This window comes from Balaenoptera acutorostrata, chromosome 4 (genome assembly GCF_949987535.1).
Source record: "Balaenoptera acutorostrata chromosome 4, mBalAcu1.1, whole genome shotgun sequence".
In the NCBI taxonomy this organism is placed as follows: domain Eukaryota; kingdom Metazoa; phylum Chordata; class Mammalia; order Artiodactyla; family Balaenopteridae; genus Balaenoptera; species Balaenoptera acutorostrata.
Genome location: NC_080067.1, coordinates 76023377 through 76167555, shown reverse-complemented (window position 1 = coordinate 76167555; position 144179 = coordinate 76023377). Strand labels below are relative to the sequence as shown.

Sequence of the window (144179 nt, the reverse complement as noted above, 5' to 3'; positions counted from 1 at the left end):
GACTCAGTGCCCTTGTCTGGAAAACACAAGAATTGGGTCAGATGCTGGTGATCACTTCTGATATTTGAATAGCCTAGTAATCAAAGGATCTTTCAATGATAAATGATTAAAGAAATTTTTTCACTCTATCTCCTCCACAATAGGGCCAAATCATGCAAAATGTAGAGAAAAGGAAATAGGGGATATACAATTTTTTCTCGTTTCTGTGAAAGGCCCTAGAATTCTTGGTGAAATTTAACAATTAAAAATCATTCACTCTTTCAACATAATGAGGAAGAAAGAAAGAAAATGCAGGAGTTGGGGGAAGGGGAAAAAAAGCATATAAATTTACAGGTTGACTCAACCTGTTCCAGCTAGGGGACATTTGACCTCGATATATCTTCTGAACAAAGTAGGAGGGAAGGGCTTCCTGCCATCCTTTGTCATCAAGCAGGCCAAGCCTGGCTAATGGGAACTGTCACCTGGGCCTTTCCAGGTCAGAAACGAAGAACAGCAATTAACTCCTCTCGGGGGCCAGCGGCCCTGAGCTGGCCCTGCTAGGCCAGGTAGCTAAATCATTAAAGACACAATTCTTTTCAGTGATAAATTTTGCAGGCGCGTGAAACCCGCTGCTGGCCATTAATCTGGGCTAATCAGGTTGAAAGCTGGGCTGTTTTATTTAGTAATTAACGGGTTATGTGAAAAACATGATCCATGGCCCGGGGCGTGTCTATACAACACTGTCCAGGCAGAGAGAAAGGAGGACGGCGGGGATTCTCTGGAGAGCCGCTCAGCCTTATGCAATTATAGCCGTGGGCAAATGTTGAAAAATGACCCTGTGTTCGTATTGACACCCAGGAAAGAAACATTCCTGCCAACAGCGCAGGCGGAGTCTTGAAGGCCGATAATTGCTCTCTCTCCGCTGCCCCTCACTGCCACCTGCTAAGCCAGGCCCAAGGTTTCAAAGATGCACGGTGATTCTGCAGGTACACACTGCTCCCCGTGGCTGTGGACAGCCTGTGTTTGAAAATGGGCCAGATGGAGGGTGGGGTCCTCTGCAGAAATGTGGGTCCCGAAAGGAAGAGAGGAAGCTGAGGGTGGGAGAGATGAATGGCTCTGGCTTGACACCTTGGTGTCAGGTGCTCAGCGACAGCCAAGAAGGAATGACCACTTGGAGACTGGATGGATGGATCTGGAGCTCAGGACCTGCACAAGAGGTCTGGGCTGGAGCTGTGAGCCTAGAGGGGCGTGTGATCATCCGGAGAGGCTGTGTCGAGAGCAAAGGCTGAGAGCAAAGAGCCGAAGGCCCGACTCAGGGCCCTGGGTGTGGCCCCGCTGGAGCTCAGCACCCAGCTACGACCCAATCCCCGTCACGTAGTTCTGCTGCCATTCTGCAACTTGATTCCCTCCTCCACTCTTGCTACACACTGAGTCACCGGAAACCAAGTTCTGCCTATTCCACCTTCTAAACTCCCTCCCGTCTTGCTCTTCCCCATGGCCCGCCCTCTGCGGCAGGGCTAGAACCTCTGCTGTAGAGTGTGATGCAGTAGCTACTTTCAGGTCTGTCCATTTCCGTTCTTACCTCCTCTGAATCTCCACCGTGGAGTCGGGGTGATCTTTCTGAATTACAAGTTGGCCCAAAATTTTTGGAATGCTCCTGAATGATGTAAAGATAAAATCAAAATGCTTAACCAGGTGACCAAAGTCTGGCACGATATCAGGGCCTTGCTGCCTGTCCAGCCCCCTCTCCAGCCACCTCCTCTCCCCTCACCCTCTGTGACCCAACCACCCTACACATCACTCACTTCGACAAACGTGTCTTTCAGAAACCTGTCCCCCTCCCTGCACCATGTAGCTCCTACTGGATCTTTGGAGTGTCAACTGGAACACCTCCTCTTCTAGGATAACTCACCTGGCCCCTCAAGCTGGATTCGGAGCCCTCCTGTGGGTGCCACCGCCCCATGCTTTCAGGGCATCCACCAGTTTGCGGCCATTGTCTGCTTCCCTCTGTCTCCCTCCAAGCCCTGGGAAGGCAAGGCCCACACCCATAGTGCTGTTTGCTATTGCACTTCCAGCTCCTAAAATGGTTCCTGACATAGTAGGTGCTCAATAAAATTTGTTGCATGAATGAGTATACAAATTCTTTGAATCAGAAGGCCCCTTGAAGGGCACTGAGACTCAACCCTCACTGTACAAATAAGGAAAATGACCCCAGAGAAGGCCCATAAAGTACATGTGGCAAATTAGTGGCAGATCAAAAAGGGACCATGGATCTCTTGACCCAGCCTAGCGGTCTCTCCAACAAACTATATTACCTTTCAATTCACATCTGCCACTGCTTTTTCTTTGGAAGATTTACTACTTAAATTCCTTGTGGAAGGCCCTCGACCTTTTGACCAGTTTAAGCAATTTCTCCAGATGAACAGCCTGTAAGTGGGAATTGCTGACATTTCCATGTAACGTCAATGACTAGAAGCAATTTGAGGAACACTCCTGAAAGTTCATGTTAACCTTTCAGTTGACAGGTAAGAGGGAGTGTTTTGGAGCCAGAAATTTAAACCTGAGTTTAAATTCTGGCTCTGCCGTGCATGAGCTATATAATTTGGGGCAGTTTACTGGACCTCTCTGTTCCTCGCTTTTTTCATGTATAAAATGGAGATAATAACAACACTGACCTAATAAATTATTGCTAACAACAAGTGAGATGCTGGAACTTCCCTGGTGGTCCAGTGGTTAAGACTCCATGCTTCCACTGCAGGGGGCATGGGTTCGATCCCTGGTCCGGGAACTAAGATCCCGCATGCCACGTGGCACAGCCAAAAAAAGAAAAAAAAGTGAGATGCTAATAATAATAATAATAATAAAGATGATGTTTATTAAGGGCTAGATACTATGTTAAGTGTTTTATATGTCTTATCTCAATCTCTAGTGTATCAGTCTCTCATATATCTTTTATCTTATCTCAACACCTATATGGAACAACATACTATTCTTATCCCCATTTCATAGATGAAAAAAAGCACAGCACAGAAAGGTTCAATAAGTCGCCCAAGGTCACACAGTCAGTAAGTGGAAAAGCCAGGACCAGCTCGCTTCTAACCACTGCCCTCAATTTCCCGTGCAGCCCAGTGCCCGCCACACATGCTCCATCCATGTTTCCTACTATGAGTAGAGGCAGCACCAGAAGCAACAGTTGAAATTGCATTTTGTCAAAGGCTTGGGCTATAGTAGGTGCTCAGTAAATGGTAGCTTGGGTTATAGTAGGTGATCAGTAAATGGTAGCCTGAAGAGTCAGTGTCTGGGAATGTGTTTTCTACTGTTCCTACTCTTTCTTTAAAAGGCACCTAGGAGCCCTTGTGAGGAAATCCGATCAGCAGGCATGGGTCCCCGCGGAGCTAGGTGTTCTGGCCACGGAAGAGCCAGTCCTCAGAGGGCCAGGGGTTCTGGGACCAGCTGACTTCCACTCAGCTGCCAAGTCAAGATGTGCCAGGACCTGGTTTCATCTCCCTGCAGGCCTGAAGCTAAGCCTTGCGCACACAAACCAGACGGAGTGCCAGGTCAAAATGCCCAAGGGCCGGCCGATGTAGCACCCACAGGACTGCAAAAGCCCTGGGGGGAAACTCTGTGGCCCCAGGACTGGGCCCTGGATGCCAACTGGAGGACACACCCTGATGGCCCCCTGCCCCTCCTAGGCCAATCTTGTAACAGGGTAGATATTCCTACTCTCTCCTTTCTCGAGGGGCGGCCTCTCATTCCTCAAAGACATGCATCTCTTGTTGGCCTTACCGCCTGGCTGAACAGGGGAAGGTACCAGCCAGTTAGGTCCAACTTCACAAGAACACCAATGGCGCCATTCCTTGGCAAACTGGGGAGTCATTGAACCCCAGAGATAGAAGGGTGCTTGCATGGAGATCTCCTATAAAAGTAGGTGTTATGGGAATACGATTGAGACCCTGGCCTCTGGAGGCATCCTGCCCAGGTTTGAGTCTGGGCTCTGCCACTCTGTGACCTTGAGCATGTTTCTTAATTTCCCCAGGCCTCCATGTTCTCATCTGTACTAATGGGAATAATAATGTTGCCTACTTCGTAGAGCTCTGTGAATGTTACATGAGAGAACTCACGAAAAGTACGGTTGACCCTTGAACAACTGCAGGTTTAAGCTGCATGGGTCCACTTATAGATGGATTTTTTCAATAGTAAATACTACAGTACTACACAGTCCATGGTTGGTTGAATCCGCAGATGTAGAGGAACTGTGTATGCAGAGGGCAGACTATAAATTATACACAGATTAACACCCATGATTGTTCAAGGGTCAACTGTATTTAGAATGGTGTTTAGGACACAGCAATTGTTCAGTAAGTGTCAAATGTTTATTCTTATCCCTGCACCTAGTGCAGGAATCCTCTCTGTGACTAATGTGCGGCGGCTCGTATCCACTTAACCACTTCTAATGACGGGAAGCTCGTTACTTTCCAAGGCTCTTCTACTGTTACTGGACAACTCTGATTATTGGATGGTCCTTCCGTCTCTATGCAGCAATTAAAATGTGCATGTAGGAAGCCTACTATACTAGAATGAAAGATACCCAAGATATATTCAATGAAAAAGATCAAGCTGCAGAGCAATATGTGTTTAAAAAAATAGGATTTGCCCTGCTCAGCCCTGAGACAGCTCAGTGACTGATGACAGATATTGGCCCCTCCCTCTGTGTGATTGCCCCGCCCCTCCATGGTTTTAGGCAGTAGGGCAGGCTGGTAGGTAATGGAAGAGAGTTTTGGTGCAGAGGCTCTGCTGATTAAATGTCCTAGCTGCCTGCTAATCCGGTCTCAGAGAGGGTCAGTCCCAGAGCTTGACCAAAGGAAACTCACTGGCCACAAGGGGTGGTTTAGGTCATTTTTTTTTTTTTTAATTTATTTATTTATGGCTGTGTTGGGTCTTCGTTTCTGTGCGAGGGCTTTCTCTAGTTGCGGCGAGCAGGGGCCACTGTTCATCGCGGTGCGCGAGCCTCTCACTATCGCGGCCTCTCTTGTTGCGGAACACAGGCTCTAGACGCGCAGGCTCAGTAGTTGTGGCTCACAGGCCTAGTCGCTCCGCGGCATGTGGGGTCTTCCCAGACCAGGGCTCGAACCCATGTCCCCTGCATTGGCAGACAGATTCTCAACCACTGCGCCACCAGGGAAACCCCTAGGTCATTTTTTAAATGAAGCTCGGGATCCAGAATTGATGGGAATTCTTGGATCTGTCATTTAAAAAATTCCCCAAACTCCCAAGAGTTGGCCAAACTTCTCTCATGCAAAACTTAATGCATGCGCATCAGGGCAATCGCAAGTCATCTTCCCTTTCAGGACACTCCAAGGGTCCCAGTGAGGGCCTCCTCTTATCCTGGGGCGATGGCCTTGCCTTGCCCTGCCCACTGCACCTGTTCCCTACCCAACCACGAGGGGGAATCAGATTTCCTCTCTGCACCCACAACACCTGTGGAGGCTTGGAATAGTATTATGTAACCACTTCATTAGCAAGGAGAGAATGCTCACCTTGTCCGCTAGATTCGCTCTGCCAGAGAAGATTCTGTGGGTCAATGGAAGTTTGCAGACCTGGGCCATGTGAGTAAGCAAACCTCCATCATATTCATTATTTTATTCGGTTTTACAATAAACCCATAGAGGAGGTCTATTTGATCCCCATTTTACTTATGAGGACAGGGAGGCAAAGACAGGGAAGACTCACCTAAGTGTAGAGGCAGGCTGACACCCAGCTCTCCCAGCTCCTCATTGCATGTTCTTTCTGGTCCCACTGGCCCCTTTGCAGCTTCATCCTTTCTTCCTGTCTTTGTTCCTAAACCAGTTTCTCTGCCCTCTTCAACCTACCATCTTTTGCTACCATGGGGAAGAGAAGTCTTCTTTTAGGAGAAGAAAAGTTAAAGGAAAGTGTGACAGAACAGAAAACTATTGGAAGCCCAGGCAGCAGCAGCGGCAAATACGAACACGGGGCTCGTTCATCCTGTGAAAACCCCAGATCGTCCAGGCTGATTCTCAGGGTCTGATTGAGAGTAAAGCCAAGGTCTTCCTTATGGCTGTGAACGGTCACTCTGCTCAAGGCTTAACAGAGGCCGGCTAATGAGTCTCCATGATGCAACTGAAGAAGAGGATACAGATGGTCAGGTCTGCCCTGGGCCCGCAGTGCCCACCCCAAGGCCACACAAGAGCTTTAGAGCCCTTGAGCTGTACTTTGAAGAAGGGCAGGGGAGCTGCCAGACGAAGGAGGCAAAGTCATGGACCACCGTCGCCATGGCAGCCTCACTCAGCAACATCGTTTATAACAGAGAGAGAGAGAGAACAAGGGAACACCAGTCCCCAGGCGGTCCCCATGCTTACACCGGGCCCCCCGGGCTCAGGCCCTCGGCATCTAGGAAAGCGAGGCGAGGCTGGTGTGGGCATCCCCTCCCTGCTAGCTGGGACTCTACTCTGCAGCCTCCACCCTGGCATTGCTCTGGAGGGTACCCACTGCCCAAGGTGGACCAGAGGCCATGTGGGGGATGTGGCCTCAACCAGCACCAAGGGACCCTGGGTAAGGCGGCACCCCTGAGGATGCCATCTTACACTGTGGCTGATGGGGACCCCAGATGGGACCTGTGTCTCCTCTGGAGCATTTCTCAAGTGGCTGAAAGCCCTGGGCCAGCCTGAGAACGGGCAAAGTACCTGCCCAGCAGGCTAAACTTCCCAACTTAAAATATCAGCACACTGGACAACCTAAGAGTGTGAGGTGGGAGCTGGAAGCTCCCCCAGGTAAACTCCTCCTGGGCTGAGAAGGTGCAGGAGAGGATTCCAATCCATCTTCCTTCTAAGTAGGGTTTCTCTTGGGGCCTTCGTTTCCGCATCTGCAGAATGAGGGACGGAAGGAACTTTCCAGTCTCTCCAGTTCTGCTCTCCTATGATTCTGGAAACCCCACACCTTCACTTCTGAAAGGCTATGTCCGTTCCCAGACGCAGTAGCTCCAGGTGGACACACACGAGATTTTATCACAGAGAGAGGCCACTGCTTACCAAGGGTTTCTCAGCATCAAAAATAAGAAAATAGTCTGTCTATCTGTGATAGCCCCAAATTCAGCTCCATTCAGTTACATGGTTATTTAATATAATAATATAGGTAAGAGTTCTTACCTCTTTCCTTTAATTCAGCCAAAACTTTGCCTGGAGCACCCCCATAGATTGCTCCAGGTCTGAAAGCTCCCATTTTAGGTTCTGGTGCCAGGTTTCACGGTTACCCAGAGTCCAGCATCTGAGGAATATCTTTTTTGTTTTTTGTTTTTTTGTAAAGGATCTTCATAAATGTTCCCCCCCCCCTTTTTTTAAATTGAAGTATAATTTACAATGTTGTGTTAGTTTCAAGTGTATGACAAAGTGATTTAGATATATAATTTTTCAGATTCTTTTCCATTATAGGCAATTACAAGATATTGAGTATGGTTCCCTGTGCTGTACAGTAGGTCCTTGTTTTTATCTATTTTAAATACAGTAGTGTGTATCTGTTAATTCCAAACTCCTAACTTATGAAGATAAATTAGGATCTTCATAAACTTTAAAAAATACATGAGAAGATGCATAGGTAAGCATACACATCTCTTCAGCAAAATGCGTCCAGTACCCTCAGCGCAGGCCCTGCCCTGGGTGCCAGGCTGCAGTCTCACGGGGGATGCGGACAAGACACACAAACAGAAAGCGACGTCAGGACGTGCCCCGTGCCTTGACCTTTGGGCATTCGGGATCACATTTGAACACAGCAGACATAGGCTGAAAGTAGGAAACTCATACGCCCTGTTCACAGGGCTGGAGGGCAGGTCACAGAGACCCTGCTGGCAGGCAGGAGAGTCTCCCCTCCCACTGACCCGCCTGGCCCCTCGCTCACTGCTCTGATCACGTGCAGCTCCCTGGGGACCCCATTGTCTGCACGGATGAGCTGGGGTTCATTTGGGAAACCCGTCCCTGGGAATGGAAAGGGAGACTTCAACCGTGGCGTTGGACTTTTGTGCTAATACAACTGTGTTTTGTTTGGGAGTTTTATCTTTTTTCAAATAACCCCACACAGAGGACCCTAAGAAGGTCCCCAGGCCACGACAGACAGACGCATCGTTTCTTTTTATTCCATCAGTCAGGGGAAAAAAGTGAGAAAGAGGAAAGAAAGGGAAGAAAGGAGAAAGAAGCCCCCGAGAGAGCCTCCCGTGTCCTTCCCATCAGCCACGTGGGTTTGCACAATTAAATCTCAATATCTCCTTCCAGGGCTTTGTCCCCTGACTGCCTGTGAGGACGGTCACTGTGGCACTCAGAGCGACTCCCCTCTCCACGCTGCAGGTCTCTCTCCAGCTGCTCCTTCCGGCCGCACCCAGCCAGATGCGCTCCTCTGGAGGAGTGGGTGGCGCTCCCGGCAACAGGGGCGTCCACGCCAGACACAAGCAGCCCGGGCTCCAGCTGGAAAAAACCGCCAGTCCCTGGAGAATGCCGAAAGCAGGCCGCTGGCGTCGCTGGCCTTTTATGTGGCCGCAAAGAGGGTTCATTCCGAGTGTAGACCGGTTTCTAGCAGGAGCAAGGAAATGGTCTGTTTGGGGATTTTTCCTATTAGGGATCCATCAGGGATCATGTGCATTCAAAATCATCTAGTATTTTCTGTTTTAAAAAATCCTAAACTCTCCATTTATCTGATAATAAAATTAAAGGCATGAAACTTAATACAAGATGTCTATTTTAAATCTGAAGCTATGGGATCAAACGGGACTTAGGCCTAGTTTGGAAAGAAAGAAAATTCAGTTAGAAGGAGTGCAGAGAGTTAGAAGGAAGAGAGCGACAGGCTTCTCTGGAACGGGTCCCCCACTTCCCCCCTCCACTTCCGTCCATCCTATCCTCGTCCTTTCCTTTGCTCCTTCGGCCCCTTCCTTGAATCTGTGGTTCTCTCCCTCAGCTCTCGTGAGTCCCACTGCCTCCACAGAGCATTTTGGGGTTCTGTCCCTGCCCCTCTGACGGCTGCCTCAGCACCACGGCAGGTCTGGTCCATATCTGCCGATGCCGTGTTATCCCTTCTCTTCTCACGGAGCCAACTTGCCTACGTGGCTTACCCACCAAAGACCAGGACCGCTTGCTCCCTGAAGGCAGGGGTGGGATCTGAGTTGCCCCTAAAACCCCCCTACTACCACTGGCCTGCCGCATAATAGGTATCCAACATGTCTGAGCAGAACTGCAGGTGACAGAAGGTGACGCTGAGTCTCCAGCAGGCTTCGCCCGGCTGGTGGCCACCCCTGCCTTCACCAGGATACCAGCCGTGCTGACTGGAAGGTTCTTCTGCCAACTTGTTCAATCAACATGTATTCATTACGCCAATCTCCCAACGAAAAAGAGCTCATTTGGGCTTAAATTTAACATGGGGTGGGGTGGGGAGTGGGGAACATGGGATGTGAGTTCACAGACCTTGAATTTGCATTTTAACTGGGCCAGGTCACATTAGCTCTCGATATTATTTCCTCATCTGTAAAATGGGCATCATAGTAGTCATACCATCCACCCCGCCTTCTTCTCCAAGTGTTTGTGAAGAGAATGTCTGTGAAGAGCACTTTGTAAGAGCATTTATTATACAAACGACTGCAAAGCAAGCTTTCCTGTGCCGGGAAACGTTATTCCTTAAGCCATTGCTCTCACTACTTAGAAACGGGTTTGAGAATTAACAGAATTAAAGACTGTTTTTTTTTTTTATAATTTTTTTTTTCCCTACTTTATTTATTTATTTATTTATTTTTGGCTGTGTTGGGTCTTCGGTTCGTGCGAGGGCTTTCTCCAGTTGCGGCAAGCGGGGGCCACTCTTCATTGCGGTGCGGGGACCGCTCTTCATCGCGGTGCGCGGGCCTTTCACTATCGCGGCCCCTCCCGTTGCGGGGCACAGGCTCCAGACGCGCAGGCTCAGCAGCTGTGGCTCACGGGCCCAGCCGCTCCGCGGCATGTGGGATCTTCCCAGACCAGGGCTCGAACCCGTGTCCCCTGCATTAGCAGGCAGACTCTCAACCACTGCGACACCAGGGAAGCCCAAGACTGTTTTTTTTAAAGAAAAAGAATCTATGTATAAAATTATGGTCGCCCTGCTGCCAGAAGTGGGGTGGGAGGACATTAGGGAAGGGACCTGGGTAGGTCTGAATGTGAAACGGTGACCGGTTTTCCTGGAGCCAAGAGGACATGCGAGGTACGTTTGGACATGAAGGCTGGGGCTGTAGAGGCCCACGTGCACGTTAGTGGCTCCCTAACGCTTGAGGATCTTTGAGCCATGAAGCGGGGTGCTGTGAGCTCCAAGTGTGGTCAGCGCAGCAGGGCACGTTGGACGGGGAAGGGAGATGCTGGAGAGAGGCAGACTCGGACCCACACTGCAGGAAGGGGACTCTGCAGGTCACTGCCTGGGTGGGGGGAGGGGGCGGGGGCAGCCCCCAGGACACCAAGGCTGGGTCATCTGTCATCCCAGGGAACCCCCATCCGTGCAAGGCATTGTAGCTGTCTGTGGCTTGTCCATCTCCCACACTGGCCTATACCTTCCTTGAAACAGGTGTCATAGCAATATCTTGTGCCCAGCATCTGGCCCATGGAAGGTGCTAATACATATGTGTGTGGAATGAATGAGAGTGACTCACTTTTATGTCCTTAGTGAAGCTAGGACTCCTGCTTTGTGAGGGAGCTACATTTTCAGTAACATGGCCCCCTGGACCTTCCCCCTCCCCACCAGGATGGATAAGGCTCTGGGAAACTTCCAGCTGCCTCTCTTCAGACTTTGCCTTGGCCCTTCCCATCTGATGTAGGTCCCCTGGGACCACGAGACCAGCCAGGACCGAAAGCCTGCCAATCACTGAGAGCCATCGTGGCCAGATTTGTCGAGTATCTGCTCTGTGCTAGGCCTTGGGGGAATGACATGCATCATCTCATTTAATTCCACTCCATCTTTATCGCAATCCTTTAAAAGCGTTATAATCCCATTTATTAAATGTAGGAGCTGGGGCTCAAAAAGTTCAGTGACTTGCCCAAAACCACACAACAAGATCCAACGCACCCAAAGTACTATGCTGTGAACTCCTTAAGGTTGGATTTCATTCTGTTCGCTATCATATCCTCCACATCCTGCCCACACTGCAATTTTGAGTATTTGTTGAATGAACGACTGGGACAAGATTCTTCTGATTCCAAAGTTCAAATGCACTCTGAGCCTCCATTGCCTCATCCAGAAATAACATGAAACAGATGGGCTTGGTGTGAAGTTAAAATGTTTGGTAAACATGGGGGTATGGAAGCCACCTGCCTTCCAGAATTCCCCAAATCCCAGACTGCAGACAATGCTTGCAGATCTCCTTTTTTTCTTTTTTTTTTAATCAATTAATTAATTTATTTATTATTTTTGGCTGTGTTGGGTCTTCGTTTCTGTGCGAAGGCTTTCTCCAGTTGCGGCAAGCGGGGGCCACTCTTCATCGCGGTGCGCAGGCCTCTCACTATTGCGGCCTCTCTTGTTGCAAAGCACAGGCTCCAGACGCACAGGCTCAGTAGTTGTGGCTCACGGGCCCAGTTGCTCCGCGGCACGTGGGATCTTCCCAGACCAGGGCTCGAACCTGTGTCCCCTGCATTAGCAGGCAGACTCTCAACCACTGCGCCACCAGGGAAGCCCTACAGATCTCCTTTTGAAGAGGTTTGGGCTTCAGAGCTCAGCTCATTTCCCATTGGTGCTTATTTGTGGGTCCGATCTGATTCTCAAGACTGGCACTGTCAGCTGCCACCAGGCAAACGGGCAAATCTTCCAGGAGAAGCTAAACAAACTCCCTTTATTTCCACTGCATCTGAAACCTGCTAGCTAGTCCTGGCCACCACCCCATCCTGACCACACCTCCCAGCTCCCCCATGGCCCTTTGTCAGGGAACTCGGAGGAACTGAAAGGTTAACCGAAAGGGGACCGTCTTTGTTGCCCGAACAAACTAGTGGTGGGGTTGCCTTCTCAGCCTTCCTGGCTGAAGTTTCAGCTGCTGCGGCCACACAGAGCAAGCCTTGTTCTTTTGTGAAAGTTCTAGTCCCAGTTTTGTTCCAGGGCTGTGGAGACTTCGGCAGGGCCTTTGTGGCCAAAGAATCTTCCTGGACAATAAGGCCACCTCCTCCAAAGAACCTGCTCCGCCCTGGAGGGAGAGCCGAGGCTCACAGACTGCCTGGCGGCCCAGCACTTGTAGATGTGGAAAGTTCCATGAGGCCTGGGAGAAAAGGAATGCTTGGGCCTCCACAGTGCCAGGCCCCTCGTAGGCCAAGTCACAGCCCAGAGAGAAGGGTACCTCCAGGCCTCACCAGGTGGGGTCAGCATCAGCCACACCCACTTGGGGACAAGACGGCAGACCTAGACTCAGCTGAATGGTCTCTCTCAGAAGCTGGCTTTTCCTGCCTGGTATAGCTGGTGTCCCCTCTTGATCTAGGCTGCCAAGACTCTTCACGACCAAACACAGAAAATTCAGAAAAAATAAAAAAATAAAAAATTCAGTCGGGGAAGGTAAGCGTGGAAAAAGGGTGAAACTCTATTGAGTATTTACCAAATGCCAGGTGCTGTGGGAAGCACTTTTTTTTTTAAATAGACATACCATAGCCATTTATTGAAAGGCATAATATAGAAATGATGTCAAATGATCAGAAATTGATAGGCTTAATGCACTATCAAGATATAATAACAATTAATATTTATTAAGCACCTACTATGTCCCAGGTATTCTGTTAAGCAATTTATCTGTATCGTTTCATTCCATGTTCATAATCATATTTTAAGGAAGGTAGGAATATTATCATTCTCATTTTGCAGATGAGAATTTGAGGTTCAGAGAGGTTAAGCAACCTGCCAAAGTTCCCACAGCCTGTAAGTGGTGAGCTAGGATTTAAACGTAGGATTTGAATCCATGTCTGTGCAACGGAGAAGCCTATATTCTTTGTTTCTTTATTGAGGTATAACCGACATACAATATACAGCACATATTTAAACTGTACAAGTGGTAAGTCTCTGCGTATGTGAAACCATCACCAAAATCAAGATAGTCAACATACTCATTGGCCCAAAAGGTCCCTTGCGCCCTTTATAATACCTTCATCCTGTCCCCAGCCACCCACAGATCTTCTATCACATTAGTTTGCAATTCCTAGATTGTGATTCCTAGCATCATACAATATGTCCTCTTTTAATTTTTTTTTAATCTGGTTTCTTTCACTTAGCATCATCATTCTGAGATTCACCCGTGTTGCATGCATGTCCATTCTTTTTAATTGCAGAGTTGTATTCTACTGTGTGGATATACCAGAGTGTGTTTATCCATTTCTCTGTTGGTAGACATTTGAGTGATATCCAGTTTCTGGCTATTAGAAATAAAGCCACTAAGAACATCTGTGTACAAATATTTGTTTAGACACAGGCTTTCATTTCTCTTGGGTAGACACCTGGGAATGGGATGGCTAAATCATATGGTGGGCTATATATTTAACTTTTTAAGAAACTGCCAACTGTTTTCCATAGTGGTTGTATCATTTTACATTTCCACCAATAATGTAAGAAGGTTCCAATTGCTCTAGATACTTGTTAACACTTGGCATGGTCAGTTTTCAACTTTAGCCATTCTAATAGGTGTATATTTGTACCTCATATTTTCATGTGCTTATTTGCCATCCTACATCTTCTTTGGTGAAATGTCTATTCAAATATGTTGCCCATATTTTTAATTGGGTTATTTGAGTCTTATGATTGACCTTTGAGAGTTCTTTATATTTTCTGAGTACAAGTCTTTTTTCAGATCCATGAATATTTTCTCCAGTCTGTGGCTTGTCTTTTCATTCCCTTAACAGTGTCTTTTATAGAACAGAAGTTTTTAATTTTGATGATGTCCTATTTATCAATTTCTTCTTTTATGGATGGTGCTTTAGTTGTGTTTGCCTAACTTGAGCTTGCAACGCTTCTCTTCAATGTTTTCTTCTAGAAGTTTTATAGTTACAGTTTCTACATTTAGGTCTATAATCCATTTCATGATAATTTATGTTTATCACGAGTTGAAGATTTCTTTTGCATATCCAATTGTTTCAGCACCATTTGTTGAAAAAAATCCTTTCTTTATTGAATAATATTTGAAATTTTGTCAAAAATCAGGTGTCCATATGTGCATGGGTTTATTTCTGTACTCTCTATTCTGTTCCACTGATCTATTTGTCTGTCTTTATGCCACTATCACAGTGTCCTTATTAATCTACCTTTACAGTAAGTTTTGAAATCAAGTATTGTTAATCTTGTTCTGGTTTATTTTATTTTGCAAAGCTGTTTTGGTTTTCTAAGTCCTTTGAATTACTGCCATGTGGATTTTAGAATCAGTTTGTCAATTTCTACTAAAAAAATGTGCTGGGATATTGATGAAACTATCCTTAATTACATGCTGATCACAGTTTTTAAACTCTTTTTATTTATTTATTTTTGACCGCATTGGATCTTTGTTGCTGTGCATGAGCTTTCTCGCCTTTCTCTCTAGGCGAGTGGGGGTTACTCTTCGTTGCGGTGCACGGGCTTCTCACTGCAGTGGCTTCTCTTGTTGCGGAGCACAGGCTCTAGGCACGTGGGCTTCAGTAGTTGTGGTGTGCAGGCTCAGTAGTTGTGGTGCATGGGGTTAGTTGCTCTGTGCCATGTGGGATGTTCCCAGACCAGGGATTGAACCCATTTCCCCTGCATTGGCAGGCGGATTCTTAACCACTGCACCACCAGGGACGTCCCCCTAATCACATTTAAATTTTACCAAAAATCTTTGAGTTATGGCATTATTCTTTGTATTTTATAGATGAAGAAACCAAGACTCATATAGGTTATAGAATCTCATTAGTGACAGAGTAAAAATTTGAACCCAAGTCTGCTGTAGTTCTTGCTACCACTCTACCACAGTGCTTGAAGGAGCTAGCTGGGTCATATGGTGTCCCAGCTCTCAGCTGGCACTCCCCATTGGAACAGTTTTGGATTGTATTTAATACCTGAAGCCATCATTTGCCGTTTACTTGATTGCAAAATAGACCTTCAAAAACATATTCTTCATGCTCTCTCTGGTCCTCTCTTCATCCTCATTTCTTCTGTGAATGGGGAAAAATGCACATTCTCATCTATGGGTATAATACCTTCCCTCTAAGTCTCACTAACTGTTATTATAATGAGAACTTACCAGGCTTGTTTACAAATGTTCAAATATTCATCTCCTTAAAAAGCATGTCACTCTCCTGTTGAAAAACAATTGATGACTCCTCAGTGTTACTGAAATTAAGTTGACTCATGGAGCATATTGAGAGTAGAAAGAGACCTCAGAGATCATGTATACCAAACAGTGGTGAAGCAATATTCAACTCTGTTATTTCATATGTGAGAGCTGATTACCAAGGAAAGGAAGGGACATCTTGAAGCAAGGAATCTGTAACACCACCTCTAACAGATTTTCTGGGTTTGATTTTGTTTGGTTTTGAGCTCTATCTCAGGATTTTTATTTCAGTCTGGTCTAATGTTTTTGCCTCTAAAAATGTAAAAGACTCACTGTGACATTCAAGGCTCGCCTCAATTGCATTCCAGCTCATCCCCTGTCCTTTTACCATACTCCACTCAAATTGTGCCCACACCAGCAGAGCCCTTCCTCATCTCTGTGCTCTGTTTCTGCTGTCCTCAGCTAGTGATGAACTCTTTTTTTCTATCTGCATCTATTTCTTCTGAAATACCTTCACTCCCCATCATCTGAGGCTGATCTCAAATGCCACCTCTTCCATGAAACCTTCTCTGATTCCCCCAGCTGCATGCATAGGTTCTCCACCACCACCCCAAGTTCTCATTCCCCTGGGTCTGAGATGAAAAATACCCTGTGTGGGATTAACAGCAGATAGGTAACTACAGAAGAGAAGATCAGTGAATTTGATGACATAGCAACAAAAACACAAAATGAAAGCCAAAGAGATAAAAAAAGAACAGGAAAAAAAATGAACAGACCCTCAGTAAGCTGTGGGACAGCTCCAAGTGACCTAATGCATGTGTAATGGGGATCACAGACGAGGAGCACAATATTGAAGAAATAATGGCTGAAGTTTTTCTAAACTTAATTAAAACAAACAAACTGTATACTCACAGATACAAGAAGGTTGACAACCCCCCAAACACAAGAAACAGGAAGGAAAGTACAAGGCATATCCCAATCAAATTGTTTAAAACCAGTGGTAAAAAGAAAAATTAAAAAGCAATTAGAGAAAAAAGACACAGCATGTACAAAGGAACAAAGAGTAGAATCATAACAGATTTCACACTGAAAACACCACCGCTCAGAAGACAGAGGAGAAGCATCTTTAAAGTTCTGAAAAGGAAAACCAACTTAGGAATTCATTGCCCAGCAGAAAAAAAAACTTTGAATATGAAGGTGAAACAAGGACTTCTTAAGACATATAAAAGCTGGAAGACTTACTTCACTTAGTATGATAATCTCTAGGTCCATCCATGTTGCTGCAAATGGCATTATTTCATTCCTTTTTTTTTTTTTTTGGCTGCGCCAGGAGGCTTGTGAGATCTTAGTTCCCCAACCAGAGATCAAATCCGGGCCCTCAGCAGTGAAAGCACTGAGTCCCAACCACTGGACCGCCAGGGAATTCCCATATTTCACTCATTTTTTATGGCTGAGTAATATTCCATTTCATATATATATATATATATATATATATATATATATATATCACATCTTCTTTATCCATTCATCTGTCAAAGGACACTCAGGTTGCTTCCATGTCTTGGCTATTATAAACAGCACTGCTATGAACATCGGGTGCATGTATCTTTTCAAATTAGAGTTTTTGTCTTTTCTGGATATATGCCCAGGAGTGGGATTCCTGGATCACATGGTGACTCTATTTTTAGTTTTTTAAATGAACCTCCATACCATACAATATCAATTATATGTGGAATCTAAAAAAAATGTTACAAATGAACTTATTTATAAAATGGAAACAGCCCTGAGCCCCAGGGGGCGAGCTTGTGCGGCGCGAGGCCGGAACCTGTGGGATATCCGCACGGGCTTGAGCCATGCTGAAAGTGGCCGGCCACCTCAGGCCCGGGCCGTCCTGCAGCAGTGCCTGCACGCCCAGCTGCAAGTACGCCCTGCCGAGGGGGACGCCGCGGCCCAGTGGGTGGAGGTCCAGAGAGGATTAGTGATCTACGTGTGATTTTTCAAGGGAGCTGATAAAGAGCTTCTTCCCAAAATGGTTAATACACTGTTAAATGTGAAATTAAGTGAAACAGAAAATGGCAAGCACATCTCTATATTGGATCTATCTGGCAACATTCTTACCATCCCTCAAGCCACCCTTGGGGGTAGAGTAAAAGGAAGAAGCATGCAGTATCACTCTAACTCTGGAAAAGAAGAGGGGTTAGAACTTTATTCCCAATTTGTGACTCTCTGTAAAAAAGAATTAGCTGCTAACAGCAAGTGTGCCGAAGCTGGGGATGGTGATGGAACATGGCACTTACGGCAACAGGCAGGTATTAAAGCTCGACACCAATGGACCATACACACACCTAATTGAGTTTTGAAAAATTAAAAGTTTCTACAGTTGTAATTAGATTCTCTTCCCCTTCTTCCTGAGTACACTAATCTGCAGCATTTTTAGACAAGGAAATCCTGGGTCCCATCCATAACTCTGCAGCCTGCTAATTGGATGGCCTTGCCACGTCACCTAAACACTGGATCTCAGTCACCTTCCATCCTGGTTTCCCCTAAACTCACACTCAGAAATTTGAAAAATGCCTTCTATTCACTTTATGGTCATTGACAAGAACATGGAAATGTTCCTAGAGAGCTGTATTTAAGCATTTTACAATTAAGCATTCTGTGTAATCAAGAAAAATATATTTCTTATACCCTCAAATGTATGTAGTATGTAATAAAAATCACTATTTGGGTTAAAATTAGGTAAAACCCAGCACAAACCGATTATTATTTTGTCAATTTTGTTTTAGTATTTCAGATTTCCATATTTTGAATGAAAGAATATGCAATTTACTATTCCTTCTAATCATATCTATGAAAATGTAATACAGAAATGTTATTGTGCATTTTAATATTACCCTCCAAGGACATCCAAGTGCTTTAAATTATTTTAAGAATCTTTAGTTGATATAGGAACAAGGTATGGGGGACTAAAAGTTGTTTTTATTTAATATACTAATGGCTTAATATTCTGTTTCTCAGTTTTTAACCAAAATAATGTGTGTTGCATTTTCTGTCTTTGGTTTTTAAAAGTTACTGTTTCATTAAATTAGTGTTCATAAATCTTTTAGGAAGTTCCTCTCTTGTCAGTTTAGATTGCTATAAAAGGAATAAAAAGGGATGCTTTCTACCGGAAAAACAAACAAACAAACAAAACAAAATGGAAACAGACTCACAGACGTAGAAAACAAATTTATGGTTACCAAAGGGGCGGGGCATGGGGAGGGATAAATTAGGAGTTTGGGATTAACAGATACACATGACTATATATAAAATAGATTAAAAAACAAGGACCTACTGTATAGCACAGGGAACTATATATTCAATATCTTGTAACAACCTATAATGGAAAAGAATCTAAAAAGGAATATATATATATATATATATATATATATATATATATATGAATCACTTTGCTGTACACCTGAAACTACCACAACACTGTAAATCAACTATACTTCAGTAAACTAAATAAATAAAAAGCTGAAAGAGCTCAGCAGCAGCAGGCCTATACTATAAGAAATAGCAACAGAAATCCATTAAAAATTATACCAGATGGAAATCTGGATCTATGGAAAGGACTGGAGAGTACCAGGAATGGTAACTACATGAGTAAGTGTATATGATCTTTTTTATTACAAGTCCCTTTCAAAGATCATTTTTAAAAATGTAATTGACTGTTTAAAGCAAAAATAATAGCAATGTATTGGGGACTTTATAACATAGGTCAAAGTAAAATGTATGACATCAATACACTGTAAAGTTTCTTAGCCATTATCACAATTAAGAGCTTATTACGCCAAAGGTGAAATATGACAGTTCACTTATTGAAGTATATCCTTCCGTGCAGCTGAAATGCCACCTCCTCCAAAAAGGCCACCTAGGTTGATGGGCTTTCTTTGGCCTGTCTTCCCACAGCACTCCATGCCCCTTTTAGGAGTGCTCGTTTTCTAAAGTTATTGTCTGTGATCCAGCATTATTACTCTCCTTCTCATGTTCAACCCCTACCAAACTGTTTGTAGAAAAGCTTGAGCCTCCTAGATCTCTCTGAGTTCCAAAGAACAAATTTAATCAGAGAAGTGAGGAAATGCAAAAGCAAAGGAAAACAGTCAAGCAAGACAAATAATAATAGTTTAGCCATAAAACAAAGTCAAGGACCTTTAGTTCCTCCTCAAGGGCTATAGGTAATATCCTGAGCCGTATTCTTGAGTTGTTTTGCAGATACTAAAACCCCCAGCAGAGCAAGAGGGAGGGGATATGGGGATATATGTATATGTATAGCTGATTCACTTTGTTATACAGCAGAAACTAACACAACATTATAAAGCAATTATACTCCAAAAAAGATGTTAATAAAAACAAAATAAAATAAAACCCCCAGCAGGTGGAAGAAGTTAACTATGCTGACCACAGGCATGCGGACCTCAGAACCAGGTTGATGATGTTAACTCCAGAAATACCACGCTGTTACCTCACCACCAACCAATCAGAAGAATGTCCACGAGCTGATCATGCACCCTACAACCCTCACCCCTAATGTTGCCTTTAAAAACCCTCTCTGAAAGCTATCGGGGAGTTCAGGTCTTCTGAGCATGAGCTGCCTGTTCTTGATTGGGACCCTGCAATAAATGCTGTACTTTCCTTCACCACAACCCAGTGTAAGTAGACTGGGTTGCTGCACATCAGGCGGGCAGACTCAAGTTTGGTTCTTCACCTGTGAGGGAAGAAGTTGAACTCCCAGCTCTGGCATGCTTTCTGTAAACCATTTCCACTCCCTGCCACCCTATCCCACCACTACCACTCCACACACACACACAGAAAAGGCTTTAGGAATGCAAAAAGGAGTGGGATATCTATCACTCAGCAGAGTGTAGTAAGAGGGAAGTTTCCAGCCTCCCTCTCTCCATCTGCCTGGGACAGTTTTCAGATAGGAGAATGGACCAGATTCAGGACAGGACCGAATCAGGTGTATTCCAGTGGTGTGGAGAGAATCCTGAACTGACCTGTCTTCTGATGTTTCTGGAGGGCGGCATGGAAGGTACAGTGCGGCATGATGGGCAGGGCAGCGCCTCCTTCTTAGAACATACTCCCAAGCCTGTGCACGGACATGGGCTTATAGTCCTCCTGTGCGCAGCCCATCCACCCCCATAGTGGAGGCCAGGACCACACGCTGGCACTGGAAGGGCCCCACGAGACTCAGACCAACTCTGTCCTTTAGCAAGGCCAACCTGATACCAGAGCACTGAAGGGCTTGCCCAAGCAAGGTTGGAGGGGAGATCAGCGTGAGCGCTGCATTGTAACCACGCCTTGCTGGACAAACACACAGTACCTTGGCTTCAAATGCCAAGGGAAAGTTTCAAATGCAAAAGGCTTAAAACAGGGGAAAGTAATTTACGTTAGAAGTCCGAATAGGAGAGTGGTCACTGTTGCAGGAGGTGATCCTGGGAGGGAGCACAGGGTGGCTGTGGGATGCCGGAAACATTCAGCTTCTTGACCTGATGGATACGAGGGTGTGGCAGTTTCCATCAAGCTGGGCAGGTGACACGTGTACGTTATATTTCAATCAGAATGTATTTTTAACAAATGAATGAAAAGAGAGAGGAAAGGAAGCATGTGGCCCGGACGCTGTGCTGGGCAGCTCCCAGTAGGTGGAGAGGGCAGTGTGTCCGGCGCCCCAGCTGTGCCCCTGGGAGGGGCTGAGGGCCGGCCGCCCGCGCGTGTTGTCAGAGCTAACAGCCCGGCCTCCGGCGCGCACTGTCTCCTCTGTGTACACAGGGTGTTAGGCCAGCCTCCACCGAGCTGCACTTAATGGTGACAAAGACAACAATGCCGCCATCTCGTAACTGTCAACAGCATCGCTGTGCTCAAGGCTTTGTTCCAATATTTGCGGAGCCAGAAGGGCCAGGTTGCCTTTACGATATTGACTTAGATTCATCACTTACCAGAGAAAGCAGAGCGCCCAGGCCTGCTGGCTCGCTGCTGAGGCCTTTGGGACGTGCGTGACCTTAGGCAGAATGTGCGGGGTCTTAGAAAACCGACCCGCTTGGCTGTTGTCACTCTTACCTTCCCTGTGGACCTGGGGTTCAGGAGTCACAAATTTCCAGCCTGCCGATCAAGAGTCTCTCAAGTCCTCTATAATCCAACCTGCCAGATTGGCAGAGGGAGCTGGGGAAACTGAAGAAGAAAGTTTACATCTTGAACTGAAGATTTCGGGAAATGGCATTAGAAAGCTTTTCATGAGGAAGTTTTCTTATTTTATAGGAAAAGGAACTTTTTTTTGTTTTCTTAACTGGATTCAACTCTATAAATGTCAAATATCTTAGCCTCTAGCTCAGGGTTTTACTGCTCCCAATCATTTCTGAGTGAGACACTTTATCACTGACAAATACGAGAGACCACTTTCCAGAAACTCGTGTTGCCAGAGGAAGCTCGCCGCTCCCCTTTGTGAGCCCCGGGCCTCAGCGTCCCGGCCCTGACCTGTGACCTCCGGGCTCCCGGCCTTGCTGTCAGCGGGAGAAAGCGAGGGGCCAGCCTGCGTCAGCTGGACAAACGGGGGCCTGGCAACACGGCCTTGGGCTCTGCTCTCCACGAGGAGCCGACCCCTCGCAGCAGGTGCCCCGTCCCCAGGGCGGCCTTGCTGTCCGGTTAGGTGGCAAGAAGCTCAGGCATCTCTGCTGTCTGAGAGGGTTTCTCTTCTTCCCGTTTTATGAGAAGAGCTCAGCCGAGACTCCGTGCCCTGCCCTCTCTCCGTCTCCAAGGCCCACACATTCAGCGAGCCCTCCGGTAGCCATTCATTTAGCCAGTTTCCTGGGCCACAGCGTCCCCTGGGGACCCCACTTTGGTGGGCAGCAGCGGAACAAGACGCCCTGCTGTTTCCCTTCCCTTTTAATTACACGGGGACAAGCTTCCTCGCGCTGACTTTGGGAGGCAAGCCCCGGGCCAGCCTGGCTGCCCTCCACGAAACAATGCACACATGTTCCAGAGAATTCCCTTCTCGCCTAATCCGGGCTGGGAAGAAAAGGGCTTTTCTTCTTGTTGTCAAAGGGGGTCTTCGATGCTAAGATTCCATTTTGTGTCTCAAGTCATGTCACGGGACTTCTGCCTCGGCCTTGCTGGCTGCTCTTTAGAAATGAAAGACACAGTCCGTGCTTCACCTCAGGACAAGTCCGCCCCCACCGCCCCGAAAATACAGGGGCTGGGGGCCAAGAGAAGCGGGAAAATCTTCCAGCTCCCACTGTTCCTTTCTTATCCAGGCAACCTCAGCTTTTTGGACTATTTGCCCAAAGGATGAGTGGGGAGGGCTGGGCCTCACCTGCTGATCTCAAGGGTCATGAATATTCTTATAATCCCCTGGAAAGAAGGGCCCTTTCATTAGAGGAGCAGATTCCTCTGCCTCTCTGCTCCACAGCCTCTGGGGCCCAGCTGGCTTCTCCAGATTTTCCTAAGGCCTGGCTATGTTGCTTTCCATCGCGAACCCACGCCCCTATTTTATAGATGAAATAAAGGAAATAACAGCAAAGAAGTTACAGACATGCAACCTGTGCTTAGAAAGGAGCTGGGTTCAGTACCCAGAGGAGAACAAACTTCCTGCATCACTGGTAGTTGCAGGCACTTATATGTTCACACTTTACCTTGTTTGGCAAAAGGATTGGAGGAAGCTTTTGGAAATACCCGTGAAAATTCCGACGAAGAAATCAAAGATAAGTGCAGGGGGAGTGGCAGAATGAAATCAAGGCAGGGTAAGGTAGGTTAAGACATGTAAATTTCCATTTGCTAGCCAGGCTAAGCTGAGAATTTAGCTTCAGGCTTCCTAGAAGCCAAAGAAAAGGGAGAAAAATGGTTGATAGAAGGTCAGAGCATACCAGTCTCTCAAGGGAAGCACAGTTCTCCTTGAAACTGAGGCCTGAGACTCCCCGCCCAAGCCCCCCATGAACGGTGAAATGGTGAGTCCTCAAATAAACAAAAACACTAGGTACTTCATTAAAAATATCATCTCTGATGTAACAGTTTCCTTAAGTTGTGCTTTAAAATGGTTGAACTTGCAACTCACACAGCAATGATAACTGACATTCACTAGACTCCCATCTAACCCTTGTATTTAAAATATATCCTGAATTCAGGCTAAGAAACTAAGAAATAATTCTCATGGGGATTGCATTGCTGCAGATATTTTAAACAAAGGCTCTGATCCTATCGCTAAGCCTCATAGTACAAAGCAATGATTTTCAAAGTTTTAATCTCTTAAAAAGTATCGTACACCCCAAAGTTTTTGTTGACATGGGTTTATGTCGATTGATATTTAATATTGGATATAATAGTTGATACTGATATATTCAAAACTGAAACTGAGAAATATTTAAAATATTTACTCATTAATAAATTTTTAAAATAAAATGATTCCATGTTAATATAAAATACATTTCTTATGAAAAACAAAAGAATGTAGCAACACGAGTAGCTATTTTTTTTAATTTATTTATTTTGGGCTGTGTTGGGTCTTCGTTGCTGCATATGGGCTTCTCATTGCGGTGGCTTCTCTTGTTGTGGAGCACGGACTCTAGGCACGCGGGCTTCAGTAGTTTTGGCACGCGGGCTCAGTAGTTGTGGCTCACGGGCTCTAGCGCGCAGGCTCAGCAGCTGTGGCACACGGGCTTAGTTGCTCCGTGGCATGTGGGATCCTCTCGGACCAGGGATCGAACCCGTGTCCCCTGCATTGGCAGGTGGACTCTCAACCACTGTGCCACCAGGGAAGCCCACGAGTAGCTTAAAAAAATTTTTTTTTTGCAATTCTCTTTAGTGTCCAGCTTGATAGAAGACAGATGGATTCTTCTATCTGCATTCAATCTGTTGCAATATGTTTTGGTTAAGGAGGTGAAGAAAACCTGGTCTCACGCAGTAATGGGATGAGAAAAAACAAGAAGAATGGAATAGCCTTTCCAGGTAATTGTGCAGCTTCTTTGATGCTACACAAACACTTGACACGTCAGTAAACTTATCCTCTATGACGTAAAATCCCTTGGTCTACCTCCTGCTTGGAGAGGACCTTTCCCCATGCCTGATCTGGACCCATTATGCACTAGCCGTTCAGAAAATATTGGTTTCCTTGGTTATGCAGATCTTCCAACCGACACATTTCTTTTTACAATATGAAAAAATCACATTCATGAATACCATCTTCCATCTCATCAGAAAAATACTGAGAAGTTGTCAAGCTCATTTTGTTTTTCCAAATTCTCATTTTTGCTTAAATGTGTAAGTTTTATCATTGGCAACCAATACAACAGAGGTGTTTTCCTTAAAGTTGCAGGTTCACTCTTAGTTTTGAGAAAATGTCTGCTTTATGAGTCAGTTTGAATTACCATAGTTGATTAGTCATTCTTTTAAGCAAAATGGTGTTCCTTGAAAAAATGACAGTTTAGGTCATACATCAAATAATTGCACGAGTACTTTTTATCAAGATGACTGTGATATTTTGGGTTACAAAGGGTTTTATGTGACACTCCTAATTTGTCAGACTATTAAAAAAGCGTGTACTTAAGGGTTGAGGTTTAATAAAACTAAAAATCGATAAAATACATTAATATCATAGCAATACAAATTAATCAAATAAATGAATAATTTTTACTGTTTCATCAAGCCATTCTTTAAGTAAAACTAGTTTGTTTTAAACTGAGTGCATGGTGGTAAAGATGACACAACACTCATTAGCACAGGTTGTGCCACTGTCTTGATTCATGCTAGGCAGTGTTACCCACGGCTGTTTTTGCAGAGCCAGTGAATGTCAACATAGTGAAAAGGGGAAATAAAATATCAGTGTTATTATAAAATCATTTTGACCTTGTTGAGTACTGACAGGGTCTTGAGTACCCCCGGGGTCCCACCCTTACCAACTAACTGCTGGTGTAGAGGAAGACTTGGCATCTAAGATGGCAGGTATTCTCGAAGAGACTCCAGATGCCAAAAAGGAAAAGGCAAGGATTTCTTTCTGAAAATGTTATCTATTTTGAGTACAGCTCTGAGAGCTAAAGGAATTAGAAATGCATCCTGTGTTTATAATGTGATAAATATTTCAGAAGTTTAGTGCTAGAATCAAGTTACTTGATTAAGGTTAGATAAATGCTTAATATAAGCCAATAACTGAATTCTACTCATTTCATCACAATATCTTATCTACCATACTGATATATTTTAAACATTAAATGAGATAATAGCTCTGAAAGCTGTATGCCAATTCAGGGCAGTTTTATTTAGAAAAGGCAGTTTTATATAAAAATAGAATCACTTATGGTTACCAAGGGGGGGCAGGAGAGATAAATTGGGAGATTGGGATTGACATATACACAGTACTATATATAAAATAGATAACTAATAAGGACCTACTGTATAGCACAGGGAACTCAATACCCTGTAATGATCTATATGGGAAAAGAATCTAAAAAAGAGTGGATATATGTATATGTATAACTGATTCACTTTGCTGTACAGCAAAAACTAACACAACATTGTAAATTAACTATACTCCAATAAAAATTAATTATAAAAAAAATAGAATCAAAGTTTTTACAAATGTCAGCATTAGAAGGACCTTTAGTGAACAGCCAATCAAACCCTTTTATTTAATCAACAAGGAAGTTAAGACTAAAGTTGCAAAGGACCTTCCAAATTACAGCAAATCCTGGGCCAATTTTTTGCCAGTTAAAGTGAAAAGTTAATTATTTATCCCAGATAGCAAATGAAAAAAGAGATGACACTCACACGCTCACAAACACACAAACCTGAGTAAACATACAGCAGTGAGCATTACCTTATACGTAACTCAACGTCTATATACTGTATGTTTTACAGACGTGAACAGTTCACTCATTTGAACAGTTTTTCAATATTTGTTAAGTGCCAGATGCTGTGCTAAATGTTAGGGATAAGAAGATCTATGATACCCAGTGTCTGCCCTTAAAGACCTTTCAGTCTTGTGAAGAAATGTATGTAAAGCGGCAGTCCCAGGACACGATGCTGTGTTAGAACAGGCAGATGCGTGGGGCGCTAATGGAAAAGCAGCCAGGTCAGGTGGGAGTTGGGAAGGAAGGGAGGGGTCACAGAAGTTACCCAGAGGAGGTGGTGCTGGATCAGGGTCCCCATGGATGGACGAAGGTTATCAGAGCAAGGAGGACAGTCCGTCCTGAGCAGTGTGTGTGCAGGAAGGTGCTGTGACAGAGCAGGAAGGTCTGTGGCTCTTGATATGGATGTGGGCTGAGGGGATGGTTGGAATTGCTATCAGAGAAATGGGCTGTGTGCTAAAGATTTTGAACTTTATTTGAAAGTTATCTGGAGACAGTTTTAATCAAAAATGGTCACATTTGCATTTTAGAGTCTTCTTTCTGGCAAGAGGGAAAAGGATGCTTAAGATAGAAATGAAAATGAAGGCATGCGGCAGGAAGAGAGGTGAGCCATGGGGCCATCTGAGGTGTGCATAGACAGGACGATGAGCACAAAAGATACTAAGATCAAAACTGTAGACATTGGTGATTGGGTTTGTTGCTTGTATCAGGGACAGGAAGGCTCCTAGGTGTCTTTCTTGGCAGCTGTTACAGTGCCTGTCACCAGAATAGTGAGATCTGGAGAAGGGAGAGGTTTACAATGGAGAAAGGGGTGGCTTCACTTTGGACAGGTTGAGTGTAGGACACCTAGGGCACACGCAAGTAGGGAGCTGGAGCTGGGGTTTGGAGTGTGGAGACAGGAACAGGATGGAGCTGGACAGTTGAGAGTCACAAGCAAATGTGGCTGGGAGTCAACCAGCCAGGAGGAAGAGGAGACAGAAAAGGAGGGTGCTGAGGGAGCACTCCAGGAAAGGCCCACACTCGGGAAGGTCTGTGGACAGTCCTGACTATCAGCAACCATTTTGTGATAAGGAAGACCAGGAGAAAGTGGGGTCACGAAATTACAGAAGTCAAAGAAATAAGAGTTGAGAGAGAGAGATGTCACAAAGTATTAAATGGCCTTAATGGATCAAGCAAAGTAAGTATAGCAGCATTTGGGGGGATTAGCAACACGGAGGTCACTGGGGGCCTCCGAGAGGGGTGGTTGGCCGAGGGGCAGAGGTGGGAGCAGCAAGGACGTGGGGAGGGAGGCCCAGCTGACAAAGGAAATGCCAGCTTGGAGTGAGCTGTAGATTGAGTATGGGGTGATCTCTCTTCCAAGGCGCTTGGCTGAGAATGAAAGAGAGTGCATAGTTTACAGATATACAGGGTTTACCGAAGATACCAATTTACTTCTAGATCCTGGGATTCAAGGACATTTTAAAAGTTCACTTGCTTTATTTCCAGATAACTCTCCCCAGAAGTACCCAGAAGACAGTAAAATGGCGGTATAAAGTGAAGACGAAGGAAAACCCATTCAAAATGAAAAATGTAAAAATAGCTAACGTAAGCAACCATACTGAATAAGGTGCCAACAATCCAAGTTTCCTTATACCCGCGTGGTAAAGCGTGGCCTGGTGGCAGGGCTAGTAGGAGACAGCGAGCCAGTCCCTTTGCTGCCCGCCATGAACATAAGGATTCACAAAACTCTCACTGTGCCCTCTCAGGCAGCCCATCCATACTCTATTTTTTTAAAAATTTTTTTGAATTTATTTATTTATTTTTTGGCTGCATTGGGTCTTCGTTGCTGCGTGCGGGCTTTCTCTAGTTGTCGCGAGCAGGGGCTACTCTTCATTGCGGTGCGTGGGCTTCTCACTGCAGTGGCTTCTCTTGTTGCAGAGCATGGGCTCTAGGCGCACGGGCTTCAGTAGTTGTGGCACACGGGCTCAGTAGTTGTGGCTCGTGGGCTCTAGAGCACAGGCTCAGTAGTTGTGGCACACGGGCTCAGTAGTTGTGGCTCACAGGCTTTAGAGCACAGGCTTAGTAGTTGTGGCACGCGGGCTCAGTTGCTCCGAGGCATGTGGGATCTTCCTGGACCAGGGCTCGAACCTGTGTCCCCTGCATCGGCAGGCGGATTCTTAACCCTGCGCCGCCAGGGAAGTTCCTCCACAGTCTTTTTAAAAACCTACTTGGTTTCAGGTCTTTGTCCTCCCCTGTTCCAGTGCAAATTAAGCTCCTGCCCTTCCCTCCGGCAGGGAGGGGCTGCTGGGTGTGAGGTGTCTCCTTGGAAGTCAGGAGCATCCCAAGACTGGGCTGCCTGATTCGCAAGGATTTGGGTGTGGTGAGGTGTGGCACTGAGCCCTAGAAATAGAAAAATATTCTATTTGCAAACATTCCCGAGGGGGCTGGAACTCTCTTATCTACAGCTCCCAGATGCCAGCCTTCTGAAGTCACAACCTCTCAAACTTCTCTGACGTCCTTTGCCGACGGCAACTTCTTCCTCAGGCTTCCTACTAAGCAACGCAGGCTATTTCTAGTAGAGAAACAGTTTACAGCACTGTGCAGTGGTTAAGTGCACAGACGAGGGGACAGATTGCCAGGGTGGAAATCCCAGCTTTGCCACTTACAAGCTAAGTAGACTGACAGCTTAAACAACTCAGAGATGTCATTTTTTTTTTCCCATCTGTAAAAGGGGAAAATACCAGTACCTACCTCTCAGGGTTGTGGAAACCAACACACAGGTTAAGTGCTTACAACAGTGCCTGACACATAATAAGCACTCAGTAAATGTTGGTATCATTATTTAGAAGGATTTAGGAGAGAAACACCTTGTACCCGGTTTGGAGGTAAATATGATGCCTTTCACTTAAAAGAGAATGTAATCTGGAAAATGTCCTGCTTGACTTAGTTGGACCAAGAGACACTTTTCCTCGGTGTTGGGAGAACATCTTTAGATGCCAAGTTTAATCAGTGGTAGGAACTTTGGGACCATCCTGGAAGAGGAAGGGGCTCTGATAAGGTCACTCATCACGTGGACGCAGAGCATGATTAGAAGCATGGCTCTTTGGCTTCATGGCCTGTGCCCTGTCTTTGCTCTCCTGTAGATAAACACATAGGTTTCAAACCCTGCATGTGTGTGCTTGTCAGGGCCTTGCCCTTCTCAGCAGTGGCCTTCTTCGTGGTAGAGTTTCTCCAAGTAGATTTCTTTTTCTGGAAACAGCGATGAATTCTTGGTTACAAATCCAGGATAAATAAACACACACACACACACACACACACACACACACACTAGACAACAGACTCTCCTTTTTGAAAAAGCACCCTTTAGTTAGTGAGCTGATTTTATTCAAGCTGCACCACAAATACAAAATCATTACCAAAATTCTGGGCTACCTCCTCCTCAATAAACCTTAAAAATAAATGTGCTCTGAATACTCAGAATTCACTTAAACTATGAAAAACTAGCATGACAAGTGCCATTTTCCCCGGCTGAGGTTCACCAGGGTGACCTTCAGAACTTGAAAAACTTTGATGTTTAGAGCGAAAGACTTTTATGTAAGTACGTGCATCTCATTCAATGGGGGTTTTCCCTTAGCGCGGACTTGCCCGATGTGCCGGAAGTAGGGCATCCAGTTCTCCCTTTATGAACATACCCACATTTTTGCCAAGCAGCTAACAACATGAAAAGGAACCGCCATCGAGGAGAGTTGAGGAGGTGAGGGAAGAGGCTGTTAGCACACGGCCGGCCCATCCAATACCTGCCCTTTGTTCCAGGCTCTGCACTCAAACCTTCCTGGAATCCCAGAAAGACTTGGCCAACAAGCCAGCCTCGGAACTTCAGGCAGCCTCTCTGAGCCAGAGTTTACGTACGGTATAATTTTCCCTTCAGTCCAGCCTCATCATCAGTGAAGCTAGAGCTCTAGGTATATAAATGAAGCTAAAAATCTACGTATCTCTAAGAATGAGCAGAAATCATATTATTTTCAGAAGCCCTAGTAATACTGTCACTCAAATCCGTGGAGGCCAGAGGTGAGCAGAAAGTTACTGTTTAATTCAGAGGTTTCAAACGGTGACCCACGGGTGGGCAGTGTGTTACAGATGTTTCTGTCTGACTCACACACTGTTTAAAAGATTCTTAAAATCAGCTGCTAACATTTAAAAGGCAGGAGGTTTCATATGATTATTTGGATCCCCAACTTCCTTTACAAAATGACTGACTTTGGAGGCATTACATTTGTGGCCCCTGATTTAAATCTTCATGGAACAGAAACAATACTTCCCTGGGAGTCAGGAGGCAAGGGTTCTAGCTCGACCACTGATTGAACAAATTGTTTCTTCTCTCTGGGTCTCTTTTCTTCTTCTTCTTCTTCTTTTTTTTTAACAAAACAAGAGCTATCATTGTTCTAAAACTATAATTCACTTTCTAGATAAGCAAAGCAAGTCTGACGGTAAAAAAAATGACATAACTCCTCTAGAAATCACACCATACTCTGTACAGTTAGCCAGGTGGTAGAAGGTTTTAAAAAATGTTTCAGGGCTTCCCTGGTGGCGCAGTGGTTGAGAATCTGCCTGCCAATGCAGGGGACACGGGTTCGAGCCCTGGTCTGGGAAGATCCCACATGCCGCAGAGCAGCTGGGCCCGTGAGCCACAATTACTGAGCCTGCGCGTCTGGAGCCTGTGCTCCGCAACAAGAGAGACCACGATAGTGAGAGGTCCGCGCACCGCGATGAAGAGTGGCCCCCGCTTGCCAAAACTAGAGAAAGCCTCGCACAGAAACGAAGACCCAAACACAGCCATAAATAAATAAATTTAAAAAAAAATGTTTCAGTATATATATAACTGGTAACACAAAAGATTATCCAAACTATAGGCATCTGTATAAAAGCCATGGTAACTCAGAAAGAGGAAGCTATTTTTAAAGGAAGAAGTGCTCTGTCTCATGTACTCGGGAAGATGAAAGCTGCCCACCACCAGATGCTGAACATGCAGACGTGCCGCGTATCCATCTGCCGTGGAAATTTCCCTATTTCCACATTCTCATCTTGTAGTTTTGAGGGTGAGCATGCCACGCCTCGGCCGTGGAGGCTTTCTGCTCCAGTGGCTTCAGACAAAGTTACCATTAACTCCCCAACCTGCAAAAAAATTATTTGACACAAAGGATTCCAAAATGTCCTCCTCTCCCTCTACAAGCCCACAAACAAATGGTACAGGAATGAGGTCAGAAAGGAATCCCCCGCCTACCAGGCTCCTGAATTCATTTACCTACCTCAGAGCCCATTCAGGGGAAGGGGTGGGACCGGGAACAAGAGACCCTCGGAGGCCAAGTGGAGTTTGGGGGTCGAGCGCTACATTACAAGATCTGACAGGCCTTTGCCAGCCTTCAGCTTCTTTGTGTCTCTCACATAATAGAGAAACACAAACTGAGCAGCACACGATCTGTGGTTACACCCTTGGACAGAGCGCACTCTTTGCAAATGCTAATAGTATTGTAGCATCCTGTCACCCGGGAACACAAAAAAAGGATGTTGATTTTCACATGAACCAGAACAGGCCCATTGTACACAAGTTGGTGACCAACTTGTAGTATCTGCACATCAAAAGCCCAGCCAATCATAGGGTACACAGCTGGCGAACCGCACCAACCCGGGCGCCTGTCCCAGAGAACGAGATCCTAATGCCCCGTCCACCGCTACGGTGACAAAACATAGTGCTTTTGACGTGAATGGGCCCACAGTCTCAGGATCCTGATTCAGCAATTAGTATAATTAGTAAGAACGTAAGTGTCTCAGATATTTAAAAAGAGAAATCTGAATGTATGAAAATGGGCGTGGCTTCGTGCTCCTGCTGAGAGCCTTCGGTGTGGCAGAGGCAGCAGAGGGCGGGGATATTCAATTAGGCACTCATACTAGGGGGGATCTGATACTGGACTAAGGAACTCACGAGAATGTTGGCAGGGAAGTATTTATTACCTATTCCTATCCTAATGGTCCTGGGAAACTAGAGACTCTCAGGGCAAGAAAATTAAATAAAGAATATAAATGATATTCCTGAAAATAAACTTAGAGATTGTAAAGGCTTCTGTTAATAGCTTTCCCTTCAAGTGCTAAATTTATTAGAAATCAAAAGGCAGTCAAAATTTGGGAAAATAAAATATTCAATCAAGGTTCTGAAAACTGGCGTAAAAATAATTCTGCATCTTAACAGTTGGGCTAACTCAAAAAGAATCAGAGAATCTGTAGAGGTAAAATGGGAAAATTAACATGATTAACACGTTAAGGGAAAATTGCAGGGTATTCATTTTTCACTCCTAAGGTCTGGGGTAGACCTGAGATTAGAGCCCCCTGAATCTCAGTATCACCTTGTCCCCCAGGGCCCCGGAGGAAACCATCTCTGCAGGGGTTTCTATTCTTGTGGTGCAACAGAAGCCTCATATAATTAGGGAAAACCATCCTAGGCCATTTCTGTAAAGTTAGCTCGACTTGCACTTTCTAGGTGTATCAGTGCCCTAATATACTCATAATTTTATAAATAAATTCATTTTCCTAGAAGTATATATGAGAGAGAGCACATTTTATAAGTGCATAGGCTTGTAACCAGATTTGTTTTCCAACTTAGACTCTGCTATTCACTGGAATGACCTTGGTTATTTAACTTTTCTGAGCTTATTTTCTCATCTATAAAAATGGAAATAATACTGCCCATGATAATGGATGCATAACACAAGACATACTGGTTCCTTTGCTCTAGATTTAAGTTCTTTTCTTCAAAGTTTAAAAGGAAAGTCAAAAACGTTTCACAGGATTAATCCTTGGCAAGATAGGATACTGACCATTAAAAAGGTTTCAGGGGGGTCTCTAGATAGATCCCCAAAGGCTCATGGCCAGTGACAGTACACTGTGTCCTGAGTCCTGCTAAGACCTTTATACAGGCTCTCACTCAGGGTGTGCTGCCACCCCTGCAATGGCCGTGACTGAGGCGGCTGTGCACCTTTTCTCCCAAAACACATCAAACACTGCCCCTCGCATTAGTGCTGCTCATGGCGGTGGGGAGGCGGGTTCACTATCATTACTGGGTGTGTGCGGTGCTGTGCTGTGTTAAGGTATAGGTGACTCCTGGTTTTCACTACATATACATTGATGGTAGACAAAAATGATACACATTGGGCATCCAGAGGGATTGGCTGTGAGCCAGGTGCGGTGGCACGTGCCGGTAGTCCCAGCTACTTGGGAGGCTGAGGGCAGGAGGATCGCTTGATCCCATGAGTTCCGGGCTGTAGTGCGCTGTGCCAATTGGGTGTCTGCACTAAGTTCGGCATCTGTATGGTGACCTCCCGGGAGTGGGGGACCACCAGGTTGCCTAAGGAGGGGTGAACCGGCTCAGGTCGGAAACGGAGCAGGTCAAAACTCCTGTGATCAGAGGAATTGGTTGTGTACCACTTGGAGCATCATTGACTGCAAGTGTGAGGACTTTTGACTTAAGCCCTCTAGACAAATACAGTTCTTAATGGAGAAATAGTAAGTATGGCATTTCGTTAATGACTCATGACGACTTCTGTGTTACGATGTATGGAAAAGAGAGATTAAAAACAAAAATGGAACACAAACTAAGGGAGCAGAGAAATGGATAGGTTCATCCCTTAAGAGGTATATTAATTTCAATATTTCCTGGTAGCTGAAGCAAAGAAACAGGTGAAGGGCTTCCCTGGTGGTGCACTGGTTGAGAATCTGCCTGCTAATGCAGGGGACACGGGTTCGAGCCCTGGTCTGGGAAGATCCCACATGCCGCAGAGCAACTAGGCCTGTGAGCCACAATTGCTAAGCCTGCGCGTCTGGAGCCTGTGCTCCACAGCAAGAGAGGCCGCGATAGTGAGAGGCCCGCACACCGCGATGAAGAGTGGCCCCCACTTGCCGCAACTAGAGAAAGCCCTCGCACAGAAACGAAGACCCAACACAGCCATAAATAAATAAATAAATAAATAAAATTAAAAAAAAAAAAAAAAAAAGAAACAGGTGAAGTCTTGAGTTCTCTTTGACAGAAGGGAAGCACCATATGCGTTTGTCTGTAGTGGGAAACTCTGCTGGCACTGAATTATCTAGTAATCCTTACTTTAAAGAACTTAAGTGATAACAGAGACATGTCATTAGATTTTACTATTGCAAAAGGTACTGTGTATTTTGTCAAATAGGTGCATCATACAGTATTTGTCTGCGCAAGCCAAGGGCATAATACTAGATAAATTAAGAAGTCGGTAAAGGTGAGTAGTCCACGTAGTACTGCTTTCTGATGATTTGGCCTAATTCTCAGATAAACTTTATCAAAGCAAGAAGATGGAGTTAACCTATTCCCTACATACTTTCTCCCAAATGTTAGAGGTCTCACAAGCTTTTGGCAAGTGTTAGATCACGTACGCCATGAACATATTTTTTGACCAGTGGATAAAATTCTAATTTCCATGTTGTTGGTATGATTTAGTTACTTCAAGAGTAAGTAGCAGAACGGACATTCTGCTTTGAACTCTAAGGGGTGAAACTTGTATTCTTAACACAACCATAAGATATGCCTCTGTGGAGGCTGCTGACAGTTTCACTGGATCTTCAGTGAGGTCTATGGCCTACATTTTTTTTTTTTTTAAGACTTTTTGCATTTTCTCAAATACTTGGATAGGAACCAGGCTATACCTGGGTTAATTAGTTAAAAACAAAACAAAACAAATAATAAGAATCCTTTACCACAAAGAATAAGGAACTGATTAAAAACATTTAAAAGCTATAGTTACCCCTATCAGTGACGTGACCCCAATGAACCTTAACACTGATCCCACAGAATGTGAACAAAACACACAAGAAGGTCCCCTTTCAGAGGGCGATCATATACACTCTCTCATTGTCAAGCTGGTAACAACTCTCATTTCAAGATACATATTTAACCCAATGCCTTATGATATATGTTTTTCTTACCCTTATTTTATAAAACTGTCTTCTTCAGGCTAAAGATCACTCACATTTAAACTGTCCTGACACTGCTCTGCTTTGCAATCTTTGACAACTTTTGGAGTACCTGTCTTAACTCTTAAGTTTTCTACATCTATCAACTTAGTCTAATATGTGCAGAAATTATGACTTAGTTATCACAAATTGGGTATTTTATTGTTTAAATTTTATTGAAACAATAATTATTATTTTAAAACACATTTTGTAATATAATTAAATAATGCATCTGTATTATTTACAAGCACATGGTAGCTACTTCACTTTGACAAAGATACTAATTCTTCAGCTGAAAGTATTAGAAGAAAACACATAAATTACCCTATTAAATCTTCAGGAAGTAAATTCTTCAAACTTTCTTGACCCATGGAGATTTTGAACTTGAAGTGCACAAAGGATGAAAACAATTTAAAATGCAACTAGTTTCGGGGCCTCAAACTAGGATTGGTCTGTTAACGCTGACAAGTGAAATAACTGCTCATATGACTGAAATATGTTCTTCCTTATAAACCTTCTAAAGGAAGTCAAAGATTGTCTTGACACCTATTCACCACAAATATACCACACTCCAGCTATTGTCTTCCACTTATGGAAGCAATCACGACTTTACAGAGTCTCTTCTGGTTTTGATTTCAGCCAACCACATGAATCCTGGAGAAGACACACCCATGCTCTGCCTTATTTTACACATCTAATGATCACCAAATCTTTAATAAGCACCATTTATGAGCAAAGTTCTGGGAAGAATTATAAAATAAAAAATGGGAGTTCATAATCAGGTGGTAGATGGAATTAAGTGATCTTTGAGGTTCCTTCCAGCTCTAAGACTTAATGATGACTTGTTAGTAAGCCTCATATATGACTGAACATGTTAGCATCATTAATGAAAATGGTGGCCATGGACTTCCCTGGTGGTGCAGTGGTTAAGAATCTGTCTGCCAATGCAGGAGACACGGGTTCGATCCCTGGTCTGGGAAGATCCCACATGCTGCGGAGCAATGAAGCCCATGCACCACAACTACTGAGCCTGCGCTCTAGAGCCCACGAGCCACAACTACTGAAGCCCTCGTGCCTAGAGCCTGTGCTCCACAACAACAGAAGCCACCACTATGAGAAGCCCGTGCACCACAATGAAAAGCAGCCCCTGCTCGCCACAACTAGAGAAAGCCCGCGCGCAGCAATGAAGACACAATGCAGCCAAAAATAAATAAATTTTTCAAAAAGACAGAAAATGGTGGCCATGGCAGCAAAATGCAATTAAAAACATTAAAAAAATATATTTTACCAAAGAAAATACCAAAATGTATTGACAAGTATCAAGACATGAAAAAGAGCATTGTTAGACCATGAATTACAACTGTGCAATGTGAGGCATGTGAAATTCAAGCATTCAAAGAAGAGCTACATTTAAGAGGCTTGTTAGACCATGCATTTGGTTATACTGTGGCGTCAAATTATTGCCCTAGGTGCACAGGTTTCTCTCTCTCTCCCTCATTAAAACAGAGACAACTTAAAAACTGCTCTCCAATAAGAGAATTATAACATGATTTCAGTATCTTTAATTACTCATCTACACAAATGACCTTAGATCAAGCACAGGCAAAATATAAATCGCAATAATATCTACATATAGTGTGAAGGTTTTTAAAAATAATACAGAGTTCATTCATAGTGCACAAGTAAAAACAAGGTTAAGTTTTAAATATTTAAACACAAAGCATGATTATTCAAAAGGTAAGCATATTTATGAGCACATTTCTATACTGCTAAAGTTCCTGAAACCACAGCATATACCAGCTTAGAGAACTGAAATTAAAAAAAAATTACTTTGATCCCCTTTATCGGTAAACTAAAACACCATTATTTTTTTTGCAGATAAATATCTCTAAAAATAAATAAAAAATAAAATTATTAACTAGTTAAGGGATTTACCTTTTAAACCTACACTCTGAATCTTATCATCATGTGTAAAACTCCCAAATTATAAGGTCAGGAAACACCACTCTCTGCAATGTTCCCTACTTATTTTTACACTATTCATTTGCATCTGGAGGCTAAATAATTTGTGGGAAGGAGTCTGCTGGAGTAAAGCCTGGAAAGGGGGTATAATACAAAGAAAAGAGAATATAATTAAGCCGCTAAGAAAGGCTGATTGCTCCGCCTATAACTAAAGCTCAGCTGAACTATAATTCAACCGTGAAGCTGCAAGAACCGCTCGTTTCCTGTCATGATTTGCCTACACAGTTTGATTTTTTAAATTGATACCCGGACCGAGTAAATTTTAGATATAATCTATTTACAGTTGTTCAGTCTTCCATACAGAGCTTTGTTCATTCTATTCTTTGCAAATTCTGACATGAAAAACAAATGATTCCTGGTCTAGTTAGAATTTAACTTCTGTATATTGAATTTGTTTTTATTTGTTACATTTGTATACTTCTGTATAGTGATTTGTTGATATTTGAATCATTTGTAATTTCTGAACTACAGACACAATACACAGGATTTACTGTTGAGAATCTGAATTTTATTTTTTTCTTTTAATAACATCTGCATTTAATAAATACCTGGCTTTTGGGTGGGGAGGGAAGCATGCATAGTGTGAGACTAGCCATAAAGGAAAAAAATGTATAATCCATGAAAGAAGTTGTATTACTGAGGAGGACGGGGAATATCTGGACTCTAATGTAGGATTTTTAATAATATTTTTATTATCTATTTATATATTTAAATTACAAATACTGATCTCAAAGAAATGGAGACATCCATCCTCCCTCCCCCACACCTTTCTTAAATTTATACAAAGAGACGCAATAGTAGTAATGACTTAACATCAGCCTTTTTGCTTGGGCGAAATCTGTAGAAATACAGCTGAGGGCATTCTTCCCTATCCATAGCTCACAGAGATAGACATGGTCCTATTTCTTTTTTTCTTTAGAAATAGATTTGTAGTTATAAAGTGGTCATGTTTTACAACTGCAAAAATATTAATTAATAATTGCATGATGTTGCATGATGTTTGCTTCCGTGAGGGTGTTTACCCACTGGCCAACACTGGTTAGAGGGAGTTAACCGGTAAGGTCATCTCCTAACCTTTGTACAGGACACTGGGGAGCTCTACTCCCTTTCCATTCACCCACTATCCCTAGGTCTGAAGGATACAGAAACGTCCTTGACTACTCAGCTCCCAAATAAAGTATACTGCTACTAGCTGCTTAAAACTGGATCTACTTTTCTTACCAACCAGTTTAAAACAAATATTTCCTGAATTCTCAATTTCGGAAATATTTTGTGGTATCCTTTAACCTTGCATATTAAGTGTCAGATCTTGATAGAGATCACAATAAAGAATGTACTGATGTTAAATTAAAAAAAAAAAGTGAGGTGGCAAGGAAACTGTTACCAAAACATAATTCCAAGAAAACTGTAAAATTAAGTAAACTGTAAAATAAAAACTGTCACACAATGGGCATTTTCATTAGAATAATAAAGGCTTAATGAAATGGCAGCAAAGAGCAGAGTTAAATGAGAAGGACATTTAAAATAAAAAATGGCCTATTTCTTTGCTTTAAAGTCCTTTAGCCAATAAAAAAATATTTATATAAAAAAATGAAAATGATGTGAGGATATTATTGTAATTGAACTGTAATGAATTAAACTATATTTTTCTTTAAACATTCAGTAAGAGGTGGATGGTCAACATTATTCTAATTGTTGAAATAATTTCTATTTAAAATACAGTCTTATGAAAGAAGGCTTTTTTCCTGAGGCCTAGCTGAAATGTTTGACAATAGCTGAAATTAGTCTAAATGAAATTAGTCAATTGATTATTCTTAATCTTCCCTATCCTGTGTCACAAACCAACAGCTCTGTCAAATGGTAAAAAAAACTGTTAACAAGAAAGCCTAGCTCAAGTATACAACATCCAAAATGAATGAATTTCAAATGGGTAGAGAGAGTACAAAAACATCAACTGAATCAAATAGGTAAGCTGCTACTCACTTAGCTTCTAAGGCAGCTTCTAAGCTGTCAATGAAGGGTTGAAATCTTTCAGTGAATGTACACGGAATTGTAATACAAATTAACCTATTTGAGGGGTTTTTCTGTTAACTCGCTTTCTTTCATGTGAAGAATATAAACTGAATTATCATGGTCAAATAGTTTCTGGATACAGAACATTACAGAAACAGACAACAACTCAGCAGGTTACCATCAATTTATACACAATTGATAGCCTTTAGAAAATTGCCATCAGTTTTATTTCAAAACACCTAGCATTCTTTTTCTGGAAAAGAAACCGACATGGAGTAACATCAGCTAATGAGTTAGTTGAACTAGTGCCACTACAAGTGAGACAACAAGCAGGAGAGCGAGTTTCTTATCTTCAAGGACTGAGCCTACTGGCCATACCAAGTTAAATTATCCCAATTTGTCACTTGAATATAAAAAAATAGAATGTTAATGCCATTTCCACTGTTTTTCCATTGAAAAGGCAGCTGATGGTTAAAGTGCCTCTAACACGCATAAATTATTTTTATTCCATGACTTTATTTTATGTTTAGAAAGGTGGAATAGCAGAAGAAAAAAAAAGGCAGGACAAAAGGCTCTGGAGTTTTCTTTCTTCAGATGTGTGCAGAGGTGATTATATTATGAGTAGGAGGTCTGTAAAAATAAACAGAATTTTCATTGATAAATTTAGGTCTAGGGAGACAAATGTAAAATTTCTAAGTAAATTTTACTACTGCATGATCATAAAAATGTTGAAGCTTAACTGCCTAAGTTTGCTAGTTTTATTAAATTTAAAATATCTACCACCAGAACAATATAAAATAATTTTATCAAACATGATGTATGAATCAAATATTGGACTTCATCTTCAGCAAGTATCAGAATTGGTTACTCAAAACGATCAGGCTGAGTAACTCCACGCATCTTAAAACTGTCATTGCAAAAGTATTCCTTAAGATGCTTGGTAACTTTTATTAAATGGTCAGAATGAAGCAAGGCTACAATTTTGCCAGATTTATTCTTTTAAATGGATTTGCAGGATACAAAATAGATCATCTGTCCAATTCACAGATATATGTAACAGTTCGGGGCATAGAGAGTAGAGACAAGTAGGGAACAAAGAAAGTTGGGACTATTTTCCTGTACACAGCCGGCCTCATAGGACTGCCCTGGCCTGCAATTGAGACAGACACTCTGGCAGGAAAAGGCATGTTCCCAGCAGCAACAGTAACTCCAGATGTCACACTGATCAGCTTAGGGAAGTGACAATGACTGTTCTGTAAAACACTGGTTGCCTTTGGGCTACCTTATTTCATTGAAAAGACAGAAACATACCTTATATTTTTAATGGGGTTTCTGTGAATTTTTCCCCCAAAAAACCATATGTGTAAACAAAGACATCAAGTAAACTGGTGTTTATGAAGAGCATCTCCAAATCCAGAAGACTCTCAAACTGTTTCTAACATTAACTACTGATAGTAATTATGATGATGAGGAAGACATCGTAACACTTTATGGTTTTAAAAGAAAATTTTCATACATTGAAGTTGTATAAAACATTTACAAACACAGACACTTAAAAACACTGACTTATGTTTGGTGTGAGTTAAAGATGATTGATATTTAGTTTCTAGATAGATTTTTGTATACATCCATACACCAGTCTTAACTTATGAAAGAGACAAACAAAGCAACAAAGCATTATTCTAAAGCTTTTAACTCCTTCCTCTCTCATTCATTGCTGGTATACTGTTCTGAATGATGTTGGTCTGAGCTGTGCTTCCCTTTCTAGCTTGCTTTCTCAAATATATCGCCCCTACACTACAAGAAAGCAGGTAGTCTGATTTAAGGGCCTTTTCTGAACAGAATGCATCTAGGGAGAGAATGAATCTTTCACATTTCTACTCCTTTCACTTCTGACTGTGTTGCAGGCTGCCTATAGTGTAAGGCTCACAGATAAAGTGAGTAATTAAATATTTCAAATTAATGATAAGGTCTTAATTATAGGATTTTCCCTTTCTCAACTTCTTCTATAAAAGACTTACTAATTATAATTCTTCAGCAATAATTAACAATTAACTCTGCTACCAAGGGAAGTCTTCAAATATACAATATTTTATTGGGAACTGCTTAAAATGCCAGACTACAGAATTAAACAAGAGCCCATACATTCAGAAGAGTCCTAAATTCTACAGCTATCTAAGTTACTTTAAATTGAAAAATGGTTTATTTAAATGTTTTTAAACATTGAGAATAAGATTAAGAAAAATTGTTAAAATTTTTAGTCAAGACAAATAAAAAGCTTTGCAAGTGAACATATACACAATTATCCACTGAATATGAACAATGAGAAATAAAACAATGAGAGCTACAGCTCAATTCTTCACATACAGAAACTCTATGAGCCACCTGCACACTATTAAATATCTTAGCTTTATTCACCTTTCTTTTGTTCAAAGAGTTCTAGAGGATATTTATAGTTTAGCCACAAGGCAATCAAGTTATTCAAAGGAACATCATACATACAAAATTTAGAATCTAGTTTCAGAAATTCTTCCTTTTTAAATTATTTAATTACATTAAGATTATTATTAAGGAACAAGTTGGATATAGTTAAATAGAATGATAAACTATTAAAATAAGTCTAAAATATAAATTTTGTGTTTAGTAATAACCAATGCAGTAAGAAGTTTTTTACTCACTTATTACAATTTATTTCTCCTGATGAAGAGCTTCAATAAAAGCATCAAGTTTTTCTTGAATTTCTCTAACTTTCTCTGTGGAGATAAAAAGAGATAATAAATTAGTTAAAAACAAATTTATTTTTCAAAGGCATCACAAATCATAGAGGATAAATGGTTTGGGATACTTTAACGACTTGGGAAAAGGAGGGAAAATTACCTTAGCACCACATGCCATCTTATAGCCAAATAAAGTTCGAACAGATTATGTAATAGCAGGAGCTTCTAAATTTTTGGAAGGGGAGGAGCGTGGGGGTTTGTGACAGATCCCTTTGAGGATTTAATACAAGCTGTGGATCCTTACACAGAAAAATGCAAGTATAGATAAATATACCATTACGTATAGAATTTTAAGGAGTTGTCAGATTCTCTGGAGTCTAACCAAGGACTCACAGTTAGCATTATCTGGAACAGAGGAAAATATAAAATAATGAAACCATTTTTTAAAATTAGAAGAGAATACAGGTGAGTATATAACTGGCCTTCAACTGGGAAATTACTTTCTAAGTATGAAGTAATGGGGAGAGTTACAAAGATCAACCAATATGACATTAAAATGTACCCTTTATATGTCAAAATGTCCTAAAATTGAAAGGCAAAAGAAACTGTAGGAAATATTTTCAACAAACATGAAAAAGGAAATGACACTTTAAAAAATAAAAACGTACTTTTCTTGCTGTGAATGAGGAAAGTTTAAAAACACCAGAGCCACTGATGCCAGATTTACATTTTATTTGATTTTAGGTTTTCATGTTTATAGATGTTCAAATAAAATCTATAATTTCTCTCTGAAATATAAAAATTTCCTTCAAAATGTAAACTATTCACAGGACACGCCAATCTCCTAATATTAAAAACGGAAGTCGTGATTTATTCTACTTCACTAACCTAATCATGCAGCTCCCATTTTAAAATACAGGTTATAGTAAGCATGGTAACATATATTTTTGTCCTGTTAACACAATTTAACATGTTGGTGAGAATTATCAATTAAAGTGAAATGACTGGTTCAAAGCTGGTGATCTAGAGGCAAAACTGCAAAGCATTCTACTTTATATCTTAGAGAAAAAAACATGTAAGAGGTATTAATAGTCAACATTTATATTTTTCCCCCCAGAACTTCATGCATACTTTATTTGTTGGCAGTCACTGAATGGCTGCATAGTGCAAAGCCTGAATAAGACAATATTCTCACTATCATGATGTTTATATTCTTTTTTTTTCAGATTTTAAAAAAAATTGAAGTATAGTTGATTTACAACAGTTGTATCTTCTAAAAGATACAAACTGTATCATTTAAAAATAAATAATCTGCAATTGAAGATATAAGTATCCCTTTTTAACAGTGAGACAGCATTTGTGATGAGTAGCCAATAAAAAGAACTATCCTTTTTGTAAATTCTTATTAGCATTGCAGGGACTCAACATAGCCTACCAGGGTTGCATATAAAGAACGTAATGTCTTCACCTTCTTTTTCCAGTAATTCAGCACTTCTAATTCTTGGTATTAGACCAAGACTAACACACACCAAAAAAAAAGCCAGGGGAGGGGGATCCCCTATTGTTTTAATCATTATTTACTGAGAAAATATGATTTTAGTTATCACAAAGGCAGGAGTAACTCCTTATATATAAAAAATTAAACTCTTGGAAGTTTAGTTTGTACTTTTTGGTAGTCTGTTTTTTTTTGTTTTTAAACTAGCAGTCAAACCAGTAAACATACTTCCTTTCTCAAAATAAGGCCACACTTCTTATTTTAAAAATTATTTCATGTAGTTGCTTAGAAACAGTTCATCTATTTTCTTCATTGAACATTTAGAGAGTTCCAGATACTATAGGTCATCAGTTGAAGAATTTTTAAAGGGGGTTGGGAAACAGGTGGAAAAAAGTTTCCTAAACTGTCTCATAGAATTTTGGAAACGGATGGGGTCTTTAAAAAATCATCTAGCTTAAATAGCACAAAACATGGAAATCTAAAACAAGTTTTCAGAGCCTTAGCAGCTCTCTAACATTAGAGACTGAGAACTATTTCTACTTGGGAAAACTATACTGTATGAAGAAAGGAAATCATTCTATGTGCTCCATGATCAGAGTACAATCAGGCAGCTGAACGGCCAGCTCTAGCCATCCTTTTGCCCTGTCAATGACCTCTATGTTCAGCTGGACAGACTATCTGTGAGTGGGTGATACAGTAGCATCACTCACAAGACAATGTTCAGAGTAAGATCTATTTGTATTGAAAGAAGCCAAGAGCGACTCTGATGCATGTGCCTAATTGTGGAATCTGAATCAAATTCAAATTCTTCTAAAAATAGAGATAAGTGATGTTTTTCGTAAATGAAAGTTAAAAAAAAAACTAATTAATTTAAATATGAAAAACACAGAATAAAAAATTACCAAATTTCCCTTTAAAAAGCTTTTTTACAAAATATTTTACAATCGGAATATCAGGACACTGTACTGAAACCTCAAGAATGACACAAAAAACATTAGTAAGTTACTAGGAAGTAATGCAGGGAGAGGAGAGGAGAGGAGAGAATAGGATGGAGGTAAATGTTAAAAGAAAAAAGAATTGTTGTGATAAATGTATCCTTTTAATACTAAATTGATAAACTCATTTCTTCATTCATTCCTTCACTTATACAATGTACTTAATGGAGTGACACGGGGACACACAGTATACCCTGCCTTTGAGAAGAATTCCTTGCTTAGTTTCTACCTCTGTCTAAGTCTGTAAGTGTCTACTATGTTTTGCGTGATGTCAGATCCCACATTTCATTTGGTCCTCATACAACCCAGCAGGTTTCACTGCCAAAGATGAGGACATTAAGCCTGGAGAGTTAGCCTTGTCCACACTCCTCCAATTAAGAAACACATACTAGATCTGCTACCATATGCAGACTCTAAATGGTAACAAAACAAATGCTATTATTTCAAGTGTATTTGTTGAAAGTTTTACCTTTTATGTAAGATAAGACATTTTGATAAAAATTAGGGAGGGAGATAGTTACTGAGCACCTCCTAAGTAGTTCTGTGCCTAGAAATGTCTAAAAAATATATAATATGTTACCATACTCGGATGAATATTATTACCTCTTGAGGAGACTAGATCTATACACACTTGGAGAGACCCTTGGAGAACAATATTAGAGTAGGAAACTGGCCCAAAAAAGTTTAGCATCTTCAGTGTCTACAACAATGCCTGACTCGCTATATATGCTCAATAAATATTTGATAAATGAAGTTCCCAAAAGTATGGCATGGAAAATGAGGGCTGTAGGTTATCAAGAAGGGAAAAAGAGCACTTAACATGCTTCCTGGATGTTATGCCAGGATCACAAGAGCTAGAGCAAGTCTGAGAACAGGAGGCAGGGTATACACTGACAGTGAAGAACAAGGAAAGCTGGTGGGTCACCTGAACCACATAAAGCACCGCAGAACAGAGAATACTCAGGTCTTAGAACACAATAGCATTTTGCGGGGCGGGGGGGGGGAATGGGGGGTGGGGTGGGGGACAACTTAATTATTGCACCTTAAGAAGGCTAAAATATGCTGACTACACAAGCACACACAAGCATTTCATGCTTTGCAATGAAGCTATATTACAAATAATATAGCAGCATTATTTTCCATATTTGAATTCATTCATTTTAAATTCTGATGTAAGGTTCCAGCACTGTCTTGTATACCAACTATGCCTCCTGGCTGCACAGAAAACTGAGTTATGTGTAAAAATCAAGTTGGAATGTTAGCAACTAACACTTAACACTTTCTGATCCTTCCAAATTAATGTCTCACTATTACAGTGTTTTCAAATCCCCAAATATTATGGTATTTAATTTTTTTACCATTAGAACTTACTTTACCACAGAAAAATGTGTATATATTAGCATGGCTAATTATAGAGCAAACTCCTTTTTCTATTAAATATTTGCAATAAATATTTATATAGCTAGAGAATTCCTATAAATTTGTGATTTACTTGATAAACTAAACCAACTCAGGAAGGGATTAACAAACTGCTATTTCTGTTACACTGAAATAGCCAATTCCACATGTAGTGAATACTGAGTCTACTTTCCATTTGTCCAATGTTTACTTAAAAGATGAACAATTTCAAACATCAATTCATTGGGCTTCTTGATTGAGTCATGAATATTCCCATAATCCCCAACTCATAAACCGTCAGTCTCAGTGAATGAAGTTCCTTCTCTTTTTTCTTTTCTTCGGATGACTTGACACTCATTCATGTTTTGGGTCTCTTTATCTCCACATGAAATGATACTGCTACTCTCATTTTCTTTTTGAGACTTCTGATACTTGCTCTAAAAGTCTCAAATATAGACTAATCTGTAATTAGGATTTGAATACACTGTGAATACCAAAAGGCCAGACCCGGGAGAAGGTTCACTTCAGTGGTTAATAACAGTTTAGACCAGGAACAAAGAATCACACACAAAACACTACCACATGAACTGAAATAAACCTTTTACAGCTTTTGATGTTTTTAAAGAAAGCATAAAGAAACGAGCTGCAAACTTACTAATGCAGTGTATTTTAAACAAACCACACATCCAAAGATCCAAATGTACCTTAACAGAACTGTTTTATAACATACTGCATACACATTTTGTACCAAGCTTGAGGACACCTTGTAGGTGAGATTTTGCTATAAAAAGCGGTTCACTAAAAGACTGAAAATTAAAGGAACACTTCTTATTGTGTTATATATGTTGTTCCTAAACAGGCTTGCTTTTCATTAGACAATTACACTGTAAGTGCTCTTTAGAAATTCAGTATTTAAAGGAATCATCTAGGGAAACAAGAAAACCAACAACAACAAAAAGTGAATAATAGACCAAATTCAAGAGTCTTAAAACTACAGCCGAAATCTTAGACTTAGCACAAGAAAAGATGTACACCTCTTACAGCTGAAAGGAAGAGCCAAAGAGATACAGAGTGAAAGATGTATAGCTAAATCTAACACTTATCTCCTGAATCTTGGCCCTGTAGCTTTTTTTCCCTACAAATAGGTATGATTATTTTTAAACAGACTCATTAATGAAGACAAACAGTATACTTCTGCTTGTTACAGAAGAAGGAGGCATCGTTTCCTATGTCCTGGAAAGCTGTTTGAGACTTGGACAGTAATTGTAAAGCTGGGTGGGGTCCCAGACTTCCAGGAGTCTGTGAGGTGGAAATAGAGTTCTCTGGGTTATTTCCATTGTTTCAAAAGTTCAAATGGAAATCTTTGTTTGGGCTAGAATTACATCTACTCTTGTAACAATTAGTTATTTAGGCTGATTAAAGATATAATTGCAATTCTTTGTTTCAAATTAAAACTATATGCATTGTAGACAAATCTTATAAAACATGGACTTCACAAGAGTATACAATAATGAAAGGAGTATTTGATGAAAAAAAAAAAATGTTAGGAATCCCTGGTATAATGCTCCTAACAATCAATGGAGTAGTTATTTCATATGATTTTTATCAAGATGAGAACATAATGTATTAACAGGTATACGATAACGTAATCAGGGGAACTAAGTTTCTAGTCTTGGTTTTGCCTTTAATCTTACGACTGCAGACAAATCATGGTCCTAGTTTATCTCTAAAATGAGGGAATCAGTCTAAAAAAAGCCCATATTACTTTAAAACTTAGGACTGAAATGTACTATTCTAACTGATCATGTTTTAATTGTACCTTTTAAAACTTGTAAATGGTCTTTTCTTTGTTCTTTAGTATCTTTTTATTTGAGGTTAAGCTCCTAGTAAAAAATGCAACCACAAATGATAATATTATTCTCATAGGGTTGCAGAATTCATTTTAGAAAGATCAGTTTTATATTGTTTTTTCCCCCCCAGGAATCAATGTGGGACTGCTTGTATGAATTACCTACTTAACAAAAAAGTTTGTCATTTAAAATCACTCAGCAAGTGCTACAGCACTTGCTATGTAGTAGATGCCCATGAATATTCATGCATTGCTCATTCATTTATTTATTCGTGAGTGATCTGACTTAACCAATACTTAATCCAAACATTAAAGATGATTATTTTAAAAATTTGCTATTTCAGACCCCAAAACAATATGATTTAGAAAGAAAGCTGCCATAAGAAAGTCTGTGAAGTAAATTATAATTTATGTCTGCTGAATGTATAAACAGCTCAACGTGACTTGTGAATAAATTCAGCCTAAATTTTAAAAACAACTTTAACTGAGCATTTCTACCAGGCTCCTTTTTGGCTAATATAATCAAAACCTCTTAAAAAATACTTTCTTGAATTTTGAAGCCTATTCTCCAAAAGACTTCAGTATGGATGAACACAGAGTAGCTTTATACCCAGGCCTTTATATTGGTTAGGCCCTTACACTTTCATAAATAGATGGCAACCCTAATTTCATCTCAGCTATTAATTCTTATGGACCTGCCCTTAACCAATAGAGTCACACCATTCCAGGTGCTTGTCAGTGTCAATCGGTGTAAAATCTTGAACTTTCTCTGCTACCTGATACTTATTAAAAGGCTCAGTTGCAAGAAGAAATCACATTTATGGAAAATTGTATGGGGGATATATAATTCATCTATTTCTCTAGATGCTATATATTTCATCTTTAGATAAGCCAAACCAAATAGCTATTTATTTAGATGGCATCATTCTGATTTCGTCCAGAATTGCTTGTTACTGGCCTACACTGAGGAACATTACAATAAAGAGCCCCATGAAATTCATGATTATGTGCAGTCATTTGATTCAGTATATCATATAACTCAGTGTTCCTCTTATGAGGACTAGTGACTTTTCTCTCAGGTGTGTGTACCAGATATACCTATGCTTCAGCTAAGTAACTGCTGTGCTGTTGTCTGAGAGCTATCATAAATCATGTAATCAACTCTGCTTTCCATTTTGCATCAGCTACTGAAATCAACTCCCCCTAAAACTAAGTTCCCCTGCAGGGCTTATGATTAACCTCTCTACCCAAAACTTTATCCCTTTTCTTGTCCCATCCCTGTCCCCCTGAAGATTGAGAAGTAGCAAATAAAAGAGGGGACTGAAACCGAGCAGGACCTCGCGGAGCATTCCCCAGGTACAAGGCCCTCCATGTCCCCTGCTTCTTGTTTGACCTTCTCTGAGTTCCAAAGAGCAGACTCAAGCAGTTAATGATTAGAACTGAGTCACAGGACTCCTAGTTCCTCCTGAAGGGACGTAGATGACAATCTGACGCATATCTTCGAGTTGTTCTGTGGAAACTAAGACCCCCCACCCAGTGGAGGAAGGTGACTACATGCTGTCGGCAAGCAAGTAGACCCGAGACTGCTTGGAACTGGAAAGTGGGTGACTGAGATTCCCTAAACATCATCCTGTTACCTCACCACCAACCAATCAGAAGAACGTCCACGAGCTGATCAGGCACCCTGTGAACCTCACACTTAATGGCTGCCTTTAAAAACTGTTCCTGAAAGCCAGCATGGAGTTCAGGTCTTTTGAGCACGAGCTGCCTGCTCTTGCTTGGGGTCCTACAATAAATGCTGTACTTTCCTTCACCACAGCCCAGTGTCAGTTGATTGGCTTTGCTGTGCATAGGGCGAGTGGACCAGCGTTCAGTTCGGTAACACTACTAGGAAGCTTAGGGCCAGATATGCAGCTTGCTTATAGCAAAGTACGCAGAACCCTTGAGCACCAATCTTAGCCCAAATTTCACATTATTTCACTTGCTTGCATTTTCTCTTCCCTTCCACCCAATTTTTCCACTCAAGTATTTTTACTTTTTGCACAGGGTAGATCTTTATAAGCTGCCTCAAACTGTTTGGGGAATAAGGCAGGGAATTAATAAACTAACAAGTTAGTTTGTAGAAAATATACCACTAGGTAGCTGATTCATATAATATATTATAATATTCTAAAAATAATCTTTTTATACTGGTAATACTTTTTAAATCAGGAATTTAAGAATATTTTGGGAGGACAATATTTGTCACATTTAACCTTCTATGAATAATCCCTACATGAGAGAAAAAAATATTTTTACTTCTGCTCAATTCTCAGAAAACTCAATGATGTAAAAATCTATACTTCAAGTCATTATTTTTAGCAACAGAAAAAAATCATACATTTTTATGGGATTCATGATCGTCTTTTTAAATGTGAATGATAGATTCTACCATAAGATTATAATTGTCTCCTGTGAATTATTTTATTCTGTATCCAGTACATAAAATATTCCATATTCATTACATCTATCAACTCATACTATGATGAAAAAATATTTAAGTTATTTTATGTGGTAACTCATTAATGGTACATTTTTTTTCTCAAAAAAGTTTAAATAAATACACTATTTCAAAATGAATACATTTCTTTTTCTCCCCATAAAAAAACCTAAATATCACTACAATTTAAAAACTATGATATAGGTAATTAACTGGGAAAGCTAAAAAAGCGTTAGCGTAATGACCAGTAAAATATTCAGTCCCAAACAATTAAGGTTTTAAAATAACTCATCATTTTTTCTTTTCTATTTTCCCCTTCTTAAAAGCATATTTTACTCTGAATTTTGTTAGGAGGGAAGTTGAAACATTTTAAGAGAAGGAAAACCACCCAGGCAGCCCTTAAAGAGACAGGACATCATTTATCACCTGAAAAGACAGATTTATAAGAAGAGGGCCCTTTCTGTTCCTTTAAGACTGCAAAACAGATGGGAAGTGAATGGACAGTCAATGGGACAAGAAAACACATGGGAGGTGCCCTTGTATGTATGTTCCCAGCATAAGAAAGAGGTCAAGATTGTAACTGCATGACTGGGTCCTGGAAAGGGTCTTTCTTCAAGCTGTTACAAAGACAAATGCTGTTCCTCATCCTGCTGTCAAACTGTTATAAATATTGGTTTGTCAAAAGACCTTCAGTGTTGAAATTTTAAAAAGGAGGTGTAACAGATGAATGAATCATGAGAATGATTCTTAAACAGTCAGCTCATTAATGTAATTTTAAAAGTAAAAGAAAATAATACAAGAAGGGAGAATGTAATTCTGATTTATGAGCCAAACAAAGTATATAGAAAAAAGTATGGAATTAAAACTTGCAGACTTTAATAAAGTTATGAATTAAGTGAGATGGAAAACAAAAATGGAATACAATTATATCTCTTAAATAAGATGCTACATAAGGACAAAGTATTATTAATCTTATCACAAGAAGAACTGATAGGCATTTGTGTTGTTTTAGGTTGATTTCATAAGTTTTCAGTTATTTCTCACTATAACCCTATAAATTGGTATCATTACTGATATTGGTTCCATAAGGCAGAATAAGGCTCAAAGACATAAATGCAACTTCAGAATTAATTTCATGCATTCAGTAATTTAGAAAATCACCTTTAAATTATAAGTCACAATTTCTTTTTTTCTACAGAAAAGGAATAAAATTGAGATAGCAATAAGAATGCATAGATGGATAAGTCTGGGTTATCTTTTTTGAAGAATGAAACCATTACACATTTCTTTAGGAGACAAACTCATTGTTCTCGAGTTAATCATTAGTTGAACTAGGAGAGTAGGCTCTAAAAATAACACACTGAAAATAATATAAAAAAGGAAGCCAAACTATATGAACTTGGTTATCTACAGTCACCACTAGCACAAACCCAGACTAAAAATGAACAGAATCCCAAAACAAATCTAAAAAGATACTATCTCTGACACATGTTGTTAGCCCCAACTTTGCCATAAATATTTATGTAACTGGCTAAATCATTTCCCTCAGTGAACATCAATTTCCCCATCTGAACAATGGGGACAATAACTTACAAGCCTTATATGCCTTTAGAAGACAAACATAACACACTGTGTAAAGTGCAAAGCTCTATACAAACTTAAAGCACATATATAGAGTTCCAAACAGGATTTAATTTGGATTCCAAAGTACCAAATGATGCAGTTACATGAGAATACTTTCTATTCCTAATGCTTGCCTGGCTCACTGCTTTCCTGATTGTCAGCAATCTCAGTAGAAGTGAGAATAAAAGATTACAAAGCTAAGAGAGTGGATGGTTTAAAGTAGAGGCAGCAGCCAAACATTCAGAAGTTTTCCTGTAGACTTCCCAGGTGGCGCAGTGGTTAAGAATCCACCTGCCAATGAAGGGAACACGGGTTCGATCCCTGGTCCAGGAAGATTCCACATGCCGCGGAGCAACTACGCCCATGCGCCACAACTACTGAGCCTGCGCTCTAGAGCCTGCGAGCCATAACTACTGAGCCCGCGTGCCACAACTACTGAGCCCGCATGCCACAACTACTGAAGCCCACACGCCTAGAGCTCGTGCTCCGCAACAAGAGAAGCCACCACAATGAGAAGCCCGCGCACTGCAACGAAGAGTAGCATCCACTCGTGGCAACTAGAGAAAGCCTGTGTGCAGCAACAAAGACCCAACGCAGCCAAAAATGAATAAATAAATAAATTTATTAAGGAAAAAAAGTTTTCCTGTGTAAAAGAAAATCATGATCAAACGTAGCTAGTGCACAGAAGAATCAATCTAGTAGTTTTAAGATGGGAATGATTTCAGCATCTTTGAAGAAAGAGAGACATAATGAAGGTACAAGTACATATAGGAAGTGCCAGGGTCCTGAATACAGGTGGAGATTAATTTTAAAAGCAGAGTGATTCTTAGTACATGTTTTGTTACTATATAGCCTCTGGAATCCCTGACCTATTTAAAGCAATGGGTACTATAGGTTTTATTTTTACTAATGCTGCTTATTCCTCTCAGGGAATCTTTTTGAAATAAGTTTGTATGAAGAAAAGGAAGAGAAATTGAGCCTACTCAATTTCTAGGAGAAACATAGAAGGAAAAAAAAAAAGGAAGAGAAATTGAGCCTACTCTGATAGATGAGAAACCAGAAATAGGAGCAATGACAACAAATTGAAGATTTGGGGTATAAGGGGAAGCCAACCCAAGATTTCTTCATGAAAAATGTGTTCCAGAAGTGTAACAGAAATTATGTCCCTAAGATCCCATTAAAAATTTTGTTAGAATACAATGTTACAGTGGTTATCTCTCGGCAGTGGCAATAGTTTAAAAAATTCTGCCATCTATATCTTCTAACTTTATACAATGCATACGCACTAGTTTTGTGATAAAAAAGATTAAAACAAAAACACCTAAAATTCTGGTAGTTGTACTGGGTGAAGACAGGTACACATGACACAGAATATGAAGTGGTACCAATAAAAGGAGAGACTAAAAAAGACCTGAATTCCTTGGCCCAGAAAAAAGATCTAACTCAAAACACTAAAACTAAGGAACAGACTGAAAAAGTTCTTCTAAGAGAAATTAAAATGGACTAATTCCATACACAGTAGGTAACGATGAAGCAGAGAAAATCTATTATCTTCAATGGGCTGTACGAGCGTGAAAACTTCACCAGTTCAAGAAAGATTTCAATTCATTCGCAGGTGACAGATCCAGGAAGGGCAGTTACTAGAAATAGGAAGAATTCAAAGTGAAACCCCAACCACAAAGGATGATACGATGACAGCCAATTACTATGTGGCCCCATGAAATGTCTCTTGGTGTCACAATTACCAAGAGGTTATTGGGGAAGATATCAGTCACTTTTAAAATTGATCATATCATGAATCAGCTTAATCATTTCTATGAATGTGATAATTAAGAATATGAAATTTCTAAGGTAATTTTGAATTATGCTCATTTGGAAACAGTTTAGAAATGTATAAAATGGTAAAGAAATTAAAATTTCTTTTGTCCTCAACCCCTCCTGCAACTATCCTGAGAACCCTCTTTCACAGAGGTTACCAGTTCAGTGTGCATCAATTTGTCCTTCAAGACAGTTCTCTCTTTTTTAAAAAATTTATTCATATCTTGTTTAATTTTATTTTTTAATATACTGTTCCACAGATCAATGGATTGTTTTGCAATTCGATTTAGTTTTCAATAACTAGATTCCATTTTTTTCCATCTTAGAATGGAGAGAATACATAATTAAAAAATAAAACAAATCAAAGTTTAATCCAAAACGTAGATATTATTTCATCCTAAAGTCTCACTGAGGGAGTGGTAAGCATTAATAACATGGGGAAAAACAGCCTCATTTCTAGCTTTAAAAATGTACGCTGTCTTTTTTATACATAATCATATACACACAAGCACATAATACATAACACATAAATAGAAACCACTTTAAAATGATCAACAAAAAAATTCAATCCATAAATTACTGAAGAGCCCTTTCCTATCTTTATTCTCACTTTTAATCAGTTAAAATGTGAGTTTAAAGCAAAAAAGAATATACTTGCTAGTAAAGCACTGAATACCAATAGCCTGTAAATATCCTTTTAATCTTGTACCAATTTATCAATATCCATCAATGTTGTCTTTAAAAGACAGACTTAGGGCATGAAAAATGTGCTTGATTGTAAAAGCTCCATTTTGAGCCTGAATTTTCTCATCAATAACCTGGAAAGCACACAATTCGGACTCATCGTGTGGAACTGTGCATGTAAATAACTGCTTCTCTAACACACAGGACTCTCCCTGAGGATTACTTTATTCTTTGTGTCAACTCACTCTCTCTCCCTTTTTTGGACTACAACACAGAGTCTACTTCATCTCTGCAGACTCAAGGTAAAAATAATCCTTCACTCTCTTCCTTAGCTGCTTTGTCAATTTCACCTTACTAGGAAAAATATTTCACAAAGGCAGAAGTTAAAAATTCAATCACTTTAACCCTGAGAAGATACCTTAAAGACCTCAAACACTGATAACATAAAACAGAAAGAAGCTATTTATTCTGTAGTGAAGAAAAGAAACATTCCAATCTTTCCATTTTTCAAATATACTCACTTCTACTAACCATTCCAGAAAGTACATAAATGTCAAATAGAATAAAAATATTCCAATCAACTTAAAAATTCCTAATAAACACACACACAAAAATGAGTGTTTCGGTGAACTGGGTGGACCAGGGATTAGGACATCACTGGTGACCTAGAAAGAAGTAAGAAGTGGTTCTGCTAGGGATGAAAGCTAGTCGCAAGATGCTAGCAAAGGAATGTGTGGGTATAGGGGTGAATGCAGCAAATGCGAGCTGCTCTACAAGAGAAATGAGGTGGCCGTTTTCTGGTGAGACAGAGTGGAAGAAAGCTTTCTTCTCCCTCTTTTTTAAGTTAAGAGAAGGGGGTAATGAAGAGCCTGTATTAAAACGTCATGATCCAACATTCAGCAAACACATTCAATATGATATACAAAATATGGTGAATTTATGAAAGAAGCAAATGGCTTTGGCAGAATAGATCAATCATAATAGACATGAAACATTTTTCTTCTTCAATTGGTTATTTTGGTTGATCTGCAGTTGTCTATAGTGGGAAGCCTGCCTTCTGCTCAAGTAAACAACACTGGCAGTACCTCAGTAAGGTTTTTAACCACTGAAGGAAGGTAAATAAGCAGGGAGGAGGAGAAACACCAGCTCAGGACCAAGAGATAATAATGATGTATAAGAAGGCACAGTGAGAGACATAAGAAAAAAAGAGACAAAGAGGGAAAGACTGCTTAGAAATGTGCTAGAAGCCAGGAGAGATGAGAAAGCAGTACTGAGTGCCTATAATTACTGGCCCAAAAACCACAATCACAGTATGTAGGTATAAATGATGCCACAGAGATTATGGTTTTTACAGTTGCCTAGGTACCTGGAATTCTACAACTCAATGCTACCCTCTCCTCCTTTAAATCCCTTTAAAATTCATTTTCTTTGGTTATGTCTACAGAAACAAAATGAACGTGCTACTATAGATAATAGTTCAAATAACAAATTTTCAATAGTCACATGATTTATCAGACTCTAGTAAAAGAAGATATATGTCGATTTCATGCCCATTAATAAAAATAACAGACTGTGCCGCTGTAAACATGAAGAGCTCTCCAGAGTACTGGTGCGGGGGCAGAGTGGGTGGTGGCGGCGTGTGGCAACGATCACCTGCGGAGACTTGGCAAGATATGCATGCCGTAGTCCTACCTCTGGAAAAATAGTTTAAACACATGACTTCCTTTTTCTACAGTTTTAAGTTCCAGATTCTGAGTACAATAGTCTTTCTAGGATGATTTTCAGTCTCACAATACTTCGCAGCCACGGTTTTCATCCATAAAGGCCCTCAAGGATTCCGCAAGTACGGCAGAAGTTTAGGAATGTGGAGGAGCCAATGAAAATTAAATTCAAGAGTATCTTGCTATTTTTCTTTCCTAAATAAAGAACAACAAAATTATTCTTGCTGAAGCTTCTCCCATCTAGATATTTCCTGACTACTTTTTATCCAAGTTTTAACATGCATGAAGACATTTCTTAACTCTCTTATAAATTAGAATTATATTTCAGAGATAATGAAGGTACTTCTTAAACTTAAGCAGCTACGGTGCATTTCTCTTCCGATCTTAGCTTTTAAAATGGTAGTACTGGATCATTCTGCTGCTACTCCCTTTTTATCACCATAATTTAAAAAATTCACTAGTACATTAATTACGAAGAACAAACAAAATTTTCATTATAAAAATAATTTGTTACTACCTGGTAGCTCAGAGAAAAAAGAAATTTCCATCTGTCATCTGTATTTCTAAGTTTTTAGCATCAAAACTGAATCTCCTGCACACTAAGATAGAAAGCTTGTATCTTTACTCCATTCTAATTATCAAGAGAAAGCATAGGATGGAGGATAAGAGGAGACTGGGAAAGTAAGGAGACACAAAGACAAGCCCCACCAGCATTGTATATTGCCAAGAGAAACAAACTTTAGTTTCAAGAAACAATTGCCGGCTGTCTGGGAGATGCTCAGGCATCAAACAATAAAGAACAGTCAACAGAGGCAAGAGGCCGAGCATGCTGCTGCGACTGCTTCTCTAATCCCCGGACCTCTAGTAAAAAGGCCAGCTGTTGCCACCTCGTGTAGAGAGTCAGCAGAGCAAATTAACCACGGGAGAAAAAAAGCTGCGGATATTGGAAAATTCTAATTTACCAGCCTCTTTAAGCTACACTGTTTTTAACATTGAGGACATCAAACTATTATCATTAAAATAAGCCTGTGTAATGGTAGCCCAAGTAAAAAGGTTTATGACTGTTTTCACATTTCATTAGTAAATGAGATAGATGTAAATATGAAATATTCGGTTTTGACTGAAGCATATCTTCTCTTCATGTAAAGTACAAGAAATATGAAGAAATACACTGAGGCTTATTATAAAACATTTCAACACTCCCAGACAAGCTCGACAAAAAGCCTCAACTTAGAATAACAGCCATTATGCTCAAGTAAAGATTCTGGATCTGTTACAGCTGGATTTTAAGTCTCTAAGTACAAACACACTACACTGAAAAGCTGTGTCTGAATTTTGGGCAACTTTGATACTACTTACCTATGGCGGAATTCAACTGAGTGTACTTCAAGACAATTTAACAAGTCACATAAAGAAAATTAACTTCCTTCAGTCTGTTTACTGGCTTCATTTACACTTTTGTGTTCTCTTACCCAGATGTTCTAATGCTATCAAAGTTTTCATATTGTTTGAAAGTTTAAGTTGCAAAGTTTTTGTAGTGTAGGAAGTACATAGGATGATAATGATCATGATGATTATCACGGTCATAACTAACATGTATGTCTTTTTTGACCCTCTCCGTAAAGGACACTGTTAACTATGGGAGCTTCCAAATATAAAAGACCATTTTATATAATTATATTGTCTAACACCTTGGGGTTTTTTTTCTCAAATTAGTTCAGCAGAGTAGTTAAAAGACCTGGGCTCAAATCTTTGCTTTACCAGTTACTATCTGTGTGTTTCTTAGGCTGATGTTTCTTTTTCTATAACATGAGAAAAATGACTATACCTATGAGACTGCATGCTAAACACATAACCTAATATCTGGCACAGGAAATTTATTCAAATATTAATTTATATTCATAAATAGATTCAAGTTTCGATACAAAAATGAAAAGGAATTTATTGTAAAATAAGAAGAGAACAATCTAAATGATTGGTAATACCCCTTTAATTCCTGGGTATCAGCGATTCTTTGATTATGTACACAGGGAATAGTGAACAAGAGTTAAAAAAGAAACCTAAGCTCTAAACCCCATGCAATTGATATCAAGGTCCAAAAACTCACAATAAGCTAGTTAACTGTTGATACGATATTTACAGACAAACAATAAAAGAATCCCATGCTGTTCTGATGAAACTCAGTTTAGCAACATTACTAGCAGTTGTTACCAGTGTCCAGACACTCAGTTTCCAGGCTGGGATGGAGAATAAATTCCAAAAAAAAGTCTGTGAGATGTTAGCAATATTACTTATTTTATATAATGACAATCATAAAATATATCTTATAAATCATAAACAGATCATTATAGAAAGAAACACTAAATTGAGCTGTAACATACCAATTTTTTCCTCTCCAAAGAAAGCGTTTTAAAATTGCAGTCTGTTTCAGTAAATACACTGGACACATTATTAAAAACTATGCTGGGAATCCAAATAGATTTTATCTAAATTAATGCTGTATTTAAGTATCTATAAAAAATCCTTTGAGATAAAATTCACTATAAAATCAAAAGAATTTCATCAAGGTCATAGCGAACATATTTAAACACCAGACAGTTCTGAGTATGACTAGACAATGCAAAAAAGGAATAAGGTGGAAAGATTAGCTATGTATTTTACTAAACTGTCCATGAGGCAACCCAGTCTTTCAACATCTTCAGAGGTCATGTTTTCAAAAGTCTTATTATCTCTAAATTATTTTCATATGATCCCTGATCCATTATCAGCTATAAAAACAAAATTAAATATTTTTTTACCCTTTTCTCAGACTTAGGGAACAGTTGTAAGAATACTACAAAGAACATTTTTCCTGAATCATTTACTGTCATTATGCCCCACAAACCCAAATATTCTACTGTGTATTAGCTACAAATAAGGATATTTTCCTAAATAATCCCAATCTAACAAAGTTTAAAAATTAACAGTGAAGTGTTACTACCATGTAACCCTTAGATTCCCACCAACTGTCCCATGAATGTCCTTTAGAGCAAAAAGATCTAGTTCAGGATCACGCATTGTATTTTGTTTTCCTGTTCCTTAGTCTCCCTCAACCTGGAACAGTTCCTCAGTCTTTCCTTGTCTCTCATGATCTTGATACATTTTAAAGATTACAAGCCAGTTATTTTGTAGACTGCGCTTTAATTTGGGTTTTTCTGATGTATCCTTATGATTGAATTTAGGTTATACCTTGAAGGTAAGAAAATCATAGAAGTGACACTGGGTTCTTCTCACTGCATTCTATAAGGTGGCACACAGTTCTGATTTGACCACTACTGATAATATTACTGTGACCACTTGATTAAGGTGGTTATTACCAGGCTTCCCCACTGTAAAGTTACTCTTTTTTCCTTTTTAATTTTGCATGGAGATAGTTTGTGTGATTATACAAACACCCCATTCCTCATCACTGATTTTATTCATTTACTTATATAATTATCAATTTATGGACTCCTGTTTTATTCAATGGATTATAATTTATAACTGTCCTTATTTATATTGATGCCCAAACTGTCCTAGTTTTGGCCAACAGGAACCTCTGCACGTTGGCTTCTGTATCTTGTTGACGTGTCCCTATCATCTTTCAACTACTTCCTTACTTTCTACATCCTAAGATGTCCCAGGTTCCTCCTGACCTTCCCCTGCTCCACCTATGGAATCCACTGCATCTCCAGAGTCCTGCTTCCTTGTATGCCTCCTCATCTCATGAGCCTCCTAGGACTAGAAAAGGCAAGTTCTTCTTTCATTTCTTTCATCTTCCTAACTCTAGCTTTGTAGCTTCATTTCAATATTGAACACGGTGTATTTTCTCCAGAATATGAGAGAACACTGAACTACTTATGTACTCATCTTAAAGGACAACCAGTTGACGAATCCCCAAAGTAAAGTGGTGAAATGATTTGAAATTGGGCAAGCTTAAAACTGGCAAAATATATGATGCATCAAACTTCTACCAATCTCTACAATAATCTACCCTGTACCATTTTGAAACTGTAGTAAAAACAAACAAAAACTCTGACTCCCTTTCTCTAAATTTCATTAACCGACTTAACATATTCTAACTGAATATGCTATACTAGGAACTTTGATCTGTGTAAGACAGTAGTAACCATTAAACTGTGAAAGTTTACTGGCTGAAAGTATCCATGAACATATTCGCAAGTGTTAGACTGAACATAAACAGTAAAGAAAAGGTACTCTCAAGACTTTTTTTCAACTAATGGACAAAGTCATGGCTCATCTCCTTTAGTGTGACTGATGAGGCTGAGTCACTGGTCAAACACTTGCTTCCAAGGACATTATTTGGTACATTAACACGGTAATAATTATATATATACAAAAGTAGTAAATCATTTCAAGGGAGTCATATGAGTACTTTCTCAGGAAAACATAAGACTTGGCTTGACAGTGCACAAATTTGTGTTAGCAATACACTTTCCTTAAACAATCAAATTTCAAATTGGGAGTAGAAAATGATGGGGTTACACAAGACTATTATAAAACATGAGAAAAGACACATCATTTTCTAATCACTTAAAAATGTATATGCTGGTAAAACACATGGAAGTATTTCACTGTCTGATAACTATGTCTTGAGGGATACAAAAGAAATAGATCTGTATACACTGTGATACTGACACATCTCTTCCTGTAACAGTACTAATTTAGCATGAAATTATGAACCAGAAACTTCCAAATGTTTTTTGAACCAATTCCCCTACCCTGTAAAAAAAACTATCATAGTATCATTCTTACAAAGAAGCTAAGGCTGTGGGAGATACCCTGCCTAAGATAACACAGCTAGTGCACGGTAGTTCAGATTTAAGCACAGGCCTTCTATGAGTTAGCACAGACTTAACTACACCACCAAGGCAGCATGAAAAAACTGAAAGAATAGCAACAGAAGATGGAAATAAAAGTTAAAGTGAGATATGTTTCAAAAAAAGATTACCTAAAGAAAGAAGGAAAAAAGAGAAAGAAATAGGAAGCTGAGACAGTAGGGAGGAGAGAGGAAGAGAGGACAAGCAGTGGAGAACATGCTGCTCTGGCACACAGCAGAAGACAGGAAAACGCTGCTTGGTTTCACTTGCATGTTCTAGGGACTGTATTGTAGTGCTAAATATTCAGCTTAGAAACTGTTTTCAAATCTGAAGAACTGCTTTTGGTTGAGCATGTGCTATCTTTTGGATATCAGAAAATTCATAGATAGTAAATTTAAGTTTACATTTAAAGAAAAAAATACTGTTTCATGAAGCTGAAATAAGGGAAACTTGTAACAAGGTAAACTCAAACAGAAGCACTAACCACTAGTATTTTTATTTTTATTTAATAATATTAACTTCTCACTGATTTCCTTGGGTTCTCAAGTATCTAAGTAAATCTTAATAGGCAATCCAAACATCTTAAAGCTAGGAATTCACTAGCATTCAAAGAAGAAGCAAATGTCCCTCCGTGCCCCACCAAAGCCCCCAAAAACCAAGTGACAAAGTGACTAACAGGGCCCAGCTAGGTTGGGGGGCTGACGGTGGGGAGCCATATCACCCTGGTATAGGTGTTAAAGCCAGACCAGGTGTAAGAGGGTGTTCGTATGGGGGTGTTGGTGACCTGCCCAGTAGTGAGGAGAGCATCTGTGTAGGAGAGTCAGTGCAGGCGGCCAAAGCACAAGCAGGATGAAAACAGCATCTCTACAAAAGCACGGTTGGGCTTCAGGTGAGGAAGAGCCCTTGTGTAGCCGGTCAGGGGGTAGGAAGAATGAGAGAGAGAGATGCCTGGCAGTATCAGAGCATGAGCTCAGTAAAAAGGACTCCGTGAGGAAGGGCAACCTGGCACAGAATGTCAGAGCCTAGATGAGGTGGAAAGGGTGTCAACACAGGGTAAGGTACTGTGGTGGTGGCCTGGAGTTGGGTGATAAGAACCGAGCTGGGTGAGAAGGACATTTGTGCAACGAAGGGGACAGTGGCAAGTTTGGTTACATATAAGAGGACTGATCAAAATAAGTAAATATATTAAAGATACTTAGAGCCAGATTTCTCATTGTCAGAAAAAGGAATTACAAATAAGGAAAAGGAAAAAATTAGAATTAACTCGGTATTATTAGATTAAAATGGAAAGCACTGGTGTCAACTTATGGTTTTCAACACAGATATATACATATGATTAGAAATACAGATGTAAATATGTGTATATATGCACATGCACACACATGGTATTTGTTCCCTCACTCCACCGAGTGGGTCTGGGAACAGTGATATTTCAATAATGATGAACATATCTGGTTCCTAGTTCTTGATTTCTAAATATCATCTCCAAAAAGGGAAGCTTGGTCAGGGAAAGCACAAGATGAATATGGAACATCTTGTGTGGAAGGACAATATTAGGACAACAGGTGAAACTTGCATGGAGTCTGAAAATTTGATGTAGTAATTTATCGGTGTTATTAACATCCCGATTTTGATGGTTGCTAGGAGAAAATTCTTGTTTCTAAAAAAACACACGTTAAAGTATTTGGAACTGATGGAGCTTCAGGTCAGCAACTTTCAAACAGTTCAGGGGGAAAAAGCTCTTTGCACATACTTTTCTATAAGTTTAAAATGAGACGGAGAAATAAATGCACATGAGGAAGGTAAAAAGGCAGTGAGATGGAGGGCAGGAAGGATTACTTACTGAGGTCTTCAGCCAGTTGAACTCGTTTACCAGTAAGCAATTTTACCTTCTTCTCACTATCTTCAGCAAAATCTTCCAGTACCTCTTTAACATTTTTCTCTAATCGCCTGACTGTTTAAAGCAAATAAAGAAACATGAGAAGCATGATTTTTATGAATGCACAAGGATGATAAAATTAACGATACATGGAGAGCAAGTTCTTATTTTTCTCATCACAATAAATCTATTGTTAAGTTCAGGCTTCTCACAGTTATAGGGAGAATATCTGCCTGTTATGCAGTACTTTTATCAACATGAAACTAATACATATCCTCAGAGAAAGTCCTATTCTTAAGCCTTAACACTTTAATGGAAGTACAGATTCCCCAAGAAACCTAAGTGATGCTTAGGAGTCCTTTCCTAACAGAGTTTTTGTGTAATGAAGAAAGACTCCTGGTATGTTTATCTCCCATCTTTTTCAATTATGGTTTATTTTCATTAATATTTTAAAGGTAAATTATAATTTCTGGTTTTCTAATAAATCTAGTATTCAGGAAATATTTTGGCATCCATCTACTTAAATTGGAATGTTATTACTGTTATTTTTCATGTCAAATTAGAAAGTGGTCCTTCTGTGGCTTACCTTCAGTGTTTGTAAGTTGCTGTCTTAAAGTATTTGCGGTGATAGCAAGCATTCGCTGTATTCGCCAAAACAGGACAACATCATTGCATTCCAACTGAAATATTAGGTAATAAAGATTACCAGATGCAAACTTAAAAATGAAAACCACATTCATGAATACATAAAATTCCTGAAGTCAGTACCTACAGCCTCTGCTTTAATAAACAATATTCAGATTTACCTAATATATATATTCCTCTTGTATATAGGACCTACTGCATTTTTTCTGCACGGGAACCACAAAGTTCTACATGATTTGGGTTTTATTTGCACCACAGCTACATAGCTTTGTTTTGATTCCAATGACAAAGCAAGTAAACTTGGGAAGTAGAGAATTTCATTATGTTATATACAAGCAGAAGTTCACAGAATATATCCTTACTTAGCATTTAGTTCAACTAACAATCATGTTATCTTAAATATGTCCTTAGGCTAACCTCTTTTTCTTTGAGTGTACACTCAAGCCATTTTTGAAATTCAGCTGCATATGAAAATACATTAATGATATTTTAAAAAAGCTTATCCTCTGGGTGAGGAGTAAAACAGGGGTAGGAGATTAAGTAGTACAAACAACTCTGTATAAAATAAATAAGCTACAAGGATATATTGTACAGCACAGGGAAATATAGCCAATATTTTATAATAACTTTAAATGGAGTATAATCTATAAAAATATTGAATCACTATGCTGTATACCTGAAACTAATATAAAATACTAAATCAACTATACTTCAAAAAAAAATAGCATATTCCTTTTCGAAAGCAAGAAAGCAAGAAAGGGAGAAAGAAACCAAGAAAGCAAGAAAGAAAGAAAGAGAAAGAAAGAAAAGAAAGCAAGCTTATTCAATAGAGAGGTCTTACTAACAATGAAAATTATGCAAACAACTTGCCAATTTTTACATATGCACATTTAAACACAAATTTCTTTTAAGCTGCTGAAAACACAAAAGAAAAACATTTTAGGGGTCTCAAATAAGATCGCTGATTAACAGAGATCTTTCAGAAGGACACTTTAAAAAGCACTTCTGCTTGTATGAAAAAGCTCAAAATACATTAGTTTACCGCCACCTAGGGGTTACTTTGTAAAATGTGACATGAAAGTGCGGTTGTCCATTCTAAGAACTTTATACAGTTCTTTTAAAGAATTATTTAAGGCAAGATTTTCATGGAGGAAGCTTGCACAAGCCTCTTAGATAGCCTCATCCACCAAAGGGCAGACACCAGAAACAAGAACTATAATCCTGCAGCCTGTGGAACGTAAACCACATTCACAGAAAGACAGACAAAATGAAAAGGCAGAGGACTACATACCAGATGAAGGAACAAAATAAAACCCCAGAAAAACAATTAAATGAAGTGGAGATAGGCAATCTTCCAGAAAAAGAATTCAGAATAATGATAGTGGAGATGATCCAGGACCTTGGAAAAAGAATGGAGGCAAAGATCAAGAAGATGCAAGAAATGTTTAACAAGGACCTAGAAGAATTAAAGAACAAACAGAGATGAAAAATACAATAACTGAAATGAATAATACCCTAGGAGGAATCAATAGCAGAATAACTGAGGTACAAAAACGGATAAGTGACCTGGAAGACAAAATAGTGGAATTCACTGCCATGGAACACAATAAAGAAAAAAGAATGAAAAGAAATGAAGACGGCCTAAGAGACCTCTGGGGCAACATTAAACACATCAACATTCGCATCATAGGGTGCCAGAAGGAGAAGAGAGAAAGGAAGGGCCTGAGAAAATATTTGAAGAGATAATTGCTGAAAACTTCCCTAACATGGGAAAGGAAATAGTCACCTAAGTTCAGGAAGCTCAGAGAGTCCCAGGCAGGATAACATGCAAGACACGTAGTAATCAAGTTGATAAAAGTTAAAGATAATGAAAAAATATTAAATGCAACAAGGGAAAAGCAACAAATAACATACAAGGGAATTCCCATAAGATTGTCAGCTGATTTCTCAGCAGAAACTCTGTAGGCCAGAAGGGAGTGGCACGATATATTTAAAGTGATGCAAGGGAAGAACCTACAACCAAGATCACTCTACCCAACAGGGATCTCACTCAGATTTGACAGAGAAATCAAAAGCTTTAGACAAGCAAAAGCTAAGAGAATTCATAACCACCAAACCAGCTCTACAACAAATGCTAAAGGAACTTCTCTAAGTGGGAAACACAAGAGAAGGACCTGTAAAAACAAACCAAAAACAATTAACATAATGGTAATAGGAACATACATATTGATTGATAATTACCTTAAATGTGAATGGATTAAATGCTCCAACCAAAGGACACAGGCTCACTGAATGGATACAAAAACAAGACCCATATATATGCTGTCTACAAGAGACCCACTTCAGACTAGGGACACATACAGACTAAAAGTGAGGCGATGGAAAAAGACACTCCATGTAAATGGAAATCAAAAGAAAGCTGGAGTAGCAATACTCTTAACAGATAAAATAGACTTTAAAATAAAGAATGTTACAAGAGACAAGGAAGGACACTACATATGATCAAGGGATCAATCCAAGAAGAAGATATAACAATTATAAATATATATGCACCCAACATAGGAGCACCTCAATACATAAGGCAACTGCTAACAGCTATAAAAGAGAAAATCAACAGTAACACAATAGTGGGGGACTTTAACACCTCACTTACACCAATGGACACATCATCCAAACAGAAAATTAATAAGGAAACACAAGCTTTAAATGACACAATAGACCAGATAGATTTAATTGATATTTATAGGACATTCCATCCAAAAACAGCAGATTACACTTTCTTCTCAAGTGCACATGGAACATTCTCCAGGATAGATCACATCTTGGGTCTCAAATCAAGCCTTGGTAAATTCAAAAAAACTGAAATCATATCAAGCATTTTTTCTGACCACAACACTATGAGATTAGAAATAAATTACAGGGAAAAAAACGTAAAAAACACAAACACATGGAGGCTAAAAAATACGTTTCTAAATAATCAAGAGATCACTGAAGAAATCAAAGAGGAAATCAAAAAATACCTAGAGACAAATGACAACGAAAATACGACAAACCAAAACCTATGCAATGCAGCGAAAGCAGTTCTAAGAGGGAAGTTTATAGCAATACAATCCTACCTCAAGAAACAAGAAAAATCTCAAACAAACAACCTAAAGTTACACCTAAAGGAACTAGAGAAAGAAGAACAAACAAAACCCAAAGTTAGTAGAAGGAAAGAAATAATAAACATGAGAGTAGAAATAAATGAAATAAAAACAAGAAAACAATAGCAAAGATCAATAAAACTAAAAGCTGGTTCTTTGAGAAGATAAACAAAATTGATAAACCTTTAGCCAGATGCATCAAGAAAAAGAGGGAGAGGACTCAAATCAGTAAAATTAGAAATGAAAAAGGAGAAGTTACAATGGACACCGCAGAAATACAAAGCATCCTAAGAGACTACTACAAGCAACTGTATGCCAATAAAATGGAAAATCTGTAAGAAATGGACAAATTCTTAGAAAGGTATAAGCTTCCAAGACTGAACCAGGAAGAAACAGAAAATATGAACAGACCAATTACAAGTAATGAAACTGTGATTAAAAATCTCCTAACAAATAAAAGCCCAGGACCAGATGGCTTCACAGGCGATTTCTATCAAACATTTAGAGAAGAGCTAATACCCATCCTTCTCAAACTCTTCCAAAAAATTGCAGAGGAAGGAACACTCCCAAACTCATTCTACAAGGCCACCATTACCCTGATACCAAAACCAGACAAAGACACTACAAAAAAAGAAAATTACAGACCAATATCACTGATGAATTTAGATGTAAAAATCCTCAACAAAATCCTAGCAAACAGAATCCAGCAACACACTGAAAGGATCATACACCATGATGAAGTGTGATTTATCCCAGGGATGCAAGGATTCTTCAAAATACGCAAATCAATCAATGTGATACACCATATTAACAAACTGAAGAATAAAAACCATACGATCATCTCACTAGATGCAGAAAAAGCTTTTGACAAAATTGAACACCCATTCATGATGAAAACTCTCCAGAAAGTGGGCATAGAGGGAACCTATCTCAACATAATAAAGGCCAGGTATGACAAATCCACAGCAAACATCATTCTCAGTGGTGAAAAACTGAAAGCATTTCCTCTAAGATCGGGAACAAGACAAGGATGTCCATTCTCGCCATTATTATTCCACATAGTTTTGGAAGTCCTAGCCATAGCAATCAGAGAAGAAAAAGAAATAAAAGGAATACAAATGGGAAAAGAAGAAGTAAAACTGTCACTGTTTGCAGATGACATGATACTATACATAGAGAATCCTAAAGATGCCACCAGAAAACTACTAGAGCTAATCAATGAATTTGGTAAAGTTGCAGGCTACAAAATTAATGCACAGAAATCTCTTGCATTCCTATACACTAACAACAAAAGATCAGAAAGAGAAATTAAGGAAACAATCCCATTCACCACTGAAACAAAAAGAATAAAATACCTGGGAATAAACCTACCTAAGGAGGTAAAAGACCTGTACTCAGAAAACTATAAGACACTGATGAAAGAAATCAAAGATGACACAAACAGATGGAGACATATACCATGTTCTTGGATTGGAAGAATCAATATTGTGAAAATGACTGTACTACCTAAAGCAATCTACAGATTCAATGCAATCCCTATGAAATTACAAATGGCATTTTTTACAGAACTAGAACAAAAAAAATATATTAAAATTTGTATGGAGACACAAAAGACCTTGAATAGCCAAAGCAATCCTGAGGGAAAAAACGGAGCTGGAGGAATCAGACTCCCTGACTTCGGACTATACTACAAAGTTACAGTAATCAAGACAATATGGTACTGGCACAAAAACAGAAATATAGATCAATGGAACAGGATAGAAAGCCCAGAGATAAACCCACGCACCTATGGTCAACTAATCTATGACAAAGGAGGCAAGGATATACAATGGAGAAAAGACAGTCTCTTCAATAAGTGGTGCTGGGAAAACTGGACAGCTACATGTAAAAGAATGAAATTAGAACACTCCCTAACACCATACACAAAAATAAACTCAAAATGGATTCAAGACCTAAATGTAAGGCCAGACACTATAAAACTCTTACAGGAAAACCTAGGAAGAACACTCTTTGACATAAATCACAGCGAGATCTTTTTTGACCCACCTCCTAGAGTAGTGGAAATAAAAACAAAAATAAAGAAATGGGACCTAATGAAACTTAAAAGCTTTTGCACAGCAAGGAAACTATAAACAAGACGAAAAGACAACCCTCAGAATGGGAGAAAACATTTGCAAATGAATCAATGGACAAAGCATTAATCTCCAAAATATATAAACAGCTCATGCAGCTCAATAGTAAAAAAACAAACAACCCAATCCAAAAATCGGCAGAAGACCTAAATAGACATTTCTCCAAAGAAGACATACAGATGGCCAAGAGGCACAAGAAAAGCTGCTCAACATCACTAATTATTAGAGAAATGGAAATCAAAATTACAATGAGGTATCACTTCACACCGGTTAGAATGGGCATCATCAGAAAATCTACAAACAACAAACGCTGGAGAGGGTGTGGAGAAAAGGGAACCCTCTTGCACTGTTGGTGGGAATGTAAATTGATAGTCACTGTGGAGAATAGTATGGAGGTTCCTTAAAAAACTAAAAATAGAATTACCATATGACCCAGCAATCCCACTACAGGCCATATACACAGAGAAAACCATAATTCAAAAAGACACATGCACCCTAATGTTCACTGCAGCACTATTTACAACAGACAGCTATGGAAGCAATGTAAATGCCCATCGAAAGACGAATGGATAAAGAAGATGTGGGACATATATACAATGGAATATTACTCAGCCATAAAAAGGAACGAAACTGGGTCATTTGTAGAGACATGGATAGACCTAGAGACTGTCAAACAGAGTGAAGTAAGTCAGAAAGAGAAAAACAAATGTTGTATATTAATGCAGATATGTGGAATCTAGAAAAATGGTACAGATGAACTGGTTTGCAAGGAAGAAATAGAGACACAGATGTAGTGAACAAACATATGGACACCAAGGGGGGAAAGCAGGGAGAGGGGTGGTGGTGGTGGGATGAATTGGGAGATTGGGATTGACATATATACACTAATATGTATAAAATAGATAACTAATAAGAACGTGCTGTATAAAAAAAATAAATAGGATAAAATTCAAAAACAAAAAAAAGATTTTCATGGTATAAAGAAAGAATTATAATATGGGGGGAAAGCATGATAAAAAATGTAGTGCATTATTATTTCCATTATGCAAATAAATGGTTATGTTATATATCTACACACATATACATACGACATGTATAGAAAGAGGTGAATGGATATACATAAAAATGTTAACTAAAAGTACTTCTAGGTCAGGGGATTATAAAATACTGTTTCCTTTTGCATGTTTTTTTTTAACATTTATTTATTCCATTTACTTTCTATAATGGGAAAGTATTATTTTCTAACATAAAGTTAATTCTTAAAAAAATCTTTAAAAAGTAGTGTAGTGCCTATTATATGCACACGATCTAATATGCACTGGGATGATATGTATGTAAAATGTAATTACTACAAAAGTGGTAAATATCTTTGAAAAAATAAGAGTTAGATCACTCTGTAAATTACACATACTTTTTTTCAGAAGATCAGAAGACTTAAAGTTAATGCTAAACCTCAAGCTTACTTTTAAGCAATTAAACAACTATCACTAAAATACATCTCTCTTTGTTTCTGGAAACCTTACCTCAGAATCTACAAAATGCCTCTGGTAGTAATAGAAGCCTCTTCGACAAAGGTTACAATGGTTTAGAGCTGTTTTTAAGAAATGTCTTCTATAAACTTGGTGCCAAGTATCCTTGATCTAAAATAATAAAAAGAAAACAGACCAAAGAGTTACTGTATGCTCTCCAGGTTGATCAAACACATTCTGAAAAGTCATATACAAAGTTTACTTATAAAAAAGTTAATTAAAACCAATGGCAATGTTGTTATTCTATCAAACTTTTATATCCATTAAAAATTTTTTTTTTAAGATAAAGATTAGATCACTAGTACTCTGACTCCTTACCAGTCTATATACTTCAACATTTGCAGTGTTTCTAACAAGCATTATTATTAATCATCTTGTAGAGTAGAGAGGGTGGAGATTATCTTCCTCTAGTTAGAGATAAGGTGTCCAAGGCAAAAAGAGGTTGTGAGCCTTGTCTGAGGTCAGAGTCAGACTAGGAAGCTGGTCTCAGACCATGTCCATCAACCCAACAACATTTCCTTTCTCATTATGAAATTTCATTGTTCCCTCAGCAATATGACCCCCACCACTTTATTATATAGTCTGTTAGGGTGTTCAGAAGTCTTCCACACCATTGTCTTTTTTCGAGCACGACAAAAATAATGTTGAGAAAGTAGAACAAGCATCATCAACACCATTTGAGAGATGAGAAAAGGGGGCTGAGATTATACCAGTAACTAAAGGCAGTATTACTAGCTCATGGAATGGAAGTGTACTGGAATTCACATCTCCTGACATCTAATCCATCCACTTTTCTTATCACAGTACTTTGCTACTTATTTTATAGCTTCATAAAATGCAGTGAACACAGTTTCTCTTGGAAAAAACCTGATATTTTCTCACTCACAGAAAGTAATTAAGATATACAGCCAATCCATATCCTAAGATATAGATAAAGTCCCTCCTATTGTATTAACCACTTATAAAGTTCAAAAGTATCCAACCGAACAGAACTTACTGTTAGTAAGAGCTAGGACCAATGTGGATAAATGAAATCTATATTCAACTAATAATTTCATGTAATCATTAGTTTTAATTTTATTTTCAATTTATAAACAATGAGATGTATAGCAGCTTTAACTGTTTCTTCTCATCAGTTTTCTTTTCTTGTTCTGACCTCTGGTGGATTTTAAATTAAGAATACTCATTTCTCAAGTGCAGAAATATAAATAGCAAATAAATCTTTAAAAGAATCTATGCATGGCCCTGAAACTTCTTAAATGATTGTTTTCCTCACTAGAATTACTTTTCTAAATGGGGTTCACTTAAGCTAATTTAAGCTAATGTTAAAATGAAGTTTTGATCTCTTACACCCTAACTAACTAGGGAACACAGGCCCAGAAACACAATTGTTTTTTTTAAATTTTCTCCAAATAAGCATCATGAAGGTAAGCAAAAGTAGTCTAAACTATAATTATATATCCTCATATTTATTATGAAGAAAGAAAATGAGACAGAACCCAAAGGCATTATCCAATTTACTCATACCTGATTAAGATACATTTGACTGAAAAAACATACATATAAGTGAGCCACATTTAAGCAAAAATTTCATTCTGTAATCTGAAACAGTGTAACATAGTGCAGAGATCTGGGTGGGGTCCCTCCCCTTTTGCCAGAACTTACTGCTGAATTTGCCCAGACAACTTCCCTTTTCTAAGTCTCAAGTTCCCCATTTACAAATTAAAGCATTATACTTAAAGCAATACTGAGAATAAAATTTCAACTGTTGGGCTTCCCTGGTGGCGCAGTGGTTGAGAATCTGCCTGCTAATGCAGGGGACACGGGTTCGAGCCCTGGTCTGGGAAGATCCCACATGCCACGGAGCAGCTCGGCCCGTGAGCCACAATTGCTGAGCCTGCGCGTCTGGAGCCTGTGCCCCGCGACGGGAGGGGCCGCGATAGAGAAAGGCCCGCGCACCGCGATGAAGAGCGGTCCCCGCACCGCGATGAAGAGTGGCCCCCGCTTGCCGCAACTGGAGAAAGCCCTCGCACGAACCGAAGACCCAACACAGCCAAAAATAAATAAATAAATAAATAAATAAATAAGAAAATCCTTTAGAAAAAAAAAAAAAAAATTTCAACTGTTTCCACACTCAAAATGACCAAGTTCTTTTTGTCAGCAAAAGTACACACGATCAAAGTGCAATTAAGCACTTAAATATCTAAGTAATACATCAGAAGTAGTAACATTTTACTACAAGAAACAAAGACTAAGGAAGCAAATTCATGCTTTTCAGCAGTTTATTACCAAGCTTGGGTCTACTTCTACTCCTCGGGATTCAAGGTTCTTTCGGACTGTAGTTATCTCATCATTTGCAAGATAAGCTGGGTGCTCCTCATTACATTTCAACATCTTCTCCAGTTCATTCTTGGTTTCATTGTGAACACACTTTGAAATGTTTAAAAGAGGACTGTGTTTAGATGGTTCATGATTTGGCATAATTATAAAAACAGAGTCCCAATTTTAATAAATATATTACTTTTGCACGATTGGTGACACAAGCTCAACCACAACAAACAAGGAAAACCAGAGTACCCCTGCTTATGAATGCAAAACAACCTGGATGTATGAGGGGGCAAGGGGGGAAGGGGATTAGCCCTATTTGCTATATTTTATCGATACTTTGGCTGAGATGTTTTACTGTCCAAGTTATAGGATCAGGCACCTTACTATGTACTTCCTTTCTTGACCTTAGGGTATGATTTCAATCTAGGAAAAAGTGCCCTATATACATGGGAAGAGATAATGTTCTATAAATGCCTCATATCTAAGAACTGGATGACTGTAAGGCCCTGTGCCTGTTGACATGCCCCATTTCTGATAAATACAAAATTCATAGTCTGATTTTTTTAAAAAGTCTTTTCATTAAAATCGTTCTTAGATTGCTTCTGTGAGGTGCCCAACATTCTTAAATTCACTTCCAGTCTCTTCTCTATAATTGTTTACAATCTCTTCACCAAATGAGGAAAGCATACACACTAGTGGTAAGTCTGACAGCAAGACTCAGTACGGTGTCAAATTAACTTTATCTTTTCATTTTTTCCATCATTCTTTCAAAACTGCATGGTACAGGAAACTAGCTTCAATTTCACTAATTACTCTAAACAAGTTACTACCATAGCACTTTGCCCCAAACTGTACCAAGCTATGGAATCTGAGTATTTATATAAAAATAACACTGAAACACAAATAAATGGCTCGTAAATGGAACTACTAAATAATATTCTCTGAAAACATTAGAAGAAATTTAATAAAGAGAAATTTCACTGTTTCCTTAAACTTCTGCTATTTGGTCTGAGACAGGAAGGAAAACTCCGACTATATTCTCCCACTCTTCCTGTCCTGTTTCACTGCCACCTGTTCCCACCACGCTGGCTGTTCAGGAGAACACCACTCTCCCATCTATCCTGACCGAGATTTCCGTTAGTTTAGCTCAAAGTGAAAATGTTTCAAAGGAATGGTTTTTCCCCAGAAGATTAGGAAAAAGTAACAATATAAAAGGAAAACATAGTTTTCAGAACATGGATTTCTCATCTTTAGCAAAGGACAATCTTAAGTTTCTTTTCCTGCTAAATCCTGCCAACTCAAAAAGAAAAGGAACTGTTACACAGCTATCTAAACTTGCAGTGTGGGACCCAGGGATATTCTCAACTTCTAGAATCTGTTTCTCACTGAAAACTCCAGGTATGAAGTCTAGACCAGTGGTTTTCAACTGGGAGTGGGAGGGTTAGAGAGGTTAGAGGAGAGCTTGAGTTGGTGAGTCTGACATGACGCTTTGCTTTGACAGAGAAAACAAAACCTGCGTATACAAACACCTCCCCAGCGGTTCTCCTGTCCCTCCCCTCTACACTCCAAACTATGGCCTCTGTTTGTTCTACAGTCAGACTGAGTCTTACACATGCTGCCCTGAAACCCTAGGAGAAGCTCTTCTCTGAAGGGTTTCCAAATTCCTCTTCTAGGCTACAGATCCTTGCATTGGCAGTAAAACTAATTCCTCTGCTTCTCTTGAAGGGATTCCCTATGGGTTCAAGTTCCTGAGAAAGTAACTTACAGCCAGGAATCATTCCTCTCTGAGAATGTTTGGCCAAAGCATATTTACTACTAGTTGCTGAGGCAAGTTCTGCCATCACTGATTGTTCTAGACCTAATTAGGCCTAATTTCACTAAGCCTTAAAGGTCAGACACCATTTTTCTTTGGAGTTTATCTGCCTTACACCAGTTCTTTCTAATCAATGCCTCTACCTGTCTCAAAGTCAGAAACCTCTGATGAATCCCCTAGGAATTCTTTTCTGAAAGACCGCCTCCTCACAGCCCATCTGTACAGCAGAGATAACTGATGCACTCTGAATACATGCATGACCCAACCACTAACTCTGTCCATTTCTTCAGCTTCTTTTCAGTCTCTGAGTGACTCATTTTCCCACAAAAATCATATCAGAAAAAAAAGAGAAGAGGAAGACTGTCCCCTCACTATTTTAAGACAAACTGGGACTTATATCTGATAGATATCTTATGAAACAAGAAATGAATAAAACCAGAAAAAAATAGGGTGTTGATTATATAATTAACTCTGTATTTAAAATAAAAACAAAAAAATAAAAAAAGAAGAAAATAGGAATGATATGTCATTTGGTAATTTTTCATTCTCTTTATCTGCTCTCTCAATATACACACATCTGATGGTCTCATTTCTCTAATTACATGGATTCAAGGAAGGAAGAAAGGAAAGTAAATTGGATGCCACCTCTTTTTCTTATTCAGTACTTCCTTCATCTATGTATTTTGATTCTATATTCTATTTACAATCTTTTATTTAAGGAATTAACATAAGAAGGAGATGGTGGTGTAAGACTCAATGCTAATAGGAAAAGAAGCCATAACAGCAAGGAAAGAATAAAAATGGGTGGGGGAAAGGGGGGGAGGATTTTAATGATTACACATTTTCCCTCTATTTATTCATTTCTAAAGTTATTTATACTTGCCTTTACCATTTTGTTCTTTTAAAGTGATCATTAAATGTTTATAATATGAATTCTATAATTCTACTTCCTGTCTGAATTTTTATGCTTATTTTGTGAACACAGGAGCAAAAAATGCAAAAGAATAAAATAATTTAAATAGACAACTAACAGAAAAATCCAGTGATAATATTAATAGAATAAGGTTTTTTAAAAAGTCATTATATCTTGTATTCTAATCACATTCATTCTACATCCTCTGAAGTCCTTGTCATTTTTTCTTCTGTTTATAAATTTAATCTTCATTTTACCTCAAATAGGCACTTGAACAAAGTAATCAACCACTCTTTTTAATTAAAAAAGCTACCTCATTTTTTTTTTAAACTTTCTTTTGTAGTTTACTGTTTTTTCTAAAGATTTATTGTCTTTTAGAAAGGCCGATATAAAATATTTGAAATGATTAAGCTTGGCTTAGAGGCATTCAGAGGTTATATTTTAATGCCTGAATTAAAATGCCAAAGATTTGTTTGTTTTTACCTGTTCTTGGGTTCGATTCTTCCAGTATAACCACCTCTTTTTCCAATCTGGACCTACCATATTTTCAATTGCATTTTCAGCTAGAAAAATTAAAAACAATTTTTTTTAATTTATCAGGAATTTTATCACTTACCAGGTACATAAATTATAACTAATACTATCTTGCTTTCTTAACCACTTCAAAACACTGTGTCAATATGAAGTCAGTTGAAATAAAGAATAAAACTATATAATTGATAGGGTACATATATAAGAAAGAATTTAATTACATATGTTTAGAATCTATGAAAAGTATAATTGCTTATAAAGTTCCCATAAGTATAGTAGCAAACATTAAAACAGTCTGAATTACAGCTTTTTAGAATATAAGTACATAAAAATATCATGTGTCCAATTTAACATTTTTAATAGTTACAAGCAGTTGACCAAAGAATTGCACAAATAATATTCAACTAGAACAGTACTGACAAAGAACTTGAGATGTTAGTTTTTGTTTTTTTTTAAACCAATGTTCACTAAAGTTAGATGACTCTTTATCCACTGAGAATACTCAAAACTCAAAAACCCATGTCCCTACTTACTGTCCTTGAGACGAGCCTGAAGAGCCTCTTCCATAAAATAAATAGCTGCATCCCACTGCTGTTTATCAGATATGGACCGATCTTCTAAAGCATTGTGCTGAATAACCCTCTGAAATAACAAGGAAATAAAAAAAGCTATTTTGATGTATATCTTGTCATTTTAGTAATTTTAATTCTAATTGACAGCTCAGCAAATATCCAAACTAGCAGATGTATCTACAACATAAAAGTATGTCCCTCCCACATAAATGCAGAGGGTCCTATTATCTGCCTGCTTATTTGTCAGCTTTCTGTCTAAAAAATAAAACAGTGGAGATTTTCTCCTAGCCCAAATTAAATGAGTTCACCATCGAGAAGATAGTTGGGGGTTGGGGGGGTGGGTAGAGAATTACATATTTAACTACATAAAATTACACCCTAGAACCCTGGTATTCAGGAGCTAATGATTCAGATCATCTCTACTGCTTCTTTATGCCATATGACCTATGTGTTAGCATTTTCAAAAAGGAGAGGAGAAAAAAAAAAGCAATAACCATTATCTCACTGTTAACACCAATGGAAAATGTAATGGAAGGAAGCTTAAGAGGTCTAGACAATCATAAGTAAATGTTAGTTATTTATTGTAAGAAAATTGGTTTCCAAATCTTATAGCTTTTGAATTAATGAATGAATGAAAACGGCACCACTCTCTCTCAGTAAGACAATCTTATTAAGGCATTTACAACAAGAATGAATATGGTTTTCAAATATGAAGACAAACATTTCTTAAAAAAAAAACAAACCCTATAATTACGATCAGCCCACAGTGAAATATGCATTTTTAGAAAACTGCTCAATCTTATCTTTCAACAGTTCCTCCCATAATTGTCTGAACAGAGTGGGTGGTTAAAAAAGGTTTGATTAGGTGATGAGAACATTCTACGTAACAAAAGATTTATCAGGTGATGAAGGTCAGGAGCCAGGCTTTACAATTAAGACACAATGGGGCTCGTATCCCAGCTTTGCCAGTGACAACAATAGAACTGCTTAAGAACAAACTAAAATCATGCTTACAAAATACATAGAGTTTCTGGTACCTCCTAAGCATTCAACACATGGTAGTTAGCATTATGACTTTAGGAATCTAACATTTTGACTCAACTCCACTGAAAACCAATGCATCTAATCCCTTTTACCACTGAGGGTAAAATGAGAAGCAGCTATCCGTAGTTCAGGCCCATGTAAATTCTGTGGAAGTTTATAGAAACCTGTTTACTGCAAGGTTTGATTTTCTTCTGAAATGACAGCCAAGAAAGAAATAGCAGAAGGCGATTTTAGAAGGGCAGAAAAACATCAAAAGCCAATTATATTTTGTAAATCTATTTCTTTCTTTCATTATTTTCAATTCAGAACCTAATTTAAATAGTCATATAAAAATATTCTATAGGGCTTCCCTGGTGGCGCAGTGGTTGAGAATCTGCCTGCCAATGCAGGGGACACGGGTTCGAGCCCTGGTCTGGGAAGATCCCACATGCCGCGGAGCAACTAGGCCCGTGAGCCACAATTACTGAGCCTGCGCGTCTGGAGCCTGTGCTCCGCAACAAGAGAGGCCGCGATAGTGAGAGGCCCACGCACCGCGATGAAGAGTGGCCCCCACTTGCCGCAACAAGAGAAAGCCCTCGCACAGAAACGAAGACCCAACACAGCCATAAAAAAAAAAAAAAAAAAAAAATTCTATAAAAGTATATCAATTTGAGAAATTATATAAAAATATGAGGCTGGCACCCTAATATACAAACGACATACCAAGCTGTCCTCCGCAAAATCATTCCACTTGTGGCGTTTAATAGTTTCTTCCTTAACAGCCTCTTTAAGTTTATCAAATATGTCATCATGCTCTTTTCCTTTCGGTTCTGTCATGAAGCGGGAAAATTCTTCTTGTAGGGTCTCCCAAGCAACCTAGAATGATTTAAAAGAAAAAAGCTGCATCTATATTGCATACTTTCATTTAATGTGTGACAAGAAAAATAAACACATGAATTTAAGCCAAGTAGATGAGATAAATCAGTTTATCAGAAAATACATATGAAATCACATTTTTTTAAAAAGGTATAGCAAATATAAATTCTGCCCTCAAGAGCTCATACTGGTAGCTGGTGGAATAGACTTGGCCTCCTGACATGTTTCGCTACACATACACAGCATCTCAAATTTTAAAAAATTCGTAACCAACATTTAAAAACTGAGAGACTTCCTATAAAATCCATGCTTCCAGCCTCACTTGAACCACCTGGCAACACTTGGCCCACGTTCTTGCATACCTTCGCCCGCTGGAGCTAAACAGGAGCTGCCTGTCCCTTCAGAGAAGGCACACAGGCCACATCAGCCACCAGACTCGGTTCACTTACTTATTTACTTCACTCTCTACAACATCTGAGTTTGCCTGCCTCTTCCATACTGTAAAAAGTTTAAAATTTCTTAATGATTTAGTTTTTTCACATCTTTGCCCTTATGCAAATACATGAGGTAATGTGTCAATACTTTCGAACACAGGTATTATTCAGCCTTGTACTATTGCTAATTCCCAATTATCTGAACAGTGAAAGGAGAGCACAGTGTCAAAAGCAATTAAGAACTAAACCTACTTACGACTCAGTGGGCTAGTTAATATTGTATTTTATATCTAGCCCTCTTCGTTTTAAACATTAAGAAATTATGGCAAAAAGAAAGGTGACTGTTGGGGCTTCCCTGGTGGCGCAGTGGTTAAGAATCTGCCTGCCAATGCAGGGGACAAGGGTTCGAGCCCTGGTCTGGGAAGATCCCACATGCCGCAGAGCAACTAGGCCCGTGAGCCACAATTACTGAGCCTGCGCGTCTGGAGCCTGTGCTCCGCAACAAGAGAGGCCGCAATAGTGAGAGGCCCGCGCACCGCGATGAAGAGTGGCCCCCACTTGCTGCAACTGGAGAAAGCCCTCGCACGGAAACGAAGACCTAACACAGCCATAAATAAATAAATAAATAAATAAATAATTTTTTTTTTTTAAAAGAAGAAAGGTGACTGTCCAAGAATATAGAGTATTAAAATCTGTTTCCTGACCTTCAGCAGGTTCACGTCTTTCTACCACACCTATGTGTGAAGGGAGAAAGCAGCAAAAGAATCACTTGCCATTTTTATGATCACTTCTGCTGCTTGAACCTTAGGATATGAAAATATGCTATCATGGGACAGGGTCCAGAAAAATGTTAGAGCCAGTAGTGAGGAGAAGAAGTGGCAGCAGCTCTCTAATTACTTTAGGGGGAAGTGTGTCGAGACCAGGGGTCAGCAACATGGAGCTTAGATAGAGTGGCTGTAAGAGTTCTTAGAAAAAGAGACTTGAGGAAATTGAGAACAGAGATAAAGAAGCAAGGACTGGGGGCTTCCTCGGTGGCGCAGTGGTTGAGAGTCTGCCTGCTAATGCAGGGGACACGGGTTCGAGCCCTGGTCTGGGAAGATCCCACATGCCGCGGAGCAACTAGGCCCATGAGCCACAGCTACTGAGCCTGCACTCCACAAGAGAGGCCGCAATAGTGACAGGCCCGCGCACCGCGATGAAGAGTGGCCCCTGCTTGCCACAACTATAGAAAGCCCTCGCACAGAAACGAAGACCCAACACAGCCAAAAATAAATTAATTAATTAATTAATAAAAAAAAAAGGTAACAAATGTTCAAGTACAATTGGTGTCTTTAAAAAAAAGAAAAAAGAAGAAGCAAGGACTGGAAAGATAGGAAAGGGGTAAAATACACCTGAATAATTAGACACTGACATTTTGTTTCTAAGGTAGGTATGAAAAACAAGATTATTTTTAACACGGATTCTAATTTTGTGAGCAACTTCACATCAAAGCAAAGGACACACTGGCTCTTATCTACAACAATCATTCTTCAGAGTAATGTGCCTGGCAAGATCAACTAGGATGATGATCATAATCATCATAATAGCAGCTGGCATTTACCAAATGGTTATTATGGACCAGATATTGTCTAAGTATTCTACATATGTTAACTCCTTGACTCCTTACAACAATTTGTGATGTAGGCAACACTTTCATTCTTATTTTATAGATGAGAAAACAGGAAGGTTATTAAGCAAATAGCCCAAGGATCGCATAGCTACAAAGTGGTAGAGCCAAGATACATGAGTATCAGAAATGCATTCTCTAAGGTACTTTCTTACAATTCCTAGTCTAACCTTCTGGCAGGGCCCTAACTAAGGAAATAATTATTTAAGTAAAATTGAGCCCTGCAGAAAATCAACAAATAAAATGTTTCATCCATTAAACATTTTCCTTATGGAATCTCTAACCACAGAAGAAGTTAAAAGTATTTCACATTCAAACAAATTTTGCCTGTTTTAAGTGCTACCTTTGGAAGGAGAACCAATACCCTCAGACCAACACCATACCAAATAGTAAATTTTTTTGACAGTAGTCACTGGTAGGAGCATTAAGGTTAATCCCAATACAGAGATTAGGAATAAAGAATAAAAGGAGCATAAGGACCAAAGAGAAAGATAGTGGCTGTGATAGGAATAAAACCTAAAATTCACAGCTCCTAATCCCTTCAGATAATGCTTCTTACCCATTTAATTAAATTATATCCTAACCTCGACTGCTTTATTAGGAAGCTGCTTATCAGTCCACTGTTTAAGCTTGATATCCACTGTTGTATTAAAAGTTCCAGAATTCATGGTCTGTGCAGCTGGAAGATAGATGTTTTCAATCACATGAGTTGATACTCTTTCCCACAAAGACTGCTGAAGGATTTCCTCCCTGAAATTAAAAAAAAAAAGTTCCAAGAACACCAAATTCAAATATAATATTGTTTTTATAAACAGCTTTACTGAAGTATCAACTTACAATAAATTGCACATATTTAAAGTTTTGACATATGTACATGCCTATGTATCACCGCAATCAAGATAATGAACTTACTCATCATCCTCAAAAGTTGTAACCACTGGATCTACTTTCTGTCACTGCAGCTTAGTTTATATTTTCTACAATTTAATATAAATGCAGTCATGTAGCATGTACTCTTATTTTCTCTGTCTTCTTTCATCAGCATAATTACTTTGAGATTCATCCATGTTGTTGTGTACATTAATATTTCACTTCCTTTTTTGCTGAGTAATATTCCATTGCATAAATCTGTTTACTTATTCACCTGCTGACAGACATTTGGGCTGTTTCCAGTTGTTGGCTATCACAAATAAAGCTGCTATGAGCATTCATGTACAAGTCTTTGTATGACATATGCTCTTGTTCCTCTTGGGCAAATATCTAGGAGTGGAATGGCTGGATGATATGGTAATTATATATTTAACTTTATAAGATACTGCCAAAATGTTTTCCAGATCAGCTGAACCATTTGACATTCCCACCAGAGGAGTATGAGAGTTCTAGATCCTCTACATCTTGCCAACATTCGGTATGATTAGTCATTTTCATTTTTGTCACTGTAATAGGTTTACAGTGGTATCTCATTTCCCTAATGACTAATAATTCCAAGTGTCTTTTTATGTGTTCATTTACCTAATATTAATACATACTTTATATGTGTTGACTGTGAAGTAGAGTCCAAGACTGTAAACTTCTTGGTATGATTTTAACAATTTATCAGACCACAGCACAAAGCACAGAGACATTATGGGATATTGCTAGGTAAAATTGTTCAACATTTTATGATAATATAAAGGATGAATAATCAAGTTGAAAATTCTACCTTTTAAAAGACATCTTACAAGAATACGGTTCTCTAAATAGAAAAAAGAAAACTACTTCAATCAAGAAAAAATTAGAAATCTCTAGAAAATACTTATTTGGCTTCTCCCAAACTAATCTTTACTGTTATATAGTGCTAAAACATACAAAAACACCCTGTTTATCAAATGATCAGTCTTAGGAGTAACCTCACCTTTTAGGATGCAGTTACAAAGCTCAGGGCAACAGAAACACCCCCTTCTGTCCAAAAGCCAAACTGCACTTTTCTTGGGTGAGGAGAGCTAACACTTACTGCCATGCAAGTTGACTCATACTCACTCAATATTTTCTGTAAAATTAAGTCTACTGAGTCAATGAGCTTAGCTGCAGGTCTTCCCTTGCTAATTTTCAGGTCTTTTTCCCCTTACAACCAGAAAACAAAAGAGTATGGGAGGGAGGACAAAACACACGAAGAAGATAAAGAGGTAAAAACATACAGTTGTAATATAAATAAGTCATGCAGATGTAATATACAGCATGAAGAACATGACCAATAATATTGTAATAACTTTGTATGGGGACAGATGGTTACTAGACTTATCATGATGACTGTTCCATAATGTATGCAAATGTCAAATCACTACGTAGAGGAGGAGCTTCAAGATGGCGGAAGAGTAAGATGCGGAGATCACCTTCCTCCCCACAAATACATCAGAAATACATCTACATGTGGAACAACTCCTACAGAACACCTACTGAACGCTGGCAGAAGACCTAAGACCTCCCAAAAGGCAAGAAACTCCTCACGTACCTGGGTAGGGCAAAAGAAAAAAGAAAAAACAGAGGCAAAAGAATAGGGACGGGATCTGCACCAGCGGGAGGGAGCTGTGAAGGAGGAAAGGTTTCCACGCACTAGGAAGCCCCTTCACGGGCGGAGACTGCGGGGGGCGGAGGGGGGAAGCTTCGGAGCCACGGAGGAGAGCACAGCAACAGGGGTGCGGAGGGCAAAGTGGAGAGACTCCCACACAGATGATCGAAGCCGACCAGCACTCACCAGCCCGAGAGGCTTGGTTGCTCACCTGCCGGGGCGGGTGGGGGCTGGGAGCTGAGGCTCGGGCTTCGGAGGTCGGAGGTCGGACCGCAGGGAGAGGACTGGGGTTGGCTGCGTGAACACAGCCTGAAGGGGCTAGTGTGCCACAGCTAGCCGGGAGGGAGTCCGGGAAATAGTCTGGAGCTGCCGAAGAGACAAGAGACTTTTTCTTGCCTTTTTGTTTCCTGGTGCGCGAGGAGAGGGGATTCAGAGCGCTGCCTAAACGAGGTCCAGAGACGGGCGCGAGCTGCGGCTATCAGCGCGAACCCCCGAGACGGGCATGAGACGCTAAGGCTGCTGCAGCCACCAAGAAGCCTCTTTGCAAGCACAGGTCACTCTCCACACCTCCCCTCCCAGGTGCCTGTGCAGCCTGCCACTACCAGGGACCCATGATCCAGGGACAAGTTCCCCGGGAGAACACATGGCGTGCCTCAGGCTGGTGCAATGTCAGGCTGGCCTCTGCTGCCGCAGGCTTGCCCCGCATCCGTACCCCTCCCTCCCCCCGGCCTGAGTGAGCCAGAGCCCCCGAAGCAGCTGCTCGTTTAACCCCATCCTGCCTGAGCGAAGAACAGACGCCCTCAGGCGACCTACACGCAGAGGCGGGTCCAAATCCAAAGCTGAAGCCCAGGAGCTGTGCGAACAAAGAAGAGAAAAGGAAATTTCTCCCAGCAGCCTCAGGAGCAGTGGATTAAATCTCCACAATCACCTTGATGTACCCTGCATCTGTGGAATACCTGAATAGGCAACAAATCATCCCAAATTGAGGAGGTGGACTTTGGGGGCAACGATATATATATATTTTTCCCCCTTGTTCTCTTTTTGTGAGTGTGTATGTGTATGCTTCTGTGTGTGATTTTGTCTGTATAGCTTTGCTTTTACCGTTTGTCCTAGGGTTCTGTCTGTCCGTTCTTTTTTTTATTACTTAAAAAAATTTTTTTTCTTAGTAATTATTTTTTATTTTAATAACTTTATTTTATTTTACTTTATTTTATTTTATCTTCTTTCTTTCTTTCTTTTTTTCTTTTTTTTCTCCCTTTTATTCTGAGCTGCGTGGAGGACAGGCTCTTGGTGCTCCAGCCAGGTGTCAGGGCTGTGCCTCTGAGATGGGAGAGCCAAGTTCAGGACACTGGTCCACAAGAGGCCTCCCAGCTCCACGTCATATCAAATGGTGAAAACCTCCCAGAGATCTCCATCTCAATGCGAAGACCCAGCTCCACTCAACGACCAGCAAGCTACAGTGCAGGACACCCTATGCCAAACAACTAGCAAGACAGGAACACAACCCCATCCATTAGCACAGAGGCTGCCTAAAATCATAACAAGGCTACAGACACCCCAAAACACACCACCAGACGTGGACCTGCCCACCAGAAAGACAAGATCCAGCCTCATCCACCAGAACACAGGCACTAGTCCCCTCCATCAGGAAGCCTACACAACACACTGAACCAACCTTAGCTACTGGGGACAGACACCAAAAACAATGGAAACTACAAACTTGCAACCTGCGAAAGGGAGACCCCAAACACAGTAAGTTAAGCAAAATGAGAAGACAGAGAAACACACAGCAGATGAAGGAGCAAGGCAAAAACCCACCAGACCTAACAAATGAAGAGGAAATAGGCGTTCTACCTGAAAAAGAATTCAGAATAATGATAGTAAAGATGATCCAAAATCTTGGAAATAGAATGGAGAAAATACAAGAAACGTTTAACAAGGACCTAGAAGAACTAAAGAGCAAACAAACAGAGATGAACAACAAAATAAATGAAATTAAAAATTCCCTAGAAGGGATCGATAGCAGAATAACTGAGGCAGAAGAACGGATAAGTGACCTGGAAGATAAAACAGTGGAAATAACTACTGCAGAGCAGAAAAAAGAATGAAAAGAATTGAGGACAGTCTCAGAGACCTCTGGGACAACATTAAACGCACCAACATTCGAATTATAGGGGTCCCAGAAGAAGAAGAGAAAAAGAAAAGGACAGAGAAAATATTTGAAGAGATTATAGTTGAAAACTTCCCTAATATGGGAAAGGAAATAGTTAATCAAGCCCAGGAAGCACAGAGAGTCCGATACAGTATAAATCCAAGGAGAAACATGCCAAGACACATATTAATCAAACTATCAAAAATTAAATACAAAGAAAAAATATTAAAAGCAGCAAAGGAAAAACAACAAGTAACACATAAGGGAATCCCCATAAGGTTAACATCTGATCTTTCAGCTGAAACTCTGCAAGCCAGAAGGGAGTGGCAGGACATATTTAAAGTGATGAAAGAGAAAAACCTACAACCAAGATTACTCTACCCAGCAAGGATCTCATTCAGATCTGACGGAGAAATTAAAAGCTCTACAGACAAGCAAAAGCTAAGAGAATTCAGCACCACCAAACCAGCTTAAAACAAATGCTAAAGGAACTTCTCTAGGCAGGAAACACAAGAGAAGGAGAAGACCTACAATAATAAACCCCAAACAATTAAGAAAATGGTAATAGGAACATGCATATCGATATTTACCTTAAATGTAAATGGATTAAATGCTCCAACCAAAAGACATACACTGGCTGAATGGATACAAAAACAAGACCCGTATATATGCTGTCTACAGGAGACCGACTTCAGACCTAGGGACACATACAGACTGAAAGTGAGGGGATGGAAAAAGATATTCCACACAAATGGAAATCAAAAGAAAGCTGGAGTAGCAATTCTCATATCAGACAAAATAGACTTTAAAACAAAGACGATTACAAGAGACAAAGAAGGACACTACATAATGATCAAGGGAGCAATCCAAGAAGAAGATATAACAATTGTAAATATTTATGCACCCAACATAGGAGCACCTCAATACATAAGGCAAATACTAACAGCCATAAAAGGGGAAATCGACAGCAACACAATCATAGTAGGGGACTTTAACACCCCACATTCACCAATGCACAGATCATCCAAAATGAAAATAAATAAGGAAACACAAGCTTTAAATGATACATTAAACAAGATGGACTTAATTGATATTTACAGGACATTCCATCCAAAACCAACAGAATACACATTCTTCTCAAGTGCTCATGGAACATTCTCCAGGATAGATCACATCTTGGGTCACAAATCAAGCCTTGGTAAATTTAAGAAAACTGAAATCGTATCAAGTATCTTTTCTGACCACAGCGCTATGAGACTACATATCAATTACAGGAAAAAATCTGTAAGAAATACAAACACATGGAGGCTAAACAACACACTACTTAATAACCAAGAGATCACTGAAGAAATCAAAGAGGAAAACAAAACATACCTAGAAACAAATGACAATGAAAACACAACGACCCAAAACCTATGGGATGCAGCAAAAGCAGTTCTAAGAGGGAAGTTTATAGCTATACAAGCCTACCTTAAGAAACAAGAAACATCTCAAATAAACAACCTAACCTTACACCTAAAGCAATTAGAGAAAGAACAAAAAAAAACCAAAGTTAGCAGAAGGAAAGAAATCATAAAGATCAGATCAGAAATAAATGAAAAAGAAATGCAGGAAAAGATAGCAAAGATCAATAAGACTAAAAGTTGGTTCTTTTCTTTGAGAAGATAAACAAAATTGATAAACCATTAGCCAGACTTAGCAAGAAAAAAAGGGAGAAGACTTAAATCAATAGAATTAGAAATGAAAAAGGAGAAGTAACAACTGACACTGTAGAAATACGAAGGATCATGAGAGATTACTATAAGCAACAATATGCCAATAAAATGGACAACCTGGAAGAAATGGACAAATTCTTAAAAATGCACAACCTTCCAAGACTGAACCAGGAAGAAACAGAAAATATGAACAGACCAATCACAAGTACTGAAATTGAAACTGTGATTAAAAATCTTCCAACAAACAAAAGCCCAGGACCAGATGGCTTCACAGGCGAATTCTATCAAACATTTAGAGAAGAGCTAACACCTATCCTTCTCAAACTCTTCCAAATATAGCAGAGGTAGGAACACTCCCAAACTCATTCTACAAGGTCACCATCACTCTGATACCAAAACCAGACAAAGATGTCACAAAGAAAGAAAACTACAGGCCAATATCACTGATGAACATAGATGCAAAAATCCTCAACAAAATACTAGCAAACAGAATCCAACAGCACATTAAAAGGATCATACACCATGATCAAGTGGAGTTTATCCCAGGAATGCAAGGATTCTTCAATATATGCAAATCAATCAACGTGATACACCATATTTACAAATTGAAGGAGAAAAACCATATGATCATCTCAATAGATGCAGAGAAAGCTTTTGACAAAATTCAACACCCATTTATGATAAAAGCCCTGCAGAAAGTAGGCATAGAGGGAACTTTTCTCAACATAATAAAGGCCATATATGACAAACCCACAGCCAACATTGTCCTCAATGGTGAAAAACTGAAACCATTTCCACTAAGATCAGGAACAAGACAAGGTTGCCCACTCTCACCACTATTATTCAACATAGCTTTTGAAGTTTTAGCCACAGCAATCAGAGAAGAAAAAGAAATAAAAGGAATCCAAATCAGAAAAGAAGAAGTAAAGCTGTCACTGTTTGCAGATGACATGATACTATACATAGAGAATCCTACAGATGCTATCAGAAAACTACTAGAGCTAACCAATGAATTTGGTAAAGTAGCAGGATACAAAATTAATGCACAGAAATCTCTTGCATTCCTACACACTAATGATGAAAAATCTGAAAGTGAAATTAAGAAAACACTCCCATTTACCACTGCAACAAAAAGAATAAAATATCTAGGAATAAACCTACCTAAGGAGACAAAAGACCTGTATGCAGAAAATTATAAGACACTGATGAAAGAAATTAAAGATGATACAAATAGATGGAGAGACATACCATGTTCTTGGATTGGAAGAATCTACATTGTGAAAATGACTATACTAGCCAAAGCAATCTACAGATTCAATGCAATCCCTATCAAACTACCATTGGCATTTTTCACAGAACTAGAACAAAAAATTTCACAATTTGTATGGAAACACAAAAGACCCCGAATAGCCAAAGCAATCTTAAGAAAGAAAAACGGAGCTGGAGGAATCAGGCTCCCTGACTTCAGACTATACTACAAAGCTACAGTAATCAAGACAGTATGGTATTGGCACAAAAATAGAAATATAGATCAATGGAACAGGATGGAAACCCCAGAGATAAACCCACGCACATATGGTCACCTTATCTTTGATAAAGGAGGCAAGAATATACAGTGGAGAACAGACAGCCTCTTCAGTAAGTGGCGCTGGGAAAACTGGACAGGTACATGTAAAAGAATAAAATTAGAACGCTCCCTAACACCATACACAAAAATAAACTCAATATGGATTAAAGACCTAAATGTAAGGCCAGACACCATCAAACTCTTATAGGAAAACATAGGCAGAACACTATGACATAAATCACAGCAAGATCCTTTTTGACCTACCTCCTAGAGAAATGGAAATAATAACAAAAATAAATAAATGGGACCTAATGAAACTTAAAAGCTTTTGCACAGCAAAGGAAACCATAAACAAGACGAAAAGACAACCTTCAGAATGGGAGAAAATATTTGCAAATGAAGCAACTGACAAAGGATTAATCTCCAAAACATACAAGCAACTCATGCAGCTCAATATCAAAAAAACAAACCCAATCCAAAAATGGGCAGAAGACCTAAATAGACATTTCTCCAAAGAAGATATACAGATTGCCAACAAACCCATGAAAGTATGCTGAATATCATTAATCATTAGAGAAATGCAAATCAAAACTACAATGAGATATCATCTCACACCGGTCAGAACGGCCACCATCAAAAAATCTACAAACAATAAATGCTGGAGAGGGTGTGGAGAAAAGGGAACCTTCTTGCATTGTTGGTGGGAATGTAAATTGATAGCCACTTTGGAGAACAGTATGGAATTTTCTCAAAAAACTAAAAATAGAACTACCATACAACCCAACAATCCCACTACTGGGCATATACCCTGAGAAAACCATAATTCAAAAAGAGTCATGTACCACAATGTTCATTGCAGCTCTATTTACAATATCCAGGACATGGAAGCAACCTAAGTGTCCATCGACAGATGAATGGATAAAGAAGATGTGGCACATATATACAATGGAATATTACTCAGCCATAAAAAGGAACGAAACTGAGTTATTTGTAGCGAGGTGGATGGACCTAGAGACTGTCATATAGAGTGAAGTAAGTCAGAAAGAGAAAAGCAAAAAGAAAATGGTCAGAAGAACCTAGGAGCAAGACGGGAATAAAGATGCAGACCTACTAGAGAATGGACTTGAGGATACAGGGAGGGGGAAGGGTAAGCTGGGACAAAGTGAGAGAGTGGCATGGACATATATACACTACCAAACGTAAAACTGATAGCTAGTGGGAAGCAGCCGCATAGCACAGGGAGATCAGCTCGGTGCTCTGTGACCACCTAGAGGGGTGGGATAGGGAGGGTGGGAGGGAGGGAGATGCAAGAGGGAAGAGATATGGGGACATATGTATATGTATAACTGATTCACTTTGTTATAAAGCAGAAACTGACATACCATTGTAAAGCAATTATACTCTAATAAAGATGTTAAAAAAAATCACTATGTAGTGCACTGAAAGTAACATAATATTGTACGTCAACTATATTTCAATACAAACAAAAGGAAGGAAAGAAGGAAGGAAAGAAAGAAGGAAAGAGAGAGAAAGAGTATGCGGAGAGAATAAATCACTGAGGATCAAAAGGACAAAGTCCATTTAGTCACGGCATTAATGACAGATAATGGGAGAATTTTTAAGAGCAAGGTGGAAGAAAAGAAGTTTGTCAGGGCCATCTACTCAGACAATTTTAAACACAAACTCAAGATATCTGAAAGATGAACAAAAAATCAGGATACAGCCTCTGATCACGAAGGCCTTTTGCTGCTCCTGTCTCAGAACAGACATGGTCTGTTAATCTCTTCCTAGGAGTCTACGGGACAGGACTCTACAACCCAGACACCCTTTCGAGGAGATCATAACAAAATTCCAGACCACCAAATTCTGACAAGCCTTAGGTAACTTTCTCAAAGGAGGCTGCAGCTTCCCAATCCACCAAAGGTGGCTGCTGTCACTTATCCTTACCCAGCTCACTTGCCCTTTCATCACTAAGCTGCTGTCCTCTGTCCAGACTCCCCCTCCTCCCCTCCATCACAGTAACTTTTATTGTGCCTCCAATACCTTGTTCCATAACAAACAAACCATTTTATATTCTCATTCTTTCCCTTTTCCTTGCATCTTCAAACCTTTCCTCACCCTCCCTTACAGGCAGTAACTGTCCTCAAATTCTGCTGCCTGGAAGCTGCTCATTAGCTGAGTGTGCTTCAGAGTCAGGAAGTGGAAACTATGTTCTCCTTACCCCACAATCTCTCTTCCAGACCATAAGTCCTCTACTCACATTGACCAGTTCCCCCAGTATATATTCTAGGTGATTGTAGACTTCTTCTCTAAGTTTTGCCATCGTCCAGGGATAAATACCACTAAGACACAAAATACAATTACCATTATAGTTCTATTTATTACCCCCTTTATCTCCTGAACTTTACCTATATGCCCTTTTAATTAAATTTTTTTTCAAAATGAAAATTTCTTCTTTTAAAGCAGAGGACTTACTCCATATAATAATTTAAAACCAATACAGAAAAAGTAAGAAGTCCTCCATAATTTCTCTTTCACTAAATGACCACTATTCACAGCTTAATTTATCATTAAAAATATTCAATGCCTACATTACTATTTGTGTGTGTTTACACAGGTGATATTACATACTGTTTAAAAAATTTAATATTAAAGTATATTGTACATAGTTTTCCATGTTGACATCCTATATTTTTCAATGGCTGCATAGTAATCCACTCTATGGATAAAGCAAATATTATGTAATTCCAAATAAAAACATAAGTTTTCAATTTTTTACACTTATAAACAAAACCATGGTGAAGATTCTTATGCATTCATCTTCGTCAAAAATATCTTCATTTCCATAGAGCCCTAGCAATATAATTATTGGATACAGATGTACTCAGTGTTTAACTGACTCCTCTTCTCCATTACCTACACATCCAATCACTAAATCCTGTCAATTCTATCCTCTAGGTAACCTCTCAAATATCTCAAAAATGTCTCCTCTTCTCCACCTGCACAACCACTATTCAAGTTCAAGCCACTGTCTCTTCTGGTCTAGATTATTTCAACAGTCAACTGTCTCCTTGCTCAGTTTTCTCCACCTGTATTCCACTTTCCCTACTACAAAAATCTTTCTAAAATGCAAATCTGCCTAAACCTCTTCATTGGCCCTCACTGGTTGTGGGATAAATTTCAAGCTTCTAAACATGGTTTCTAAGGCCCTTAATCATCTATATCTTGCTTATATCCACCATTTCATCTTCTGCCTCTTGCCTCCTTCTATGCTAAAGTCATAGGTACCTGTCTTCAACTACCTGTATCACTTTTCTTGCTCTCACCTCTTGGTCTCTGCAATATTCTGGTCACTGCCTTTACCTAGCATCTATTCACTCTTTAAATTTCAAATTATAAGAAATCTTTTTGGATTCCTTACATCTGAGTTAGGGTACTTAACTGTGCATTCTCATATTCCTTTCATTCTTTTAACTTCAACAAAATAAACTTAATACTTTTCACCAAAAATTGTATGTATACTGCGATACCATTTTTAAGTGTATTTCTACAAATCCTGCCAGCTATCCTTCTAAATAAGGATAAAATAACTATCTCCTGCTTAGTGTTCGTAATCAACTCCTAAAGATCAAGTATATTGTGTGAAAGCGCTGAGAGCCTGTCTTACTCTAATGAATCATATGTCAAATCTAAACCTCCAATAACTTTCTTAAAATATGATTGAAGTATAGAATGACAAAATGCTTGTAACAGTGCTTCCATATTACCAAATACAGATCAAACAGTCCTGTGACTTAAATAATTATAAACATATAAACACGTATCCTAAAATGTCACATAAGGCATTAAGCAGCAAAAAGATGCTACCTGATACAACATCAACTATGTCACAAAAATAAAACATTTTGGGTGCAATGCAGTTGAAATCAATGTGGCACAAACAGCTAAGATTAGGACCTGCTATTTTGATCTATGTTTGTGTTAAGCTACAGCATCTGGGGAAAAACGGTGGGGCGGGGGTGGGGGGGTGGTGATGAAAAGATCCAGCAGCTCAAAGAATAAATCTCTAGCAGCCAGATGTCCTAGTTCTCTCCCTTGCCTTCTCAATAGGCAATCTGGCAATATATGTTTCTTGTCCCTTCACAAATTCCCTTCACCACCCATGTGTTAAGTAAATTAGATTTATCTTCAAGGCTCCCTTAAGTGTAGGTACACTTTGATTTCAGACTTGCTCTGTCCAAACAAAACTAACCACTCCATTTGATGATGCCAGAAATTCACAGAGGCACCACATTTTTTCTCCCATAAATAGCATTATGAGTTATTATAGTTTACAAATCACTTTTTCTGTAACATTATCTTCATACAACCTAGTAAGGTAAGTAGTACTACTCATTCTGTGTGTATGTGTATATGTATATACTATACACATACATACATATATATACACACATATCTATCTCTTGCAAACTTCAAAAGCTGGATGACTTATAGAAAGCCATAGAACTGGCTTAAAATACAAATAATAATGATAACAAGTTTTTTTGTGTGTGTGTATATATATATATGATTAATCAATCAACAAATACAGATAAAATCAGAATTCTTTTTTAGATAAGGAGAGAGATTAAAAATAGGCAAATTTTGACTACTTGAAGAGAGAAAAAGGTTCACTACTGAGGAAGAAAGGGCACCAACATAAGGAAACTAGTAGTACTGAATACAAACTTAAGGACTGGACACTACTGTCTAAGTTAAATTTTGATCATCTTCAACTGAGCAAATAGAAGAGTTACAGAAAATATTCATAATAAATGGCAGTTCTGCTCCAAGAATAATAAATTCTTAAAATACTACAGACTTCATTATAAAGATAATTTTTATATAAGGGATTTGTTAATTAAAATACGATTATAAAAATTTAAAATTTAAGCTATTTATACATAGCTTGCTTGAGGTACATGGAACCTATTTTGGTTACTGCCATTCCAACATATTTAAGAGTGCCAATATTTACATAAGACATAAATTGAAGGTGACGCTTGGCCCTAAAAGCGATTTGCATGAGTATTTTTCAAAAGAATGCATTCACTTGCTATTTAAAAAAAAAATCTCAAATAGGATTCAATTTCAAATGTGATTTGTACAAAACATATCAGACACATATTACAAAAGCACCAGTGTTCTTATGCAGATGTGAGAATTTGAAAGTAATATACTCTTCTCCATTTACAAATCAATTTTCTCTGTAGTTTTGTTCTCTATGTGTAATCCAACAAGAGCAACCAGTTTTGATAGACTGTTTGATACTTAGCTAAAGCACAATTTGATAAAACTTTTACCTAAATGATTTTATAGAAATCAAAATTATGTATTTATTAAGTATACGATAAGGAAAAACCTAAGATGAATGAAGATTTCAAAAGAGCATGGAGAAAGCTATCTTTCAGAATATCTCTTCTCAGAGACACATAATAAATACATAATTCATTATACTTAAAATATTTAATTGGTTAGACTAGAATAGTGGTTAGATTTTGCAAAAAAACATACTTTTATGTTCTTGCCTATTTACTAAGTGTTTGGGGGGATAGGCTAAGGCTACAATAAATCACTGCTTTATCAATCTAAATTTTAGTATTCCATTATAATTCACATAGTAAAGTCTTTGAGAAAAGGTCCAATACTCACCAGTGTTTTGGAGTAACCTGGCTCAGACTGATAACTTCATCGAGGATTTCATTTTTAGCTTTTTCAAACAGTTCGTTCTAGGCAATATAGATACACATAAGTAAGATTTTCATAAGATAGTCAATTTGCCCTGCCATGATTTTCAGAGATAACTAAAAGGAAGGCCTCTGACAAGCTACTGGCTGGGCTTAGGTTTGAAGCATGCCTGACCAGCAAGTAACGCTCTTCTCTTCTAGTCTCTTTCTTTAGGAATGTCAATATCCAGATAAGGACAAAGAAACTGACACACATGTCTACCTTATTCACTCAACTCTGAATGCAGTTTTTCACGGAACATTTGTTCAGGTAAGTTTTTTACGTAACAAACGTTATGTAAAAGTTATCAACGCACATTAATTTAGTGTATTAGTAACAGTAATCTGATGCTGTGTTTTACAACTGATGGCATTTTAAAATCAAGGAAAACCAATACTTAAGACCTATTAACTTAGAGTATAAACAGTGAAAAGGTTAAAAAGTTGATGCATAATTTTTAAGTTTACATTATATAAATATGTTAATTTATAAGACCTTGAAAGACTATTCTTCACCTTTCTAGAAAAAAATTTTGAACACTTGTTTGGATATCCTATGATCCCTAATTATTTTTATTATTATGTAATAAATAATTTAAATTATTTGCAAAAGTGACAACTGTTCCTGGAAATGTATTCTTGCAACTCTAAATTAGTAATCATGGTTAAAACCAAAACAATTTAGCTTACCAGATTTTGCTCGTCAACATAAATTTTGTTAGAGTACAATACTAAATTAGATATATACAAAATACAGGAGGTACATAAATATTACCCGGTCAAGTTCTCGCAGGCGAGGATAGTTATTCTTCCACTCAGTTTCAAGGTTAAAACGTGTTGCTGAGGAAGAAGGAAAAAATGCTCAAGTTTGAGGATTCTCTTCAGTTCCAGATGCAGTGGTTAAAGGTTATCTCTCACATATCTGCTATATTAACTGAATTTCTGAGTGTGCACAGATAGCTCCTGAGTACTCTGGGCTCTCAATATCTCAGAATAGCATTATTGCAACAGCTTTCCAAACTAATCCCTTTGACTTTAGTTTCTCCATTTTCAATCCACAAAGCACACAGCTGACGCAATTTAGTACAGCTGCTAAGAGCATGGGACTCTGAAGTCACACCACCAACTCAATCCTGATTTTGAACCCCATTCAAATCCTGGGTCTATTATCTATTACTGTTTGATGCTGGGTGTGTTACTTAGGTAAATTATTCTCTGCCTCAGTTTGCTCTTCTGTAAGATGAGACTAATACTTACAAGGTTGCTGAGGGACTAATGGGATAAATAGGTAGGCTTTCCTAATGAGAAAAGGGAAGGAGGATATACTCTCACCAAATGAAACTACGGAAGCAAGCAAAGCCATGGAACAGGAAAGCGTGGGATTCAGGAACCAGTACAATGTAGCTGAAAGTACACTGGCTGCTCTGCTTCCCAACACATTTCCTCTCTTTCCTCTAAAAAGGCAGAATCTGAGTTCTCTATAGTTATACTAGGTTCTTTCTCCCAAACACTAATGCAAACTTTCTGTTTAAATTTTGTAATGTGCTCCTAGCAACGTTTCCCCTGAAAGGAAAAATCCTGCTCTCATACAACTGAAGATTTGTATTTTTCCTTTTCCTACATACTATCTTACAGTAAATGAATGAAAAGCAACTGTTAAAGAAAAGGAAGTAAAGAATCTGATGGATGCCCAAGAATGCCAGCTAATAAAATATCTAAATTTGAGGGTTTATTTTAAAAACCCAACTTACCTTTGAAACTGTCGGCCTGTTGTTCAACTGACTCTCGTACCATTTTCCAAAAGCAGTCCGATACAGCAAGGCTTAGATTTCTTGTAGTCACCTGGTGTGCCTTTAGCATGCTTGTCCTACAAAACAATAACCAGAGCTAAAGTATATTAAAGTGGCAGAAAGGACAACACTGTCACCAAGTTTGAGAATGTGCTTGTTATAACATGAGAATAGCCACTTAATCATTTTATACTAGGGCGGTCCAATGAACTTTCTGTGATGAAGAAAGTAATCTATACCCGTGCTGTCCAATATGGTAGCTACTAGTCACATGGGGTTATTGACCCCTTGAAATGTGTGGCTACTGTGACTGAGGAACTCAAATTTTCCTTCTATTTAATGTTAACTAATTTAGAGACTTCCCTGGTGGCACAGTGGTTAAGAGTCTGCCTGCCAGTGTAGGGTACGTGGGTTCGAGCTCTGGTCCGGGAGGATCCCACATGCCGCAGAGCAACTAAGCCTGTGTGCCACAACTACTGAGCCTGCGCTCTAGAGCCTACAAGCCACAACTACTAAGCCCACGCCACCTAGAGCCCGTGCTCCGCAACAAGAGAAGCCACCGCAATGAGAAGCCTGCGCACCGCAACAAAGAGTAGCCCCTGCTTGCTGAAAGTAGAGAAAACACGCACGTAGCAACAAAGAACCAACACAGCCAAAAATAAATAAATAAATTTATTTTAAAATAAATAAGTAAATAAATTTAAACTAGCACACAAGGCTAGTGACCACTGTATTGGATAGCATAGTTCTACCCACTTGCCAGATCCCAACCCAACAGACAATTCTCAAGACTACATGTGAAAAGACTACCTTGATTACTATACTAATATAGAGGCAAACACACTCTTCCAGTTCAAGAGACTCTCTACATGTTATGTTTTAAAATTCAGTTGCCCTTTAGCTTTTCCTCTTTGCTTTTCTGCAGTATCTTATTTTCTGTTAATTTCTATCAATATCTATTTAAGGACACCCCTTTCACACTCCCACCCCTCACTCCAACTTTCCCCAATACTGTAAAAGAAATGTGTACACGCATTTAAACATGTAAGTGTTGATTTTAAAAAATCAACTTATAAGTAAAACAACTTAAATGGTGTCAGTGTGGTCTCCAAAGCCCATATGCCAATGGGCAGTTTATTACAACAGCATGTACTGTACTGTGTGATAAACTGCTCCTAATTGTCAGAGTAGCTTGAGGACTTGCTTATTAAATACAGATCGCTATTTGGGAATTCAATTCTGGAAATTCAATGTTAAACTGATAGCTATAAAACAAACTTTTAAATGAAAACAGTTGAAGCTACTCCCTCACTATAAATTCTTTAAATATTTAAACAAGATACCTACTTTAGGAGTTTTGAATTCTGAAAAAATTCTTCTTCATAGTCTCTTATAGCTTCAATGCTTTCAGAGCTGTTTCCTAGGGAGAGATGATGGTAAAGGTTTCACTAAGAAAATTCATTTTTATTATTTGAAAACAACAAAAAGCTATAATAATCTGTCTTTGCATACCTTTTCCTGTTACAACAGCAAAATAACCTAGAGCTTTCATCGGGAAGAGTTTTCCTTCAATTATCTGCTGAATCTATTTTCAAAAGTGGGAAAAATAAACAGATGCAAGTTTACATAATTTTTAAATCATAACATGCTATTTAGAAAGCAAATTTAATAATGCTGTATATGTATATGTTTAGGTAAATATATGTCCGTACAAAAGTACTGAAATGTATTTCAATTGCTATATATGTCTGTACAAAAGTACTGAAATGCATTTCAATTGCTATTTGAGGAAAAAATTAAATACATTTAATTTTGTTATATTAAAAATGTATTATTAAAACGTAAGTACCAAAATTAGAACTTGGAATGACGTATAGAGCTTTGGAGTCAGGCCTTAGTTTGAATTTCCGCTCTGGCACTTACTAGGTGTGTGGCCTTAAGTAAGCTACTTAACTTTTTCAAAATGGTAGTTGAAAAGATTATATGATACTTAACACAGTGCCAGGCATGCAGAAGCACACAATAATAGTAGCTGCTATTATTATTTCCCCAATAACTAAATTCTAACAAAGTTGGACGGTCTTTTTTTTCTTTTTCTTTTTTTTAACTCTATAAGAAAAAAGAATTTGGATCCATTGGTTCTCAACTCTTTTAGGGTCAAAACTCCTTTTCTAAATGAAATAAAAACTACAGACTCTGTCTCCAGAAAAATGCACATTTGCACAGAGATCTATCATTCACACATAACATAAAAGAGTTCCTACTCCCAGAAGCTCATTCAGATTAATACTGAGGTAAGAATCCCTCCTCTAAGACAAGTTACATTTCTAAGCTAATGCTGAATCTTTGGTATTAAAAAAAAGACTGATAGAAGCTTCAACTGTATTCAAAGGAAATGCAAACTCCTTATCCTAAAGAAGAGGAGAAAGAAATGAAAGGAATGATGGGAAATGGGAAGGAAGCACAGAAATTTGCTTCTACCTCACTTCTCCCCTCCTCCCTATCAGGACCAATACTGCCAAGGGCAGGCCTTACCCTTAAAAATAAGGCAAAGCTAAGGTCACGGAGGCTGTACAGAAAAGAGTTAACGCAGCAGGCCTGAGACTGCTGTCCTCAGAAAGGCCTGCTTGTCCTTGGCTGGCATCTGGGAACTTAACTGGTAAACAATTCCCTACACTGATATAAAACTTTCCCTAAATAACAGTGGCTCATTGTGTAATCCATGTGGTTTACGCTGAACATCTGCTTTCCTTTGGACGTCCGGAATCTTGGTAGTTGAGGGTGGCTACACGAACAGCCCCCGATAAAAACCTTAGGTGCTGCATCTCTAATGAGTAAGTTGCTGCTGGCAGGATTAAGCATTTTCTGTATGACTCTACTAGGAAAGAACTCTTGGAAACGTGAGCTTGGTTTCCTTCAGATATCACCTTTTGCACCTTCTCCTTTTGTAATTTTGCTTTGCATCCTATCACTGTAATAAAATCTTAGGTGGAAGTATGACTATGTACTGAGTCCTGTGAGTCCTTCTACGGAATCAGGGAGCCTAAGGGTGGTCTGTCTTGGGAACCCCATCACAGAGGCATAGTCCTACAGAGTTTCGGATGGGAAAAAGAGAAATTCTAAGCAGTGGCCCGAGGGATGGGTACTTATATCTGAAGGTGTTCCATGGGGGATGAAGACATAATAACAACAGATGACAGCCACCATTTACATAACACTTTTTTGCCAAGCACTATTTCAACCACTTTATGACGGATATTTAACTCAATAAATTTTCATAACCTATGAGACAGTACTATTAATATCTTCATTTCCAACAGACGAGAAAGCCTGAAGCACTGAAAAAGTAAAACAACTTACCTAAGGTTACACAACTAGCAAACAGTAGAGCAGATGTGAAACCAAGCAACCTGGCTACAGATTGTGCACTTTTACCCACTTTTACCTTATGCCTTCATAATTAAGTAGAGAGCCATGTCCTAATAAACCTTGCACGCAATCGTACCTTGAAATAAAATTCTTTCCTTGTTAAGGGAGGAGGAGAGAAGGGACACTGAATATCATGAAGAGAAGTCACAGAATCTCAGAAATGAAAATGACCTAGAGATCAACTAGACTAATACGTTGGATGGTGCATTGACTGGATGCAGAAAAGTCACAAGATTTGCCCGAGGACATGCAGCTGGTTGGTGGTAGAGCATGGATAAGAATGCTGAGCCCCGACACCCCATACAATGCCTTCTCTATTATGAAAATCTGCCACACAGTCTTTGATCAGTTAAGAAAGGTAATGTTTATCTGAAAAAAATACATAAATAAATAATAATTTTTTTTAAAAAAAACAGGATAAAATAAGTAAGGCCCAAAAGGAATTTAAACTGTCACTAGTTTTACATTAATTTATGAACATCAAATAAAAACAAAGTTTAAACTATAACAAAAAATACTACAAATGAGGTTAATGACTCTGTCAACATACAAAATTTAAATTAAATTAGAGTGAGCAACATTAGCAGTTTTAAGTATTTGAAGTAAACTGATTACAACTGTGGAATTTCACTTATACCTCTTATACCTCGATATTGCACTTAAGTAATTTACTATAACTATACAATACTTTGTTTTTAATGAGAACCAAGAAAAATCCCATTACTACTTGTATTTCACAAGGAAATTTTTTTTTCCCCCAACCAGTCCCTGTCATAACAGGAACTTGTATAAAGAACTTGTCCTCACCCTGCTTGGACTAGCCACATTTTTCTCTGCCAGGTCTACTTTGGTCAAAACAAATATTGTCCTTCTTCCATGAGGATCCATTTGACTGACCAAGTCTGTAACAATGCTGCGTTCAGCATCCACAGATCCATCTGAAAAAAAAATTGAAAAATGACACTGTAGGGCTTCCATGGCGGCGCAGTGGTTAAGAATCCACCTGTCAGTGCAGGGGACACAGGTTCAAGCCCTGGTCCGGGAAGATCCCACATGCCGCAGAGCAACTAAGCCCGTGTGCCACAAATACTGAGCCTACGCTCTAGAGCCCGCGAGCCACAACTACTGAGCCCATGTGTCACAGCTACTGAAGCCCGCAGGCCTAGAGCCCATGCTCTGCAACAAGAGAAGCCACCGCATTGAGAAGCCCGCGCACCGCAACGAAGAGTAGCCCGCACTCGCCACTAGAGAAAGCCCATGCGCAGCAACAAAGACCCAACACAGCCATGAATAAATAAATAAATAAATAAATAAGACACTGTAATGGTTACAAAGTAGGTTTTAAAAACTTCAACAAGCTACATCCTTGTGTCTACATTATAGTAAGAAAATTTTTCTTAATATTTTATCTTAGTTATGAAAAGACACTAGCCAATAAAAATGTCTATGATGCCCACACAGTGAAATTTGTCAAAATATCACCAACTTCAATTCTATTTACTAATAAAACGAACAAGTAAGAGGAAAGGACAAAACATATTTATTTTGTATGTTTATGTAACATGCATATGTAGAACAAAGCTTTGATTGCTAAGTAAGGAAGAATATTAGTGCAATTAAAATCTTTCAATAAGACTTACCTTGAATACATAGTATGATAGCATTAGGATTCTGCATATAAGCTTTGCTGATACTGAAAATAATTTCTTTTGTGTCAGGAGCCATGCCTGATGTCACAGTCTTGAAGAAAAAGGTTTTAAATGTCATTATAAATGTCTTTCACAATAGGAATAAGATAAAACACACATTTTGTAGATACTTACATTAATCACACCTGGTAGGTCAACAAGCACCATCCTCTGTAGTCCAGGGCCCTTTACATTTAAGGATATGGTCTGTGCAGGGGAAAAAAATCCAAAACCAAAAAACTAATTTTGGGAGGCAGCTTGTTAGGAATTTTTTGGTGACACATATTTTGAAAATTCTGTATCTCATCCATTCAGATATGCAGCTCAGAAAAAAACTATGCTTTTTCTGACCATAACAGTAATTATCATAGAAAATTATCCACAAAGCAATACATTCTTTGGAATATTAAAAGAAAAAGAAAAGACTAAGTATCTTGAAACAGCTGCAATCTAAACATCAATGCTAACACCATGATTTCAAACCATAAACACTGGATTTCCATAAAACATTGTTGAAATGAATTGCAACACTTACCTCAGGGCTAACAGTACAGCCTTCTTTCACATTTTTTCTCATTCGGAGTTCTATTTCATGTCTTAATGCTGCAAGCTATCAATGGAAAGCAACAAAATCCTAAGGAAATCTTCAGTTAAATATTCCATTTAGTTGTCTTTTGTAAGTTTACACGTTATAAAAAGTTACATACATAAACCTCATACAAATACTACTTACATCTTCCTCTTTGGTAAGATCAAACTCCCGAGAACTATCTTTAAACAAGGCCACGTGGTGAGGGCCTTCACTGAGAGTCACCTGAAATTAACAGAAAATTGAGAAGACTGTATTTACAATTCTTATTAATTCCCACAGCACTTACATGGTTCTCATTTTCCAGTCAACATTATACAGAGTACCAAGCACAAGGCCATCAATCTCAAAACTTGAAAAACTAAAAGGAAATCCTGCATTTCACTTCAAAGGTAAATTTAGGTAAAGGCCAATTCATTTATTCAACATCTATTTATTGACAGCCAACTGTGTCAGGCATTGTAGATGGGGGAACTCGAAGAATTGACTGTCCCTGGTTTAGGCCTCGTTATATACTGGGAGAAATATACAGAGAGAATAGGTCTGTGTAGCAAAACCTAGGATGCCACAGAGGAGAGCAGTACTAAGGGGAACTAAGGCAGCCTTCACCCAAGGAGTGACATTTGAGCAAGAAATTCTCTAACAAATTATATGTCAACAGTCAGTGGTTTCATGAGAACTTCTAAACTTCACATTCCTTAACTTTTCAGTTGTAACTTTTCAAGCTTCTAATGATCCAATTTCACTTTTAAAATACAATTCTGTCTACTAAGATTAGCTAAGCGTACAGGGGATAACAAATAAAACCTAGCTGTTTGAAGACATCAGAGGAGCAACCATGGCAGCCTGGACTGAGTCCAAGACCCCAAAGGAATTTGGATGGGTATATTCCTGCAGCTATTTTCCCTCAGGGCATTTGCTGATTTGTGACACAGGGTGGCCTGAAAGAGAAGTTTAAAACTTGCAGCAGTCTCACTGTGTTGAAGAGACAAAATCGGATTCCAGGGTTATCAAGCAGCCACGATTTAAGATGCCAAACTCTCAGAGAAAAATGGACAGCAGAAATAAATCTCCAAAAACTGAGCCCTACATTCTATGCACAATTTCCCTTTAATGCATTTGCACATTAAGGAACAAAGAAGCTGTTAAAGAGGTTAAAATGTTAAGTCAAGATTTTGGCAATTTCACTCTTCAAGGGGAGACAAAAATCTGGAGTTTAGAGTCCATCAAGGAGGAGAAGTCCTGGTAAATGCTAGTGAAGTAATGGCAAACTGCAAAGAGAACAGCCTTGTCTGTTTCAAGGAAATCTGTCCATGATATCTGCCTGCTGGAAGAAAGTGAACTCCTTCCTAAAATATAGTATCAGCCACAGCCACAGCCACTACAATTAGGGTGGTGGTTACAGTGTACAAGGTAGGTTCACAATATTTTTACAGTTGATTACAGAGCATGATATAAAGTATAGTCAGTTCATTCTTTTCCCCCTAAATTGGTAATATTCCAAATGCCCATCAACAATAAAACGGAAAGTGTGGTATATTCACACAATAACACAAAGCAATGAAAAAGGAACTAGTTTTACACAACATGGTTGAAATCACAGCCAGACCCCAAATAATGCACTGTCTGAATCACACTAGACTGCCTGTTGCAATTATAAACAGACCTCAGTTCTGCAAGACTTCAGCATCAGCCTCATTGTCTCACCTTCTACCACTATTCTAGCCTTCATTCTTGGTGACTTCAATTTTCCATTTCTCCAATCACTCTATACCTACTCCATCCATCAGCTGAGTTAAAACATACACACACATCCTTGTGTCTACATTACAGCAAGAAAAACTCCTTATCTTTGTTCATGCCTGAGGGATGCCACCTACTGATTTCTACACTAGCAATAATTCCAAATGCTACATATCAATTATTTCTTTGGTCAGAATTCTTCATTTTAACACAATGGACAAACTTCATTAAAGTGACTACTTTCCTGAGGAACTTCATTTGGCCTATTTTCCTTTTTAACTGAAGTAGAGTTGACAAACAATATTATGTTACTTTCGGTGTATAACATAGTGATTCAACATTTAAATACATTACAAAATGACCACCACAATAAGTCTGTTAATCCAGAGGGCCTATTTTCTTACCTTAACCGGAGAACGTGTCATCATCTCCCCAGATCCTCTAGGGAATATTCGTGCTTGAGCAATCATTTCCAACACACTAGTTTTTCCAGCACTTTGATCTCCAACCACAACAACCTTACAACAAAATAAATACCACATATTCATATTTTTTGATACCAACTTAAATTTAATAGACTTGGAATGCTGCTGAGAATTTTTAGTCTTAAAAATTATCCACAATTAAATGATTTCAAAATATCATCCAGAAAAAAATGATGGTTCATACATGGATGTGTACTGAAAATATAAACAGCAAAACATTAACTGGATCCATTATTTACAGCCAAATTTTTATTAAAAACTTATGCTAATTTAAACCACTAGTTTTAAAACCACATTAACACTAATATTCCACAAATCTTTTCCATAGCTAGTTTACTCTTTACAAAGACATTTTCAATTCTATAAGGTTAAATTTCACTCATGTACCTAATCTTATCCACCATTCAGGTATTTTAATATCATGGATATCATGAATACATAATGCCAAATATCTGAATGTCTTACTTTATTATGCATAAATATAAGTAAACCAATGGACCAAAATAAAGAGTCAAACAATATTCAATGCTTAGGGCATCACCTAGAACACATCAATATTATACAGAAAATTTTGTCTTTGTCTATACATATGTGTATGTATTATGTATGTAACTTTTAAAAAAACTACAGTGCTTTTTTGCTAATGGGCAAGTTCACTGTGTACTAATTTTTCACTTACCCTTGGCAGATGATCTTGTGTATTATAACTGGCATCATAATCGGACAGAACATCAAGAACTTCAGAGTACATGTCAATCAAAGATTTCTATAAAATTCAAAACATTAATAATATAAAATAATGAAAACATTTTTTAAAAACCACAGACGTGTCGAGATAAAAATGCTGATACATTCAAAATGTTTCCATAATAATTGTATTGCTTTTCCTAGTTATGCAAATAAATATTCCTAGTAAATGTAAAATAGTACAGAATAAAATTCCATGTTCTTATCCAATTTATTTTATTTAAAGAGACAATGATTTAACACAGTATATTAATTCATGATTTCCGAACCTTCTAATTAAATGGTAAAAGAAGGAGGTTATTGTTTAATATTGAAGAGCTGACATTAAGTGCTCAACAAAGGAAGAACATTAACACCAAAAACGCCCAATAAGGGGTCAGGTGACCAACTGAAAGGAATGTTTGGTGTACGCGTCAGAGTGGGAGAGAAAGAGAGACTGAAGAAAGGGTAAAGTAGAGAAAGAATCACCAAGAGAACTGTTAAATCAGTATGAATGATTAGTGTACACTGATAACTGGGCAGACTAAAATGTGGGAGCACCAGGGGCAGACATCCTGTCCTGTTGTCTCAGTAAAACCAGTATCAAACACGGTGCCTGGAAAATTATAAGCTTCAAGTACTTGAGGAATGATTGAACATATACACAGGCCTGGGAAAATGGTTACTATCAAGCATTTAATAATTAAAGGTAAGTTTTAATGCCAAAGTAGGAACAAAATGAGGGTCTACACTTCCTTTCATCTCTCAACACCTAGAAATAATTAAAAGGAAAGCAACTGTTATCCCCTCCACCTAAAAATAAACAAAAAACTTTTGGAATTTTCATTGCCATTTCATTTTATGAGAGAAAATACAATTTCTCAGTGTTAACATACACAATTCTCAATATATATTAACACTTGGATGTGGTTTTTCCCAACTGCCATGTGTTGACTTATAAATAAAGTCATGCTATTTATTTGTTTTATGCAGTCGTAATTTGGAGTCAGAACTATTAATACGTTGGTTAAACCAGGGCTATATATCTTTGGACCTTGGCTACAAAATGAATGTGCCATGATTTATTGCAGTTTTGCTACGTACAAATTCTGTTTACTTATATGACATTTAAGTTAAAAGAATTACTTCAATTTCATTTAGCACATACAGGTTGGTTTAGTGGGGAATAATAAGATTTAATTAACTGATAATGGTAATTACCAATGTGCTGATGATAACAATACCAGCATGCTTCTTCAAAAATACTTTAAAATGTCTAAGGAAACTTCCAGAAGAAAACATTAACTATTGTAAAACTGGAGAAAGTGGCGTCTTCACTGAGTGGCAATACAAGTAAGGCAATGAAAATAAGACATATGTAACTTTCTATCAACTTACATTGCTGGTTTTATAGCTGTATAAATTAAGTAAACCTAGAGATAAACTAAATATTACAGAAGAAATAAACTGATTCACAAGAAACTAAATATTTCAGAAAAAATAAACTGATTCACAAGAAATGACTCTTGAAAGTATGAAAATTTATGGATATAGTATAAAATAAATGTTTGGAGATTATAATTTGTGAAAAGTCTTAACATAGGAAGAGACCTCCCTATCCCCTAAGCATATCAGGTTAGAAAGAAAAGGATGATAGAACCCTTTGCAGTTCCTTAAAAACCGGTATTGATCAACACACAATGTGAAGTGGTAAAGTTCTGAGAGCGAACAAATTAAGACAAACTTAAAGTACCTTAAGCTTTCTATGATGGATGCCTTTGTCATCTTTCTGTAATACTAATTTTCTCAATTCTTTGTTCTCCTTTTCTAGCCGTTCCAAGATTCTCTGGTACTTTAACTGCAACAAAATAATACACATAACTTTATAAGAAAGAGATGGGTTAAAAAATAACATTAAGTGTAAATTAAAATCTTCCAAGATCCTGAAGCAGTATCTCCTGTCTACTTAAAATGAATTATTTCATTTAAAAGTCATCTATGAAAATGTTTAACAAATAAATTATGAATATTATCTCAATGAACTTCATTATAGTTTTCTATTTCAATTGGCATTTTGTTTGGAAAAGTCTTTGCTGTTTACATTGAAGAAATTATTAAAAATACTAAAAACGAAAAGGAGTTGAAGAAGGAAGTTCTTAAGTATACTCTATGAAGCAATATTTCCTATTACAACAAAATTTTAAGTCTTCATTAAAGGGACATTTGACAAAAACTCAAACTCTTCCTATCCCCCATATTATTTTATAAAAATGATACAAAATAAAAATAGCTAACAGTACCTGACCATGCAGTATGTGACAGGCCCTTTACTGACTGTTTCACCTGCATTTACTCCCGTAAGCCTTCAAGTGAGGCAAAGGTTATACAGATTAGGAATCAGAGGTCAGGGATGCTTGGTAGCCTATCTAAGGTCACAGAGTTTTGAATACAGGTCTGAGTTGAGGGGTCAAACTCTTCCAAGTTTTGGTAAGTTTCTGTGGCCAGAAATTACACATTAATTTTTAAAATATTGATATAAGAACAATTTAAAGAAAACTAATACATTTAGACAGGCTTTTTTGTCAAAGTAGATGCTTGGCTACACAATGTTCTTCTCAAATAAATGTGATCCTTTTCTAATTGGCCTTCTCTGTTTGTACACTATTATTTCTTCTCTAAACATTAACAATGTTCAGAAAACTATTAAGAATTACTCTTTCCTATAACCAACTGGATGTTTATGTCCAACTTACAATAACATGACTCTTATAATGGAAAATATTTCTTAGAAAATATGTTAGGTTGTTATAATCGTCCAAGCATACAGTAAATAACAAGAGATCATGGCTCTATCCTCAGAGAATGTCCAGCTTTAGCCAAATTAAAGAAAATATTATGTAATTGAACAATATAGTATGAGACAGGTAGAACTACAGGCTAGATTCTATTATAAATGTATTTTACAGAATTTGTTCATCTATCTGTAGTAATAGTATATCTAACAAAATACTGGTAGTTATCTAAGAATTAGATCTGTGCTGTCTAATATGGATGGTAGCCACTAGCCACATGCAGGTACTGAGCACTTGAAATGTGGCTAGTCTGAATGGAGATGAGTTAAGTATAAAATACACACCAGATTTCTATAATTCAGTAAAAATACATAAACACCACATGAATATTTTTTATACTAATTAGATGTTTAAATGATATTATTTTAGATCTGCTGGGTTAAATTTATTATTAACATCAAAATTCTATTTCTTTTCAGCCTTATTTTAATGTAAAAATTTTAAAGTACATGGCTTGCATTATATTTCTACTGGACACTACTGATATAGATAACGCTACTATTACATCATGAACTCTCCATCGAGTGTTTGTGTCAATGCCTAGCAGCTGACAACAACTGTACAAACTGAAGGGTTGATATCAATAGGTATATAGAGGGGTGGTAGGATTTCCACTGGCTCACTTCTTGGTAAATATGGAATCAATTATGGGGTCTACATTTTCTGGGGCTGGAAACACTCTTTAGTACAGGTGCCAATCTGCAGTCTTCCTACAGAGATGTGCTGCTGGGTCATCCTGCAAAGACGTCTAGACCAGTAATTCTCAAACTTAAGAATTCATCAGAATCACTTGAGGGTTTTTAAGAACAAAGATTGCTCAGTTCTACATCCAGAGCTTCCCACTCAGTGCAGATGGGATGGGACCAATAATCTGCATTTCCAACAAGTTCCCAAAGGACATAACTGATGCTAATGCTGCAGAGACCACATTCTGAGGCCAATGATTCTTAATCCCTGGCTGCAGATTGTAATCACCTGGCTGGGAAGCCGCAACAAATATATACAGTGCTGCTCAGAGCACACGCAATTCTAACGTATAGTCAAGTGTAAGAATAATGCACAGATATTAAGAAAACCTGGGACTCAAAATATACTAGTTCCTAATTTCATCTAGATTGTCCTTGTTGTATTTTTTTCCCCTAAAAAGAGAGACCCAATAAGTCTTTTTAACTTATTCTTAATTATTGCATATCATTGTATCTACATAGAATAACTAAAGATAGAGTGGGTGATAGGGCAATTTTTCACTAGACTGTTACCTACTCAATTACACTGCACAGAACAAGTCTTTAATGATAATTGTTATCATCAATTATACGAGAGTAGCTTTTCATAGTAGTGTTATAAATACCTTTGGAAAGGTTATTATCTGATTGGCTTTGGGCTTCAGAGAAGAACTGTGGTAGACTCAACTCCAATTTCTTTTAACTGTTACTTAATTAGCCTATCAATGTAAAATTGCAAACTTAGATTTATATAAGGACAGGTCACTTTCCCCAGTTTTTGCTGTAGTTTTTCTTTAAAATTAGAAGCATAAGATTCACTAAAAAATAGGTTTTTACACATAAATTAGTTAATTAAACTTATCAAGTTCCTTCATTATTCCGTATTTCTCAATTAGTTTTTGCATTTTGGGGGGCATCTACTTATAATAATAAGGTTCTATCATTAAACCACTCTAAATTTTGCTTTGTTAAAAAGATAAATTTCCATATCACCAAACTTAGAGTATACGAAAAACTTTCTGGTTCTTTTCACTCATCAGAATTACCTGGGTATGCAGAAGCTCTTCTTGAAGTTGGTCTATTTTCTCTTTGTCTGACACCTAAATGTTTAAAATAAATAATTTTATTTGAGTAGAATTAGGTTTATATAGAATATACAGTAAGTTAATGTTTTTAAAAAAGCATTTTTAAGAGTGAAAACTACTGGCTTTATATGGATATTTAATCAAAGCAAATTTTAAATCAAATGCTTATTTAAGTAAAAAAATCTTATTCATCAATTAAAAAAAGCTCATCAAAATTTTATATTAAGTGAAAACCTTAAAAAGAAACCATCTTCCTATTGCCATTCTAGTCATATATGGCTGGCTTGTTAGAAAAATAAGAAAGCAACACATATGGTTACTATATTCTTGATAGGTTATTTTGTACTCAAGCACAGGGACTTGGATGCTTGGAGAAATAAGGCAATGATACCCTTACAGAAATGTTTCGGGAAGTCAGACACGTTATCATTTACAGCTACTGAAAAGTTCATTGGTCATAGTGTATCTTTAAGCAACCACTATCCATTTCTATTCTGTAAGTAGGAAAGTGTTTAATAAATGCAAAGAACAACTTGCATTTTCAGAGCTTTAAGTGGAGCCAGATGCTTGTTTTTAAATTCAGTTCCAATGCAAGATCTGCTAACCCATAAAAAAAAAAAAAACCCATAAAGCGAGTGCATCAGGAGCAATGAAGTTGAGTAAAGCAACTAAAATTGATTTGAACATAAAACAAAAGTAGGATAAAATCCACAGGTATTGGGGAAACTACTCCAAGTTGTTATTAATGCTAATAGTTCTAAGATAAAATATTCAAAACAACAAAAAACTTTATTCTATAACAGGCTTTAAAGTAGTCACAATTCCAAATATAAAACACAATAATCAACTGTAATTAAAATGATGTCATTTATGACAAATACATGTAACTGTACTTTGACTCCTTGGTGAGATGCCGAAGTTGCCATTCTCAGTCTTTCAAAATAATTATCTAATTTCTGATACTCAAAATTTTTAGAGATGATTTTATTCCATAGGAGACAAAAATCAAGTTAAAATTCATGTAAATCTTTATTCATCTTTATTCATTGGCTATTTAAGCAGTCAAGACATCATGGTAGCAAATATATATGAAAACATTCTAAATGATTTGCTTATTGAGGTAGACGTTAATAACTCTTATCCATGCAATAAAGTTATTCTGAGATTTTAATTCCTACTTCCAAATAATTTATCAAAATTTCCCTCAAAATTCTTTTAAATAAAAATGACAATACTTGCTAGAAATGATAGGTATGTATCATTTTTTCCTAAAAAGCCTATATCTAAAAATTCTAAATTTGATTTGGTAATTAGAAAAACGATAATATAAAACAAACTTTGCCAGAGACTTGTGGATAGAAGTGTTTTTCATTTGACTATGTGTTTGTGTAAAATGGACAAGAATTATTAATCATCTCCTAAAATGTGAGGAAACAAGCACGTTGGGGAGGAGCCCACAACCCAAAGAACAAAATTTTAAAGGCCAATGAAGAAACATATAATTCCATATTTTGACCATATGGCATGCCATCATACTGTAATAGTATGGTCATAAAAATTTTGTTATGCAGATTATATTCCCAATTCATTTTGAAAGTTTCTCTGATTTACTCTGTTCTGTTAACTATTCATCCAACTGCAGTTAAATTAGTATGAAAAATATAAACAATATTAGCGTAAACTGTTTCAGTTTTAGATGTGAATATTTAATGATTTCATGCAATATATCCTAAATTACAGTAGAAAATCTGACATTTCTCTATATCTGGGGCAGTAATTAAGAAACTAATACAATTACACAAAGTTAGAATGTTTACTATAAGCCAAGGACTATAAAAGGTTACCTTCATAATTTGGTAAAATAAAAAGGATATATAAAGAGTTAAAATGATATAAGGTTATTAGAACATTACAAATACAATCTTTATGCTAATATTAGTATTTAGTAACAATGACTGTTAAGATTTTCATAAATTTGGATTGTTAGGAATATTTAAATTTATCATGTGCCCTTCCGGCACGACTGTTAGGAACAACTCATGCACAGTTTTACCAATACACTTCCTATCTGCTTAGTTTAATGTTAAATTAAAAGATTAATGTTGTTATATAAAAGACAGGTGATGGTGGAATCAAGAATTAGACCTAATATTTTCTAGGAAACAAAATCAAAACATTTAGGTTCACAAAATAAATATTAAAGATTAATGATAAGATACTTTTACATATTTTCTTAAGAGAATACTACATGCTATTCTTAGTCTATCATTTATTTGAGGTCTTAACTAGCAACCTGGGTATATTTTATTTTGATGCACTTTACTGGTAAAATTCAGCTACTTACAGTAAGTTCTTGTCCTGCTGTTTAATATATTTAGTTTTCATTATGAAATTAATTTAAAACTCACCCTGACAGAAATGGGTATCAATAGTCTTGAAACCAGAGCTTTTCTACAATTCCAGGGCTGTAAAATTGATGGAGAAAGAGCGGAACCCTCTGCAGAAACAAGCTAAAGCTGAAAGAGAAAAACCTTTACTAGCTCCTCACAAAAACAAGCCTGATTTTTAAATTTTAAATATTTCTTCCTACTAAGCAATTGTGGACATTCTGAAATACAGAAATGCATAAGACTCATAAAAATTTTTATGTATGTGTACATATTCACAGGAGGCAAACCTATCAATGGCAGTCTTAATCTACTGTCTCTGCATGAGCTCCTTTGCTCAGATGATACAGGGTAAATCTATTAGCTGCTACTAATAAGATATAAATAATGAAGGCCTACTTATATTTTCAAGGTGTAATAAGAAATAATGATCAAAAAGCAACAAAAAGTAGCTGTAGCTTTGTACCTCAAGCAAACCTCAAATGCTTGGAATGATAAAAATCTCATCAAATTAGGATTTTGGTCATTATGACAATGTAGGGCTGAAAAGTCATCTGTGTACTAACTATAGGGGGAACAAAGGGGAAGATACAGTAAGGAAACCATCTTTAAGGACAGTAAAAGGAATGATATTATTATAGAGGAGCATAAATTGTTTTTAGTCTCATTTACTTTCACACAAGGTAACTGCAAAGTGGGCAGGAACACGCCCTGTTTCGTGCTCTACTTAGTATGCCTTAATAAAACAGATGGAGGTATAGTCCTGCCAGTAGCTCTTTTACAAATGTGTAAAGTGAGGAATAAAAGGGTTACATGGATAATCCAATAAATATTAGGAATAGGAAGGATAACCCTAAGCCTGAAAAAAGGCTAGTAAAGTAGGCCCCAAATGAACATTAACCCTTGGCAGTGTAGAAAACAAACAATATTCACTATTGATATTGCTTAAATCATCAGATTCAATAACACATCAATCATCTTAAACTGTATCTTAGAATCTTAAAATAGCAGATCTATAGGACTCATTGCAAATTATTTTACCATTATGAAAAAAACAAGAACTACTAGTAACTAGAGCTATATTCATAATCCTAACTAACATACCAAAACACAGTAGCTCCCTCCCCTTCTTTCTGTAACAAAGCTAAGGAACGGAGGGCTTAGCCTAAGCATCCAACTTGTTACAATATTTAAATGGTACTCTCAACAGCATGAGGAACAGAGAATGTTAAAGCACCATTTAAAGTAAGCCCTCCCTTGGGACTTCCCTGGTGGCACAGTGGTTAAGAATCCGCCTGCCAATGCAGGGGACACAGGTTCAATCCCTGGTCTGGGAGGATCCCACATGCTGCGGAGCAACTAAGTCCGTGTGCCACAACTACTAAGCCTGCTCTCTAGAGCCTGTGAGCCACAACTACTGAGCCCACGCCCCGCAACTACTGAAGCCCATGCACTCTAGGGCCCGGGTGCTGCAACTTCTGAGCCCGCGCACATAGAGCCTGTGCTCCGCAACAAGAGAAGCCACTGCAATGAGAAGCCTGCACACCGCAATGAAGAGTAGCCTCCACTCACCACAACTAGAGAAAACCCACGCACAGCAACGAAGACCCAACGCAGCCAAAAAAAAAAAAAAGTAAGTCCTCCCTTGGTTTAACACAAGTAGGAAAATAACTTGTTTTCTATTTCTACCTATGTTATTCATTCACTGAAAGCTAAACAACATATAGGAGTTGATTCCACAGCCATGGAATTGAGAAAAGCCAGGTAGTGATACTGAAAAAATAAATGAAACTATGATGAGTATTCTCAAGTATTAACCACCACCAAATGCGACAGGGTTAGCCAGCAGAATTATTGCACTAATTATCTATAGTATTGGTTGATTTCAATATCAGAACCTACAGGAAGCTAATTATATGACTGAATCTTTTTTCCTGAATAAGATTTGCACCTAACTCCAAAACTTTTCTTATCTAATATATGTAACACAAATAGCTGATTTCAAGATCTTAGAGTATAATTTTTAAATCATTACATACAGTTCATTTGACTCTAGTCTCTTTAGAACATTAACCTTGGGATCTATACTACAGGATCATCTAACAGCCAAAAGTATATTTTTAAGGATTCCTTGGTTGCACCTATAACCAAACATTTGTATACTGTTATGCTGAGTTTTATCAGAATCTGTTCTTTATTGACCAGAATTGTATCAAATTTCCAATGTTCAATCCTTCAGTGGACAAGGTGAAAATTTGTGCTGACTTTATTAATAAATGTGGAAAGTCTTTATACAAATTTATCAAAGTATCTAAGAATAACTTTGCCCCAAAGTTAAGTCAAAATAGTTTCCTTCTGTAAGAAATAAGAATTCTCTGTTGATTCATTTTAACTAAAACAAATACATTTCATTCTTTAATTTAACATGGTCATTCACAGTAACCCTTTTCATTTTACAAATGAAAACTTGGAGAATAGACAAGTTGGCTACAAATTTAAGGTGACTCAATAACTGGACCAAGGAAACTACAATTCATAATTCTTATCTAAGTACAAATCCATGAACCCTCACAGATAATCTAATTTTCAGAAAATAAATTCCTATGTTTAATATTTTGGATTTACCTACTCTAGGAAAATTGCATATCTCTTTTATCTTTCATATTTTTACTTTGTCAAAAATAATTTCTCATAATTGGAGTCCATGAATGGATTAAGGTGACATGATCCTGGTAGAAACGGCTGATTAGTGTGAACATATCAGTAGCCCCCTTAAACCATCCATCACCTTGCGCTTCTGTTGGGCATGGCTCGTGCTATATTGGCCTGCGGCTCTGCGTGCTTCCTCTTCATGCTCTTGAATTTGCTGTTGTAAGAGAATGAGCTCACCAAGCAGACCCTGCCATGAGTTTACAACGAGGAGAAGAGGAAAATTGGGGAGGAGAACAATGTTAAACCAAAGGGCACAAGAAAGGAACAGATGTAAGTCAGAGAGGAATGGATAGCTTATAACAAACATGGAAACTCAGTTATGCACCTTTAGAGCCACAATATAACTGGGTTCTGTACTACATTTCCATTTTTCTCCTCAGTAAAATTATGTCTCAGAAATATAAAACAGCATAGTTTAATAAGTGAAAAGGAAAATGCAATAAGTGACTGTTTGCTGAATAAAACAAGCCAGATATATAATATCAACATACAATAAAACCGAGACTAACTGGAATGCTCAAGGAAGGTGGCACTATAGTTAACTAAATGTCCTAGTAACAGAAAACTTGAGAAAACAAATACTTCAACCCTTATTTTTGAATTGCCAATATGAACTAGTGTATGCTCCTGACTTGATACATATGGGGGAAAAAACAAAACTGATTTTTGAACAGTGTTGATTTCAAAGGTCTGAATCTTCTAATTCTCAACCATAAGTTTCATAAGACTAAATGCAGAATACATAATAGCTTAATTACTTATTAAATTATTATTCTTCAGTTTTCCTTGACATCTGATGTCTTCAATTAAAGACCCCTCAAGGGACTTCCCTGGAGGTCCAGTGGTTAAAACTCCAAGCTCCCACTGAAGGGGGCGTGGGTTTGACCCCTGGTCTGGGAACTAAGATCCCACATGCCACGTGGCATGGCCAAAAAGTAAATAAATAAAGATCCTTCAAAACATAGTTTCGAGCATCAAGTTAATCAAGGTTTTACATTAATTCATAATTTTACATGTCTACACACAGAATCTTACTTGATTAAAATTTAAGGGTTTTTTTTTTGCAAATTAAAAAATAATTTTTTGAGGTACTGTTTTAGCTTTATACAATATCAAATAAGTAGTCTGACTGAATTTTCACTTTTTATGAGCTGTTTTGACATTAAATAAAAATGGCCTCTGAGAATATAACCAAGGATATATCAATTACTAAAGCACAAGTTCAATAAAATAACATAATTAAGATATGGAGATAATATAGTTACTATGAAAATAAAAATAAAACAAAACCCAGTTTGGACCTATGCACAAAATAATCATCATTTCTATGTTTAAAATTCATTCCATTTAATAATCATGAAATGTTCATCTGATACAATATATTCACTTGTGACATGAAACTAAAATACATGTCATTTTCTGTACAGTGTTTTTAATTGCTGTCTATTAGATAATCAACCTCAAGAAATGTAGGAGAAAAAACAACTAGGAATTGACAATGTCAGGAACCTTATATTTTCTCAGTTAGAAACCCTAAAAAGGCAAAGTTCCAATGAATGAGGTCACTCTTTAACTTGCACAAGAATAGTTTATCTGGGAGAACAATTTTTACCAAGTTGTAAAAATTATTATAAAAAGAATTAGGAAAACTAATACTCATTAAAATAATCTAAATTCGGAGTTTCAAATAGCTTCACAGCTTTATAAAATAACTGCCAAAAATATTTTATTTTGTATAGTACAATTATAAAGTTTCTTAAAATGAAATATTGGTTAACATTACATTCAAATTTTAATTAGTAGACTCACCTGGAGGCTTAATAACTTAGTTTATTAATCCAAAGATTTATATAAATAAAAAAGTTTACCGGAAAAGAAATAAATACAAATAGAAAAGCTGTATTACAGTAAAGCACTTTAAATTAAGGGAAATATTTGCAAACAATTAGGGGGATTTTTATTTTGTTTGATTCTTAGTTTTAATACATTAAGTTATACCAACATAATGAAACTGGTTGACTTACTATATAAATCAAAGGATGAAACTAGTTGATATTTCTTCATGAAAAGTAAGAGAACATCAAAGTGGCAAGTAACATAACTGAAATTTCAACATTTGTTTCCAAATTCAATAGTACAAAATATATTTATAAAAATCTGTGGTTATCTTTTAACATGTATCTTTTAAATAAATACTTTTATGGTCATTGATAAATCTATCAAAGAAATGCAATGCCAACTCACTACCCTCATCATTCCCATAATTTTTTATGTCCTTTTTTTTCATTTTTTTTATCACTGCCTTTCATCAAGCAGAAAGAAAAGTAATCCAACTCATTTTTAGTCATTTAGTCATTTATCATAATCACTTCTTCTACTCATCCAAGTGTTTAGACTTCTCAGAACAGTTCCCTTTTAAAGAAGGCTTCCCATGTTGGCTTACACATTAGTGTACCTGTGCTTTAATTAACATAACATCCAGTAGTATAAGTTATAAAATGCCAAAGCAGTGAGAAAATAGTCCACATTTCTTAACTGTGCTGGTCTATCAGGCACAGGATTCTTGTTTATTCATAGTTTAAACACCCCTCCTTCATCCACTGCTTATATGTACATAAAAATTGTATGGTAAATATCTAATACCTATTACAAGAAAAACACCCTCTCTTTCTAGTGACACCTCACTTTCCTTCCAAGTCTGTTACTGAAGCACTTTTATGTGAAGGTAGTTGAAATTAACTGTTACCTCCTGAAAAAAGTAGGAAGAAAACAAGAATTAGACACAGAAAAAGCTATATACACTATACTAAAAACGGTTACCTTTATCCAATTTTAGGCATCAAATCTCACCCTAAGCACAGCTGGATTAGCTTTTAAAGCTAAGGCTTGTGGAATAAGGAAGGGAAAAATGTGTGCCTCCTGTGCAAGATGAGGCATTTGTTCATGCCTCCTTACATGAACAGAACACTTTTACTCAATATTTTCCCAAGCTCAGACATTCTTCTCTCAAGAAACAGCACATAATTGTTTTTTAAATGATATATATTACATTAAAAATGTACTAATTGTGGTCTTTAACAATAGTTATTGTAAACAACCACAGATGAATACTCTCTATACATCTCCTGGTTACTGTCAATTTGACACTGCAGCTCTCATAGTCCCATATTTCATGTACAGTGTTCTTGGGTTTTTAAAAAAGTATAATGTCAGACCAAGAAAATCAGTGATAACTCCAGAAACCAAAATATCAACTAAAAATGCTGCAAATACCTCTAGAAGTTGATAAGCTTGTTAGAAAATATTTTTTTAAATCTTGAAATTATGACTCATTCTTATGTGAATACATTTAAAATGCTATATTTTTGGGAATTCCCTGGCAGTCCAGTGGTTGGCACTTGGCGCTCTCACTGCTGGAGTTCTATCCTTGGTTGGGGAACTAAGATCCCGCAACCTGAGAGGCATGGCCAAAAAAATAAAATAAAATAAAATACTGGGTTGGCCAAAAAGTTTGTTTGGGTTTTTCTGTAAGATATGGAAAAACCCAAAAGAACTTTTTGGCCAACCCAATACTATATTTTTAACAGTATTCTAAAGGGCCCATACTTTGTTTGTTTTTATACCTAGCACACAGAATAAGGCCTGACACATTAGATGTGTTATGGCCGCATCTAGGATAGGGCTTGGCCCATGTCTGCTGCTTGAATGAATTAAATGATAACCTACTTTTACCTAAAAATGCATACAAAGTTTACAGCATAAAATCCAAATTGGGCTTCCTAAAAATTGCCTATTCTGTAAATAAGCTACACATCAACCCTACAGTCCATTTTCCCACTTATCACAATTCCCAGAACAGATTCAACAGGAATTAAGAAAAGGGGAGGAAATTAATCAAATAATGTTAATATGCTAACTCATGGAATAATTCAAAGTGTTAGATGGTAATAATCATCATTGTTATTATCATCATATTAATATTTATTTAGTTTTATCATGTGCCAAGATCTTGTGCTACAGGGCTTTACGAAATGCTCACAATAACCCTTATCAGGTAGGGTTCCCTCTATTACTGAAGAGGAAACCAGAAACTCAGAGAAGCTAAGGAACTTATCCAAGGTCACACAGCTCAGAAAATAGGAAGGAGAGAGTCTGAATACAGGCAGTGTGACTCCAAAGTCTGCACCTGATACCTGTTAGCTCTACAGTCTCACTATTTTCAAAGTGCCTTTGACCCTTCACGTTCAATTTACATTTAAATGAGGAAAATGGTAAAACTACAATATTTTGGAGGGCAAATGTAAATTACTCTTTAGAGAAGGAGTTGACAAAGTACAGTGGGCTACCTGAGTAGTCCTAGAGACCATAGGGCTTGCAAACCTAAAATATTTACCATCTGGCCTCTAAGGAAAAGCTTGCCAACCCCTGCTTTATTAGTTTTAAAAGTAACTTGGGTCCAGAAAAGAACTTCATGAAAGTGAAGACTTCTTTCCCCTTCCATTTAAAAAATATTCCTAGGGGGGATTAACCAAGATGGCGGAGTAGAAGGACGTGCTCTCACTCCCTCTTGCGAGAGCACCAGAATCACAACTGGCTGCTGGACAATCATTGACAGGAAGACCCTGGACTTCACCAAGGAGGACACCCCACGTCCAAGGACAGAGGAGAAGCCACAGTGAGACGGTAGGAGGGGCGCAATCAGAGTAAAATCAAATCCCATAACTGCTGGGTGGGTGACTCACAGACTGGCGAACACTTATACCACAGAAGTCCACCCACTGGAGTGAAGGTTCTGAGCCCCACCTCAGGCTTCCCAACCTGGGGGTCCGGCAAAGGGAGGAGGAATTCCTAGAGAATCAGACTTTGAAGTCTAGTGGGAATTGATTGCAGGACTGTGACAGGACTGGGGGAAACAGAGACCCCACTCTTGGAGGGCACACACAAAGTAATGTGTGCATCGGGACCCAGGGGAAGGAGCAGTGACCCTGGGGGAGACTGAACCAGACGTACCTGCTGGTGTTGGGGGGTCTCCTGCAGAGGCGAGTGGTGGCTCTGTTTCACCGTGGGGATAAGGACACTGGCAGCAGAGGTCCTGGGAAGTTCTCCTTGGCGTGAGCCCTCCCAGAGTCTGCCATTAACCCCACCAAAGAGCACGGGTAGGCTCCAGTGTTGGGTTGCCTCAGGCAAAACAACCAACAGGGAGGGAACCCAGCCCCACCCATCAACAGTCAAGTGGATTAAGGTTTTACTGGGCTCTGATCGCCAGAGCAACAGGGAGGGAACCCAGCCCCACCCATCAACAGTCAAGTGGATTAAGGTTTTACTGAGCTCTGACCGCCACAGCAACAGTCAGCTCTACCCACCACCAGAGCCTCCCATCAAGCCTCTTAGATAGCCTCAACCACCAGAGGGCAGACAACAGAAGCAAGAAAAACTACAATCCTGCAGCCTGTGGACCAAAAACCACAGTTACAGAAAGACAGAGAAGATGAAAAGGCAGAGGGCTATGTACCAGATGAAGGAACAAGAAAAAACCCCAGAAAAACAACTAAATGAAGTGGAGATAGGCAACCTTCCAGAAAAAGAATTCAGAATAATGATAGTGAAGATGATCCAGGACCTCGGAATAAGAATGGAGGCAAAGATTGAGAAGATGCAAGAAATGATTAACAAAGACCTAGAAGAATTAAAGAACAAACAAACAGAGATGACCAGTACAATAACTGAAATGAAAACTACACTAGAAGGAATCAATAGCAGAATAACTGAGGCAGAAGAACGGATAAGTGACCTGGAAGACAGAATGGTGGAATTCACTGCTGCGGAACAGACTAAAGAAAAAAGAATAAAAAGAAATGAAGACAGCCTAAGAGACCTCTGGGACAACATTAAACGCAACAACATTCGCATTATAGGGGTCCCAGAAGGAGAAGAGAGAGAGAAAGGACCAGAGAAAATATTTGAAGAGATTATAATCGAAAACTTCCCTAACATGGGAAAGGAAATAGCCACCCAAGTCCAGGAAGCGCAGAGAGTCCCATACAGAATAAACCCAAGGAGAAACACGCCGAGACACATAGTAATCAAAGTGGCAAAAATTAAAGACAAAGAAAAATTATTGAAAGCAGCAAGGGAAAAACGACAAATAACATACAAGGGAACCCCCATAAGGTTAACAGCTGATTTCTCAGCAGAAACCCTGCAAGCCAGAAGGGAGTGGCATGAAATACTTAAAGTGATGAAAGGGAAGAACCTACAACCAAGATTACTCTACCCAGCAAGGATCTCATTTAGATTTGATGGAGAAATCAAAAGCTTTACAGACAAGCAAAAGCTAAGAGAATTCAGCACCACCAAACCAGCTCTACAACAAATGCTAAAGGAACTTCTCTAAGTGGGAAACACAAGAGAAGAATAGGACCTACAAAAACAAACCCAAAACAATTAAGAAAATGGTCATAGGAACATACATATCGATAATTACCTTAAACGTGAATGGATTAAATGCCCCAACCAAAAGACATAGACTGGCTGAATGGATACAAAAACAAGACCCATATATATGCTGTCTACAAGAGACCCACTTCAGACCTAGGGACACATACAGACTGAAAGTGAGGGGATGGAAAAAGATATTCCATGCAAATGGAAATCAAAAGAAAGCTGGAGTAGCTATACTCATATCAGATAAAATAGACTTTAAAATAAAGAATGTTACAAGAGACAAGGAAGGACACTACATAATGATCCAGGGATCAATCCAAGAAGAAGATATAACAATTATAAATATATATGCACCCAACATAGGAGCACCTCAATACATAAGGCAACTGCTAACAGCTATAAAAGAGGAAATCGACAGTAACACAATAATACTGGGGGACTTTAACACCTCACTTACACCAATGGACAGATCATCCAAAATGAAAATAAATAAGGAAACAGAAGCTTTAAATGACACAATAGACCAGATAGATTTAATTGATATATATAGGACATTCCATCCAAGAACGGCAGATTACACGTTCTTCTCAAGTGCACACGGAACATTCTCCAGGATAGATCACATCTTGGGTCACAAATCAAGCCTCAGTAAATTTAAGAAAATTGAAATCATATCAAGCATCTTTTCTGACCACAACGCTATGAGATTAGAAATGAATTACAGGGAAAAAAACGTAAAAAAGACAAACACATGGAGGCTAAACAATACGTTACTAAATAACCAAGAGATCACTGAAGGAATCAAACAGGAAATAAAAAAATACCTAGAGACAAATGACAATGAAAACACGACGACCCAAAACCTATGGGATGCAGCAAAAGCGGTTCTAAGAGGGAAGTTTATAGCTATACAAGCCTACCTAAAGAAACAAGAAAACTCTCAAGTAAACAATCTAACCTTACACCTAAAGAAACTAGAGAAAGAAGAACAAACAAAACCCAAAGTTAGCAGAAGGAAAGAAATCATAAAGATCAGAGCAGAAATAAATGAAATAGAAACAAAGAAAACAATAGCAAAGATCAATAAAACTAAAAGTTGGTTCTTTGAGAAGATAAACAAAATTGATAAGCCATTAGCCAGACTCATCAAGAAAAAGAGGGAGAGGACTCAAATCAATAAAATCAGAAATGAAAAAGGAGAAGTTACAACAGACACCGCAGAAATACAAAACATCCTGAGACTACTACAAGCAACTTTATGCCAATAAAATGGACAACCTGGAAGAAATGGACAAATTCTTAGAAAGGTATAACCTTCCAAGACTGAATCAGGAAGAAACAGAAAATATCAACAGACCAATCACAAGTAATGAAATTGAAACTGTGATTAAAAATCTTCCAACAAACAAAAGTCCAGGACCAGATGGCTTCACAGGTGAATTCTATCAAACATTTAGAGAAGAGCTAACACCCATCCTTCTCAAACTCTTCCAAAAAATTGCAGAGGAAGGAACTCTCCCAAACTCATTCTATGAGGCCACAATCACCCTGATACCAAAACCAGACAAAGACACTACAAAAAAAGAAAATTACAGACCAATATCACTGATGAATATAGATGCAAAAATCCTCAACAAAATACTAGCAAACAGAATCCAACAACACATTAAAAGGATCATACACCACGATCAAGTGGGATTTATCCCAGGGATGCAAGGATTCTTCAATATACGCAAATCAATCAATGTGATACACCATATTAACAAATTGAAGAATAAAAACCATATGATCATCTCAATAGATGCAGAAAAAGCTTTTGACAAAATTCAACACCCATTTATGATAAAAACTCTCCAGAAAGTGGGCATAGAGGGAACCTACCTCAACATAATAAAGGCCATATATGACAAACCCACAGCAAACATCATTCTCAATGGTGAAAAACTGAAAGCATTTCCTCTAAGATCAGGAACGAGACAAGGATGTCCACTCTCACCACTATTATTCAACATAGTTCTGGAAGTCCTAGCCACGGCAATCAGAGAAGAAAAAGAAATAAAAGGAATACAAATTGGAAAAGAAGAAGTAAAACTGTCACTGTTTGCGGATGACATGATACTATACATAGAGAATCCTAAAACTGCCACCAGAAAACTGCTAGAGCTAATTAATGAATATGGTAAAGTTGCAGGTTACAAAATTAATGCACAGAAATCTCTTGCATTCCTATACACTAATGATGAAAAATCTGAAAGAGAAATTATGGAAACACTCCCATTTACCATTGCAACAAAAAGAATAAAATACCTAGGAATAAACCTACCTAGGGAGACAAAAGACCTGTATGCAGAAAACTATAAGACACTGATGAAAGAAATTAAAGATGATACCAACAGATGGAGAGATATACCATGTTCTTGGATTGGAAGAATCAACATTGTGAAAATCAGTATACTACCCAAAGCAATCTACAGATTCAATGCAATCCCTATCAAATTACCAATGGCATTTTTTACGGAGCTAGAACAAATCATCTTAAAATTTGTATGGAGATACAAAAGACCCCGAATAGCCAAAGCAGTCTTGAGGCAAAAAAATGGAGCTGGAGGAATCAGACTCCCTGACTTCAGACTATACTACAAAGCTACAGTAATCAAGACAATATGGTACTGGCACAAAAACAGAAACATAGATCAATGGAACAAGATAGAAAGCCCAGAGATTAACCCACGCACCTATGGTCAACTAATCTATGACAAAGGAGGCAAAGATATACAATGGAGAAAAGACAGTCTCTTCAATAAGTGGTGCTGGGAAAACTGGACAGCCACATGTAAAAGAATGAAATTAGAATACTCCCTAACACCATACACAAAAATAAACTCAAAATGGATTAGAGACCTAAATATAAGACTGGACACTATAAAACTCTTAGAGGAAAACATAGGAAGAACACTCTTTGACATAAATCACAGCAAGATCTTTTTCGATCCACCTCCTAGAGTAATGGAAATAAAAACAAAAATAAACAAGTGGGACCTAATGAAACTTCAAAGCTTTTGCACAGCAAAGGAAACCATAAACAAGACGAAAAGACAACCCTCAGAATGGGAGAAAATATTTGCAAATGAATCAACGGACAAAGGATTAATCTCCAAAATATATAAACAGCTCATTCAGCTCAATATCAAAGAAACAAACACCCCAATCCAAAAATGGGCAGAAGACCTAAATAGACATTTCTCCAAAGAAGACATACAGACGGCCACGAAGCACATGAAAAGATGCTCAACATCACTAATTATTAGAGAAATGCAAATCAAAACTACAATGAGGTATCACCTCACTCCTGTTAGAATGGGCATCATCAGAAAATCTACAAACAACAAATGCTGGAGAGGGTGTGGAGAAAAGGGAACCCTCTTGCACTGTTGGTGGGAATGTAAATTGATACAGCCACTATGGAGAACAATATGGAGGTTCCTTAAAAAACTAAAAATAGAATTACCATATGACCCAGCAATCCCACTACTGGGCATATACCCAGAGAAAACCGTAATTCAAAAAGACACGTGCACCCGAATGTTCATTGCAGCACTATTTACAATAGCCAGGTCATGGAAGCAACCTAAATGCCCATCAACAGACGAATGGATAAAGAAGTTGTGGTACATATATACGATGGAATATTATTCAGCCATAAAAAGGAACGAAATTGAGTCATTTGTTGAGAAGTGGATGGATCTAGAGACTGTCATACAGAGTGAAGTAAGTCAGAAAGAGAAAAACAAATATCGTATGTTAATGCATGTATGTGGAACGTAGAAAAATGGTACAGATGAGCCAGTTTGCAGGGCAGAAGTTGAGACACAGATGTAGAGAATGGACATATGGACACCAAGGGGGGAAAACTGCGATGAGGTGGGGATGGTGATGTGCTGAATTGGGCGATTGGGATTGACATGTATACACTGATGTGTATAAAACTGATGCCTAATAAGAACCTGCAGTATAAAAAAACAAACAAAACAACTAATACTAAACTTTCATTGGGTTATTTGTATGGAAATATGTTAATATAAATGTTTCAGACATTACATGAAATTTCTAAAAATCTTATATTTGTATTTGTATGGAAATATGTATGGAAATATGTTAATATAAATGTTTCAGACATTACATGAAATTTCTAAAAATCTTGTATTTGTATGGAAATATGTATGGAAATATGTTAATATAAATGTTTCAGACATTACATGAAATTTCTAAAAATCTTATATTTGTATTTGTATGGAAATATGTATGGAAATATGTTAATATAAATGTTTCAGACATTACATGAAATTTCTAAAAATCTTATATTTGTATTTGTATGGAAATATGTATGGAAATATGTTAATATAAATGTTTCAGACATTACATGAAATTTCTAAAAATCTTATATTTGTATTTGTATGGAAATATGTATGGAAATATGTTAATATAAATGTTTCAGACATTACAGGAAACGTCTAAAAATCTTATATGTTCTGGTATAATGTTATAAGTAATAATCCTAGTTATTACTTTAAAATGTATATCTCAGAAATAACTAATTTTCTTGTCAACTGCATTATTATGAACTTTCATCAAATCTTTAACCATGGTCATTTTTAAGTCTTTTGTCATTTACAGACAGTTCTGGGTGTACTCTGATGATTTTGCAAATATGTTCCTATAAAAGAGTTTCATCTTCAAGAAATTCATGGAAAAGACTCTGACAAGTACAGGTTTCTGGTAACTGACTGTACTGCTGAACTGAATGAATAAGCATTTTCAGAACTCTAATGAAAAACTGATGAACTCATAAAACTGCTAACAAAAGATCAAGATGAAAAAAAAGAAATTAATTACATGGGACTGAGTGAACTGATGAGGATGAGTATAATTTTTGTGACTTTCTGTCTGAATTAAAAAAAAAAAATCCCACAAGGACTCAGAGGAAAAGAATATACAAATCAATTTTCACTGCAAAGTAAAGGAGCTGTTACAGTGGAGGATTACTGGACTGAATGTCAATATTATGACATAGTATAAGTGTGTTTCATGTTTGGTAATTGCAATCATTGTTGCTTTTGTTGTGGTCATCCATGTACAATGCTTGGTGTCAGTCTATCTATCTCTTGTAAAAATAAAATACAGTGTGTGTGTGTGGAAAAAAAAAAAAATATTCCTAGGCACTAAACTACTTTTCAAAGTTTGAATAATTCTGCTATTTCATTAGCTAAAAAGATCTATTTTCCTATTTTCCTCCCTCCCAGTAATATATAATTCAGCTCAATATATTTACAGCCAACTAAAATATGTTTATTATTGGATATCAGAAAGAAGTATGTCTTTCTACTTGAATTATTTAATTTGCTCCAATTGAGAAATATCGTATCCTATTTTACTATTTGGACAATTTCTAAAAATAATAATTTTAAGAGATGAACAAATCAGTCTATTACCAATAGTTTTTATCGATATTACAATTTCTACCAAATCCCCTTTGTTCTAAATTATTACCTAAAAACAGTGTTATGTACACAGTATATATTTAATGTTTTTTAAATGACATAAAAATGCAATATGCTTATTATTAAGGAATAAAACAAGTATCTAACCAAGTATAGTTGCCAATTGTTAGCTGCTCAGGAAACCTAAGTTTCCTGAATCTGCAGCTATTTCATGGTGCTGGTTGTGAGAATTTCATTTTGCCACAGTTTACATTATTTGTTGCATGAGGAATCCCAGAAATGTAAGTCCTACTTAAGCAACACTGCTTTGTTACAACTCAGAATTCCGAGTATAAGTGCTACCTTCACATTCTTGCTCTCCTCAACAGTTGTCAAATATTGAAGGCCAGGAGAAATTCAAAGGTAATCAGAGCAAAAAGATACATTACATAAAATCTTTGGGCCCACTCTTGTTAGCATTAATCAAATTTGCTTACTTTAAATTAGACCTTTACTGAGTTAACTCAACGGACAAATTGTGTTAAGAGTTCAGCATTATCCTAGGTGCTCTGAGAACAGAGATTTTGTGATAGAAATAGCCTATTAAACAGTAAGAATGAAAGCCAAAGTAAATACTGTTTCATCTGTCAAATGTTTTAAATTGTTAAGAGAATAATTATTGGGACTAAAATGGTTATGGAAGGCGTCACAAAGGTGACAACTGAACTGGGCTTTCAGGATGAGTGGAAATTAGGCAGAGAAAAGGGAAGAGAGATATTTCAGAGGGTAGGTATAAAATAAGTAAAGCCACACAAATAAGAATTACAGTAACATGGAAAGGAAGAGCATTACTATTTAATGATTATTTTTAAAGGGTAACAATACTTTTTATGATTTGGACTTCAAATATTTTCTATAAATTATAAATGGGCTTGTAACCTTCAGAATGACCATATTCCTTACTTCTATGAGAAGTTTATGAGCAATCAGAAACATGATAGAACAAAAGCACAGATAATGTCTCATTTAGCAAATTAACTTTCACTAGAACACAACAATGTTACTGAATCTAAAAAAAGGAGATACACTAAGTGGTCCTGTCACCTATATATACTATGACCGACATACAGAAATCTACTGACTTACAAACCAGGTGAGTCCATTAATTCACTAAAAAAGGCTTGCCACTCCAATTCCGAATTTGTCTTCAGGTAGTTCTAAAGGTCTCCAGGTCTCAAGAATATTATTCAGGTCACACTAAGGGCTCTTTCTAATATTTTTCTATAGTGAACACAAGTTTAAAAATTTTTGATTAACTAAAAGCATTTACTAAAATGTGGTTTCAGTATTTTTCCCTTTTTTATTTATCAAAAATACGTACAAGAACTTTTGATAAACATTAACTACTGTCCACAAACTGAACGGATATAAATCCAGGCAAAATCAAAGAAACTTGATGTTTAGTTAGCCTGTGTAGCATTATGTGGGAATACATGCTTTTTGAAGACCTCAATCACAACTTTCCAGAACACCTAAAAGTCTAGTGACCCCAGACTGTGAACCACAGGTAATCTGTCTATTGTGTGGTTCATTCTGCCTGACTCAAGTCAATCTGGCATCTGTGTTCCTGCAACTCCCTGTCACTTTCACTTCAGTTGACTTAGAAAGGTTCCTAATTGTCCCTCTACTTGCCAGCACTTTTCCAGATGTGTTCTCTTATTAGAAAGAACAAGTTTTTCTTTTTACTTCTAGTCAAAATGTTTTTAATTTATTACCACATAAAAAAAATCTGATTCACATTTACTTTTACATTTCTAATAGAAGTCTAGCCAGAAACTTTGGTATAAACCCAACAATCATTAAGCTAAGGCATGAGCACCATTTTAAATCTTGGGGCTCTCAGACACCAGACTGAACCAATCAAAAAGGTATCACCTGAACTCTGGATGCCATCCTACCACCTCTGATTATTGCCCAAATTTTCAAATTTGATGCTTTAGAATAATTTCAAAAAGGCTTCTGCTAAGGTCTCCCTTTCCATGCTTACATTCAACCATCAACTTACAGACAAGTCTCTTACAATCAGTTTATCTGCGTCTTGTCTGAGTAGTTCATTATTTTCAAATATCACAGGTAACAGTCAAGCCTTGAAAACATAATGCTGCATATTAATAAAATTTAAAACCACTAGTTGAGGTTGAAAATACTTTTTCTGTATAGTAAACATTTATACTAGCATTTAATACTATCTGATTTAACCTATAATGAAAATGGCTTAATTTATGACAAATAGTTGTAAATAACTGGTGCGTTTTTAATGGGCAAGATAATCACCATCAATTATGGAAAAGTTAAGAATAGTCTACAACAGCACTTATCTTCAAGCAAAGTAAATTATAAAATAAAGCAATAAATTTGCTCTCATGTCTACTGTATAAAATAAAATCTGTAAATATAAATAAATTCCCAGAGATCGGTTCTCTTGTTTCTTCTATACTGCAGACCTCTTGATCATTTATCAGTTACTACCCATTTATCACCTTAGCAGGATTTTAAGGGAATTATCTGTCAGGTCCTAAACAGGATTCTCATTTACCAAAACAATCCTAGGCCATATCAGAAAAGAAGAGAGATGCAAGCCTCCCCTAACCGATCTAGGCAACAAGAAATCCTGTCGCTCAAAAACCATACCACCATACTTGTAACAGGGGTTCCTTCTCCCCAGTTAGATTAGCTTTTCTCTGCACATTAAGTCTATCTGCATTAAGGGCCAAGGGCTTGGCTCAAAATAAGCTGTGCATCATAGGCTAATTTCTATTCAAATTTTTCTTCCCAGTAGCATGTATAGTCAAGGGTATCTCTTGGTTAAAATAATGCCAGTTGAAAAGGTTATCAAAAATGATCAAGTTAAAAGGCAAACACACACACACGTATACACACACATTTTGAAAAATGTTTTCTTCAAAAGATCAAGTTAAAAGACAAAAGAAAAAAAATCTTTTGAAATATAATTAAAACTTGGAATATCATGTAAAAAGCTCAAAGTTGAAGGACAGGAAACAAGATGGAAATCTACACATAGGAATTACTTTCTTCCTGCTTCCCCAAAAAACATAAAATTATTTACCTCAATGATTTAAAACCATAATAACCTTCATCATTTAATTTTTAAATGTTCATGGAGTATTTTTTCCAGATATTTATTTATCTAGGTTATTATTAAAAAAAAAAAAAACTTCCAAGGAATCAGTTATCTTACTAATTTCAAAAGATGAAAAAAGTGAAGAGTAAGACAATATCAGGTTAACATATGAATATAAATACACAACAATGCATGTTATTCTACATCAGCAATTCTCCTAAAAGTTTCATATGGGTTTTAATGCATGAATTGAAATTAACATATCCTAAATAACCCCATACATAATTCTGTTGACTATCAATGTAACAGAAGTCTATTTATCCCTTAGTAACAAACTTGCTACTCCCTTAATATTTCCCCTAACTGTATATCATGAAACATTAGTCCCTAAAAGGTATTCATGGAAAAAGGGTTTTGTTGCTAAATAAATCTGGAAAACCCTGCACACTTTGACTTCTCTTAGAGATTCACAATGCACATGCATATATTAAGGTCTGAGAAATCCTAGGGAAAAGAAAAGAAGCCTGTTTGTTTTATTTATACCAGCTTTCCCCCACACATATTTAACAACAAAACCCTTTGTTGGGGACAACCCTGGAAACTAATATTTCACAGACATATTTGAGGGAAACTAGCTTCTCCAATTATATTTCCAGAACTGCTGAATAATACCTTGCATTTTGTACCAAGAATAATAACAATACCTCCACTGGATGCTTTTATGTTTGCTTCTCGGATGTTACCATTTTCAGATCTTCCAGGGTAGGTAAAAACTTTTAAAAATCTTTCAAGACTATCTATGTGAAGAATGCTCCTTTATACGTACCTTTCTATAACGCTTGTCACTTTCAGACCCGGGATCTGTCGCTCTAAATGCTGTTTCTCCAGGTGAACCTTAAAGATAAATATGCAGTCCTTTAAATTCTCCAGTGAAGTCAATAGCCTAAACTAAATTCCAAATTATGTTTAGTCGGTTGAAAGATAAAAGGATTTTTAGAGCAAAAATCACTTTTTGGAAAGCTATTCTTATTTTAAGGAATGCAGTGGTAACCTAAGAAAAAAATTTTCAAAACCATTATAGGACATGTTTAACAGATTTTTTAAAATATCACTGAAAATTACAATAAAAAATAAGGCTATCTTTGATAAGGATTATTTTACATGAGAGTACTTACAGTTCAGCCATACACTACTGCCATTACAGACCGTATACAGTAAAAAAAATTAAATTAAAAATGTCAACTGTGACAGGACAGATGAGACAAACTAAAATGACTTTCGTTTCAATTATCAGAAACAATCAGATCAGGTTCAAGAAAATATTTTGGTTAAGCACTTTCTTTTTAATAGCTTTAATCTTATAATATAGACACACATATTTAGGAATTTTAGTTTTACCACAAAAAAATTATTTTATTATTTCCACCTAAAGGATAATGAATTTGCCCAATATAATTCTGACATTTTAAAATTCAGCATAAGCAATATTATAAATTTGGTCTGCAATTTTATTTGCAGCTAGTTTATTAGATGCATTTAAAAGGCATGTTAAGATCAGCAAAAATATCTGTTTACACACCTAACAAGAGAAGTAGGTCAGAAGCTTCTATGACTTCACTAACCAATTTGTGACCTGTGAAAAATCAGCAAAGGGGGAAATAGAAATGTAAAATTTAACAATGAGCAAACAAAGATGTCTGAGACCTCAGATTTATATCATGATAGGGCAGAATTGGGCAAATACACCAGGACTAACCTTAGTAAATTCTACTCATTATGGTCCGTTATAATTAAATTTGTTTTAAAATCACCAAATCGGCTCTAAGCAATTATGAACAGCAAACACATAGGAAGTATCATCTACTTGTCAAGAACAAGTGATTTATTTTTCCCTCACTGACTAAAGCCAAGCATGTTTAAGTTCTTGCAAATTTTCATTTTGTTGGGCTAAACAAAAATTAAAACCACGGGGACTTCCCTGCTGGTCCAGTGGTTAAGACTCCGTGCTTCCACTGCAGGGGGCACAGGTTCGACCCCTGGTCAGGGAACTAAGATCCCGTGTGCCGCATGGCGCGGCCAAAAAATAAAAATAAATTAAAAAACTAGTAAAACCACAGAGCAACAAAACTGTGTTTATCCTTTTATCAAAAACCTGGCTTTTATTTGTACTAAATATCTTCATTTAAAAGATGGAAATAGGGACTTCCCTGGTGGTGCAGTGGCTGAGAATCCGCCTACCAATGCAGGGGACACAGGTTCAAGCCCTGATCCGGGAAGATCCCACGTGCCGCAGAGCAACCAAGCCCGTGAGCCACAACTACTGAGCCCACGTGCCACAACTACTGAAGCCCGCGTGCCTAGAGCCTGTGCTCCGCAACAAAAGAAGCCACTGCAATGAAAAGCCCGCATGCTGCCAGGAAGAGTAGCCCCCACTCGCCGCAACTAGAGGAAGCCCGCGTGCAGCAATGAAGACCCAACACAGCCAAAAATAAATAAACAAAATAAATAATTTATTTTTTAAAATGTTAATTTAAAATAATAAATAAATAAATAAAAGATGGAAATAAACAAATGAATACATTTTAAGTATTTTTCCTCTGTGTTTCCCGACATTTTAAACGAGATCAAACACATGTCCTTCCTTACCTGTGGTGAAAAAGTCCTTCAATAAGCTGAGGCTTTCAACAATCTTGTCAAAGTCGGGTGCCAATTTTGCAAGGTCCTCTGAATCAGGAAGGGCTTTTCTAATTTTCTCTGGAGAAGAGAAAAGAAATAGTCTCAAAATAAGAATTTGACTATTGAAACATTCATACAATTTAAATAATCATATATAAACTTAAGTTTAAATATTTTTTCCATTTTTCTCCCTATTCCAACTACAACTGCTACGTATATCTGAAACAATGTGTTATTCTGATGATCTTCTACAAGCCATGAAAATTTTTAAAAAAGACTCACCAAACATATGGTTTAGAGGGTTAACTTTGATTTATAAGTTAAATGCCTTGAGACAGAAGCACCGTATAAATGTTAACACTGGATTGGAATCAGAAGTATTTTTTGGGAGGAAGTCACAGCAGAAAGGCAATGAATCAAAGAAAAAAGAAAAAATATCTTTTGTAGCACCTGACCTGAATTCAAAAAAAAGTGATAAAATCCCAGTTCAAGTTTAAGAACAGAATTCCATTACTTTTCTCTCTCCTTTTGTATTCCCTAGGAAGACTTACACTTGTTACCACTTCAAAAAATCTGTCTCTGAACCCAAGACAAGCCATTACTTTATTATTGCTAGCTTTATTTACAAAGTGATCAAGTATTTATTTTTGTTTACAAATACTCAACAATTTTGTCAAAGTTTGGTACAACTTTACAGTGTCTTCTGAATTAGGAAGGGCTTTTCTAATTTTCTCTGGAGAAGATAAAACACAAAGTTTCTCAAAATAAGAATATGTATTAGGTCTTATTCTAAGTGCTATAAAAGCATTAACTTGTTTAATCTTCATGTCAATGCTACAAAACAGTTCTCATCAACCCCATTTTACAGACAAGGAATGAGGCACAGAGGTTAAGTAACAGGACCTGCACATACAGCAAAGTGGGGGAGTCAGGTTTAAGCCTAGACAGTCTAGCTTCAGAACCCAGGCTTGCAGTCACTACAGAGTGGGACTAGTGAATGCATAACATTAAAAGCTCTTCTCATAAACGTTAGAAAAATAATTTGAAGGAGTGCTTTTCCTGTAAATATCTTTGTCAATGTAACAATTTTATCTTTAAGACAGTGCTGTGAATAGTGCATGCAGAGATTAAATCCACCCCTGTATACACCTAAGCTAAAGTCTAAAAAATGTCTACACAAAGTCTTAAAAAAGAGACCTGAGGAAAATAATTTCATCAGAAAAAATCTTTTTCTAAAGATCACCATGAGTTACTGGCAATCATAACTACCAAATATACTTTTTTTCTCATCTATTATTTGAAAAAGGGAACAATGAAAGACTAACAGGAGAAATTACTCTGGACACTAGCAGGCTTTTAAGAAACCTGGTTACAAAAAGTAGAGGTAACCAAGGTACTCAATCAAAGGGAGCTAGTTAGGTGAAGTACAGTGCATCTGTTCTGGGTAACATCATACAACACTGAAAATGATATTCAAGAAGGCTGCTCAGTAGAGTAGAAAATGCTGACCAATGTGTTAGGTAGCAAAAGACAAGACAGCAAAGTGTATGTTCACTATGACTATATAATTCTTAAAAAGGAAAGTAAAATATTAACCACATACACAAAATAGGTACAATTAAAAGAAACTGATCCTTAAGGATCGTGGCAGCTGTGTTAAACTGATGAACTAGTGGATAATTTTTTTTCTTACCTATTTTTTTTCTGCTATTCTATTACTTTTATCATTAAAATAAGACTGCTACAACAGGCCATCATCAAAAAATCTACAAACATGGTGGTGTGATGAATTGGGAGATTGGGATTGACATATATACACTAATGCGTATAAAATGGATAACTAATAAGAACCTGCTGTATAAAAAAAAAATCTACAAACAATAAATGTTGGAGAGGGTGTGGAGAAAAGGGAACCCTCTTGCACTGTTGGTGGGAATGTAAATTGATACAGCCACTATGGAGAACAGTATAGAGGTTCCTTAAAAAACTAAAAATAGAATTACCATATGACCCAGCAATCCCACTTATGTGCATATACCCTGAGAAAACCATAATTCAAAAAGAGTCATGTACCACAATGTTCATTGCAGCACTATTTACAATAGCCAGGACATGGAAGCAACCTAAGTGTCCATCGACAGATGAATGGATAAAGAAGATGTGGCACATATATACAATGGAATATTACTCAGCCATAAAAAGAAATGAAACTAGTTATTTGTAGCGAGGTGGATGGACCTAGAGTCTGTCATACACAGTGAAGTAAGTCAGAAAGCGAAAAACAAATACCGTATGCTAATACATATATATGGAATCTAAAAAAAAAAAAAGCTTCTAATGAACCTAGGGGCAGGACAGGAATAAAGACGCAGATGTAGAGAATGGACTTGAGGACATGGGGAGGGGGAAGGGTAAGCTGGGACGAAGTGAGAGAGTAGTACTAACATATATACACTACCAAATGTAAAATAGATAGCTAGTGGGAAGCAGCCGCATAGCACAGGGAGATCAGCTCGCTGCTTTGTGACCACCTAGAGGGGTGGGATAGGGAGGGTGGGAGGGAGACTTAAGACGGAGGAGATATGGGGATATATGTATACGTACACAGGATTCACTTTGTTATACAGCAGAAACTAACAGATCATTGTAAAGCAATTATACTCCAATAAAGATGTCAAAAAAAAAAAAAAACAACTGCTACAACCTTAAACTTAGAGTTAAGGAGCTATCTCAATACAACTATTTCTCTTTCCTAAAGATACAACCAAGAAAAGTAGTTTAATGTTGATACAAACCCAAATCGATATACTCATCAATCTCCCATACAATGTCGGGCACAATCCATTTATAGTCACTAAGGTCAGGTATCATGTCTTTCCACTGATCAAAAGTCTAAAAGATAAGAAAGTATGCCAATCAAATGATCTGAATGCCATATAAAAGATAAAAAAAACTATTTAAATTTATTTTGTTAAAACATGCTAAGCTACTAAGAGCAATGTATTATGTTCAAAATTTTTAGAAACAAAGTGGCCTCTGCTCTTCTAAAAATAAATTAGCAGACAAGCATGTAAAACATGTAAATGTTCCTTTACTAAATACAGAAAATGGAAAAATTCCAAATGTACTCCTATTTCAAATGGGTTTCATGATTTGGCTTTAAACAACACTGAGGAATACAAGGAAGACAGACCAGGGATCAGGATACCCCACCTTTGGTCCCAGAGCTGCTACGAAGTAGTTGCATGAGCATGCCACTTACTTCCCTGCCTGTGCTACTAAATGGCAAAGCTGAAAATCAAACCTAAGTGTTCTTACTCCCAGACCAGTGCTCCTTCCATTAGGCCATTTTCATCTCTTATAATAACTAAGATTCAGAGAGCGTTTTCCTATTAGCACCATTAAAACAATTTAGCACATAATAGAGGCACACAATAAATGTTTAAACATCTAATTACATTCTACTGCACTAAAGAAAAATGACATATGCTAAGAAACCTTAAAACAATCATGCTGGAATAACTGGAAAAGCAGTAGGAAAGTTAAACTCACCTTTTTGGCGGTATAGCCACCCCCAACAGCAGATCCGAGTATGAGATACCGAAGTTTTAAGAGTCTTGCAGCTAATCTCGCTGGCCAAAAATTTCTGCGGGGCTGGTAACCATATTTAATTGGAGAAAGTTTCAGTTTACGTAAAGGAAGGTTAGTTAGAGAGGAGAACTGCTGAAATGAGGTCCTGAAGTGGGGTCTTTGAAGCTTTAAGATAGGATGATGCGAATGATAAATACTTCGTGAAACCAGATGCAGTTTTTGTAGTGGTAAGCTTCCTTTTGTTCCAGAGCTGTGTTTCACTAAGGACTGGCAGACCTCACTGAAAGAAAAATAGGTGTGGGAGAAAGATCAGATGGGGAAACAATGCAAAGGAAACGATATAAAAGAGCAATATGCAAAAGGGAAAACACACAGGCACACATGACCAATCACACTGTGCCTTACGATAGCCCACAGTTACTAACCGTTTACTGTGTGCCAGGCACTCCTGCAGCAGGAACTAACTCATTGGATCCTGCTGATAATCCTATGATAAAAGTACTAGTATCGTCCCCATTTTACCAACGAGGAAAAGGCGGACAGACATAAGTAAGTTGCTGAAGTCCGCACTGACATAAGGAGTAAAGGAGGGATTCAAACCTAGGCAGTGGGACTCCAGAGCCTGTCCCCTAATTTACTATATGTGGGCTATGATCCTGGTCCAAGAAATCAAAACTGAAAACAAAAAAGGTAGAGACTTATTTTATTAACTACTGACAGCTATTTGCTGTCAGTAAAGCTGAAAACAAAATATCTTTGTATAGTGACATATCCGAACTAAACTCATCATGGTAATCATTTTGAAATGGTACAGAAATACCAAATCACCATGTTGTATAACAGGAACTAACACAGTGTTGTAGGTCAATTATACTTCACAAACAAACAAACAAATAAACACACATAGAAAAAAGATCAGATTTGTGGTTACCAGAGGAAGGGGGTGGCAGAAGGGGGAATTGAATGAAGGCAGTCAAAAGGTACAAATTTAGAGTTCTAAGAGAAATAAATACTAAGACTGTAATGTACAACATGAGAAATACAATTAACAGGCTGTATGTTATATATGAAAGTTGTTAAGACAGTAAATCCTAAGAATTCTCATCATAAAAAATATTTTTTTCTATTTCTTTAATTTTGTATCTATATGAGACGATGGCTGTTCACTAAACTTACTGTGGTCATCATTTCATGATGTATATAAGTCAAATCACTATGCTGTATGCCTTAAACCTATACAGTGCTGTATGTCAATTATACCTCAATAAAACTGGAAAAAAAGATGTGCTGTAATAGCAAAAAATGTTACCACTTAAATAGCTAACATTAAGAACATAAATTTATAAACTATGATACATAAACAAAAGAGAATACTGTGTATAGCCATTAAAGTGATAAATACGAAGACCATGTAGATGTACGAAGATTTCATGTAATGTTAGGCTAAAATGGTGGTATGAAAATAAATGTGAATTATGGATGCACCTATACAAAAAAAGGCGTGTAAACTTTTACTTTTAAGCACAAAAGTTCCAGTAGCTTATAACATCTATTCTTTGCCCTCTCATCTATGTTTCACAATCCTGAGACGGTCCAGGAATGGAAATTAAGGAAAAATTATTAACACCTCATGTACCTGGCTCCCCAGAAAAATAAAGAAAGAAAGGGGGGGGGGGGAAACACCCCAAAGAGAAAAAAATCTAAATGCACATGTTACTATCTGAGCTCTTTCCTCCTGTCCTTCCTGGCAGAGAATGAAAGTCTCCTACCAACAAACATACGCCTGATTATCTTATTCAACACACAGTCATAGTGCTTACTATGGGCCAGGCCCCATACTAAAGAATAAATTTGTAATTCATTTAATTACACGGGAGTAGAAATATCTTAAGGAATAGGAATCAAGGAACATTGAAATAATGTTGTGACGAAGGACAGTGAGGGGAAAGGGGTATTTAACTGCCAGGCATTATGTCAAATGTTTACACAAATGCTACTGTTAACTCTCAGAAAAACCCAGTAAGGTAAGTATCCTTATTTTACCAACTTGCTTTTTTTAACTGTGTCTTGCCTAAGGTAGAATGAATAGTGAATGGTGGAAAAGGAATTTGAATATATACTTCTATATTAGGCCAAACTAAAAATCAAATGTGATGCAAAACAAGGCTCCCCGACCCCAACCCCAGAAATCATCTATTCACACTCATCCATCATCTGCTTTTAACCTATGTACTGTTTCCTAGCATGTTATTATTTTTTCAACAATTTTATGCAAATATTTATTGCACCTAAATAAATGTTGGTCATTGGTTTTCTGACATGTCTATGAGCACATATTTAGATATATATGTCAAAGAATGTTTATTTATTAAAGAGTAAGAATTTAAATGTACTCCATAACATGCATAGGAGCTACATCAAAAGACAAACTCCAGAACTTGGGGCATCTCACCGTCCGCATCTCTACTTCTGCAGGCAGCTAAACTGTGCTATCAACATAAGACATTTTAAGCTATGACTACAGAGTCAATAGTAACTTTAGAAACAATTTAGCTGACAGCATCCAATTGAATAAACAATTATCAGTTGATAATTAGTCGATTGGAAACTCAATTTTTAAAGTTTTTCCTACATATCTTAATTGTTCCAACAAAGTACACTATTTTCTGCAAAGTCTTTTCTTATTTAAAGAAAATTAGATATATTTCCCCAGTAAATACTGAGTAGAAATAAAAGGTTGTAAATAACTTAGTTCAGTACCAAGGGCTGGGGATTTACTCAGAAATTAAAATTCCATGACATTAGAAGTAACTTATTCAATTATTCTAATGGACTGAAACTTCAACTATTGTATGCCATTCAGTTCTAAATTTAGACTCAAATTAACCTTCATAAAACAAATGGATCCCATCACTTATAAACACTATAAATTACACCACTTAAAACATTCCGAAAAAAATTCAAGACAGGTGTTTAGAGACTGAGTTAATTCAGGAAAACCAAGTTTTTCCAACCTTGCTTGATGTATGTTACTTCTCATCAAATGCCTGCAACAATGAGTTAAACCTGAAGATATCTAAGGATACTAGAACACAGCTACGTGTAAAGATTAAAGTCAAATTTAATTTCATTAAAATGCACATAGTAACCCATAGAAATGTAAATACTTCTATGATTTTCGGTTTAGGATTAACACAGACCAGGGCAACAATAACACAGTGATTAGAAAGGTGGTGCTACATTCACCACCTCACATCCAAAAAGCAAGTCTCCCTTCCTAAACACTGAAAAAAGCTGCTATTAAGAGAATATCTCTAATCACCATCTCTGATCACCATCTCTGACACTACATGTATGCGTCACCGCTCCAGATCTGACTCCAAATCATGTTCACTCAGCGTACTAAGGAAAGAGGCAGAGTCCCCTTCACCCCGAGAGAAGAGCTCAGGTACCTGCAAAAGCAATGTAAGCTGGCGTGCAGGTAGAAGAAAAAGACAGTGAGAATTAAGAGACGCGGCAAGGGTGACACATGGTTAGAGTCATAGAGCCCGGACAGAAGAAGCCACCAGAGACAGAGATAACAGCGAGGATAGAAGGGTGAAAGGGGCAGGCACAAAAGGACATAGAAAAGGCCAAGACTGAAAAGCGCCCAGAATCTTCCGAGGGGCATAGGAACACGGACAGGGGCCAGTACGGGGGCCAGCACCTAGGTAAGCCTAGTCAGGGCTCTTGTCACTCCGGGTCCTCAAAAATATCCCGGAATCCTCCAACTGCTCTCTGCTTGGCCTGAGAGTTACCTGCACATTCTGGATGTAGTGATGGGACAACCTCGTTTTCTGGAGGCCCCAGAAATAACGGGGCCAGTTCGGAGCCCGCACTTACCAGGCCACGGCAGCCCGGCGTAGTCGCCACATCCCGCCGGCGAGGAGGTCACACAGGCGCCGAGGCGGCCAGGGGGGAGCTCCGGTGTCAGCCCCAGTCCGGCTCCTACTCCAGGAATGACCCAAGAAGAGGCCCTCGGCAACAAGGGCACAGAGCACCCACTACGGACCTCCCAATGGCGAATGGACTTCCGTGAGAGCCTGCTCGGCACCCGTACTCGGTCCGTCCGGCAAACCTCCACCCCCCGCCCCTTCCTAGGAGGGCAGCACAAACGGTCCGGGAGAGGACTCACGCATGCGCTCAAAGCCTCTGTAGAAACCACAGTATTTTCCCCTCCCCTCCCCTCTCCCCACCCCGCCCCGCCCCGCCCCGCCCCCCCGCCCCTCCCTTTTTGTTTCCAGAGTGGCACGGTGAACTCGTGCCTCTCTGGTTAAAGACTTGGGGAGGAGAGGGGTCGAGGCGTGGGGCCAGGGGCTGAAGGGCGAGAAATACGGAGTGATAAATTCTTACTGGGTGGCTACCATTTAGAAAATTTGGTATTGCAGGAGCATAGAGGAGCCTAGGGAATACAAAATGAATACAGTACACGGATAGAGTAATAGAATAGAGTAATGAAAACCCACGGCTGCCCCTTTGCCCTTCTCCTTTGTTTGGCCTCTTTGTTTACGACGTACTTTCATATCCTTAGAGCAATCTCCGGAGGCTGGAGAAGTACTGGACAAGTTAAATGCTTTAGAATCTCTGAAGGTCAGATCTAAGAGGGGTCATGAATTAGGAGACCTAAGAGCTTGGTACAAGCTTGTGCAGTTTATAAAGGCGTCAAAAATGATTTTGTTCATTTACTCCTTAACCGGCTTTCATCTGGCTTTTAATCACACTAATTTGTTGAAATTGCTGTTGTCAAAGCCTCCAACAACTCCATATTGCCAGTGGTCACTGGACCGCTCCGCGTTCAGCTCAGAATATTGGATCTCAGCACACTCCTTAATCGGCTTCCCTCTCCTGGCTTTCAGGACATCACATTCACCTTTTCTCAAGGACCTGCTACTCCCCAGTCTCCTTTGCCATTTCCTCCTGCCAGCCTCTCAACGTAGGATCTCTTGAGATCCTGGACCCCTTCTCTTCTCTGTCTTCATTATCTAAGTAGTCTAAGTCAGTTCTATGACTTTAAATACCCTTTTCCCATTCCAACTCTTATCATTTTATGTTTTATGTGGAAACGGCCCCATACAAGGGATGTGACCTGTGGAAGGTAGTGAAGTCAATTAGTGGCCCAATATCAGAGAGCCGGGTATGCCACCTTCATTTTAAGAACTCCACCCCTGGCACATGCTACACACAAAATTCCTTTCCCCGTAATCATCAGACTCATAAGTCAGTGTGCATCCATTCACAGTAACACCAAATATAGACCCAGCCTATGGTAGTAAACTTCCCAAATGAAGGACTCTGGGATTTTCTTTATTATATTTAGTGTGGTGACTGTTTTAATGGCAAGTACAAATGCGAACTTGCTATACTGATCTGTACAAAATGTAGGTTTCCCAGGATTGTAGATTTATGCAAAAATTCCTTTGTTACTGTTAATTCCAGTTGTTTTATGGGAAAAAAAGTGGAAACCAAATAATGGCAACTCCTTTCATATATGGGTTATCTTTACATCTTACAAAGTCCTTGTTTTGTGATTCTATTTCTAGGCATTTAGCCTACTGAATCTGTTCTCCGAAAAACTGGGTTCTCCTCTTGGTGCGTGTCAAGCCAAAAGACACAACTAAGCCAAAGTTCAGAAGAAAGGATTTATTCCCTGCAGCAAGTGAAGAGAAAACTGGGAATCTCCCAAAGCAGTGATTCCTCCAACAGCAAAATTTGGGAAGTTGTAAGCTAAGGGAACGTGCATGTTCATGAAGGGGTTGGGCAGTCAACAGAGTCCAAGCTTGAGTTGATTGGAGTCACACAGGTCAGAAAAGGTCAACATCATCATCCCTTAGGTGCCAGTTGATCTGGTGGTTGAGGCTTCAGGCTAATCTTTACTAGTGAAACAGAACTGGGAGTCTTTACAACTGATGCATTCTCTTTGCTACTGTTGCTTCTCTTGCCTGATAACAGTTGTTTGTTTCTGCATTCTTTTGTTCCCTTAAGATCGTTAATTACTGAGACCTGAGGGGAAGCATTGTGGCCAGGCTGAGATCACACAATGGCTTTGGCCCAAAATGCCTTCTCTAATGCCATGAAAGCCATACATAGTTTTCTTTCTCCAGGCCCTCTACTTCATCTGCTTACAAGTCATGCAAAGATGTATACATGCTGTTTCTTTCTGCATTGTATGAAATAGCAAAAGATCGGAATCAACATCATTAAAAGATAAACTGACTCAATAAAAATTTTAAGGGTTTACTTGATCAAAAATTATTCAAATCAAGCAGTGCCCAGCTGTAACAGGGAAGAGCCAATTTTGACTCCATGCTGGATCTGTTTCTTTGACTTTAACCTTTGCTTTTCATTGCCTTTGTTATTATAATCATACATGATGGCCTGCCTCAGGGAACCCTGCCCCTCTGCCTGAATGTTAAACTAAAGTGCCTTTCTTTGTTCAGCTCACAGGGAGACAATCTGACCCTGCCCACCTGTGAATGGCTGCAGAAAGAAGAAATTAACATATCCCCTCCTCAATGCAGGCCATGGGAGATGTTTTGCAAGACTCATGGCCCTCTTTACTTTACTTCCTCACCGCCTCTCCCTCTCTGATTCTATAAAAGAGACTGGCATCCAGACCCCGATAAGATGGTTTATGGGGACCCTAGTCCGCCATCTTCTCAGCCTGCCAGATTTCCGAATAAAGTCGTTATTCCTTGCCTCAACACCTCGTCTCCCAATTTATTGGCCTGTCGTGTGGCGAGCAGAGTGAGATTGGATTCGGTAACAAAGCTAGAATTGGTTAGAAGTGATCCATCCATTGACACTTTTATGGAGAAGACACAGAAGTGAAGAAAGGAAATTATTTGGTTGGCTGTACTTTAAGTGGTTACCTTATTTGGGAAAGCCTAGTTGGCTGTTTCTGATTGGTTGTTTTAGATTTTGATTTCTTAACCTTGAGGCTTAGGTTTTGTTTTGCTTAGTAGGCTGCTATAGGGGAACAAAATTTGCCACCACAAAATGTATCTCTTTGGCATGAGGTTAATTTAAGTGGATTATTTTTAAGAAACAGAAGACTCAGGAGTCTTTCTTTTTTACCTCCCCCTTAGCTGCCTAAGGAATTTAGACAGCGGGCCTGTTGTAGGAACAGAGCTATCACCAGAGATATCTGTAAAAGATATGAACTAAGTGCAGTGGGGGAAACTCTTAGTGATCAGAATCCAGTCTCCATCCAATTGTCTCTGAATGGCCCAGCATTTATTTAGGAAATATTTACTTTTCCAATTCCATGTGGATTTCCTTTCTCCCCTTTGAAGTCCCAAGCCCCTATCCCCAACATCTTCTTTTGTCTTTAGCTGAGGATGGTACTGATATTTAAGGTAAGGCTTCAGTCATTTTGGCGATTCACAGTTTTTCCGGGTCTCTCCCATGTATACATGTTATTAAACTTTTGTTTGATTGTCTCCCATTTATCTGTCTCATGTCAACTTAATTATTAGACTATTGCTGAGCACAAGTTCACGTGCCCAACACACAGTGATGCCAAACAAACCTAGAGGTTTGGAGTAGAGAAAGGTTTCTTGAAAGAGCCATGAAAGGAGAATGGGCAGCTTGTGCTCAGAAAACCCAAACTCCCAGATGGTTTTGGGGGAAGAAGTTTTATAAACAAAATTTTGGATGAAGGCTGCAGGATATATGACTTTTTTCTGATTGGTTGGTGGTGAGGTAACAGGACCCTGTTCCAGGAATCTTGTACTCAGCCTGTATTTACCGTTCTCCACCTGAGTGGGAGCCTTAGTTTCTACAGAAGAACTCAAAGTTATGTATATCCCTTGAGGAGGAACCAGGACCTTGCTTTATGGCTGCACTCTTGTCTCTTGATTGCTCCTTCTTTGTTTCTGCATTCCCTTCCTTCCCTAATTAGAAACTGTTTGAATCTGCCGTTTGGAACTCAGGAGGTCTAGGAGGCTGAAGCTTTTTTCCTACAAACAAGAAATGGGGGATATAGAAAGGCTTTTGTACAAGGAGTGCCCCACAGCGTCCTGCTCCATTTCAAGGCCAGACAGAAGAACCTAGAAGGGTAGAGGAAAATTTCTTCCTCCTCGACACTGCCAAGACATTAGAACCATCTTGTCTAATGACATTTTTGTTAATGAATTTAATAAGAAAAATAGCCAGAAATAGAAATAGTTAAATAAATTATATTCATACTAGCCATGAAAGTCTGTGAGCTAGATCTCTTTGTCCTGATAAGGAACAATTTCCAATATATAGTATCACATGAGAATAAAGGGGCAGAATATTGTGTAATCAAAATGCCACCATTGGTCCAAATTCATCCCCTGACCTGTTTTGTTTGGCTTGTGTTAGCCTATTTGGTGTTTTAGAAATAATATTGAACTTGTTGCTGTTAAAGAGAAAAACCACAGGCCCCAAACAGTGTCACTTATGCTAAAGCCCATGATACCAAACCTAGATTTAACACCTAACCCAATGAGGCCCTCCTGGGTACAAAAGCCTCTCTGTGCCCCTGTTCCTTGTTTATAGAAAAAGGCTTTAGTCTCCCAGCCTTCTCTGAGTTCCACTTTGTAGACTCAAGCAATTACTAATTAGGGAAGT

General features: G+C 38.2%; 1 protein-coding gene and 1 pseudogene across 8 annotated transcripts; one reads left to right on the top strand and one right to left on the bottom strand.

Annotated features, from left to right (window-relative positions):
* Positions 1-16997: 16997 nt before the first annotated feature.
* Positions 16998-17586, top strand: LOC103002907 (D-aminoacyl-tRNA deacylase 2-like; annotated as a pseudogene).
* Positions 17587-39522: 21936 nt separating this feature from the next.
* Positions 39523-139650, bottom strand: OPA1 (OPA1 mitochondrial dynamin like GTPase). Of its 8 annotated transcripts, XM_007195173.2 has the most exons (31): positions 139428-139649; positions 135507-135825; positions 134750-134846; positions 131925-132032; positions 130858-130911; positions 130105-130172; positions 114292-114402; positions 109078-109131; positions 106208-106312; positions 104408-104494; positions 103648-103761; positions 101645-101725; positions 101447-101521; positions 101047-101118; positions 100864-100963; positions 100031-100161; positions 97307-97379; positions 97142-97214; positions 95756-95871; positions 94780-94844; positions 93931-94007; positions 80842-81007; positions 78005-78157; positions 76220-76328; positions 75639-75718; positions 72391-72531; positions 70096-70212; positions 63239-63332; positions 62617-62727; positions 41814-41888; positions 39523-39765 (listed from the first exon to the last, which is right to left on the bottom strand). In XM_007195173.2, exons 1-30 carry the CDS (start codon positions 139457-139459, stop codon positions 41824-41826), a joined length of 3048 nt encoding a protein of 1015 aa, XP_007195235.2. In that variant the 5' UTR covers positions 139460-139649; the 3' UTR covers positions 39523-39765; positions 41814-41823. The 8 variants fall into 8 exon arrangements, with proteins under 8 accessions (XP_007195235.2, XP_007195237.2, XP_007195236.2 ...); XM_007195175.2 differs by lacking the exon at positions 114292-114402; XM_007195174.2 differs by lacking the exon at positions 130858-130911.
* Between the last annotated feature and the right edge of the window lie 4529 nt (positions 139651-144179).

Bases quoted from the DNA above. Each gene is read 5' to 3' on its own strand.
- OPA1 (XM_057545306.1), bottom strand. From the start codon at position 139,459: ATGTGGCGACTACGCCGGGCTGCCGTGGCCTG. The intron at 114,403-130,104 runs GTACGTATAAAG...AACTCATGGCAG, and splicing joins GTGACAAGCGTTATAGAAAG to GGTCTGCTTGGTGAGCTCAT. The intron at 97,380-100,030 runs GTGAGGACAAGT...TTTTGAAAATAG, and splicing joins ATGTGGCTAGTCCAAGCAGG to ATTCAGCAGATAATTGAAGG.